A 121,973-nucleotide genomic window follows, 5' to 3' on the forward strand; every position below is an offset into this window, starting at 1 on the left:
TTTCTTTGAATATATGTACCCTGATTTATTGATGTCACCCCATTAAAATAAAAATTTATTTATATATATATAAAAACAAAATAAAACAAAATGCTATTTTTGGCATATAATTGAAATGTCTATTCATTACATACTTCACAATATGCTGTATATAGTTTTTGCTTTAAATAAGATTACTTTTTAAAATTAATGGGGGAAAAGCTTTGCTTTATACTTACCAACGTATTTACTATTTCATGCCCTCTTCATTTCTTTCTATTCATCTATTTTCCTTTCATTTTATTCTTCACCCTGAATAACTTCCTCTAGCATTTCTTCTGGCTCAGCTTTCCTGCTGACAAATTATCTAGCTTTTGTTTATCTAAAATTGTTTTTATTTCATTTTCATTTTTTACAGAATATATTTGCTGGATATGAAATGTTGGGTTGATAATTAGGTTTTTTTCCTTCTTCTTTCTGGTTATTGTTTGTCCTCCATTATTTTTGAAAAAAAGACAGCATAATTTTTATTCTTGTTTGTAAGATGTCATTTTCTCTGGCTGGTTTGAAATTTTCACTTTATTTGAATTTCAACTCTTTGATAATGATGTTTATGTGTATAGTTTTCTTTGTATGTATTTGCTTGTGATTTGCTGAGTTTCCTCTATCTGTCATTTACTGTCTCTCATATAGTTTGAATGTTATTAATCATTACATCTTTAAATTTTTCTTCTGCCTCATTATCTTTTCCTTTTCTTTGTGACTTTACAGGTGCAAATTTAGATTCCTGGTATTTTCTGACCGGTTGCTAAAGTGCCATTTATTTATTTATTTTTATTATTTAAAGAGAGGGAGAGACAGATAGGAAGAGAGAGATACGAAGCATCAATTTGTTTTTGTGTTACTTTAGCTGTTCTGTTCACTGATTGCTTTCATACATGCTTTAATGGCAGGGGAGGTTGGCTCTAGCTGAGCCAGTGACCTCTTGTTCAAGCCACGGACTGTAGACTTCAAGCCAGCAATCTTTGGGCTCAAGCCAGTGACCTTTGGGCTCAAGTCAGAGACCATGGCATCTTGTCCAATGACCCCACACTCAAGGTGGCTACCCCGCCCTCAAGCTGGTGAGCCTGTGCTCAAGCCAGCAACCTCAGGGTTTCCTCAGTGTCCCAGGTTGACACTATCCACTGTAGCACTACCAGTCAGGCAGCTGAGGTGCCATTTATGTATTTATGGTAAATAATTTTTTCTTTATTGTTCACGTGAATAATCTCTATTAATCTTTCTCTAAAATTACTTACCCTTTAATTTGTCATCATCAGTCTTCACTTCTTAAGCCTATCCATTAAATGTTAACTTAAGATATTATATATTTTAGTTAGTTTTTTTAATAGGTTTCACTTTTCTCTGAGATTTCCTACATGATCACTCATTATGACCATCCTTGTGGTTTCTATAGCCTTAAACATATAATAATTGCTTTATAATGTTTGCAAATTTAAACAACTAGACCAATGAAGTGTCTATTTCTATATATTGTAATATATGTGAAGATGTTCCTATTTCTTTGCAAGTCTAGTAATATTTTTATTCAATGTTGGACTTTTGTCTGGGTGTTAGAAAGCAAAAAATATTACTGGCTAATTACCTTGAACATGTGGCACTTTATACTCTTTCATTTCTTACCTATGTGTTTTTTCTTGGTTTGTCCTTAGTCTACAGATAATTTTTTAGTCTTGTTTTTAATACTTAGTTTAAACTGAAGATTTTTGTAATTTCAGTGGAAATCTTAAAGTTTATAAAACAAAACTCAGATGTTATATTTTATCTCATTTGCATTTGACAGGAGCTGAGCTATCTGCTCAGCTTTTTTAAATACCCAGCTGTTGTTTTTCTCTAGACTTCTTGTAGTTTTCCTTGTGCTTTTTAAAGGTCAGCCAAGGACTCGAGGAAAATTTATATGCTGACTTGGGGACTCTTCTCTCTGTGGTTCCTTCCTTCGCAATATTTCTGCCTTCAACTTACAGCTCATCTCTTAGCCCCAAACTCTCCTCTGACACCTCAATTTGATAAAACAGCAGATTTCTGCTTGAATTATAACTTCCCTGTGCCCTATGAATTGGGAAATGCCTTCGTGGAAAAGTCAAATAAATCTGGATCTGACTCAGTGCCATTTAATTCCTTCAAGGATTGCATCTATCATAATTCCTGCCTGCCTTTGTTCATTTTAGAGTGCCTTCAAATTTATGGATTATTTTGTTATAATAATTATTTGCAGAAGAGTTAGCCTTTATCTGTAATATATATAAGCTACTCTGTCTTTGCCCCAATCTAAACTTGCTTTTCTTTGTGACATTTATAGGCATCTCTTCATGGCTTTTAGCATCGAAATGCCCTTTGAATTCAAGTCCAGTTTAATTGTGTCGTCCTCATAGTTGAGCTTTTGCCTTAACTTCAGGAGGATTCTCTCTTTATACTTAAGGAAATTCGCTAGTATATCTCTTGACCCATATTGCCACACAACAGTTTATTCATTCACGAACATCTGTCACCTACTATATACCAGCTATTAAAAAGATTGTTAGGGATACAACAATGGAAACCCCCCCCCCCACAAGCCTGACTACGTGGTGGTTCAGTGGAGAGAGCATTGGCCTGATATGCAGAGGACCCAGGTTTGAAACCCTGAGGTTGCCAGCTTGAGCATGGGTTCATCTGGCTTGAGGACAGGGTCGCTGGCTTGAGCATGGGATCATAGACATGACTCAATGGTCTCTGGCTTGAGCCCAACATTGCTGGCTTGAGCAAGGGATCACTGGCTTTACTGGAGACCCCAATAAAAGCAAATATGGGAAAGCAATCAATGAACAACTAAGGTCCCACAGCAAAGAATTGATGCTTCTCACCTCTCCCCCTTTCTGTCTATCTGTCCCTATCTGTTCTTCTCTCTGTCTCTCTCTCTCTTGTTAAAAAACAACAACAAGAAGCCAAAATTATATTATAATAGGTGACCTATTTTATAGTAAGAGAGAAAATAAACATATTTCTATTTTATACTTCTATCACTGCCATCACTTGATAAATATATCACAATGAATAATAGTTAACAATAGCATGCTGTTTCCTTCATTATGTTTGTCTAAAAATGTTCTAATTTATTTATTAATAACATTAAAAACATCCATTGTTTACTTCTGTGATGTTGGCTTTGTTTCTGAAAGCTTTTAAGTTTTTTGTGCAATATAGTTGCCTTTCACAGAAATTTTATTCACATGACATTTAGGAAAATTATTTTATATTTTATATTCTTCAATCTATGCATGAATATTCATCAGTATTTCTTGAGTAGAATTTCCCTGCCTCAGTCTATATTTCTTACTGTGCGATAAAGACCCCCATAAAAACTGTCTTTTTAGGAAAACAAATGAGATGGTTTTATTCCATGCTTACAATGAAGCAAAGTGGAATTTAAGACCAACTAGAAACCACTTTATCCAAAGTTACCATTACTGATGCATGAATTTAAATGGTCACAAAGCAGTACTAAAGAATGTCATAAAGAAATTTTCTATGGCTTTCGAGCAGATTTTGTATTTGAATTGTGTGATTTATTAACACATTTTCCAACAAATCAGCTTTCTTTTTGCTTTTTATTGAAAGTTAGTATTGATATACTCATGCAACTTAACAGGATTAAAATTAATGTTACATGATAATAATTAAGATTATTTTGTAATGAATAGTGTATTGATTGCTGTAGTTTTTACTTTTTTAGACTTAAATTGACCTTTCTCTTCTTCTTCCTCATATCATCTCTGTTCAATATGTCTTTATTTTAAATCAGCTTTCAAAATTGAGAGGTGTGTCCTTGAAATCAGGTATGGTATGAGAGAATTGTTGAGTAGGCTATGGATTGCTACCCAGCTGGTTGTTCCGCTACCCATCATTCCTTGCATTATTCACACCTCTTGCTTCTTTCTCTTTTATTTCTTTCTCTGGACTAGGAAAAGTCAAAGTCCTGTCAACCTTGCACTAGCTCTGAGGCTGTGTCTGCATCATACAGCTCAGTCAGCTCAGCCAAACAGCTGGTCATTTCAGTCACACCATGAGTTTAGAAGACATCTGTTCTAACTCTATTGATTGTTTATTGACGAAGAAGCTGTCCATGTGGTAACATGGAATAGATACAAACTCAGTCTGATGAAACCTCAACTTGAGCCCCAAGGGCTCCAGTCCAGCATCTTGTTAATTGTTCTATTTCAGTCTTCCTTGTTTACCTCAACCAGTGTTCGAAAACCAAGAGGGAATCTTTAATCATATTCTTTTCATTTACTTGTCTCAGTTTTTAAAAAAGCAATAGGTGAAGATAAAAATATGACGTCTTCTGAACCTTCAAATCATAATATTGTAACACATTTAAAGCAATAGTAGAACCCAGTGTTTATATTATCCATTTTCAAACTTTGATCAGTGGATTTCTAGCATTCTCTTAGCATTGTCTGAAAGACTAATAGATTTGTGTGCAAGGTCAAGGTGGATGGGGGGAGGAGGCAGGCAGCATGACTCAAAGGATGTTTGATGGACTGCATTTTCTGTCCATCAGATGGGACACAAACCTCATTCCTATACACACATCACCATGTAGATTCATTTCATACCCAAGTTCTGGTTTTATCACTTTTATACAGTGGAGTTCCCTAAGAGATTACTTTTGAGAAAAAATCTCCTTTGTTAAAATATTTTAATGCCAATGATTTAGTTAAAATCTGTCATTTTGCAGACTGAGATATTTAGAATCATAGAGAATGTGACTTTCTCAGGGTCATGCTGCTATTTAAGTTCATAATACACCTTCTAACATTGAAGAAAAGCTGCTCACTCAGTCTCCAAACCAAATCACAAGAACTTTCTGAAGTACAGATCTCTCTATAAATAGAAAAACCAAAAAAGAAATGAAAGTTGTTTATTTAGGGGCCATGTGCTAACCACACTGTCAGAAATTGCTGCTGTTACCTGCTCAATTTCCATTACATACTCACTTTGTTGGACCTAAATACAATTCATCTATCGTTTATAAAAAGATTTATCATGTATACACCATGTGCCAGATGCTAAGGGCATATATATGAGAGAATAAAATTGACATATTTTCTACCTTTTCTAGCTCTTATATTTTATTGAAAAATGTACTTTAGGCCACAAAAATTATAGTGTTATAATTTGAACAGTAATGAAAAATAGCTATTGTTTATTGAAAGCTAGGGGCTCTTTCTTTCTCTCCATTTATATATATACACACACATATCTATACATATATACATACATACATACATATATACATAAATACATATGTATCTTACCATTCTACAATATAGTTATTACCGTTTCCATTTTGCATGTGAAGACATTGAGGCTCATAAAGGGTTAAATAACATATCCAAGATCATACAACTAAAGAGAGGCTATATCTAGCAGTGAAATTCAGGGTTTTCCAGTTCTAAGCTCTTAGGTATGTAAAGTATTTTCTGTCTTTAAGAATTCCTAATAAAAATTCTTTATAAGGGGAACATTTTGGTCTATGACTGACACATTGGGGAAGGCATAAATGGCTGCAGTGTTCTATCTGTTAAAAAAAGAGATCATTCCAATGTTAGAAAAATAAGATTTTATAAACTGTATTTTTAAAAGCAAATTATGCATTAGAAAGCAGAGGTCTGATTAATAATTAAATGTCTCTTGTATATGCCAAAATATGTAATATATGCACATCTGTAATGAACCAAGCCCTTAACTTCAACTTTTGGAAATTAAATATTAATGCTCTTTGCTCTACAAGTGCTTGAAATCCTCTGGAGATGTTGATGCCGTACACATTTGTAAGCTGTAGTTAAATTACGGCGTTTTGGACACAGTAACACTTTTAATTCCTTTTGGCATCCATTCTTGGTGTTCACTGTTCTTAACAGAAAACGGTTATGGTTTAATTAGTTAGACATATATCCTCAGGCATCTAAATCCACCCCTCTATTCATATAGAGGCAAAGACTCTAGCAGACAACTAGAAAGAAAAAAATACTTTAAGGACTAATGAGATATTTTAGATGTCTTTTTGTGTGTATGTGTGTATGTGAGACAGACAGAGAGACAGATAGGGACAGACAGACAGACAGAAAGGGGGAGAGATGAGAAGCATCAATTCTTTGTTGTAGCTCCTTAGTTGTTCATTGATTGCTTTCTCAAATGTTCCTAGACCAGGGGGCTGCAGTAGAGTGAGTGACCCCTTGCTCAAGCCAGCAACCTTGGGCTCAAGCGAGCGACCTTTGTGTTTAAGCCAGCAACCATGGGGTCATGTGTATGATCCCACGCTCAAGCTAGTGACCTCATGCTCAAGCTGGTGAGCGCGCACTCAAGCTAGCAACCTCGGGGTTTCAAACCTGGGTCTTCTGCATCCCAGTCCAACATACTATCCACTGTGCCATGGCCTGGTCAGGCTAGATGTTTTTTTATTAACCTTGTCTGAGAACAGCTTAATTTAATGTTAAGGTTAACATGCTGCTGACCTTGTCTTTGAATTTTCTTAGTAACTTAGCTTTCATAAGATCTACTAGTTCATGATCCATGTGACCTTTATGTCTTTACTAGGATAATTGATTAAATTTCTAATTTTTATAATTATATGTTTTGTTCATATCAAACAATGCTTTTATTACCAGTAGTGTATTATTTAAACAAAGATCTCAATTATAACATTTGGTAATAGTGTATTTCATCAAATCTAAGATTTTGGCTATAAGTGAAATTATATACCACTAAAAAAAAAAATACACCTCTGCGTCAACTATAATACAGTTCTTTATCTCTTAGATTTTATATTATTCTTAAAGAAAGAAATAATTTGGATGTATTTAGACATGATTTTTTAACTATATATTAGTATTATGCTTACATAAAGAGACAAATACAAACAAAATAATTTTTAAAGCTTTAACATTTCCTTTCAATCAATACTGAATTCTTCTGAATTAGTTTTTAACTCAGTCATTTATGTCTAGATTTTTCTCTAAATATTTTCTTCTCTGTAATGAAGAGCAATGGCAATGGAAAATTTCTTAAAATAATAAAATTTATTCTAAGCCAAAAATCACTCTACCAGTTTTAATGTTAATACTTTGTTTTCCTTACCAATAAGTATCAATAAATTGTTTCTCAACACATTTTAGATATCTTGCTATATTAGCCCCTATAAACTACTGGGTTGTTACAAAACAAAATCATGGAATTATAATTCATATATGGTTCATTTTTACACATCGATACCCTCTTGCTCTATATCTGTGACTTGCTGAATATTCAATAACTTTCTATTTCATTGACAAGTTGTTGTGTATACTCTTTCTCTTGACATTTAAAATGTCAATTAAATTCAATAAAAGTGGTGCTGACAGTGACAATAATAATTTTTGAATGGCTTTGACCAAATTTATATATGACAGCATTGTACAATGCCACATACTATATTTAACGGGTAGATTTCAGGTATGCTAAAAAGAGGAGGGGGGGTAGAAAAAATTATTGTGAGCCACTAAATATTTTATGTTTATACAGTATTGAAAGTGGTATTTGCTGTGTCACTTTAGTAAAGCGTCTATGTATAATTAAATATTTTATCTACTTGAACATATTAGCACTAATAAGAGATATCATTTTATTTGAAGTGCCATTTTGCAGCTAAAAAAAGATAGGAAAAATCATTAATAGTGTGCTTGTGGTATTGATTAATTGCATTATGTTTCTAATAAAGTTCTAGATTGTGAGCCTTAAATCATGTTTCTCAAACCAAACGTGTGTGTGATGAATTTTTATAAATTCAGATTCTGATTCAGTAAGTCTGAGATAAGGCCTGAGATCCTGCTTTGCCGAGTCCTCAGGCTTTGCCCACTCCACTGGTCTGCAAAACACGCCCACGTGTAAGGGCAAAGGCTGGTCCGAGAACATTCCCTTTCTCTCGTTGAATCTGAAATCTCTTCTCTCCTCTACATGTTTGACTGTTATGGTCAAATTTTCACTTTTGTTGTGGGTTAAATTGCGTCGCCTCAGAAAGATATGTTGCTGCCCTAACTCCTGGTACCTGTGAATGAGACCGCATACAGAAATAAGGTCCTTGCAGATGTGAACAAGGTACGATGAGGACCTTCAGTTGCACCCTAATCAGTATGACTCGTGCCCTTGTACGAAGAGGGCCATGTGGACACATAAACTCATTTGAGAGAACAGGAAGAAGTCAGAGGGAGAACACCATGTGAAGATGGATGCAGAGACTGGAGTGATGTATCTACAGACCGAGCAATGCCAAGGATTGCTGGTCGTGCCCTGAAGCTGGGAGAGGCATGGGACAGATTCTCTCAGAGCTCTCAGATGGAACCAACCCTGCTGGCACCTTGATTTTGGATTTCTAGCTTTCAGAACTATTGAGAAAATAAATGTCTGTGTTGTTGTTTTTTTGTTTGTTTGTTTTTTCCTGAAGCTTGAAACGGGGAGAGACAGTCAGACAGACTCCCGCATGCGCCCGACCGGGATCCACCCGGCACGCCCACCAGGGGTGACGCTCTGCCCACCAGGGGGCGATGCTCTGCCCTTCCAGGGTGTCGCTCTGCCGCGACCAGAGCCACTCTAGCGCCTGGGGCAGAGGCCAAGGAGCCATCCCCAGCGCCCGGCCATCTTTGCTCCAATGGAGCCTTGGCTGTTGGAGGGGAAGAGGGAGACAGAGAGGAAGGAGGGGTTGGGGGTGGAGAAGCAAATGGGCGCTTCTCCTATGTGCCCTGGCCGGGAATCGAACCCGGGTCCCCCTCACGCCAGGCCGACGCTCTACCGCTGAGCCAACCGGCCAGGGCATGTCTGTGTTTTTTAGCCATCTAATTCTGAAATACTTAGTTTCTACAGCACTAAGAGACGAATACAGTGGTCCCTCTGGATCCATGGGGATTATTTCCGGGATCCCCGCAAAAATCCACCAAAATCCACAGATGTTCAAGTCCCCTAGAAAAGGAATAGCAGAATGTATAGAGTCGGCACTCCACCTCAATGGATTCGCAACTGTGGGTCAAAAATACTGTTTTCAATCTGCAGTCTTTAATCTGATTCTGAACTCGCAGATATGGAGGGCCGACTGTCTACCTTCCTATGCTGCAATGTTAGGTTGCTATGGCTTCTAGCATGATACTTCTCTATCAGAGAATAAAAGTAAATGAAAAAATATTTTTCTTTTCTTTGCAAAGAATAAAGGAAGTAAAAATAATTCTTCTCTTCTTCGCACCCACTCCAAAAGTTTTATCACCAGTGATTCATTGATTACCGAGGAGTCAAGAATGTTCAACTTCCATGCAACATTAAACATGGGAAGTCTTTGTTTTTTTTTCTCCTGACATACAGTTTACTTAGTGCATTTTCTATCTGATTACCTCCTTTGCTTGGAAGATAGAAAAATGACCTAAAACTGCCCCGGGGCTCCAAACTGCTGATACAGTTATGCTTCTGAGAAACTGGGCTCTCAAACTAATTTTTCACAGATTCCCAAACGATGCAAATACCGAGTATAGTTTTTCCCTTTTTTGGTCATGACTCACCATGGATGTCAGCTCCCTGCGCTCTTCGTTTCTATGCTATTGCTGCTCTGCCCTGGAGCTCTCCACACGGATACAGCCAGGCTGAGAACGGTGAGATGATTTTCTCTCCGTCAATTGTATGACAGAATAATTGTCCACTTTTTCTTTAGACAAAAGAAGCATTTGGTGGAATTAAATAAGAAACCCAAAGTAATATAACATTTAAATTTTTTCCCCCTTAACTATCCAAATAACAGGCCTGGAGGAGAAATGATAGCATATTTTCATAACTTAAATGCAGACGAATAATTGTAGCATTGAAACTAGTATTTGTTTTTCTTGTTGTTTTGGTAAAGTGTCTATCGTTAATTACTTTACCTAATTAAACATATTGGCCCTGGTAAGAGACATCATTTTGTTTCGCATGTCACTTTGCATCAAGAAAGAAAAGAAATCAAAGGAAAAAAATCCTAAATGGTGTGCCTGCAGGAACAGATTATGCCAAGAGAGAACAGAAAACCAGGTTCAACTTAATTTATGGAGACTGTCCTATTGCTCTGTGTGTATCTGTGTGTGTGTGTGTGTGTGTGTGTGTGTGTGTGTGTGTGTGTGTGTGTGTATGTGTGTGTTCCAGAGACAAAGATAAGACAGAGAGAGGGACAGATAGGTTCAGACAGACAGGAAGGGAGAGAGATGAGAAGCATTAATTCTTAGTTGCAGCTCCTTAATTGTTCATTGACTGCTTTCTCATATGTTCCTTGACTGGGGGGCTAAAGCAGAGTAAGTGACCCCTTGCTCAAGCCAGTAACCTTAGGCTCAAGCCAGCAACCTTGGGCTCAAGCCAGCAACCTTGGGCTTCAAGCCAGTGACTTTTGGGCTCAAGCCAGCAATCATGGGGTCATGTCTATGAACCCACACTCAAGCCAATGACCCCGCACTCAAGCTAGTGAGCCTGTGCTCAAGCCGGCGACCTCAGGATTTCAAACCTGGGTCCTCTGTGTCCTAGTCCAATGCTCTATCCACTGAGCCACTGCCTGGTCAGGCCCTATTGCTCTTTGATGAATATATTTAACTCAAAGCATTTTCTTCTAGATTTTTGTCAAATGAACAGTGGCATAAGATATAGCATGAGATATTGGCCCTGAATTGGTTTAGTTTGTGCTGTGGATTCTGTGCCCTGTCCTTTCAAGATGGAGACTCAGCCCAGGGGATGGGAAACAGTCAATGAGGGATCTCAGCTGTGTCCCTTTGATGGGATCCATGGCTACACCCTCTCTGGTAAGGGTTAGAGAGCCTGTATCCAATGACTGACACAGGGGTGTCAAGGCCTAAATTCTCGGCCTTCAGGTGAGATGACTCTGAAGAACCACCCCAGCTCCACAGTTCCCATGGGATTGGCTAAGACCTGGGTTGTGATTGCATCACAATTCAATGTCTCCCGTGTTCTCTCACTGACTGCTGTTGATCCTAGGGATGCTTCCCCCCAAATCTCAGAATCTCAATCTGTTTCTCAGGTAACCAGGTTTACCACAGCTTATAAACTGAAGAAACTTAAAACACAGTGAAGGCCCTGGCCAGTTGGCTCAGTGGTAGAGCGTCGGCCTGGCGTGCGGGGGACCCGGGTTCAATTCCCAGCCAGGGCACATAGGAGAAGCGCCCATTTGCTTCTCCACTCCCACCCCCTCCTTCCTCTTTGTCTCTCTCTTCCCCTCCCACAGCCAAGGCTCCATTGGAGCAAAGATGGCCCGGGTGCTGGGGATGGCTCCTTGGCCTCTGCCCCAGGTGCTAGAGTGGCTCTGGTCACGGCAGAGCAACGCCCCGGAGGGGCAGAGCATCGCCCCCTGGTGGGCAGAGCTTTGCCCCTGGTGGGCGTGCCAGGTGGATCCCGGTCGGGCGCATGCGGGAGTCTGTCTGACTGTCTCTCCCCGTTTCCAGCTTCAGAAAAAAAAAACACACAAAAAAACAAAAAAAAAACCACAGTGAAGGATACTGAAAGGTGATAGTGAATACTGGTTCTGAGAATGAAGACGGATAGCGAAGGATACTGATACTAAATCTAGTGTATATGTTAGATAAAATAATGATCCCCCAAAGATATTAAAGTTTTCATCCATGGCACTTATGAAAATGTTACCCTACATGTCAAAGGTGACTTCGGAGATGTGATTAAGGTTGGAAATTATACTGGATTATCCAGATGGGCCCAATGTAATCACAGGGGGCTTTAAAAGTGGAGAAAGGAGACAAAGGAAATTAGAGAAAGGTATGTGACAGTGGAAACAAGATCAGAATGATATGGCATGAGGTCTCATCCCACTGCTGCTGACTTTGAAGATTAAGAAAGGGGTCCACAGCCAAGGAATGCAGGCAGCCTCTAGAGGTGTCAGAGAAACAAATTCTCCCCTAGCGATTTCAGAAAGCAATGCAGCTCTGTTGACACTGGCCGTAGGACTTCCCAACCTAAAGAACTATAAACAGCATTTGTATTGTTTGAAGGCACCGGGTTGTGGTCTTTGTTGCAGCAGCAATAGAAAAGTAAAGAGAGTGAATTTCCTGTGCATAAACAATTGTGTGAACTATACAGTAAAATCAGTGTCATCATTTTTTTTTTTTTTTTTTTTTTTTACAATTAACAGTGCAAGACATGGTCTGATTGAGGTACTGAACTTGGTCTGAGCCAATTCTACGTGGCCTACCCCATTTTGCTGATCATGTTCCATTCTCAACCTTTCATGCCTATAGTTGATCTACAGCTAGCTGGACCATAACTGGATGAGCCTTGACACGTAACCACAAGGTCATAACACCAAGATGTCAGGAGGCAATGTCAGGTGGCTTCACAGGCTAGTTCTTGTAGTTCTTTGGGGCTAGGTCCAAATCTCAGCACCATAACTTGCTAACCATTAAGTCAACCACCCAAATTCTCTGAGCCTCCTTTCTGCATCCATCAAGTTGGGGCTAACACATAACTTTCAGAGTTATAAGTATTAAATTACATCATATTCTCACACAGTGTCTGGCACAGAACAGGCACTTAATGAACATTAGTTATTCTTATTATCAAACATAATTCAATGGTTCATTCTTCTGACACATATTTTGTGAACTCTTACTGTACACTAAGATTTGCTTTTCCAAGGTACTTAATCCTCACATAGAGATAGAACTGAAATTGATTTTCAGGATTAAAGAATCCCAGGTCACAGGTACACTACCTGTTACTGTATCTAGAATTAAACATGTATTTAATGTTTAATAAATGAACTAATTCATTAATAAGTGGCTTTGCTCATTATAATTGAGTATGGATTGGCTTCATGTTCTCTATTAGAGGCTATATGAAAATACCTTACACAAGCAAAAACACATAAACTACACTCAAGGAATCTGAAGAACACAACATTTTCCCCAGAGTCTTTGAAAAAAAATGTAAATTAGTAGACTTCATCAAAAATGGAGGGGAAAACTTCAGAGCATTTGAGGTTATGACCGAATATGTATTTTTACCCTTAGGTTATTTGACTAGAACAGCATATGCACACTCAGTATTTTATTAAAAAGCACATTCCTGCTCAGAGACATAACAGATACATTTACAGTGAAAGAATTTTATTTATTTTCTTATTGCAAATTCTGCCAGAACCACATGGAAAAAGACCAAAGGATTTATTACCTTTATAAATCCATTCACCTAGCTTTGAAAGACTTTTCTCTAAATACCAATTAAAATGATTTTATTACTTTCAGTTCCTGTTGAAATATTTAGAGGTAAAGTCATCAAAGAAATAATTCTCAGAATGTAAGACAAATAAGAGTGTAACTAGAGAGGCTCAATAAATCAAATGCAAAGAAATACATTTGATTAATAAAAATATAGAAACTATTTTGTGAAATATAAAGGGTCATTATAGGGATGAATAAATATAGTGTTTAAGTATAAATAAACCATTATATATTTATTGATTGATTTTACAAAGAGAGAGTCCAGTGAAATTAAATACACAAGAAGAAAGAAAGAGTAGAAAATACTGGACATAATGGACTTATATTATGATGGTTAAAGTCTCTATTCTCACTGGGGAATAATGCCATCAATGGATCTGGACACAGCTCAAATAATTCTTTATGTATTTCAGCAGAATCCAAAACCAATCCCACAATCTTATACCATTAAAGCCAATGTAAAATTATTTACAAAATTACTAATAGAGCTGAAGGAGCCTTCAAAATAGGTTTGTAGAAACCTCTCATTTTATAGAAAAGGAAATTAAAGTCTGAGGAGATGTATCACAATCCAATTTATGAGTCATCCAAAATCAGATTTAATTTTTGAATCTTGTTTTTGACCCCTCGTGTGTGATTCAGTTTTATCACCACCTCACTTAACAGGTTTAGTTTAAAATAATTTTTGACCATTTTTCAAGATTTGCTTTAAAGTTTTTCCAGGAATGTGCCCCAAAGCTTTGAAAATAATTCTAAATAAGAGTAACGGAATGTCTCCAAGACAAGTTAGTATTGTCTAGAGCACCACTGTCCAACAAAAATATTTTCTAATAGCTATGATGAAAAAGCAAAAGGAATGAATAAGTTTTAGTAATATATTTTATTTAACTCTACATATCAAACATAATTATTTCAACATGTAATAAATGTTAAAAATGGTTAATTATGTATTTCATATTTCTAATACTCAGTCTTCAAAATCAGTGTGAATTTTACATTTACAAGCACATCTCAGTTTGAACTAGACATAGTATTCCATGCGCTCAATAGCTAATTGTGGCATGTGACTACCATATTGGACAATATGAATCTAGAGTGACAATCATTCATATTCTGCATTAAAATTAAACTTCTTGAGTTTAATTGTAAGCACGAATAATTGTTGAATAAATATTCAATTGGCGCCTGACCAGGTGGTGGCACAGTGGGTAGAGCATCGGACTGGGATGTGGAGGACCCAGGTTCGAAACCCCGAGGTCACCAGCTTAAGTGTGGCTCATCTGGTCTGAGCAAGTCTCGCCAGCTTGAGCCCAAGGTCGCTGGCTTGAGCAAGGGGTTACTCGGTCTGCTGCAGCCTCCTGGTCAAGGCACATATGCGAAAGCAATCAATGAACAACTAAAGTGCCACAACAAAAAATTGATGCTTCTCATCTCTCTCCTGTCTGTCCCTATCTGTCCCTCTCACTGTTTCTCTCTGTCTCTGTCACCAGAAAAAAAGAAAGAAAAAAAATTCAATTGGCAATTTGGGATACTCTGGATATTAGAAACGACTTTGTTCTCATGGTCTGGATTTCATACTACATGGATCCCTCATGTCTTTTCTACCATCACCCCCATTTTTTAAAATTTATATCTTTCCCATTTATTCTTTGTTCTGGAAGAGTTCCTCTAACTGCCCTTCTATTTCATTGGCTTGATTTTCTTTGGTATCTTATAAGTTTTTCAAGTTTTCCACTGCACATTTAAATTTGATATATTTTTTTAAGTGAGAGGAGAGGAGACAGAGAGACAGACTCGCCCTGATCGGGATCCACCTGGCAAGCCCCCTGTGGGATGTTCTGCCCATCTTGGACAGTTGCTCGGCAACCAGATTAATTTTAGCACCTGAGGTGGAAACTTCAGGGAGCCATCCTCAGCACTAGGGGCCAAGTTGCTTGAACCAATTGAGCCATTGCTCTGGAAGGGAAAGAGAGAGAGAGAGAGAGAGAGAGAGAGAGAGAGAGAAGGGAGTGGGGGAGGTGGAGAAGGAGATGGTTGCTTCTTCTGTGTGTCCTGAGCAGGAATAAAACCCAGGACATCCGTACCCCAGGCTGATGCTTTACACTGAGTCAACCAGCTAGGGCCTAATTTTGTTTTTCAATTGCACTATTTAATTTCACATTATTCTCTTTGGAAGATTTATTTTACCTTTGAGTCTCCTTGATATTATAGGTTGTATATTATTAATTTTCTCCCTTCTTTGGGTTTATGTTGTTGGATTACTCAAAATAAGTCCCACCCCCTTTTCTTTGGCACTATGCATTTTTGCATAAATATTTCATGGTAATTTATTTCCAGGTGTTGTGGCAAAAGAATACATGTGTTGGGTTAGCTAAATTTTAGTTTACACCTGAGGCACAAGTGTTTGAGGCAACTCAGCATGTGTCTTCACCAGAAAAGGGATCCAAATAACATTATCTAAATGAATACCAGAGGAGACATCAACATAAAGATGTCTGGAAATAAATTTGGGGAATTTTCGTGACATTCAAGATATGTGGCTCACCAGGATGACAACGTGTTTCTGGCATGAACAATCTGTAAATATCAAGTTCAGCCTGGATGCTGAACACCTTTGGAGTGATGATATCTAGAAGTCTCCATAGCCCAGAGTCTGTGTAACAAAGAGGACTGTGTAGTCCAACTCAACTGCAAAAGTAGGCTGATTCTGCCGTCAGATGTATTTGTATTCAACTTTTAGTGAATTCTTTTAGGCAACATCCTTGTCAGTGTGCCTGAGGACAGAAACTGCATTCATACTCAACTTTGTAAGAACATGTATGACTGAGATTGTATCTTTCTATTAATAAATGCGGTTCATGTGGCAGATGTGATCTAACCTTACTTTCATTTTCACAAATACCCTGATAACCTAATGCCAAAGAGTATATATACACTCACCTCCAGTCTCTCGTGGCTACCAATTGTTGAACAGCCAAATGGATCAGGTCAGTTTTAGATGATAGGTTGTCTTTTTTTCCCTCATTCCTTTCTTACTCTCACAAAGAAAATTCTGCAATTCTGTCACTGTCATGTAAATACCATTTATTTATTTATTTATTTATTTATTTTTATTTTTTCTGAAGCTGGAAACGGGGAGAGACAGTCAGACAGACTCCTGCATGCGCCCAACCGGGATCCACCCGGCACGCCCACCAGGGGTGATACTCTGGTGGGGCAGAGACCAAGGAGCCATCCCCAGCACCCGGGCCATCTTTGCTCCAATGGAGCCTTGGCTGCAGGAGGGGAAGAGAGAGACAGAGAGGAAGGAGGGGGGGGGTGTGGAGAAGCAAATGGGCGCTTCTCCTATGTGCCCTGGCCGGGAATCGAACCCGGGTCCCCCGCACGCCAGGCCAAAGCTCTACTGCTGAGCCAACCGGCCAGGGCCGTAAATACCTTTTAGATGTTATCTAGATTTCTGATAAAAAAAATAAGTCTTAAGAAAGTTTATTCTTTCTCTAGTTTATTTTTTATTTTTTAATTTATTGATTTTAGAGAGAGAGGAAAGGAGAAAGAGAAAAATCAACTTGTTCCAATTATTCATGCATTGACTGATTGATTCTTGTACAAGTCTTGACCAGGGATCGAACCCATAAACGTGGTATATTGGTTTGATACTTTAACCAACTGAGTGATCAGCCAGGGCCTGTCGAGTTGTATTTGCTGGCTTGTATTGCTTGTGAGGTATAAAGAGGGAATACCTATTTTACGCAGTTGAGAAGTCCGTTCCCAGAATGAGGGCAATCCCCACAGTCTTAGGAGGGGTCAAGAGTGTCTGTCTCCGTGACATCCTGCAGAAATTGCTCACAGTTCCTGTCTCTATTTCCTTCTATCTGTCTCAGTCATCTCCTATGTATCCATGACTGCTTGGAGTTCTAAAATATTATGGACCAGGGAGAGACAAGTAGGTTTGAAGACTTCTAAGAGTTTTTACTGATCACATGGTAATTTCCATTCTATGAGGAAAAGCCAATAAAAGATTTTTAAAGCATTGATATTGCAAAAGACTCCCCAGTGTCATTTCAGTGTTGCCTCTTCCCGTCACACTACAATCCAACAAATTTCACTTAAAAAGAGGATTAAAGCCATATAACTTCATTGCTATCTTGTTCTTTGTAGTTTCTATTATTGGCCTATAAGTAGAGCATTATTTTTGAGATGACCCAGGATTATATCAATGCTACAGATCCCAGGGGAGGATTCCTGCAGAGAGCTCTAAATAAAATGCCTATAGCTTCACTCCTGCCATCCTCTAAGGCAGGGGTCCCCAAACTTTTTACACAGAGGGCCAATTCACTGTCCCTCAGACCATTGGAGGGCCGGACTATCAAAAAAACTATGAACAAATCTCTATGCACACTGCACATATCTTATTTTAAAGTAAAACAACAAAATGGGAACAAATATAACATTTAAAATAAAGAACAAGTAAATTTAAATCAACAAACTGACCAGTATTTCAATGGGAACTATGCTCCTCTCACTGACCACCAATGAAAGAGATGCCCCTTCCGGAAGTGCGGTGGGGGCCGGATAAATGACCTCAGGGGGCCACATGTGGCCCACGGGCCATAGTTTGGGGACCCCTGCTCTAAGGTCTGAGGAAACAAAGACATTCTATAAAGTTTACTATGTTTATTAGTGTCTGATAAAGGGAAGTCATTATACAAATGTAAGGCCATTCACAGTAGATAGTTATTTTAAAAACTTAACAGCAGTTTAGATCAGTGCTTTCTGAAGAAAAAAGATTTATTCCTTGTATTTTCATTTACATATTTACTATTCATTCCAATAATATATTAATACTAATGTCCTTGTAAGTCATATCTTATCTTCACAATTTCAGGCCTCCAAAGTTTCAATTAACGGTCTTCTAAATTTTAAAATACTATATTTATTCTTCTGTTTTATAAATCAGTCACTGAGGATAGAGGAAGGGAGAAGTTGCAATGTTAAATGGAATTAAAATGCCAACTTGAAAAACACGCTAGAGACCACTCAAAATTCTTGACTTTTTTCATCAACTCCAACTTTAAATATTTGTTGTATAAAGTCTTTACTCCTTTCTTCCTCTGCCCTGAGGGAAAAGCTAGAAATGTTTTCATGTGACAAAAGTTCAGATTCACTCTCTCTGTTGACTTTGGGAAAATGTCTGCACAGTCTCACGAGAGGTACAACACACAGTGTTCTTTCCCAGCATTGTTCTTCTATTAAGGCATGTATTTAGTAATACATACACTGATGGAGGGCACAATCACTAACAGACTCAACTCAGAAAAGAAACTGACTTCATCTTCTCATGTCTACCATTTCATACGTGAAAGGCTCGAAATATGTCCTCTCAATGCATGAAAACTAGTTTGACACCTAATCTTTTTTTTTTTTTTTTAAAGATTTTATTTATTCATTATAGAGAGGAGAGAGAGAAGGAAACATCAACTCCCATATGTGCCTTGACCAGGCAAGCCCAGGGTTTTGAACCGGCAACCTCAGCGTTTCCAGGTTGACGCTTTATCCACTGCGCCACCACAGGTCAGGCAATACCTAATCTTTTATTTACTCAATACAGAGGTTCCTGCTTAGGATCTTTAGATTCTAATGGGATCAAATTATTTCTCCTTTTGATGATCTTGTAATGAGGATGCTGGTTAATTGAAGGAGTCATTGATTGCAAAAAAACTCTGAAAATATGCAAAAAAATATCCTGAAAATACTTGATATTATAAATAAAAATAAAAAACAAAACAAAACATGATGCTATTTTTTTTCCTCAAATATTTTAAAGCATCTTTTTTAAGGCCCCATGAAGGATGAAGTGTTTGAAAGCCATTTGGAGGATTGCAGCAACAGAAGCAAAAGCTTGTAGTTCAGGTAGAATGAACATGGATGTCAAAAAGGCATCTGTCAGGAGGCAAATTCTGAAGCCTGATGGTTCTCACTTCCAATTATAGCAGTAGATACAATAGAAAAAACGCTGCAATGACATCCAAGTGCTACACTCAGCTGACAGTTTTTCTTGTGTTGCTTTCTGTTTCAGTAAATTAGTGCTTCCAGGAGCCATCTATTGTGGAAAGGTCTTGTGTTTTTGGAAATGGATTTTTCCCTCATCTAAAGTATGTTATTATATATAATCAGCTAATTTCTTCTGAGTCTTTTTCATATGACAATTCAGGACTCTGAACATTCAAAATCAAGTGTCTAGCTTTTACATTTTTAATAATGTCAGAGCAAGATTGAAATATGGAAACTTCCTGAAGGATGATGAATCTTAATAGAGTTAAAAAGAATGTGGAAATAGGTCAAAAAATTTGTTAATATTTCTAACCTAGTAAACCAAAGGTATAGTCGTTAAGATCTCATTCAGCAGAAGATGAGCAGATGTTTTTCCTTAAATCTAAGTGTGTAATGTCTCTGGAACTGTAGGGATATAAAAGGTATACAATTATTTTGTTTGCAGATATATGTGCCAATGTACTCAAACTTAGTGACCAACAAACTTCATTGAAATGTTTTTTAGCTTTAATTTTACATCAAAGTGGCAAGTATAAATAAAAAGAAACAAATCCACACAAAATTATTTAATAAAACAAATACATGCTTTTATAAGTGGAATAAAAGTTTACCTATATCTTTTGTGAATCTTCTTCATCTACATATGTAAAGTGTGACACCATGAGAGTGACTATAAAACTATAGCACAGTGACACTCTAAAGTCCTTAGTTAAAAAATGTTGATTATTTTTTAACATTCTATTTTTCTTATGATGACAAGAAAGCAATAAAGTGTCTGATAATTTTAATCACCAGGTTTGAAACCAAAGGTAGCATATACTTAATCAACAAAACTAAGCCAAGCACTGTACTTAACTAATGTTGAAAATGGTGCTGACCTTTGAGACATTATCAGTAAGACTTTTTATTTTTAATTGCATAAAGGTCATGATGTATTTGAGAATGTGAAATTTTTTTTAACCAAAATCATGTGAAAGATAAACCCATGGGCTTATAGTTGATGAGTAACAATAATACACTTCATTCTTAACCTTTTCTGTTATCCAGCTTGATCGTCTATTTGAGGAAAAGCTCTTTAAAAGCTGTATAATAAGGAAGAAAATATCCCTTCCCAAAAGGTACATTTCTAAAGATTTAGAAATGTGGTCCTGAGGATTAGAAATAATTTACTTGAGGAAATTATATAGGGATTTAGCCACACTACTGTTTCAAATTGTATCTGGGATTTTACAGAGAAATTCTATTTAATTCCTTAAATACTGCATTGTCAAAGCTTAGAGTATGATGTTATGTAAGAGATTATACTATTAAAAAGATTGGTGAGACCCTTTTACTAGTATGAAGAGATTACACTGATGTTTTAAAAAGATAGTCAGATTGTTAAATCTTACTAAAGTCAATAGTAAACAGAGTAAGTAAAGGACTATGTTTATCTTTTATAACTGGAAGAACATTTTGTTTTATATTCTCAAGTTATGGAATTTAGACACACACACACACACACACACACGACACTCACACTCAAATACATACATAATTTTATTAATTTATTCACAGGACCTAGTTAAATGAAGTCTGAAAATTAGCATGACTCTAGTGTCAATAACTCAGCACTTTTTAATTTTAATCCTAACAGAGACAGGATAATTTCCTGAGAAATAAAATAATTTTGTTAAAATTCCTTACCATTCCAAAATTTGTTAAACCAATAAAACAGAAATTGGACTTCAGTAATCCAGCTTGCAGATAAATCCAACTCTTTTCAAAAGACTAAGTGATTTTGCTGTAGGAAACATCCTAAACACTTGTTATACCAGTCTTGTTTATGGAAAGTAAGCAAAGTGCAAGAAGTGTACTTGAAAATTAGGACATTAGAAAGAGAACAAAACTGCATCAAGTCTATTGCAGCAGCTTATCACACAGAGAAACATGTTATGCATGACAGCATTCGTATTGTCAATTTTTCAAATAATACAAAGCTTAATATTCCATAAGGAAAACATTCAGCCAAGTTTGTTTGTATCTTCTTGTGTGTTATTGTCTCTATTGGAAAACCAGCTCTATAATTATAGGCTTGATCTTAACATTAATATACAACATATATCCATCTATCTCCAATATACAACTTTGAGAAGAAGAGTGCTTTGACTCTTTGAAATAGTAAGATATCAAAAAATTACAGGAATTCCTACTTCAAAGATGTAACTGCTTTGTCGTTACTTGCCATAGATTTGTAAAATTTTCTGACAAGAGTATGGATGTCAGGGGCATAGGCTCCTTATTCTTATTTCTGTGCTGATTAATGGAAAGGCACAAATCAAGCATAGTTATCGAATAACATAGGTCCTTTTTTGACATTCCTTTCCCCCAGCCCAGCAACTAGAGCTTGGTAGTGGGTGCTTTTAAATATTTATTTAAATAAAAGTAGGTAGAAAGAGTATCTATTTCTTACTAATCTAGAGGAATAAGACTACTTAATATAAAAGAGCCGCAGGCATCCTCTTTCACATAAGATCATGGTGATGATACTTTCCTAAGATAGAAGCTATTACTGACCTTATTCTGGTTTGTATTTCAAAATATTCTGTATGTTCCTTATGACACTTCAAATCCAATAAAACCACCCTTCAGAGGAGACATAGATATATGCTTGAATGTGGTTATTATAGCTGACTTCATTATCACAATTTATGCCTGTCTTCAGCTACAATACTGTTGATGAGAACGGAAATGCTTCCCTTATCTTTAGTATTTTCATACCATCAGATGACTCTCAAGTCAGCATAGCTAACTACATTTTCTTTTAAACTTAAGAATTGGATTGTATCGAACATTTGTACACCTGACCAATGTGATTATATATCCAAAAGTAAACACGTTAGCTTCTCCTCCTCCCCCATGGCTATCTATATAATATTCTATCTGATATCTACACACCTAATATTCTTTCAGTATACTTTTTCTTGTTGTTTACAAGATCCTTGTAATGAAAGTAATTGTTCATCTCATTTCTCTTTCTCTTTCTTGTGCAGCAACTTAACTCTAACTGTATTCAGAGAGGAAAAATGTTCAGATAAAGTATAATACTTACCAACTACTGTTGCCACTAGGTGTGCCCATGTTACTAGGCTCTGGCCAGAGACCTATGTGGCGGTTGTTAGGTGGGAATTCTGTGGGCCTTTCAGAGGAGAGAGAAAAGGCTGTGCTGTGCTCATCCAGCCCTCTCACTTCCTGCTTCCTGTCTGATGTGGACAGGATACTTGAGCTCCAGTAACCCTTGTAGGTAACTAATAGTTCATTAATCACCTTGTCCTGTCAGATTACTTTCTTAAATTGATTTCAAATTATTTGCTTTTTCTCCACCCCCCCTGTCATCGCTTTAGCTCAGACATGCCCCCTGGGTCACCACAGTGCTGCAGGGGGCTGTAACTCATCTGCCTCCATGTAACTTCCCTAAGGTACGCCATCACTCTGCTGCCGGAGTGTTCCCTCGGAAACGGTTGTCTGAACCTATCCTCTCTTCTCCCTCTCAAGTTCACATACCTTCAATGACTAATTTTCAACCGGGTAATATTTTATTTTAGTTTGCCAGAAGATAAGACTCTTGAGTATTGGTCTTATCTCTGCACTTACGCTTTAGGGATATCAAACCACTAAATATGCTACCCCTTCTATGCCTGATCAAGGCGCTTATACTCTGGAATGCCTAGTCTCAGACTGTTGGCTATAAAACTCCTATTCATCACTCAAAAATGTGTTTAAGTTTCTCTTCGGAGGTTTCAAAACTCTCGGACGTGCTCAACCCAGTTTCATTCAGCTATAAAATTTATTGCATGCAACTCTGATGTTATACATCCCAAGTGTTATTATTTATTTATTTACACACCTGTTTCTTTTGCAAGACTGTGGGTATAGCCTGAGGGCAGAGAAATAGGCTTGAATGTGGTTATTATAGCTGACTTTATTATCGCACGCCTTCTTGTTCCTTTGGTTTCTGTTTCCGAATCTGCAGCATAGTCATATAGGTCACTCTGGAAGCATCAGAGGAATTTGGATTGTGATGTGGCTCTTCTTTGGGGATAATGTTGGTTAACAAACCCCCAAGAGATGATGGCATCATGACTCATCCTAACTGAAGCCAAAGTCTTTCAGGATTTATTATCTACATTAAAGGACCGTTGGAATTATCTGGTACTGAGCTGCTGCTGTGGTTGAGCTGGTCAGAGAGGGCCAGGGGCTTAAAAAGCAAGAAGAGAAACAGTTGGTGCTGTCATGATGTAAAGACCATTGTGGGGCTGTGAATGCTAGCAGCGCTGACTCACCTTTGCAAGAAAACAGAACAATTTGATTCTGAATGAATATTTTACTGAAATTCTCCTTCTGTCAAGTATCATTTCAGAAAATTTATCATTCAGTTTTGTATTCATAGACTTATTTCTTCTCTGTATCATTTGGATGTGGTTCTCTTATCATTCACACCCAGGCAATAGATCATCTTTATATTTTTTAAAATTTAGCAAATTTAGTAACTTCATATTTAATATGCTTAAATGTCTTAGATGCTTAAGAAAGACTTAAAACACACTTTAATACTGTTTTATAAGAGTTCTAGTTTCCTTCTCAGCCATATTTTTTTATTATTATTTTAAGTGGAATAAGGTAGGTTAAGTACATTTGATAAAATCTCTGGCATTCAGTTCAGAATTTAGTGGTTAGTAGATAACCATTTTCTGCCAACTTTACTTCTTAGAATTGGGTATTTGATTTCCCTCATACTAATCTACGATAATTATTCCCAGGTTAGCTCAGTTTTGAGAATTAGCTGATTACTTCCACGATACTCCGGGTGTCCTCTATGTATGCTGAATCAGAAAACCAAAAATTTCAATTCGGAAGCTTACTTAACAAACAACCTTGCTGACTGATCTACTTATTATGCTTTTTTTTCATTTGTTTGTTCTTTTTTGAGTTTTCTGTTTTTGAGAGAGAGAAAGAAGGGGGAGGGAAGGAGGTAAGAAGCATCAACTCCTAATTGCAGCACTTTAGTTGTTCATTGATTGCTTCTCAGACATGCCTTGATGGGGGCAGGGGGTCCAGCCAAGCCTGTGATCCCCTTGCTCAGGCCAGCAACTTTGGGCTTTAATCCAGTGACCTTTGGGCTCAAGCCAGTGACCATGGGATCATGTTGGTCAGTTCCCTTCAAGCTTTTAAATTTAGATGATCAGAAAGAAGGCTAAGTGCAAAGTGTTTTTGTTCTGTAATTATCCTTCCCATCCTCTAGAACCCATGAGATGGTGATTTCCATACCCTCACGGCCCCATCTGAGAAAGCAAGTGCATCACTCCTAAGGTGTTAGGGACTCTGCAAGACAGCCAGAAACTAGGTGGCTCATATCCCCACTTCCTGGCTTTCCCTGTGAAATGCGAACCAGCTCCACGGCACTAGCCATTGCTGTTCTTTAGAAACGGGTTTTCTGCCTCAGAGCCAAGCCTCACGGACGGCGTGAATCCTTTCTGAGTCATTGGTGGCTTATGTTTTCTCTGGGTGGGGCACTGGGTGGAGGAGAAGCCTTCTGTTTTGTAAAAACTTTAAAAAAGTTTAGATGCTGTCTATCATAATACACAATTATTCAGCTCAACAAAACAAACAAAAAATAACATGAGAAATTCTTGCCTTAACTGGAAACTGTTGCTGCTGCTGAAAAAAAAAAAAAGTATTATAAAGTGTCTAGAAAAAATTGAAAATCAGTCAATACAGCCCTGGCCGGTTGGCTCAGCGGTAGAGCGTCGGCTTAGCGTGCGGAGGACCCGAGTTTGATTCCCGGCCAGGGCACACAGGAGAAGTGCCCATTTGCTTCTCCACCCCTCCGCCGCGCTTTCCTCTTTGTCTCTCTCTTCCCCTGCCACAGCCAAGGCTCCATTGGAGCAAAGATGGCCCGGGCGCTGGGGATGGCTCTGTGGCCTCTGCCTCAGGCGCTAGAGTGGCTCTGGTCGCAACATGGCGACGCCCAGGATGGGCAGAGCATCACCCTCTGGTGGGCAGAGCGTTGCCCCATGGTGGGTGTGCCGGGTGGATCCCGGTCGGGCGCATGCCGGAGTCTGTCTGACTGTCTCTCCCTGTTTCCAGCTTCATAAAAATTAAAAAAAAAAAAAAAAAAAAAAAAAAGAAAATCAGTCAACACAGTCAGAATGCCAAAGACTAAATCGACAGCCTAAAGTCCTCATAAATATGCCTCTCAATGCAGCTGAATTAGCCAGTGACTGATGACATACATATGATTTTATGGTCAGCGCACTCACGATGGAAGAGTTTTCTTTTTTTTTTTAATTTTTTTAAATTCATTCATTTTAGAGAGGAGGGGGTGTGATAGAGAGAGAGAGAGAGAGAGAGAAGGGGGAGGAGCAGGAAGCATCAACTCCCATATGTGCCTTGACCAGGCAAGCCAGGGTTTTGAACCGGCAACCTCAGTGTTTCCAGGTTGACGCTTTATCCACTGCACCACCACAGGTCAGGCCAAGGAAGAGTTTTCTTGAAGTGTCCAAGTCCAAGCATCCAAATCTAAAGGCAGGAAGTTGGAGTCTTCAGCAAACTTTCTCAGATCTGGCTGCTCTCCTATTAAGATTTCAATTTATCTTTCCTGTTCTGTGAATACCATTCACCAAGTCTTCTTAAATTAGATATTAGCCAAGTTTTCTTAGCACAACAGAACTATTGTGCTGAACAGAAAGAAGCAATTCAAATATGTGGGCTTCCGAAAACTACTTTTCAGACTTGCTAAGCAGGTCTCCAACTCCTTGGAGGGAACCAACTATCTCTACACCTGGAAGCCATTAAATTTCATATCATTATTTATGCCCAGATGGAACCAGCTGAACTAGACACTCAAGATTTAGTGTTCACCTGGGACAACAGTGCTGAAAAGGTAAATTGTGGAAATTTTATTCTTGGAGGTTATGCTGCTATCTTCACATAAGAAAAAATAAACACTACCTGTGGTCACTGCTTAACTGACAATACCTTTAAGCCAGTAGGAGGAGGTAGGTTCTACCATGCTCTTTAATAAATGAAGTCTTCAATAAAATGAAAAGAAAATTAGATAAGATAAACAGCACTTACACAAACTGGACAGGAACAAGGGCCTTGATGAGCATTTTACTAGCAACACTTGGCATGAGAAAAGAATGTATATAAATATTCACCTTCCAGTTTCTTTCCCACATTCTCTGTAGGATGATGTTCCCAACCTGGAAAAAATAACTTACTTGTTTGAATGGAAACATAAAAATGCTCAACAAAACATTCCCTATTCCCTTACAAGGGATGCATCAAAATCTCCTGGAGAAACATGATGTTTTCATATTATATCTTTATTATATGCGGCTTAAGTGTCTATTTGTCGCCGATAGCTTATTGGTTGCTTGCGTAACTGTACTAGCCAATGGGGTGAAGTTGCCATGGCATTCAAATAGTCCCGCCTTCTGGCATGCCACCTCACAAATTGAGGTTAAAGATTGGAGCAATTATTATGCTGTTAAGAAATCTTAACACCAGAAGGGGTCTTTGCAATGGTACAAGACTAGAGGTTCTCCAATTGAAAAATAATGTCATAATAGCTAAGTCTTTGGCTCCTCTAAAGGTGAAATACATGTCATTCCAAGAATTGATTTGGCTCCGTCTCAAACAGGGTTGCTGTTTCAATTGAGACGTAGACAATTTCCTATAAAACTTGCCTTTGCTATGACCATCAATAAGGCTCAGGGCCAAACGCTTAAGCATGTTGGCATTTTTTTACCTGAGCCTGCATTTGGACACGGTCAACTTTATGTTGCCTGTTCAAGAGTTCGTGAAAGAACGGACGTAAAATTAAAAATAATTGATGGTCCTCTGCAAGGAGAGCTTAAAAATGATGGAAAGATCTACACAAGAAATGTTGTGTACAAAGAGATCTTTGACATGTGAATTAACATTTTATTATTTAAATCACCTTTATTTATTGAGCTAGCGGTGGCTCTTAAGAAATGTACCGCCAGTGGTTTCCTTCATTGCACTCTACTTTAAGCAATTAAGCAAGTAGAAGGGGGAAACCCCATGGGGCAGTAAGCAAAGGGGCATCCTCGCCGCCTGCCCTGGGTAATTCAGTTTGAATTAGCAGACACCTTTGCACAAATCATTTTAATTACAATTTATAATATCTAGAACAGTGGTCATTTCATATGACCGCCAGGCTTTCTAGTATACTAATATGCAGACAGTGTTTTACAAGGTTTTAAATAATGTATTGCAAGGTAGGATGATTTTTTTGTTTGTTGTTATTGTTGTTTTGTATATTTCCAAAGTTAGAAGTGGGGAGGCAGTCAGACAGACTCCCGTGTGTGCCCGACTGGGATCTACCCGGCATGTCCACCAGGGGGTGATGCTCGGCCCATCTGGGGCGTTGCTCTGCTGTGGCCCAGCCATTCTAACACCTGAGGCGGAGGCCATGGAGCCATCCTCAGCGCCCGGGGCCAACTTTGCTCCAATGGATCCTTGGCTGTGGGAGAAGAAGAGAGAGATAGAGAGGAAGGCAAGGGGGAAGGGTAGAGAAGCAGATGAGCGCTTCTCCTATGTGCGCTGGCCGGGAATCAAACCCAGGACTTCTACACGCTGGGCTAACACTCTACCACTGAGCCAAATGGCCAGGCTAGTAGGATGATTTTTAAATGGCACTTATTCTTTTTTTTTTTAAGCAACAAATCACATTGTACATATTTTTAAGGGCCTTTAAAGTTTTTAAAGAACTATGACCTAAGTGTTACCACTATAATGTTGCAGAAAACATCTGGAAATTATCACCTGCAAATATATATATAATGTAACTGACAAGAAAGACAAGAAAATTCATCTCTTCCCATTAGTGACATGCTTATACCTATGATCCATATTTGTAATAACTATGCACGGCCACCAAATTAAGCCCCACAGCATTTTCTATGTTTACCAAATCATCTGGTAATTCAGTGGTTTATTGAGAACCTGTAACACCTACAAAAATGCGAACTCCTGGGCCCTAACCTGAGAAATTTCTATTCTTCTAGATTTTTTTAGTTGCTTCTGAGGTAGTTTGTAGGGAATCATACTCTATAATAAACATTCCATTGGTGGATGGAAATCAGCTTCCATTAAGGAAAGCTGGATGGTCATGCCAAAGGCTCTGAACACTTATCACCCAAATTTCAAAAACAGTTTAGGGTAGTGACACCAGCATTTCAGTAAGTGCATGATCTTCCTTCTTTTGGCAACCTAACATTAACCTTCAAAGGCAAAATTTGCTACAGTCTATGAATTGTCACAGATTCATCTTTCTAAGAAATCCACAGTGATATCACTTATGTCATAGTGTAGGTAGGGTATGCTATTTCTGGCTAGCCTGCTGGTTGGCTCTTTCCTCTCTCTGCCAGAAAAAATCTGGACCTGACTTGTCATCCCTGGTGGACTGCTGCTATCTTCTGTGATTTTTCATCTCCCCACACCCTTCCAGCCTTCTTCCTCAGATTTCTCCCCCCTCCTGGTTTGGAGTTTCCAAACTGGTGTTAGAGTTAGACTACTATGAGCAATGGCCACTATCGATTGACTACCAAGCAGGGAAACAGCTAAAACAATAATCTCTAAGTACACACTGTCTCCTGAGTATAGCCCTTTGCCTGGAGGTAGAAAAAGAGGAAGTAGATATAATGGTTGTGTCAGTTAAGTATTTGCACTAGATATAGAAAAAGTTTTGACATTGGGGATTATAAAACACTGAGTGTGTAATGGATTTTTTCCCAGAAGTCTCTAGGATGGTTAACATAAAATTCTGCTGGAAGTAAGAGAGATAAAATGGAGTGTGTGAAAGTTATGTTTTCTTCTGCTTACTTCTCCTTACCAGATGAGAGTGATTCCCTGCAAATGGACTTCTTTTGCTTATTGACAACAGTCTAAATATCTTTGGGTTCCTTTGTTGATACTAAAGGATCGGGGAAAGGGAGGTGGTGAATTATGGTTTTCTAACCCCCAATTTTTTGAGACATCCCCATTGATCTTCAGGAATAAAAACAATATAGGGCCCATTCTAAAATATAAACTGTTGAATTTAAATTGGAAAAAAAAGTTTATACTTTTTAATGTACATTTCTTAGATATTTATTTATCATTTAAATTATAGTATCAATGAATTCAACAAAGTAAAAATCCAAAATTGATTTTTAATTCTTCACTCTAAAAATATTAAGTCAATGACCTCTTAAAATATTTGTGCATTTTGCCTGCATAGGAAAAAGGATGTCAGTATTTATTTATTTATTGTGTGTGACAGAGAGAGGGACAGATAGGGACAGACAGACAGGAAGGGAGAGAGATGAGAAGCATCAGTTCTTTGTTGTGTCACTTTAGTTGTTCATTGATTGCTTTCTCATGCGTGCCTTGACCAGGGGGCTACAACAGACCGAGTGACCCCTTGCTCTAGAAGGATGTCAGTTTATTTTTACGTGTGTTTTAGAATATCAACTTTAGCATATTAAAAAAGGTTACATATTTTATTCCACTCCTTATAAATAGTATCTGAAGCTTGTACATTTCTGGAGTTTTACAGCTAACAGCACAAATTGGTTCTAGCATCTTTTCTGCTAATTAACATATTCCTAATAACAATTTTGATAATGATATTTATAGTGTTTATAGAACCACCTCCAGAGCACTGACTCCTAATTAGGGTAATTTGGATGCTAAAAACTACTCCCTCGGTTGAGATTAAGGTGAAGGATTTAAGCAAAAAAACCCAAAAAAACAAACAAACCAAAACCTCAGAGACAGGGACAACAGTATGGTGACCACCAGAGGGGAAGGGGAGTGGAGGGAGAGGGAAGAGAGTAACGGGGAAATAAACGATGATGGAAGGAGACTTGAATTGCAGTGGTAAACACCCAATACATCATACAGATTATGTATTATAGAAGTCTACACCTAATACCTATGTAATTTTATTAACTAATGTCATCCCATTAAGTTAGAGGACCTTAAATAGCATGGAAAGTGCATTTCTTTTTCTTTTTTTCTTTTTTCTTTTTTTTTTTTGTATTTTTCTGAAGCTGGAAACGGGGAGAGACAGTCAGACAGACTCCCGCATGCGCCCCACCGGGATCCACCCGGCGCCCACCAGGGGCGATGCTCTGCCCACCAGGGGGCGATGCTCTGCCCCTCCAGGGCGTTGCTCTGCCGCGACCAGAGCCACTCTAGCGCCTGGGGCAGAGGCCAAGGAGCCATCCCCAGGGCCCGGGCCATCTTTGCTCCAGTGGAGCCTTGGCTGCGGGAGGGGAAGAGAGAGACAGAGAGGAAGGAGGGGGGGGGTGGAGAAGCAAATGGGTGCTTCTCCTATGTGCCCTGGCCGGGAATCGAACCCGGGTCCCCCTCATGCCAGGCCGATGCTCTACCGCTGAGCTAACCGGCCAGGGCGGAAAGTGCATTTCTTTTCATTCAAGAATGTTGACTAAAATTTTGAATTATATAATGATTTTTATTGAGAGCTACCTTTGAGAGTATGTAAGAATGCAGAAGTTCAGGTCAGGATAAGGGCCAGTTCTCAGGGAAAGAGGTAGCATTGCTCTTCAGAGGGCCTCTTCAAGCCAGCACAGCAAAAGGCTGGGACAGTTGCACAACCCTCTCCTTCTAATTTCCCGTTTCTCTTAGTTTGCTAAAATAGGAATGTATCTATCACCTTCAATTATTTGACATTTCTTCCCCCTAAAGAGGAATTTGCTTAGATACTCCTGCCAAAATTTCTCCTTCAAAAAACTAATTTCAACTACTAATATTATAATAAAAGTCTGATTAATTGAGTGTTGGGAACATCCCAGGCACTGTGTCGAGCCTATTAAAATATTTCATTTAATTTTATAACAAGTCTCCAAGCATAGAATTATTGTTCTGATTTTAAACATAATGAAACTGAGGATCTGAGACAAAATACCTCTTTCATCCTCTTATAACTAGCATGTTAATATTTGGCCAAAGATACTTTAACTTCAAAATAAACAGAGTCTATCCACTATGACAACAATGAAAAATGCCGTAAATTATACCTCTGCTCTTTCTGGTATGAAAAACCTGTAAATTTTTTTATCTGGATTATATTTTCTAATCAATTCTGTCATTTGAATTTTCATAATAGAGATTTTAGAAAAATATTTCTCTTTTTCTATTTTTTTCTCTGGATATCTTTAGCTATAGCATGGGGTTTTGTTTTTTTTTTTTACATTCATCAAGATTAATTGCTCTAGACTAGGGGTAGTCAACCTTTTTATACCTACTGCCCAGTTTTGTATCTCTGTTAGTAGTAAAATTTTCTAGCTGCCCATCGGTTCCACAGTAATGGTGATTTATAAAGTAGGGAAGTAACTTTACTTTATAAAATTTATAAAGCAGAGTTACAGCAAGTTAAAGCATATAATAATAATTACTTACCAAGTACTTTATGTTGGATTTTTGCTAAGCTTGGCAGAATAAATATTTATAAAACAACTTACTATAGTTAAATCTTTTTTTTTTTTCTTTTTTTTTTCATTTTTCTGAAGCTGGAAACAGGGAGAGACAGTCAGATAGACTCCTGCATGCGCCCGACTGGGATCCACCCGGCACGCCCACCAGGGGCGATGCTCTGCCCACCAGGGGGCGATGCTCTGCCCATCCTGGGTGTCGCCATGTTGCGACCAGAGCCACTCTAGCGCCTGGGGCAGAGGCCAAGGAGCCATCCCCAGCGCCCGGGCCATCTTTGCTCCAATGGAGCCTTGGCTGCGGGAGGGGAAGAGAGAGACAGAGAGGAAAGCGCGGCGGAGGGGTGGAGAAGCAAATGGGCGCTTCTCCTGTGTGCCCTAGCCGGGAATCAAACCCGGGTCCTCCGCACGCTAGGCCGACGCTCTACCGCTGAGCCAACTGGCCAGGGCTATAGTTAAATCTTTTTATTTATACTTTGGTTGCTCGGCTACTTGCCCACCATGAAAGCTGGAACGCCCCCTAGTGGGCGGTAGGGACCAGGTTGATACCACTGCTCTAGACTTAGCACCTTACATGGCTTTCATGGTTCCTAGAAGAAATGTTCAAAATAGTCAGAGTCAGCCATAAACAAATAGAATAGCAGCTTTGACACAGATCACCTGAAATATATCTCTTGTCAGTATCCCACTGAAATCGATAAACCATATTAACATTGCAAGAAATTCCTGATTGACTAGATCGCTCATCTTTTATGGTCTGAATTATCATCACAAATTCTGACTCTTGAAGGATTCATTCAAATAGTGGAGGGGCTTTGGAGAGATCTATACTTCATGCTCCCCGCTTAGCATTACACATCTTCAACTAACTCCTGACCTCTCGGAGTCCATTTCCTCCTGTGGCAACAGGCGTCACAGCACCCACTCTCCAGGCATTTCCAAGGACGGGAGAGCTGCTGATGCAGAGCAGGCACGGTCTGGCAGGCTACATTTCACTCCTCATGCCCCCGCATTGGATCTCTTCTTTCTGTTTTTCCAGCCTCTGCTTCTCCAATGGCCTGGTCTAAAGAAATCATCCAAAGGGGAGGGGGGGAATCTCTGTTCCAAAATAAACAGATTAGCAAAATTTTTATTTATAATTTTTTATTAACCTTCTTCTAAATCCTGTTTTGTGCTCTTCTTTCCCAAACTTTGCATTTGTGGCTGATTTTTATCATGCGTCAGCATCTGAAACCTCAAGTAAAAGTCCCTCCATAGTGTCTTTGACAATCATTCCAGACTCTTTGTCTGCCCATATTAGATGTGTAGTGGTATTTCACAGAAAGGCTTCTTCTTGTAATAACCATTCCTTAAGGATTCATTTCCAAAGTTCTTAGCCGTGTTCTTTCCTTATTTCATACTCTTTTTACACCAATGACCTCAAGCAATGGCCCCCAATTCTACAGTATATCTGTAACATGTGGCCTTCTTCTGAGATCTACACCTTTGTTTCTTTTTACTGTTTCTCTCCTGAATGTCTCAATAGCATTATTTACCCTCCCATTCCACATTTCCCATAATGTATATCGTCTTCCCCCACCAGATCCTGGCCTTACTGCCATCTAGTTAGCAAAAATAGAAACCTGAAAACCTTATGAGATTCCTCTCTCTCTCACTACCTCTACTCCCAGATAAAACCTGATTTTCTTCTTCTTTGTTAAATCACTATTTGCACATTCATTCATTCAGGTAGTTATTCAATGTGAATACATTGTCTAGCTATTATGTTCCAGATACATTGAGGAAAATAAGAGAAAAAGACAGGATGGTCCTTGTCCTCATAGATAAAAATAGAGGAGTCAAGGTAGATGACTGAACTTGGGTGTGTTTTTTTCTGTTTGTTTTTTTTTTCTTTTTGTATTTTTCTGAAGCTGGAAACAGGGAGAGACAGTCAGACAGACTCCCGCATGCGCCTGACCGGGATCCACCCAGCACGCCCACCAGGGGGCGATGCTCTGCCCCTTCGGGGCGTCGCTCTGCCCCAACCAGAGCCACTCTAGCGCCTGGGGCAGAGGCCAAGGAGCCATCCCCAGCGCCTGGGCCATCTTTGCTCCAATGGAGCCTTGGCTGCAGGAGGGGAAGAGAGATACAGAGAGGAAGGGGGGGAGTGAAGAAGCAAATGGGCGCTTCTCCTATGTGCCCTGGCCGGGAATCGAACCCGGGTCCCCCACACGCCAGGCCGATGCTCTACCGCTGAGCCAACCGACCAGGGCCTGTTTTTTGTTTTTTTACTGTAAATAATGTTTTTGAGGCCAAGGCTGGACAAATATATAAAATGTGTGCAGCACTCTAGTCTACTTTGTTTAGAGTTCATTGTGTGTATGCCTATCTTTTTTCCCTCCAGATTGTAAGTTAAAAACCACGTGTCATTCGTCTCAGCGGAGTGTCTGCCACCTACTCCGTTATTAATAAGTGTTGATTGAGTTAAAAGGGTGAGATGGAGCGAATGCTGAGGTGGAAAATGACTGGCTGTGACAAATAATCTCCTTGAGGAACATAAACACAAACTTTCCACTTCAGGTGTTCAAAATTAAATGGAAAGTTATTAATAATCTAGTGTGCATTCTTAAGCATCCGTGAATAGAGTAAGTCAAAGATTTAATGACTCATGTTTCTTGAGGAAGAGTCAAGGACAGTGAGCTGTAATAGAGTGAAATACTTCCTCTCAATAGCCAAACACTTCCCTAATTGGGTTATTTTTTAATGGGCCCTGTCCCTTTTAATGTGTCTTGGATTTATTCTTAAAAGGCAGCATAGTCATCATGGAGCTGAGAGCAAGACCACGGCCTCTGTAGACCACACGGCAGTAGCCTCCTGGAAACACAGCCTTTTAGACAACAGGAAGAAGCCACTTTGCTAACGGTCACAACAGCGTCGAGTTGGTACTTGACCAAGCATAAGGCTCAAGCCCAACTCCAGGGAAGAATATTGAATGAGATAAAAGAATCAGTTCTCTGTTCATTGTACCTGACAGGATATATTATCTTTCTAAATATTGTATAAAATACCAGTATGGACAAAGATTTGAAATAATGCCAAGGGAAGAAATAATGTGCATGTTTCATTTCAGATTACTCCTGATTTGTAAACTGTTCTGTAACCCACTTACTGCTTTCTGGGCTGTTATAAAAATAGCATGTTCAGTGTGTTCTTCCTGCTAAGGCTATCGGAGGAGCTCAATGAGAGTGAAGGGAACAGAATGAGTGATGAAATGTTTACCATGCAAATTTCAGCTCAACAAATAACGTGACATTTCTTCCCTTGACTGATTCACATTTTATGAAAGCTATTTTTAAATGTGTGCCTCCTGCTCTGTAGACTGTTCCTCCACTCAAGGGAGTCTGCCACACAGAGAACACTTGTATTGATATTTCCAAAATGAACTTGTTCATTCATTTGATAGAGTATTTCTGACTCATCCATATCTGCTCTCTTGATCTATAATAACATTATTTTGATTAGATATCAGATGACTCTTTTTTTTTCTTTTTCTACTGCAGTTAGGAACTTTGTTTATGACGGCTTACAAAGGACAAAATAGTACTAATTCATGCTTCCTTCAAAGGAAGAACAACTTAGCAAGACTTATTTTTCAAAAACATGCATGGTGAAGTAAGTCAGACAGAGAAAGGCAAATACATTCTATATGCGATCTCATTTACATATGGAATATAAAAATAAAAACAACAACAAAAAAAACCCACACAAATGCATAGATCCAGAGAAAGGATTGGTGACTGACAAAGGCAGAGGCTGGAGAGGGGGGCAGGGAAAGGTAAAGGTTGTGAAAAGGTAAAAATCTCCAGTTATAAATAAGTGGTGGGGATATAATGTACATCATGGTGACTATAGTTAACGATACTGCATTGTATATTTGAAGGCTGCTAAGAGAGTGGATCTTAAAATTACCATCACAAGAAAAACAATTTGTAACTATACTTGGTAATGAATGCTAACCACATTTATTGTGGTAATCGTTTTGCAGTATATACATATATCATTGTGTTGCTTACCATAAACCAATACAATGTTATGTCAATCTCAATTAAAAACCCTCCGACCTCATCCATTCTACTAGAATAATAATGATATGTAATAAATGTAAATGTGAATATTTACTATCAAACCGAATTCTAAACCAAATTCTTAAAAATTCAAGAGCCCAAAATTTGTATAGTCTTTTGAAGTTGAATAAATTAGAGCAGCATTATATAAATTGGCTCTATTTCCTTCACCTGGGTTCCAGGATTTTCAGATTAGTTAATACTCATTTCTCAAGCTTTCATTTTTACTGAGAAATTGCTAAAGGCACATTGTCAGAAAAGGCAGGGTTATGAGTCAGAAATTAATCATGAGCAAGTAGAAATCTAAGACCATATTTTACAAGTATAATGGAAGCAATTAGGAATGTAAATCTGCCAAACCAGTTGTTTGTTGTCATATATATAGATTAACCACTGTAGTAACTCTTTTCCCCTCTTTTCAAATATATACTTACTTGTTCCTGATATGGACACAACCCAAATCTTTTTTCTATAAAAAACAAACAAACATGTGTGTTTGAATTGTGACTAGATGTAAAACTTCCCCACTGTGGTAGGCTCTGGCCTGACCAATATCAATAATCCCTTACCCCATTGGTATAAACTTCCATCTTCCACTGCAGAACCAGTCTTCTCCCACTCTGAGTCACGTGGTCACGATGAGTCTGACGTCATCCTCTAGCTTCACTAGTCAATCAGAGTAACTGTGATTGATCCATAATTGGTACAGAAAACAACCTGGATTCAAGTCCCACCCTAAACTTTCACTACTCGGAGTAGGCATCTCTTTCTTCTGATGTTGTTAAACTCCTTAAAAATAAGTGAATTTTCCAAGGCCATTGTTTGGAGAGAACCAATCTGAGAAAAGAGCCAATGCAGAAAACCAGCACTCAAACATGAGAAAAGCAATATTTTCTTGAAGTCATTGCTGAGTTCTGAGATATATCTGTAACCACAGTGGCAGAAAACTGTACAACTGTGAAATCACAGAGATAAATATTCCATGAGTATAGACTGACAGATTCAACTGATTTGAAAATTCAACTGATTTAAAATATTATGTTCACACAAAAGGTTTTGTATAAATGTTTATAACAGTGTTGTTTGTGGTTGCCAAAAAATAGATGCAACTCCAGTAGGTGAATGAATAAACAGACTGTTACATTCGTACAGTGAAATATTATTCATTGATGAAAGAAATGAGCTGTCAAACCATGAAACGACATGAGTGAATTTTAAATGCGTATTGCTAAATGAAAAACAAAACCAGCCTGACCAGGCGGTGGGGCAGTGGATAGAGCATCGGACTGGGATGCAGAGGACCCACGTTTGAGACCCCGAGCTTGCCAGCTTGAGCGCAGGCTCATCTGACTTGAGCAAAAAAAAAAAAGCTCACCAGCTTGGACCCAATGTCGCTGGCTTGAGCAAGGGGTTACTCGGTCTGCTGAAGGCCCACAGTCAAGGCACATATGAGAGAGCAATCAATGAACAACTAAGGTGTTGCAATGCAAAACTGATGATTGATGCTTCTCATCTCTCTCCATTCCTGTCTGTCTGTCCCTATCTATCCCTCTCTCTGACTCTCTCTCTCTGTCCCTGAAAAAAAAAAAAACAGTCTGAAAGGCTGTATATAATTAAAGTTATATGCTATTCTAGAAAAGGCAGAACTATAGAGTCAGTAAATAGATGGGGAGTAGCTAAAGGTTTGGGAGAAGAGTTGAATAGATGAAACATGGAATTTTGGGGGGAACAGTAAAGCTGTTCTGTCTGAAACTCTGCTGATAGATACACATTTTGAGTTTGTCAAACACATAAAACATAACAACAAAGAGAGCTAACAGTGTTTGTGAACATTATAAAAATCATTTAGGAGGCTGGGGATCCCAGGGAAGAATGCACTTTGTGACAGGAATATCTGACTCGACTACAGATGGAGGAACCAGCCTCCCTGAATGGAGGGCAGGGAAAGATGCTCAGCGAAGTAACTGAAAATAAGCGAGCTCTGTAATAACAGCAAAAGGAAGAGCAAATAAGCACTTTAGTTGATAAAATTTATTCCCACAAAGATACTGGTTAACAATTCTGATACTGCTATACGTATATACTAGAATTAAACAATTAAGTAAATGAATAGGGAGAATCATTTTTTATTTTATTTTACTGTAGTAGGAATTTAGGGATAAGGATGGTGAGAAAGCTAAAATGATCCATATGGAAATGGTGTAGAGTTAAATATCAGTATAAATTCATGCTTAGATTAATATCAATACTGAAGGTTGCATATAGAATTACTTATAGATGTATACATACATAGCTTGGTATAAACATTTCTAATTTATTTGCTCTGTCTACAAGCGATGGCACCTCAGTAGCAACTAGCAGACCAGAACGTCTAATGCCATACTCCAAAACAAAGAACCAGGGATCCTTTGATAAATGGCTGACTCGAGGACTAGAACTGGAACCACTGAAAGAGCTCTTAAGAGCCAAAGAGAGAATAATTTGAGCAAAAAGAAAAGAGTATTGTATTATAACCCTAAGTATAAAATAAATATAATGTTTATATTGATAAAAATAAATGATTGAATAAATAAATGAATGAATAAACAGGGAAAAGGGTCAAATCTCTAATGCAGAATAACTTCACAGAATTTATGTAGATACTCCACCCACAAAAGAAGTATATGCTACAACCTTAAGAAGTATGGCTCTGTTATAGTTGCTATATATATGTATTATATGTATATATACACATATAATATAGTACTTATATATGACATATATTGTGCTGACATATATAACATAATATGTATTTATAATATGATGCTTTTGTATAATATTTATAACATATTTATATGTAACATATATGTTAATTCTATATTATATATATTATATATTTATATGTAATATAAATATATAGTTATCAGTACAGTGCCTGTCAATCCAAAAATGATAGTGGTGATAGTAAGAGTCATTACTGGCCTGACCTGTGGTGGCGCAGTGGATAAAGCGTCGACCTGGAAATGCTGAGGTCGCCGGTTCGAAACCCTGGGCTTGCCTGGTCAAGGCACATATGGGAGTTGATGCTTCCAGCTCAACTGGAAGCATCCCTCCTTCTCTCTCTCTGTCTCTCCTCTCTCTCTCTCTCTCTCTCTCTCTCTCTCTCTGTCTCTCCCTCTCCTCTCTAAAATGAATAAAAAAAAAAAAAGAGTCATTACTGAACACATTATCAGTAATAGTAATTATTTAATAATAATAATAAAAAGATAGGTACTGATAGAACCCTTTGGAAATCATTTGGGCAGTATCTCCCCAAAAATATTTGTACAACCTATGCCTCAGCAATCCCAGTATCAGAAGGCTGGTGTGTCCATATGTGTATTTCTGAAATGTATACACATTTCACCATATGGCATGTACTAGAATGTTCATAATAGTACTGTTTGTAATATCCCCATATTAGCAATACCCAAATGCCTATCAACAGTACAGTGGGAAAATAAATTGTGTGTATATTTACAATTTGTGGAGTAGTATGCAACAATTAGAATAATGTGATAGCCCTGGCTGGTTTGCTTGGTGGATGGGGTGTCAGCCTGGTGTGCAGACTTCCCGGGTTCAATCCCTGGTCAGGACACATGTGAGAAGCAACCGTCTGCTTCTTTTTTCCTCCCTCACCCCCTCCTCCCCCTTCTCCTCCTCTTACAGCCAGTGACTCAATCGTTCCAAGAGTCAGCCCAGGCACTGAGGATAGCTCAGTTGATTCGAGCATCTCCCCAGGTGGAGGTTGCTGGGTGGATCCTGGTCAAGGTGCGTGCGGGAGTCTGTCTTTCTAGCTTCCTTCCTCTCAGTTAAAAAAATTTAAAGAAAATAATAATGAGAAAGAATTACGTGCGGCCCTGGACGGTTGGCTCAGCGGTAGAGCGTCGGCCTGGCATGCGGAGAACCTGGGTTCGATTCCCGGCCAGGGCACATAGGAGAGGCGCCCATTTGCTTCTCCACCCCGCCCCCCTCCTTCCTCTCTGTCTCTCTCTTCCCCTCCCGCAGCCAAGGCTCCATTGGAGCAAAGATGGCCTGGGCGCTGGGGATGGCTCCTTGGCCTCTGCCCCAGGCGCTGGAGTGGCTCTGGTCGCGGCAGAGTGACGCCCCGGAGGGGCAGAGCCTCGCCCCTGGTGGGCGTGCCGGGTGGATCCCAGTCGGGAGCATGCGGGAGTCTGTCTGACTGTCTCTCCCCATTTCCAGCTTCAGAAAAATACAAAAAAAAAAAAAAAAAAAAAGAATTACGTGCAATAATACAAAGGAACTTTACAAACAAAAATGGTAACTTAAAGAAGACAAGTATGGTAGAGAGTATAAATATGATTCCACTGACATAATGTACGAAAGCAGGTGCAAGTGTGTGTTGTTAGGAGTCAGGACTTGGGGTGCCCGGGAGTCTGGTGGGGTGTAAGCTACTGTGAGTGGGCATGGGCAGTTCCTGAGGCTCCTGGTCTGGGTGCTGCTTATGAGTGTTCAATTTGTGAAACCTCCATCTATCTGTTCGCTTATGTGGACTTCCCTGTTTGTGTATTTATATTTCAATTTACAAAACATAGAGGAACACTATAATGTCATGAAAGCTGTCAATAACTAGCTGTAGGAGCCTGAGCTGTTTAAGTTCTGAAACTGAGTTTACCCACTTACTATATATGACAGAATTATTGTGAGGATAAACTAAACTCAAAGTATATACAAGCATCACACACACACGCATGCGCGCGCGCGCACACACACACACACACCAAAATCCTTCAGCCAGTATTAGCCATGCTTGTCTATGTACTGGTTTCTTGCTTGCTGAATTGTCAGTACCACCAATGTGAAGAAATGAGTAATACATTATTTATTTTCAATTCCTTTCCTCCTCCTCCTCCTCCTCCTCCTTCTCCTCATTCTTTTTATTTATTGATATTTATTACCAAAGAATGATTATTTCAAGCTCAGTCATCAAGGAAGATCCTGTATGAATAAGCTTGTGTCACATGGCATGACTGCCAAGTGGATATGAAATGAAATAAGATAAAATAAAATTTGCTTTTTCATAGTGTCAGAGAATGCCGTGCTATTTTGGGCAGTGGCATGGGGAGAGGATTATTATCATTTAACACATGACTGTGTTAAGATTACACCTGGAAAAAACTTTCTTTGTTTTTTTAATTTGTGGCAGGCAGCTCAGGAGCCTCCAGCAGCCGACCGTGTGCGGAGCGGTGGGAAACCGAGCAAGCGCACAGAGAACCTGCCGAGTACCAGGGCGGTAAGAGAAAATAATGGCGCGCTACGAATGCATCTCGTCTTGCGTTGTTGGTAAGCAGGAACGTAATAGCTCATAAATGTGGGCAAGAAATTGATTCTAAAACAGGAGAAGGGTAAATGATTCTAGTCAAGTGGAAGAAGGTAAATCTGCATAGAATCTCACTTTGTAAAAGAACAATTCAGGTTAAACACCAGAAAAAAAAAGTCTCCTGAGGGTAACAATGATTCAACTATGGAACAGTCATCATAAAGAGGTGATATGAGCCCTATTTCTCAAGACCATGCGAACAAAAGCAGGCTAAGCAGTCAGAGGGGGAGTTACAGGGAGCAAAACTTTGCTGACAAGATTTTGGTTTGGGTTAGCATCCAAAATACTAAAATTGGTCTCATTTAAAAATATACTAAGAGATACCTAATTTCATATATATATATATATATATATATTGCCTTTAGCTTGTCCTGTTACTGATTGTCTCTGAGTGGGTGGATAAGAAAAAAAGATCTATTTTATGGAATATGTTAACATGTCTCTGTAGTGTCATTAAAACTAAGGATATTTTAAAAGTTTTGACCAAAAATGGTAGGTTTTTATGTTCTTGTTTCAGCTCATAAAACAGTGCCTTGTAGGCAAACAGTAAATATTTTTTGGTTAAATGATGAAAAGATTGAACTTAGAAGAAACTATACTATACGTACTCTGAGTTTCACAAACTCACAACTATAAACTTCCTTTTGCCCCACCCTGTATTTGGAAATCAATCATTTTATCTTTTCTTCTTCCTTACAGCTCTTTGAAGGTCAAAGAGTGATATATAATTAAATTCCCTATGTAAAAATTAAATTACAGTAAGACTATCTGGCCCTGGCCAGTTGGCTCAGGGGTAGAAAGTGCATGGGCCTGGTGTGTAGAAGTCCCAGGTTCGATTCCCAGTCAGGGCACAGAGAAGAAGCGAACATCTGCTTCTCCACCCCTCCCCTTCTCTCTCTCTCTCTCTCTTTCTCTCCCTACCTTTCTCACAGCCATGACTCAGTTGGCTCGAGTGAGTTTGGGCACTAAGGATGGCTCTGTGACCTCCTTCTCAGGTGCTAAAAAAATGGCTTTGTTGCTGAACAATGAAGCAACAACCCCAGTGGGCAGAGCATTGTCCCCGGTGGGCTTGCTGGGTAGATCCTGGTCAGGGTGCATGCACCAGTCTGTCTCTACCTCCCCTCCTCTCACTAATAAAAAGAAAAAAAAGAATTTCTGATTATACCAAGTTCTACTTACCAACTCTTTTGTAAATATCATTGACCAGATAGAATAAAGATCATCATACTTGATGAAATGAAAAAGTTATTATTTTGCTGGAATACCACTTTCCCCCACAGGGTAAACCGGTTTTGCCAGCTTCTTCTCAGTCTCCTTCTGCATGTGAATATTATACATATAATAAAAAAATATGATGCTAAGAATCTAAAACCAATCTTGTGGGACAGTTGATTCTTATGAAAGCAGCCTTTGTTTACCCTTTTGCTATCTTCTCTTATAAATTGTCTATTCCATAAAAATGGTATAAACAATCTCCTTAAAACATATATATGAAACATTACTTTGTTTTTTTAATTCAAATACTTTGACTTAAATTACAATGGAAGGTTGGAGAGACATGCTTCTCTACCCAAAAATTGTTCAAGAGATTTTACACAATACAAAAAGTTGGAAAAATTATTTTGTCCTTGATCCATCATGGTCCATCCTAAGAAGGTCATTGTCCAAATAAGTACTTTTCAACCAAGGATTTCGTAAGAGCTAAAGCCTAAAGTCTGAAGGCATTAATTGTTGACAATGAACTAAATTTTCTCCTGTGCTTCTACCTATGCTACATGTAAACCATCCCAGGATGAACTGAAAAAATATTCACTTCATGTTAAGTTAAATTTTCTTGTAGACCCTTGGTTGGGAAAAGATGGTTTTAATCCATGTGGTCCAGTTTAATTCTATTCCTTGACTATTTACCACATCCATTAATTCCCTCTCAGCCACTGGGACTTCCTGACATCTCCAGGACCTTATGCCAGTAATCAAATAAGACAGGTCCATAAGATGTCTTTCCACCAGCCAGGGGCCAGATTTCATCACTCACAGAGAAATTAGCTCCTCCGCTGTCCCCTAATCCTAGGGGACAGTCTTCCCACACACCCTCCAAGAACCCTCTAATTCTTTCCATTTACCAAAACAAAGCCTCCTGCTCTCTACTGGAACAGAGGAAGTCTCATGATCAATTTGTTCTTTTTAAAGAAGGAGAAATTGTCTCCTTTTCTTTCTTGAAGAGCCTAAAAGGCAAAAGGGCAAGATCATTTTCAGTCTATTTAGACATGAACGTCTGAACTGGCTTTATACTCTTAGCTGTTCCTTCCTGAGGTACGGCATTTCCTGAGCTGCCTGACCTTCTGCAAATCATTGCAAATAGATAACATAGTGGGTAATGCATGACCCATTGAGAAAAATTGGAGAGCATTTGTGATCATCTCCAAGAGGTTTTATTTTTTAAAATCATTACATTTCCTTTTACAGCATATTTTTTAAACTACATTAATTATTAGAGAAAATATTACATTTTAAATTTGTATAAAGTATAATCTAACAAAAATTTTTATGGAAAATAAGATTATATCAAGTTCTTTTTTTCCCCCATGAAATGGACACATAATTCTTGATCAAAACTTTGTTTATGATGAGCTTTTCAAAGTCTTGACAAGAAACTATATTTAGATCAGTAGTTCATAATAACTTTATATTATTACTATAAATGATCATAAATGATAACACCTGAAAAGTAAAAATTCTAATGGGTATTTCTTTTCTGTAATTCACAAATGTTCTTTTAAAATTTCTTATAGTAGTAATGTGAATACTTTTCAAATTTGAGAAGCATTCTTAATAACTATCTCACATTTCCGAATAGCCATCTGTAATCTCAAAACTGCTTGCAACTGGCTTTCAGGGCACTAAAAGGGCACAAGACCCACAGAAAAGAATTTTTCAATAAACGTTGAAGACACTAAGACATAAAGCTGCACCCTCCGGAAGCTTCCACCGGGCCATTGTTTCCCTTCCTTTGGCTCTATCAGCTTGTGCTGCTTCAGTGACCCTTAGGCACCTGGAGCAACGTTCCTTCCACTTAACCCGTGGAGTATATTTCTACTTGGCTACTGACGAAGATGCCCAAAAGACAGAGCGCCTCCTTGGCAGTGCTCAGTATCCCATACGACAGACAGCAGCAAGCACAGGAGGCGCTGGCTTGGCAACTGCAGGTTGCAGATCCGTCCAGGAGTGAGAAGCATCCAGCAGTGGTCATGGGGAAGGTGATGAGGGTGAGGAGGAAGGGCTCCATCCCTGCCAACACCCCACGCCGCCAGCCACTCTGAAGACTCAGAAGACAAATATTTCCTGACACCTGTGAGCCTCACTTACCATGTTGCAAAGTGGTGAGACAGCAGGTGCCAACCTTGGCCTTAGGCTGCTTCACAGGATCACTCTTTTTAATTGTCTCCTCTTCTTCCATTCCTTGGCCTGGTTTCAGCTTCTCCATCCAGCATTATAAAATGAAATTAGAGTTGAGTGTTCTACATTTTTTTAAAAATCCCGATCTCTCTCTTGCATGATGTTGTCAAATTGTACTTCTCGCTACCTCCAACATTACCCCTCTAGTCCAAGCCTCCATTGATAATTAATTATAATAGATTGCTATTGCTTCTATTCCCAAACCATCCTTCAGCGATTTGTATCGGGAGTCAGCAGATTGGGAAATTGATTTTTTTTCTATAATCAGTATAATTGATTATGAATTATATCATGTCACTTCCTTTCTCGAAAACCTCTAATCTATCCACTGAGATTGACCTTTTTTTTTTTTTTTAATTTATTCATTTTTAGAGAGGGAGAGAAGGGGGGAGGAGCTGGAAGCATCAACTCCCATATGTGCCTTGACCAGGCAAGCCCAGGGTTTCGAACCGGCAACCTCAGCATTTCCAGGTCGATGCTTTATCCCCTGCGCCACCACAGGTCAGGCTAATCTATCCACTGAGAATTAAATAAAATGTATTGCTATGGTTAAGCAGCCTTAAATACTCGAGTCCCTGGCTATCTCTTCACACTCATTTCTAACTACTTGCCCCTGACCCGCTAGGTTCCTGCCACTCTGGAGACACGCAGTGCCCCTTCCGCTGTGCCTGCTGGGGCTTTCTCTCTGTTTCTGCCTCGGGTTCCCACTCCCTTCTCTCCAGTCTCCCTGGTTACATGTCACCTGCTGGACTCTGTAAATTACCTGTTTATCACTTCATTCTCACAACTTGGTTTAATTTACGCCACTCTCTGAAGTTTTATCATAGAATTATTTGTTGGCTTGTTTATTTATGAATTCCTCAGAGAATGGGGTAGCCCCAGTGGCTAGAATAGTGTCTTGTATACAGTAAACACCCCCTATATATTAGCTATTATTTATATTTAATGTTATCTCATGAATCAGTCTTATCCTGTCCTCTGGCTCAGAAAATGTTTCAGGGTCAGAGACCCGGAATCTGGAAGAAAAATGAATTTAATCAAACTTTTTTTAAATATATGTATTATATAATGTCTTCTTCCTAACCCATACCCCTGAAAATAAGTTGCCATTGACTCTGTGGAGTTCTGAACTAAGAACCATAACTTAGTTAACAAAGAGATGTAAATGCTACTTTTACTCCTCAAAATTTTACTAACTGAAGATGCAATATGTGAAGTAAAATACTAATTTTATTGTGTCTCAGTGGCCTGCAAAAGTTAGCAGAACTTCTGTTGTTTTTTACTGATTCCCAGCAATTGGCATCGTGCTGAGAGAATATGATGTTGGCTAGTGGAAAGGGTTTTCTTAGAAATCACAGAGACTTGATGCTCATTTAACCCTGGTAGCATAAGACGTACCAGAGTTATAACCTATCACTGGAAGAATAAATCCTTCTATTATTGGTTTTCCTATAGTTCCTTCTTTCCTAAAGGGCAAGGGAATCCATTTTCTCAAAGCTTAAAATGTTTGATTCTAAAAATCTTCTTAAAACTTGTGATTTATACCCTTGGCTCCTTAAACTGGGAGTATTCAACATAATGTAACTATAGTTTCCAAACATTATCATTATTAACTTAAATTTTTAAAATAAAATTTAATGTAATGATGTTCTCTGGTGATATTAAAAGTCACAAGCATTTTCCCATGAACACTAATTATCCTGCTAAAGCAAATGCTTGCCAGTCCAATATGAGAATTAATGACCAATGGCACGTTTTTGTTTACTATTGAGTCTGAACATTTTTAAAAACATGTTAACTACCCATTTGTAATATTTTATTTGGGTATAAAAATGACCTTTTAAGTCATATATTTTTCTTTTTGGTTTGAAATAGCTATTTATGTGTGAATAATGAAACCTTGTCATAAAGGTCTACATTTTTCCAGGGTATTTTTTGCCTCTTTCATTTCATTTTTAAATGAATTAGTGAAGAAAATAAAAAGACAAATCACTATGCTGATTTGATTTTTGTAATTAAATATAAGTAGTTGAATAAGTTGAAGTGGTTAAAGCCTTGGGAAAATAACTTCTTATCTTAGTTTTTATCAATTCTTTTTACTTTTTTTTAAGCAAGAGAGACAGAGACAGAGAGAGGGACAGATAGGGAAAGACAGGCAGGAAGGGAGAGAGATGAGAAGCATCACTTCTTCATTGTGGTACCTTTGTTGTTCATTGATTGCTTTCTCATATGTGCCACCGGGGGGGGGGGCTCCAGCAGAGCAAGTGACCATTTGCTCAAGCCAGTGACCTTGGGCTCAGGCCATCAACCTTGGGCTTCAAGCCAGCAACCTTTGGGCTCAAGCCAGTGACCATGGGGTCATGTCTATGATCCCATGCTCAAGCTGGTGAGCCCATGCTCAAGCTGGCAATCTCAGGGTTTTGAACCTGGGCCCTCTGCGTCTCAGTCCAATGCTGCACCACTGCCTAGTCAGGCTAATTTTTTATGTATTTGTTGGACAGATATGTATTAAGTATTTGATAAGTGAGTTTATTATAAGTTCATGTCAACTCAAAATAGGGAAAACAGCATTGACATAGTGAAATATACACTTGAATCCCTAAACTATGTAAAATGAGCCCCTGGCCAGATACTTTAGGTTAAAACAGCTGTACTGGGCCCTGGCCAGTGGCTCAGTGGATAGAACATCAGTCCAGCGTGTGAACATCCTGGGTTTGATCCCTGTCAGAGCAACCATCTGCTTCTCTCCCCCCTTCTTTCCCTTGTCCCCTCCCACAGCCAGTGGCTTGACTGGTCAAATGTGGCTCCAGGTGCTGAGGATAGCTCAGTTGGAGTGCATCAGTCTCAGGCACTAAAAATAGCTCTGTACTTGAGCATGGGCCCCAGACGGGGTTGCTGGCTGGATCCCAGTTGAAGTGCATGCAGAACTCTGCTTCACTATCTCCCCACCTCTCACCTAAAAAAAAATTTTTAATAAAAAAAATAAAACAACTGAATTGGACACGAATCCCTTGAAGCCAAAATTCTGATTATAACTACAAATTCCACATTTAAGAGAAAATAAAAAGATGAAAGCCATGAGGCCTCGTGCCTGCCAGGAACGACTCAGCTATCTTGAGGGAAATGTGGAAAGCTGGAAGGTGGGGCATGTGCACAGTGAAAACCCTAGAGTGGCAGGAATCTGAAACACAGAGACAGAAAAGCAAGGGTCACAAATGAGCAGAGGCTTGTTAAAAATACCAAAGACAATAAAAGTGACATTTTTTGGAAATGTTCAGAACAAGAAGAATGAGGCCAGAAGAGGCCTACTGCTTGGAGGCACATGACACAATTCTGAAAGGAACAGCTAACACAGCGGATGACAGGAAGGGGATTCAGAAAGATCTCAATGGGAAAGAGTGAAGGGCCAGAGTTAACAGGATGCAATTAAACAGTAGTAAAGGAATCAACCTGCCCAAAGGTCTAGAAAAGTCATCTGGGCAAGTCTAAGATTGGGGAACCAGAAAAACTACTCCGAGGTTTTCGTTGTTTGAAAACTCAGAATGAATCAGAGGTTCAGAGTGTGGCCCCAAATGGTCACAATCATTATAAGATACGTTTACAATAATATATATATATATATGATGTCAATGATCATTCTGGATCATCTGATGTGATCTCTTAACGGAGATCGAAAATTTCTCCTGTAAATGTTGGACTCTATACAAGCCATGAAAATTATAAAATAATTGAATGACTACGATAATAAAAAGTCTTCTTTATTTGTTCTCTGTTGTTCCAGAAGATAGAACTGAGTACAGTGGGTAAAATTTACAAAAATATAAATGTTGATTTAATGCAGTGTGCTTCTGGATACTGGAAGAGTGAAAGAAGGTCAGCAATGTTGTACTTTAAATTACAATAGAGGATGAAATCTAACAAGAGGGATTCTTATGACCCTATTATTCTATCATTCTATGCTAATCTACTTTTCATATTTGTTCATGTAAATTAATAGCTTGCTCTCACTGATTTCTTTGTCTCTGAAATAATTTTGTAAATGTTTAATCAGTTAATTAATACATAACAAAATAATTATTAAGTAACTTAGCCACTTGTTTTTAAAAGTATTCAAGAGCATCAGAAATCAGAAATGGGGCCTGACCTGTGGTGGTGCAGTGGATAAAGCATCGACCTGGAACGCTGAGGTCGCTGGTTCAAAACCCTGGGCTTGCCTGGTCAAGGCACATATGGGAGTTGATGCTTCCTGCTCCTCCCTCCCCCTTCTCTCTCTCTCTGCTCCTCCCTCCCCCTTCTCTCTCTCTGTCTCTCTCTCTCTCTCTCTCTCTCTCACTCTCTCCTCTCTAAAAATTAATAAAAAAAATTTTAAAAAGAAATCAGAAATGGGTGTGAAACCTCGTTCTGGCTGCAAAAAATTGGGCAGCGCACTGCATTTCACTGACCCTCAGTAGCCAGTCAGCTGATTCTTTTTAAAGTAGAAAACAAATCTTAGCAGGTAGTATTATCTCTGGTTTATAGATTAGAACACTTGGTTGGCAGTGTTTCTTATTTCTTCTATGCCTTTGCTGATTTTTTTTCTCTCTACTTGGTTTGTGTTTAAAAGTCATTAATAATCTAAATATATTTATCCATAAATGGAAAATTATAGTAAATACAGTACTAAGTACTATACTTTCTCTAGTTTTCATAAGCACTGATGTTACTATTAAATAATAACTTCTAAACTATATAATTACTATAAGATAAAAAAGACAAAAGCTAAATTCAGGTTTAGTTATCTCTGCTTCTTGATCTTTAAATAAGAAAAAAATCCTCAAAAGGTTTTTTTTTTTTCTTTTTTTGGTTGACTCACTTTATCAAAGCCTGGCTAAGTCTTTGTGTACAACTGTTGTTAACCACACCGACAATAATATTAAACTATTAAATAGACTTGTAGCACTGAAAAACAGCTAAATTGTTTGTAACATTTTTGTGATTTTTCTTTTCCTTCATCTACAATGCTACACTGGTCATCCAGTCCAGTGCCTAGGGTCACCATAAGAAATTACTAGCATATAACAGCTTGAACACTAATTCATATCTCAAAATTAATCAGCTTAAAATTTTGACCCTTTCAGTTTTTAACCCTATATTGCTGATTGCATTATTTCATCAACTTACTTTATTAGACTAAGACTGGTGGTATTTGTTTACCAGTTCCTAGATTGTCCTTTATTCACATATTAAAATTATAAATCTAATTTGGGGAAATGAGTACAAAAGAATCTCAGAACTCTTAAGTACTTATTGAGAGAACTTAGGTCCTTAAAGCTCTCTGGGGGGATTTCATTCTGATTAGCTGCTATGTTTAATAAGAATTCCTTTGAAGTTATCTACGCAATTATATTTACTGTGGCAAACTTGAGATTTTCTTGAGCTATTGCTCTTGTTGAAGATGTAGTAAGCAATGTATCAATGGATATCATGAATAGCTCTTTTGGTGTAAGAAAAATTAACCTCTCTAATTATAGAGTCACTTGTATTTGGATAGCAAAGTACTTGTTTAATTTTCTCTTGAGGTGCTATTTTATCCTATAATTCTTTCTCTAACAAATAGTTTTGAAAGGTATAGGATGCCAGTTTGAACCTATATTTTGCTATGATTACCTGTAAGTGTTAGCTGCTCTTCTTGCATTTACTTTGGAGGGGGGATCTCTACATCATTTAAATGGTGATGTAATATACACTTTGTCTCCCAGAATAGGCAAGCTAATATTCTTTTGAGAGTTTTAACAACATTGATCCTCATGTTTTTAACATAGAACAGTAATTTCTTCTGTGGTAATAATTTTTTTGTTTTACTTTTACAAATATTTCTGTTTTAATAGCTCATTAGTTATCATTGATGCATGAAAATGAAATTTTTCATGTACATTTGATTTTCAAAAGTTTTAGATTTTATACCAATAATAAAGAATCAATTAAGATTGGTTATATTGAGGCATGTGATTAGGCTTTGGGGTATTTAAGTTAACATTTTTTATCTATCACAGAGATAAAAAAAATTTAGCCATAATACATGATTTACCCATTTCTTTCTCTCTGTGAAATTCATCTATTGTTAACATTACCTCTATGTTCTCTACAAAATTTATTTTCTTTCTTATAATTCATATTCCTTTGTATATGGCCACATTCTGTTTTAACAATAACTATAGCTTCCTTCTCTTCCTAATAGGGAAGAACTTTATTTTTTTTTAAAGAACAACAATGACTAAAGACAAACCAAAATTAAGTAGTGAGATGCTTCATAACTTCTACATATAAATTAGATCACTTAGATGACTTCTACAATATTTAAATAAAATAAACTATGCTTCATTAAATCCAAAAATTATTTGAAGGGTTCTAACCACCTTTTTTCTTTTTCTTTTTCTTTTTTTTTTAACAGGGACAGAGAGAGAGTCAGAGGAATAGATAGGGACAGACAGACAGGAATGGAGAGAGATGAAAAGCATCAATCATCAGTTTTTCGTTGCAACACCTTAATTGTTCATTGATTGCTTTCTCATATGTGCTTTGACCGTGGGCCTTCAGCAGACCGAGTAATCCCTTGTTCGAGCCAGTGACCTTGGGTTCCAGCTGGTGAGTTTTTTTGTTTGTTTGGTTGGTTTGTTTGTTTGTTTTTTTGCTCAAGCTGGCAACCTCGGGGTCTCGAACCTGGGTCCTCCACATCCCAGTCCGATGCTCTATCCACTGCGCCACCATCTGATCAGGCTCTAACCAACTTCTTGGTAGACTGATTGAGTTTTAAAGAAGTAGAAAATTAATCCACTAATTATTCAGCATAAACATTTTAGTTTTTCTCTAAATATCACAGTAACCGAACACTCTTCATGGTCTAATTACTTACAATTCTCCCTTCCTTGATTTTTTGCTTCTAAGGGAAGAATACTCAAAAAAGTTTTTAATGTAGAATATAAATATATCATAAGGAAAGTAAACTATAGTATAAAATTGAACTTAACTTTGAAACAAGTCCTAATCAAATTTTAAAAAATGGAAACTGCCACTTATGCTATATAGATTATCACTCAGCTTTAGTGTGCTCATTGTTGGGGCTTTAAAATAAAAGCTTCTAACCAGAAAGGTGCCCACACTGCACTAGTCGGCATGTATTCAGAGGTCATGATACCCTGGTCTTGTTAATGTCTCCTAATTCAATCCTCCTTTCTTCTATGTTCCTTCAATCCATTTTCAACTTGAGAAAGAGGATTCATGCCCCAAATACCTTCTCACTCCCCCCTTCCTGGGTCTCCTTAATGGAATACCTTGTTATTTTTCATGGGGTAAAATCAGAGACATGAAAACAGGGTCCCAACACAGTGATCTGCAGACTTCTAGTGTCCTGGGTGTAACAGATACAACACAATAATGCCCAAGTCAAGGTTGGCACCTGCCTAATGATTTTGAAGGGCAGACTGTCATAAGCAGTTGTACAATGAGCCAGAATTTTTGTTTTTAATAGTGTCCTTTGCAATGTAGTGCTTAAATGTACACATCTCTTGAATTCGAGTTAGAACACAAGGTCCCAGTTCTACTCGGTCTGGCAACGTCCCAGGATGTGTAGCAGTGCTTCTGGGGGACTGCAGGGGTCTTTTGGCCACATCTGCAACTAAGTGTGTCCCCAGCCAATTGTATGTCCCTCGCCCCGAGACAAGGAAGATGACAGGGGAGTAGACGCGCCTTATAAGCAGTCTTGAGTCTACCTCTTCCAGACAGAGGAGTGCCTTGGTGAGGATCCTTCAGAGTCCCTAGTGAATTTGGGAGTCTGGCCTTTTTCCAACCCCCTGTGCTCTCTCTGGCCCCCTTTTCCCCACTGTACCCCCTCCCCACCGGACACACACCCAGAAGTAGGCATCGCTTTCCCTCCCACCTGGGTAGAAACCCAAGAGGGAGCGAGTGGGGGAGATGCGGAGGTGGCGATGGCTCGTGTTGCTGAGGTTAGGTCCCCAGGTGAGACCAATTAAGGGCCAACCAAGAGTACCGGTTCTGCCCCCACAAACAGACCAAGCTTTTCTGTCTTCCACCAACCTCTTAAATCCCAATGAGGTCACTGTGATGAGAGAGAATCAGATCAAGGGGGGGGGGGGGGGGAGAAGAGGACGACGACGACGAGGAGGGAGAAGGCACCCAGACGAGAAAGGGCCATCAGACAAGGTCGCTTTTTCTGGCGACACCGCCACTGCGAGGAGCGTGGTGCTGAATATCACCCGCCCGCTCAGCCTGGGGACCGAGGGACTCCCAGGAGCACTTGGCGTCCACGGAAACAAAGGCGAGGAGACGAGCGGGAGCGGGAGACGGAGGCTCGGAGCAGTCTGGCTCTGCGTCTCCAGAAGCCGCGCTCAGCTCCTGGGCACCGAGAGGAAGGGGAGCCCGGCGCTCGGACAGGCTCGGGCGCGCGCGGGGCGCCCTGCGGAGACGCAGGACGCGGCAGAACTCTGGACAGCGCCTCGCGGGCGGGACTCAGCTCCGGGGCTGCTCCGGCTCCCCGGCTCCTGTCTGGGAAGCCCTGCGACCGGTTTCCTCTCCTCTCCGGGACTCCGACCGACCGACCGCCGATCCGTCTCCCGAACCGTCTCCGGTCCCTGCCCGAACGTGCCAGGGGGGGCGGAGCGGCCCTTCTGCCTCTGGCCCGCTCAGGGAAGAGGGTCGCCGGTTCTGCAAATCCAGTCCTTGCGGAGAAGGCTGCACTGGTGAAGAAGAGAAAGTTTTAGGGTCTGGCAGAGGGAGGAGGAGGAGGGGGTCAGGAGGAGAGCGGAAGAAAGAAGGTGGATGGTCGGTTTCCTACTCTGATCTGGAAGGAATGATGACCGAGGAAGGATGTGCACCAGCGGCCAGATCATTGGGAGCCTGTTGGTGCTCTCCGTGCTGGAGATAGGGCTGGGGGTGTCCAGCGTGGCCGTGGGGGCGGTCAGCTTCAGCCTGGCCCTCCGACAGCACAAGCCGCAGCTCGGAGACTCGTCCCCGGTATGGAGCGGGGTGTGTGTACGTTGAGCCCTTTCACTCTCTTTACCTCTTTAAGGTGCTGGTCAGTATGCGTGCGTTGGTCACCCCTCCCTGGGGAGGAGAACCCTAAATCTCCTCTGGCTAGGTTCACGTTAGCGGGCTATAGCCCCTTTATGTTGTCTTTTTATTTAGCCCAGTAATTGTTTCTTTCTTATTTATTTCCTCACCTTGGCTTAAGACCAAATGAAATGCCTTTGTTTAAAGTTGGGGAGGGGGCATTTTTTTCACTACTGACTGCCCAGTAGAGCTGATTAGGGGTCACATCTGTCAAGGGCAGACTCAGCCTCTTGTTTCTTGGACAAGGGAAATCAGAATGAAAGTGTTACATCATTTTCTCGTATCAAGAACAGGCGAGGATAGAGTTATGCATTTATTTCTAATGACACTAAAGGTAACACCAGTATGACGAAAAGAAATGTGGTTTGAGTGTGAAAGGAGCATTTTATCCCAGAAAACAGAGCTCTTCGTTTTTCCTTGCTAGCTTTCTGTACTTCACGTCTAAGAACTCTTTTGTAAGTTCCGGGCAATTAGTTGAACAACAAATGGTATGGTATTTAACAACATTCTAATTGAAGAATAACTCAGCTCAGGGAGTGCCTAATGTTCAGAGAAAATGTCGTAATTTCCTCTGGGTCAGATGGCTGCCCCAAGGAACTTCTTATTTACTTACTTAAGGTGAATTGCCAGGAAAGCCTTGGGGACCCATTCCTTCCACCAAGAATCAATAAGATAACTCAGCCCTCTTCCTAGTATGGACCCAACTGTGAAAATCAATTTTTGTTCTTTAAGCTATATTGCTGTGTAGCTCAACCTTACTTTAGATAATTGAATAGGATGTTATTCTATCACTCATAATCAATAAGTATAATAAAAAATCATGTCTTAGTTACTTCTGCTTTATGTTACTGAGGAAAAAAGTTATCATTTATGACTTCAATAAAAATTATTCCAAAGTAACTCATCTTTAGAGGGAAATTCTAGCATTCTTAAAACTAGTACAATTCTGCTTTAGAAAATTTTTTTATTATTTTATTTTTCCAAAGTGAAGTGAATGCTTTTAAATTGCAGGAGTTAAAAGAAAAAAGAGAAATGGTCTTCAATCTTAATATTGAATTCTTCCAAGAATTTATAAATTTAATAATAAGTTATTACCAACTTCTGAATAATTATCTTTTTCTTTATTATGTAATTTTATTAATGCATATTTTAAATTTAAATATGAAAGTCTAAAAAGGCAAATCTTAAATCTGATTTTACATCTTATATGTAGTAATGATTATTTTTAGAGTTGTGGTTATTATTTAACAGAAGTAGTCAGACTCTAAAACTTCTGTCAGACACTTGTCAAAATGAAATGTAATGTCCACATTTAAAGCAAAGGAAGGCAAATGTGATCTTTTGATGGCTTATAAGAGAAGCTTCAAACATTTTTCAAATCACTTTCCCTCTGAAATTTGAGAGATTAAGTTAATAAACTTAGGTTGTCTCTAAATAGTATTAAAGTATCCCATTTATCGCTAAGAATTAAAAAAAGAAGTTACATTTGCTTGACATCATGCAAGAAAAATAATTAAATATTTTTATCTCTTTTCCTAGATCATTTAGTATTATCTAGATGAGTTGTCATATGTATATGTACTGCAATTGAAATTTTTGAATCAGCTCAGTGAAAAACAAATAAAACAATAATATAGTCATTATCTTGAAGAATTATTTTCATCTTTAATTGGTTCTTGCCCAAAAAATTGACCACTTTTATAAACTCAAGTTAAAAAACAAGTTTGTGAGGAAATCAATATCAAGTTGTAGTCATTATTTATCAAATTATAAGCTTGCTAAATTGATTTTTTAAATTATTTTCCAGAAGTAATTTGTGGTACAGTCTGAATTATCTCTTAATTCTGTCAATGATGAATTCATATAACCAACTTTATAGAGGGATTACCATGTGCAGGCATTTTACTATTTTACACAAGGACTACTAAGATGAATCAGAATGCCTAGTAGAGGACATATGATGGGTACATTACTAACTTTATCAGTCACAAGTTACAATTTGGCCTCAGAGAGATACAGGGGCAGATAAAGGGAAGAGTGGTTGATATGGCCAATGAAACATCCATGGGATAACTGATATGTTTCTCTTGATCTTGCAAGTTTATTGGGACTTGGAATTAATGTATCATAGAGCTAAGTAATGTATCACAGTGTGAAATCTGGAGTCTACCTGGGTTACAAATCCTAGATCGGCCATTAACTATCTGGATGACTAGCCAAAGTTTCCTCATTCATTGTGAAATAGTGTTGTTAGACGGCACCAATGAAATAAGGTTCTTAGTAAAAAGTATAGCATGTGGTGAACACGAAAGAAACACGAGCAGCTAATACTGGGTGCACAGACTGGGAGAGAGGGTGTGTGAAAGGAAAACTTTTGAGGCAGCACAGATGAAGGCAAAAACCTGGGACAGAGTGGGTTTTGTTCCAGGAAGAATAGGCTCCTCTCTTTTTCTGGGGCTTGGGTATGTGAGAGAGAGATAAGGTTGGGAAGAGAGGTGGGGCCAGATCATGGGAGGTTCCAGGTCAGTTCAAAGCAATGGATTAATTTCATTATATTTATCATCATCATCATCATCATAAATTCTTACTTCCCAAAAAGACTCCAGGGAGATGCAGAGGAAAACTGGACAGAAAATTATGAATCTCTCTGGTATTTTATGAATGAAAAATCTGTATTATTTATGAATACAGGATGGTATTTTATAATGATCTGTCAGGGTAATCATAGTCTGTGATCAGAGTGTGTTTTGATTAGTGCCATGAAGTTTCTTTCAACATATTAATTTTATTATCATAAGATTTCTGAATTAAATTTTAGAAATCAATAGAAATAAAAACTGTACTATCAAAAACACTTTTTATACATAGAATCCAACATCATAAGCTTTTTATCTAGGTCAAATGCACTAAGAATTCAGATAATTATTTTGATTATATGAATCTAAAACATAAAAATAATTTAAAAGATGGCTTAAAAATAAAATAGTACTAAGATAAAGGGCTTAAAATCCATGAGATGGATGCTTATACAGATTATTTCCAGTCACTATTTCATAATCAGGCAAAGGGTACTTCTGCAATCAGTTTAAAAGATATAGGCATTTAGAAGGGAAAGAAATCATTTAAATATAATTTCATAGAGACAGAGAGCTATAAATGCTGCTATAGTATTTTGCTTCTTCTCGGTTCTTTGTTATAGCTGATGGGCCTCCTCGTTAAAAGCAAGAAAGAAGATATAACTGTTAGGTAACAATGAATGAACCATTCAGTCAACTGCTTTGGAAAAGACATAGTCATGTGAAATATAATTGATGTGTAAGATTTATTAACAGGAAGTTAAAAGGCTATGTTTCCAGGTGATAGTCTCTCTTCTCAGTCTCCAGTGCATTATCTATAATGGAAATAGACTATATTTACTAGCACACAGATGAATGGATCCAAGAGAATCTCATTTTGTTGTATGCTGATGCCCAGAACAACATCTGATTCTGAGCTGCAGTTAATATATCCCATGCTAAATTCCATCTACATATATCTAATAATCATGCTACATATTAAATATACTAAAAGAACTTTCTAAGTCTTGTTTGTCTAACATATAAACATAGTCTTTACAGTATTCAAGTTTTTTTCTTATCTAAAGCATATAAAATTTGAGTAATTTTTAAAATATATTTTTTATTAATTTTTTAAATTTATTGTGTTAAGAGGGATTCAAGAGTCCCAACAACATGCCCCCCATTACACCCTGTTTGCCCCCTTCCCCCTGAAGTTTGAGTAATTTTTATTGCTTATATTTCAGGAGCATACTTGATTTGTATATCATACCTTTATCTACTTATTAAACCCAATATTTTAGGTGAGTGAAATGTATAACATAATCGAGGCACTTACCTGTGGTGGGGATTCCTGATTCACATGGCAACAACTCAGCCAATTTTAAGACTATGATGAAATTCACCTACTGTACATTCTGATCCATATCATAGCAATTCAAAAGATGTGCTGTGTATAAATGATATCTGCTCCAAAGTATTATTTTTAATATTTAAATCTGTCCAATTACTTAAGGAAAATAAAAAGCAAACAAATAAATCCCTCAAACAGTTACTGCAAATGAATCAAATTTTAAGCAAGTGTGTCTCTGACCAGATAATGCATCCTTATTGGTCAGAGTCAAATATATAACGTAGGGATTCATATCCTTTAGCATGAAATAAGAACACTGCCTCAGCCTAAGAAAACAATGCCAAATGTATAGCCATACCTCATTTTAAAATTAATTTTAATTACGCAAGTAATTTGTAAATAAATTCTCATTTCAAAGGGTTCAAAGTGATGTTCTTCTTCCTACCATGTCATCTAAATTAGTCCCACTTATAAATTTAACGTGTAATCTCATAGAGATTTCACCATACATAAATAGTTGTAGTCATCATTCAGACCAATTTTGATCAAGTTTCTGGATATAATAAAGCCTATTTATGGACTCCTGTAGAGCCCAAATGAAGACTCTCTTTCTTATCTGATACACACTTGCTATTCTCAAGTGCGACCTGTGATTGACTGGGATTAAGTTAGGGCAATAAGATGATTGACAATTAGATAAGTTTGCAAAGCTAAACTGCTAGTAAATGTAGTTATTGTTCAAGGAAACTATAGTCATCTTCAGTCATCTATTTGTTGACAATTTCTTTTTTTTTAACTTTATTCATTTTAGAGAGAGGAGAGAGAGAGAGAGAAGAAGATGGGGGGAGGAGCAAAAAGCACCAACTCCCATATGTGCCTCGAACAGGCAAACCCAGGGTTTCAAACCAGCGACCTCAGTGTTCCAGGTTGATGCTTTATCCACTGTGCCACCATAAATCAGGCTGTTGACAATTTCTTGATACAAACAATCTGAATAAAGTCAAAGCCTTTTATTTGGATGTTTTTGCCTAAAACGTTCAAGCTGGCTTTCTGCATTGACTTAATTATTAGTCAGATCATCCAGTATGTGCTTTGAATATGGCCAAGCAATTTAACCTTTTCTGTATACTTAGCTCTCAGATAATATTTAACTTTATTGCTAGATAGGCACATAGCCTAGCCATCCCAACTGAAATGCTTGCTTTTCATATTCAATAAAAAACTAGAATAGATATAATGGATATGAACATATCCACCAAAGGAGAAAAAAAAACTCAACGATTTTATGTTCAAATAATGTTGGGTCATTCAGTAGTGGAGTGAAGTTGCTATTTACCTGATTTAGGGGCCAGTTCACAATGCCATGAGCCTCTATCAACGGCAGCTTATTTCCATAACTGGCTGGCCTTCAAAAACATATTGGATGAACATTCATTTGTGGTATTGACAATTTGGGGGAAGAGCATAACTTCTGTCCCTTGGAGTCTCCTGGAGTCTCTGGTTGTCTTCAACTCTGTGAGGACAGGTCCTAAGTCATAGACTCAAAATTGGCATGTGAGGCCTGACCTGTGGTGGCGCAGTGGATAAAGCGTTAACCTGGAAACGCTGAGGTTGCCGGTTCAAAACCCTGGGCTTGCCTGGTCAAGGCACATATGGGAGTTGAATGCTTCCTGCTCCTCCCCCCTTCTCTCGCTCTCTCTCTCTCTCTTTCTCCCCTCTCTATAATAAATAAATAAATAAATCTTTAAAAAAAAGAATTAAAAAAAAAATTGGCATGTGCCCATGAGTTTATTTTATTTCTTTTCTCTTCACCAAATTTATTTTCCATATTTTAAACTTTGTTATGTTTTCCCCATGAATCAAGTTGTAAGCATTGTGTTTGAATGTTGTCCGAATATATTACAATGCCTGTTAATATTACTTAAAGGATATGAAGAAATCTTAAACATAAAAATATAAACAAAATCATGCAAATTGGGATAATCTAATTTATAAAATTACCTTAAGTCAGGGGTAGTCAACCTTTTTTTTTTTTTTTTTTTTTTCTTTTTTTTTCTTCTGAAGCTGGAAACGGGGAGAGACAGTCAGACAGACTCCCGCATGCGCCCGACTGGGATCCACCCGGCACGCCCACCAGGGGCGACGCTCTGCCCACCAGGGGGCGATGCTCTGCCCCTCCGGGGCGTCGCTCTGCCGCGACCAGAGCCACTCTAGCGCCTGGGGCAGAGGCCAAGGAGCCATCCCCAGCACCCGGGCCATCTTTGCTCCAATGGAGCCTTGGCTGCAGGAGGGGAAGAGAGAGACAGAGAGGAAGGAGGGGGCGAGGGTGGAGAAGCAAATGGGCGCTTCTCCTATGTGCCCTGGCCAGGAATCGAACCAGGGTCCCCCGCATGCCAGGCGGACGCTCTACCGCTGAGCCAGCCGGCCAGGGCCTAGTCAACCTTTTTATACCTACCACTCACTTTTGTATCTCTGTTAGTAGTAAAATTTTCTAACTGCCCACTGGTTCCATAGTAATGGTGATTTATAAAGTAGGGAAGTAATTTTACTTTATAAGATGTATAAAGCAGAGTTACAGCAAGTTAAAGCATATAATAATTGCTTACCAAGTACTTTATGTCAGATTTTCGCTAAGTCTGGCAGAATAAATCTTTATAAAACAACTTTCTATAGTTAAATCTATCTTTTTATTTATACTTTGGTTGCTCCACTACCACCCACCATGAAAGCTGGAACGCCCACTAGTGGGCGATAGGGACCAGGTTGACTACCACTGCCTTAAGTTATATAAAACTAGTTATTGAATTATAATTATGAAATAGATCATACAAAGGCCCTGTGTAATGTATATAAAAAGTTTAAGTTATTTCAGAGGAGGTGAACACAATACATTGTACAGAGGTGTTTTGTAAAATTGGGCACCTGAAACCTAAATAATCATATTAACCAGTGTCACCCTAATAAAATTCAATTTTAAAAAGTTACCTTAGTAAGTAGAATGTTATTGACACCATTATCTATAATTGGATGTTCAATATTGGTTGCATTTTCCTTTACTTCCGTACAAAGTACAAATCATCTTAAATTTTTTATATAAGTTTAAATTTTAAAATTTATATATTTTATTGTATTTGGCTAACATAACAAAAATTTGGGTTCAGGGGATAAACTCTTCAGATTTTCATACTGCTGTCTATGATATATCTATTTTATTTTGTTATAAGGACTAGTGATTATAGGCCCTGGCAGGTTGGCTCAGTGGTAGAGCGTGGCCTTGCTTGTGGATGTCCTGGGTTTGATTCCTGGCCAGGGCACACAGAAGTGCCATTCTGCTTATCCCCCCCCTCCCCCCTCGCTTTTATCTATCTATCTATCTATCTATCTATCTATCTATCTATCTATCTATCTATCATCTATCTATCTATCTCTTCTCCTCCCCTCCTGCAGCCATGGCTCAATTGGAGAGAGTTGCCCCCAGTGCTGAGGATGGCTCCATAGCCTCTGACTCAGGTGCTAAAAAAAACATGGCTCTAGTTGCAACTGAGCCCCAGATGGGCAGAGCATTGCCCCCTAGTGGACTTGCCAAGTGGATCACAGTCACAGTGCATACAGGAGTCTGTCTCTGTTTCCCCTCCTCTCTATAAATGTAAAAATAATGATAATGATAAAAATAATGATAATGATCATATCTAAGATGTATTTGGACAATTGACACTTAAGTATATGCAAATTCAAAAATGATACATATTTGAAGTCCCATTTACCCAAATTCACAAGTTCAGTTATAATTTTCTTTGCCACTGTTGGAGCAGACATAGCTGCAACAGAAAACAAATAAACAAACAGAAAAAAACCCAACTATTTAATTAACATACTCAAAATATTCAGCAGATTATTTTTTAAAAAGAAAAACTATCATAAAGCAGAATTGGAACTAAACTCAATGAATAATGAATTAAAGACAAGAAAGATTTTATTACATGAACATTGAGGAGGATATAGGAAGGGAAGGCAGTCTGAGCATTAAGGTTGATTCTTTTTGTACCATGAAAGATTTGGGTCTTGAACCAGTGGGAATAACTAAGATTTTTGGACTTGGATTCATTTAGAAGGGCTTGGCATGCCAATCAGCTACATGTTATGTTTGATGATTTCTTCTGAAATTCATTCTTGTATATCATTGGTTTCATTCAGTTACTTTATAGCTTCCAAAAAAGTTTCTCTTAGTACCTGTTGTGCGTCCCATTTACCACAGTGGGGGATTTATTTCCTCCTCTGCCTTGAGTGCTTTCAGTTGAATTTCTTTGTTTGCTATGGTTGCCTCTTACGCCTACGTTATCTGCCAAGCCACCAGGATGGACTGGTGCGAATGGAAGACTGCTTATCACATCAACATGTCTGTTGTACATATTATCCTCTTGGTACTTTATTTTTCTGTGAAGGTGATTGCATTTGTGAGATGTTGTGGCTTTATGGATAAAAATGTACATTTACCCTCTTCCATTTGAACTTTTGAAAATTTCAAAATTTCCTGGAGTGGAAGAAACTTGGGATATGGATCTTGCTTTATTTCAGTGTTCTCTTTGGGGGTAGAAAATAAGAAATTGGTTCTAGCTTAAAGGGGGAAAAAAGGGACACTGCATAATTAGCAGGGGTTTCCATGGACAAGGAAAAGAGAGAAATATAAATAGAAAAGTGACTTCTTTTAAAGATACACACTAGGTTAAAAATGCAGGAGAATTGGGACAAAGGAGAGCGGAGGCCATGGAGGAGATGGATAAATGTAACAAGAGCAGAAGGCAGCCAAAGAACTGAGTTGTGAAATAGTGCGCTCAGAGTCTGGGACCACATGACATATGGCTTACGGAGATGGGGCGAAATCAGTGGTGAGGTCAATTACAAAGGCATTTGATGGGCCTGAGTTACATGGTCTGCACTGAATTGGAATGAGTCTAAAGAAGGGAATGACATGACAGTGTAGTGTCAAGGAAGGGCCATGGACAACTGAGAGAGGTCTCTGTTCCAGTCTCACAAGCCACTTGCTCCTCCTCAGTTCTCTTTCCTATAAGATTTAGTCAACAAATATGGATTCCTCAGCTAAAATCTGGGCTCTGAGTTAGGCTCTGAGGATTTAGCTGTAAGTAAAATAATCATGATCCCTGATCTTCTGAAGCTTAATTTAAAGAAGAATATAGACAATGAACAAATAATGCACTAATTAACAGTTACAGGTTGTGACATTAAACAGGAGAAGTATAAACTTATGAAGAATATAATTGTTATTAATAAGAGACTCAGAAAAGCATCTCTAAGAGAGCAGTATTTTCTGAAGGATAATGAAGCATTCCATGCATGAAGAGGATTAGGAGCCTTGCCCCAACCAGAGGGAATAGCACGAGGAAACACCCTGACAGGAAAAGCCTGATGTGTTTGAGAGCCTGAAAGAAGACCAGGGTGACGAATATGACAAGTGAGCAGGAAAATATAGAAGGCACTGACTGAGGAAGAGAAGCAAATGGGAAACAATCAATTAAGACACATGCTTACAGTGCTAATTACAATTAGGGGAACTTAGGGCTAGAGTTTAGAAAACATTTCAGGAACAAGTTAAGAAGTCACAAGTCTAGTTAATAGGCTACTAGGAGGTAGGATACAATGGTTACATGGATAAGAGTGAAAGAATAAAAGAATAGAGAAAGCACAGATATTTCAGATACAGAGTTGACAAGACTCTGTTTGATTAGATACCATTGTAAAGTAGTAACAATAAATATCAAATTTGGGGATCCAGCAACTGATAGGATTCCATTTACTCTTCTGAGAATTATACGATTAGAAAAGGAAAAACTGTGTGTGTATATGGGGAGAGGCGTAACTGAACAAGGGGAATTGATTTGTGATCTGCTAAATTAGAGGTGCCTGTGGGATCCCCAGATGGAGAGATGCTGTGGACTATTGGATGGGTCCGGAGTTCAGAAGCCAGAACTGTGCTGGAAATAGGGACCTGGGAACAGTCTATAAATACATGAAACACATGTAAAGTTGTTTAACACCACGTGACTGATTGAACCACCCAAGACAAAGCCTTTAGTTGCTGTAATATTTAGAAGTTGGGTAATGATGAGGAGGTAAAAAAAAAGAGACAAAGAATTTGTGACCAGAGAAATGCATTGGAAACCGAGAGATAATGGTGTTTACAATAAGAAGCCGAAAGGAGAAGGCTTCCGTGTAAGATGAGGACTGAAAGTTGGCAGTCATGGCTTACCTGAGCAGGAGTAGGGAAAGTGAAATGATGGGCGAATAAACAAGCCTGAAGTCTGCTAAAGGAAGAGGAAGTAAGAATATGCAAATCATTCATTGTAGATGCCTTGTTTGTAGTGAAGGGAATATGGATCTGTGTATAGAGATAGAACAACTTATGTAAAAAGATTTGGAATCTAGGGAGGTTTTTATTTTTAAGGGAAGTTTTGGAACACTTTTACATGCTGACATGAATAATGGAGTAGAAACGGAGAATATAGACAGAGAGGAAGTCTTTGAGTAGATGAAGGGTGATTGAATTTAGAGCTGAAGTGGAGGTTTCATGTTGATAAGTTTTATCTTTGTCTGTTGTAGAAAATAAAAGGAGGAGCAAGACAAATATGAGTAAAGTTGCAGAGTTTTTCACACTTATGAGTGGGTGGTGAGAGGAGTCTATGATTGGTGTTTTTTTTTTGTTTGTTTGTTTAATCTGAGATCTGTTGATAGCTAAGGGTAAAGAAGAGATAGAAGTTTGGTTTGAGGAGAATTTCATTAAAACGCTTGCTCTTCCTGTTGGTTGAGAATTGTAATTCGCACAATAAAAACTGGATACAGACCTGAAAATAATTTATTCCAAACAGATAAGCAAACTGGAGGCCAGAGGATTAGCATGGCAGATATAAGAACGAGGACAAGAGTCCACTTCCCAGTCTGACACTATCTCCACAGATGCCTCAGGATGTTGACTATCCTTAAAATAAGTGCTCAACCAAAAGGAAAATGCAGTTATCTGGATATGGATACTGCCTCAAACTGAATAAGAATGATCTCGAATTACTGGCGCTGCTAACCTATCCTGGAGATATAATAAGCATGTGAGCAGATTTTAGTGGTTCCCTTCCAGTTTGGAGTTGCAAGGAAACAGCTCTCTACAGAAATAGTGCTGTGTTCTTCATGGCGCTGTTCCAAAGCAGCTAAGAAAATGAAGCTAATTTGAAAAGTTTGCTAATATTTACAAACCCACAAGAGCTAGTGATCAATTTTGGTAAGTGCATTTCCTTCAAGAAGACTTTAAAGATAGATTTCAAAGCTCACGTATCAAGCTGTACACATTCAATGAGCCTGGACAGGGAATGCCAAAGTCTGTAGCTCTGAGTAGTTTCTGTCTGAGTGCTTTCTTTTTCATTCAAACATATAGGAGTCAGGCCCTGGCAGGTTGGCTCAGTGGTAGAGCATTGGCCTGGCGTGCGGGAGTCCCAGGTTCGATTCTCGGCCAGGGTACACAGGAGAAGTGCCCATCTGCTTCTCCAACCCTCCCCCTCTTCTTCCTCTCTGTCTCTCTCTTCTCCTCCTGCAGCCAAGGCTCCATTGGAGCAAAGTTTGCCCCGGCGGTGAGGATGGCTCTGTGGCCTCTGCCTCAGGCACTGGAATGGCTCTGATTGCAGCAGAGCGACGCCCCACCTGGGCAGAGCATCGCCCCCTGGTGGGCATGCCGGGTGGATCCCGGTCGGGCGCATGCAGGAGTCTAACTGCCTCCCCATTTCCAACTTCAGAAAAAAAAGAAAAGAAAAGAAAAGGAAAGGAAAAAATATATAGGAGTCAAAAATAACAGTCAAATTTAGTATACAATTTGCCTAAATCGGCTAAGAACAAATATGTTTATATATATTATGCCTTCATCTAGTGCTTGAAAAAATTGTCAACATATTTTATGTAAAGATAGATGCCTTTAAAAGGTTCACATGAACAACCCAGAAAAACAAACAAGGAAAAACTCAGAGCCACAGACAAATAATAATGAGCTGGTCAGGAAAATCTTTGCATGCTTTGCTTACCTAAGATATGAACAAGGGATGAGGAAAGCCTCTGGCTTTGTGGCTGGTAGAGACCCAGAGGTAGCTGAGTGTAGAGCCTTTCCCAAACAGGGTGACTAAGTTACCTGCTCCTGTGGCACAAGCCGTTCAACCTTTATTTTTTAAATGATGAAATCAGTTCTTGTGTGATTTTTTAAAATGGGAGGTCGAGTGTCATTTGACAAGTACCACAAGTGTTTGGGAGAGGAGAGGCTTTTTCCTACTTCTACAGACCTGAACTGCATTCATTCATTTATCCATTTATCAACAAATATTCATCTGAATCTCTTCTATGTATGAGGTCCCGTGTTAGTGCTAGAGTTTTAAAGATTAACAAAACAAACAAGAAAACACACAAACCAAACCTGAGTCAAAACCTTTTGCAATGACAGGGAGATAATGAATAATTAGCATAAAAATGTTATGATCTTGCATATTAGGCACTTGAATTCTTCTAAGTGCTTTACACCTGTTATTTTATCTAATATTTACAGCGACTCTATGAGAAATGTACTGTTATGCATCTGATTAAAGAGAATACTGCAGTCACATAGTTGAAAACCTTTCTCAGAGTAACATATCTGGGAAACGATGGAGCCATGATTCAAACTTAGCCAATTTGACTGTAGATCATAAAATAAATACAAATAATGTAGACAGTAATGCGTGCTGGCCCCAGGAAGGAAGCCACAAAGGAAGATGGAGGGGGAGACAGATGACTTCCTGGAGAATGTGTGGTTGGGACCAAGCGTGGGAAGATGAAGTAGAAAGGGACTGATGGGAGGTGAGGAGAGAAGGGCATTCCAGGTTGGCGGAGGCCTGATCCAGGGTGAAGGCATTGAGAATGGTAAGAACATTGTTCTCCCAGCACAGGGTGTGCAGGAAGGAGAGAGCCTGGACAGGCAGTCTTGACCTACCTGGGAGGAACCTGAGCACTCTACTACGGATTCTGAATTACATACTTTTTTAGAAACAAGGTCCTAAAAATGCTGTAAAGGCTTTGAGGATGGGAGTAACATGAGTCCATGTATTTTAGAAATAGATACTTGTTCAACAGCGTGGAGAATGAGAGCCAGGGGGCTTATGTGCATCTTTCATGTTATAATTTAGACTCAGAATGAAGTGTCAGTCCAGTGGGAATGGAAAGAAAAAGGGCAGATTTTTATGAACCATCCATCTGAGCCCTGATGACAGGCCAGAGAGTTTGCACAGCCATTGGGGAAAATGAACAAAGGAGTGAGGTGCTGGAAATCATGCTTAGAATAAAGTTAGAATGGCATTGGGGAAACTGAGGGCAGGGAGACTCTATGATTACCCAGGTGAGGGTTGGCGAGGGCCAGAATTAACTATGATGGTCATTGTGGATGGAGAATTAATGGCACCAAGTAACTGATTTGATGGGAATGATATGGAAAGGGAGGAAAATCAAAAGTGCCTCTGAGTTTGGAGAGAAGAATAGTAAGAGTAATAAAAAGGAAGAAAGTGGTGGCCCTGGCCGGTTGGCTCAGCAGTAGAGCGTCGGCCTGGCGTGCGGGGGACCCGGGTTCGATTCCCGGCCAGGGCACATAGGAGAAGCGCCCATTTGCTTCTCCACCCCTCCCCCTCCTTCCTCTCTGTCTTTCTCTTCCCCTCCTGCAGCCAAGGCTCCATTGGAGCAAAGATGGCCCGGGCACTGGGGATGGCTCCTTGGCCTCTGCCCCAGGCGCTAGAGTGGCTCTGGTCGCGACAGAGCGACGCCCCGGAGGGGCAGAGCATCGTCCCTGGTGGGCGTGCCGGGTGGATCCCGGTCGGGTGCATGCGGGAGTCTGTCTGACTGTCTCTTCCCATTTCCAGCTTCAGAAAAATACAAAAAAAAAAAAAAAAAAAAAAAGTGGTGAGCAGAAGCAGATTTTAGAGTTATTCCGTGAGTGTTTGGAACCGACAACCTCCCCGTGGATCTGATCATTGACTACTGAACTTCCGGCTGTGAGCTCAATGAATTGCAGAATGACTGTAGGCTGAGCTAAAAATAGACGAAACTTTCGTGATGACCAACATCCTGTGTTATTCTCTGGTCTCTTGGAACATGGACCCATTTTAGTCATGACCTTTGCTTTGAAATATCACATTCAGAGGCAAGTAATATTGATAACATTTAAAGGACTTCCCTCGTATCAAATAGAAGTTAATATGTTTGATTAGTACTTTCTAGAATGTAGTCCACTGATCATTGTAGCTCAACATATAAGGGCCAGAAGTTGGACAGAATAATAAGGCCCACGTCCCTGGGTATATCTTGATTTGATTTGATGTCAGACAACCCACCTCCATGAAGGAGGAAACATGAGCAAATATACTCACAGATGGGCAGAAAGCAAGATTCTGTAAATGAGAAAAAAAAATGTATAAACTATTTTTTTAATTTGTCAGGAATTCAGACACTAGGCTGTACCCACCAGATGTTCAAAAATATTATCCAATTTTTATGATAATTATTAATAACCCATTTATATGGCCTGTTGGTTATTAAAAATTATGCCAAGCTCATCATGAGCATTATCTCAATCCTTCTAATGACACCATAAGATAAGTATTGGGATACTTGTAGTAGAATATTTATTTGACAAATGGGGAAATTGAGATTCAGAGAGTTTAAGTAGCCGCCTGAATTTCCACTGATATGTTGCATAGCCAAATTTACAACCCATGCATTCCTGACTCTAAAGTCTGTATGCTTAACAGTTATACTATCCTACAGTTATACTCTCACCCATCCATTGTTTAAAAGCCCTGGCAATAAAGAACAGTGCTGGTTCTACAATCCAGACCTTCGTGGACAGCACCCATAGATTCATCTTTATGCAGAGGAAGAAGTGACTTGAAGCGTAAATCTGGCTTCTCTAATGCTTCAGGGGAGCCAGCAGCTCAACCTGAAAAGCCATTGCTCATCCCCTTCTTCCCCTGGTCATCTCGTCTGCTGGCTGCTGGACAGCCACCAAACTGTCAGGGGAGAGGGTCTGTGTTCGCTTCCAATATTTATGTTTCCTCTTCATGTGATTTAGCAGGAGAAAAATGCCAACCAGCTTCTTCCTAGTTCTGGACTAAAACCCCAAATAACTGTGATGTTCTTTTCCTCTAACCAGGTGCTCTTATTTTCTCCTCGGAAATCAGAGTAAAACTTCAGATTGTGTTGCATGTTTAAACATTCCCCTCAACTGTTCCAAGTATTACAGTTACTCCTCTCGGACACCTTTGGAAACCAAGCATTATTCAAGGAAATGAGCATTGGAAAATTGTAACCTTTAAAACAAATATTTTAAATGACAGAATACATGATATTTCTTCCATTCAGAGATTCTGAGGCTGCATTTTGGGTATCAATTGCGCAAGCCTCCCTTTTATTCTGAGGGAATAATGCCAATTTTAGTGAGTTCTGTCAAGTGTAGAACAATCTGTAAAGGAAGGGAATTGGATAATGAATGGTATTTGTTTGTAGACTTCTAAAAATTGTAGATCCCATATATTTTAATCTCTGTTGTCCTCTTGTGGAGTGGAAAATGGCTTGGAATATTCAATACCAGAAGGCCACTGCTTAAAATTACCTATCTCTCAACAGCAAATATCCACTAGTTTAGCACATGTGTTAATTCTTTTGAGATACAAATATGGGTAAGGAGGATGAATGTTACAGCAGACATAGTGATGATTAAGGACCTCAACGATCTTAAAATTTGCCTGAAAGAAAATCTTCTCTTGACTGAAAAAAAGATCTGCCAATGTATTGATTTGCTTTTCAGGCAATTGCATTGCTGACACTTTTTTTCTTTTTCTTTTTAAAAAAGTTTTATTTATTGATTTTAGAAAGAGAGTAATGTGGGGCAGGAGAGAGTCGGAAACATCAGTCTGTTCCTGGATGTGCCCTGACCAGGGATCGAACCAGCAACCTTTGCATATTGGGATGATGCTCACTGAGCTATTTGGCCAGGGCACTGACACTTTTTCTTAAAAGAGACTGAAAGAGAAAGATAAAAAAGAATTCAAGACTGATGATGAAAATGGCTGAGAAACCAGAGCATGTTAGTCCAAGAGAAATCACAGGGTTAAAGGTGTGTTTGCATTAAAGTATGGATGATAGGTAGATACCACAGGGATAAAGGCATCGGGGTTAATGAAAGGAGGAACTTTCTGATAATCAGAGTTACTTACAGATGAAAAGGGCTGCCTTTCTTAATGGATAAGATTGATCCTAAACTGTAGACTCGTGTCAAGCCAGAAATGCAAATAATATAGTGATATTATTGGTCATATTATGATTGCACAATCCACTAACAACCTAGTTTACTAAGGAGAATTGTTTGTGAATGTTGTTTATTTGGAAGCAGGAACAGGGAGTAGGAGAAAGGAAGGAAGATAAATGGAAGAGAGGAATCTGGAGGAGCTGTTAATGAATACAAGGTTAACTCCCAAAAACCCTTGACCTTCTCTTTCATTGAAAACAGAACCTTCCAGGACATTAAGCAATGCCCTGGATTACTACCAAGGTTCTGATGTACACATAAACAAAGAAATGATGTTTTCCCCATATGGATACTAATTTGTGTGTGTGTAAAACCCACCCAAGTTATACATTGGAATTTAAATGGATGCCCTTTGGGGATTCTGTAACTTAATTCAAAAATATATTCACATGGTGGGAACTTAAAGCCAGAGAGGGAAATATTTTGATTAGTTCTTTCCATATTACATTTTATGTTCTCTGTTTTTAAGAGTGGTTGCTTCTGCTAGCTTATTTTCCATCTTGTTCATATTCATTAATTCCTCTAAAGGCTAAAGCCATAACCAGTGGCTTATATAATGTGTATAAGAAATAGTAAATGAAATATTCTATTACATAAGTTTACTCTAGAGAACTGGGAAAATAAAAAAAAGAACAAAAACAACACTGAAATCACCAATGATCCCACCACTCAGAGATAATCGTAGTTAATAATTTTTGCAACATAAAAACAATGTTTTACATATTTTGTATTCTGTTGTTTTGTTAAACTTAAAATAGTGTTATAAGCATTTTATCATGGCCTAATGTCTTCTAAGAAAACATGATTTTAAGGATTAAATTTTAGTTATTTAGTCCAATCTTCTTTCAGTTTGTTCCATATAGTTACTTAAAACTAATATTATCTATACCTCTTAAAAAATATTTGTCTTTGCTGAGTTTAGTAGACCAGTCTAACTTCTCACCTACTTCAAAGCTAAACAAAATGTATTCTTTATCAAGATAAACTCATTTCCTCTTGTCACTACGTTGGAGAGTTGAGCATCTTTAGAATTTTTTTTTTTTTTTTTTTTTTGTATTTTTCCGAAGCTAGAAACGGGGAGAGACAGTCAGACAGACTCCTGCATGCGCCCGACCAGGATCCACCCGGCACGCCCACCAGGGGGCAACGCTCTGCCCACCAGGGGGCGATGCTCTGCCACGACCAGAGCCACTCTAGTGCCTGGGGCAGAGGCCAACGAGCCATCCCCAGCGCCCGGGCCATCTTTGCTCCAATGGATCCTCTGCTGCAGGAGGGGAAGAGAGAGACAGAGAGGAAGGAGAGGGGGAGGGGTGGAGAAGCAGATGGGCGCTTCTCCTGTGTGCCCTGGCCGGGAATTGAACCCGGGACTTTTGCACGCCAGGCCGACATTCTACCACTGAGCCAACCGGCCAGGGCCTTCTTTAGAATTTTGATATTTCCTTTCAAGCTTGAAAATTTGAAGGCTTCTATAACTACTTCTTTCCTTAGACATGGTAATATCATTATCAGGGAGTCACCATGAGACAGTGGAGAGTCCGCACCCTGTAGAGTCAAACAGTTCTGAATTTAAATCTTGAGTCTGTCTTTTATTAACCCCATCCATGTATATATTGGACAAGATCACTTACCTTTCTCTAAACCTCAGTTTCTTCTTCTGCAAAATGGACTTGTTTTATCAATTGAGACAACATGCGTGAAGTCCCTTGATTACTGGAAACCAGTGGTAGTCAACCTGGTCCCTACCGCCCACTAGTGGACATTCCAGCTTTCATGGTGGGCAGTAGCAGAGCAACCAAAGTATAAATAAAAAGATAGATTTAACTATAGTAAGTTGTTTTATAAAGATTTATTCTGCCAAACTTAGCGAAAATCTGATATAACGTACTTGGTAGGTAATTATTATTATATGCTTTAACTTGCTGTAACTCCGCTTTATAAATTTTATAAAGTAAAGTTACTTCCCTACTTTATAAATCACTATTACTGTGGAACCGGTGAGCAGTTAGAAAATTTTACTACTAACAGAGATTCAAAAGTGGGCGGTAGGTATAAAAAAGGTTGACTACCCCTGCTGTAAACCAGTACTAACAAGTTAATACTCAGTGATTGTATCTTCCCATCTGTTTAGGGCTTGATAAGTCCTCCTATCTATTTTTATCAAGCTGTCGTCACCATGTTTTGGTCTGCCACACAATGAACACCTCAAAAGTGATAAGGTTGAATAACAGAAACTTCTCTATTGTAATTATGTCTGTCTGGTCTTTATTCTACTTAGGAGAGTCAGGAAGGCATCATCATAAATGCATGGGAGAAGAATTCATAGAAGTAAACGTAACACTTTAAAAGATTGATTAATTGAAGGAAGAAATCTTTTGAAAGAGCACTTCTAGCTGGAAATAAAGACCAGACCAGTATTTTAGTGGTAAATTGAAAAACAATCCTTTAAATTAATTGGTAGCTACTGCCACCAAGTGGTAGGAAAATACTGCTTTACAGACTGGCATCCATAACCTTCAGGGGAATAAGCTCCCTTATCACAACGTAGTCATTACATGGTGGACCCACATATTCCATTCCTTCCCATCACGTCATAACCACCCAACCTCTGGTCTTCATTAAAGGGAGTGCTGTCTTTGATTTCTGTTACCATGCTGCCAAAGTATCCTCCTGTGGAAAGCAAAACCTTAGGGCTATTTTGATGTTTGCCTCAGAAGCTTCCTTTAATACAGAAAGAAAAAATAAATAAACCTAACTGCAATGAATGCTGAGAGAATCGGTGGGAGTGATAATGATGGGAATATCCTAATTTAGTTTGGTCTTTAGAGTTAGAAAGGCCAATGTTTAAATACCAGATCTGCCACTTACCAGCTGCATAATGTAAAAAGATTGGTCTTAGGATCAGTTTTCCCAGTTGACTATGAGAAGTAAATTAGAGGATGTATGTAAAATGTTTAGCCCAGGCCCGGTCTCTAGCAAATGCTCAATACATGTTAGCCCATTGTCGTTTTTTTTTTTATGACTATGCCTATTATACTATGTTTCCATTCCCTAAATTGTCATTATAATAATTATTGATAGGATCCAACCCAACCCTAAAGAGGTACAAACTAAGACGGTGAAGTCACCGCAACAACAAATTTGCCAACCATTAGAGGGACGTTCTGTGATTTCTCTAGTTCCTAGGAGAGAATTAACAGGGGGAAGCAGAAATGAAGACCCGCCCTAAATTCTCAATCTGATCTCGCGGTGGTTTCTTCCCACAGAGGATCTGGGCAAGGCAACCAAGTCCCCTTTCAGCTCCCCTTACAAGAATATGAGTGAGTTAGTTCTTTAGAAAGTGGCCTACAACAGAAAGTCCATATATAGATGCCAGTGATCATTTTCTACACTAGGAACCATGAAATGTCATCTATTATTAACTTTAAATAAAAAGAAAGGTAAAAATAGCAAGGCTGTGTCTGCAATTACAGTGATCTGTTACCTAGCCTTCTATGTTTAGTAGCCTCAATTAGGCAGTATGTCCACACATTTTTACATCTTCTTGACTAATTTATGATCACAATAATAAATAGCCCAGGATACTGAGGAGCCTAAAATATCTTCAGTTTCATCAGAGACAGATTGCGTGGTGCCACATGTCAGTCACTGAACTCCAGTTCTTCAAAAATGGATCACTGAGCCATGGGGTAAGTTACTCTCAACCAGAATGTCAGTATATTTCACAGGATCTTATTTTAATCCCTTGTCAGAATTATAGCCTGTCTTCTGCACCCGAAAACATGGTCATTCAGTCACTCCCCAAACACTTGCAAAGGGACCACATTCACGGTATGAGGAAGCCCAAGCTCCTTTGTGGACAGGTCTAGTTATTAGAAAAGCATTCCTAGTAATGGGAGAAAATCTCCCTCCATGTAATAACTCTTATGCATTATTCTTAGTTCTAGAATTCAATCCAAATACAATAATCAGCATTTTAGACTCCCTCATACCCCAGGTAGGCCTGAGGACCAAACTCCTGGCACCATTAGCTTCGTCCTCTGAGCTCGTACGTCCCCTAAGCACAGACTGTACCTGTTCTGTATTGCTTAGCTTTCAGCAATCCTGTCGTCTTGTGGACAGGTACACTTATGGTTACTTAGCACTTTAAAATAAGTAAAAATAAAGATCCTTGAGATACGCAATTTGTTAAAGAACCCAGATAGAAATCGGAATGAGAAGCAAAAAGGTCACCATTTTTATTAAATCAACTCACAGAATGCTCCAAAGGGTGGTTCCAATTGGAAGCAGATGACCATGGCAAAGGCCTCTGGCCCTTGTCTCCTAAGGTATGACATCCTCTAGGACCATCAGCAGTAGGTCCTTCAGACGGGATGTGGCATGGAACACAGCCTGCCTAGCAGATGATGGGCACCAGGAAGGGGGCATTTGCTGTGCATCTTCCAAGTTCATTTTGCTCTCATACTTCTTTGTTTTCTTATCAAGTTTATATTACAATATTTGCTTATTTTTGTTGTGTTCAGGGGATAAATAGAAAGGGATTTAGTTAATGTGAGGTCTTATCCACAGTGGAGCCAGGAACCCAAAGCTAAATATGACAGTGAGGAAAAGAGAAAAGAATTTCAAGGGGAAGGTTAAAACTGCGGCGTTAGGCGTATTTGTGTATCTGTTTTTCCCTTCAGAAAGGTTTCTCTCAAAGCTTTGCATTGGGAATATTTTATGACTTCTCTATTAAAAGAATATTTTTTTGGCAAGATGTTTCTAATATACTTAGAGCTGTTGTGAAACACTGTATGGTGCATAACAAGCAATAATTTGGGAACCCTGACCTTCAGTTCTCACTGAACTTATACCGCTGACATGCTGTGTGATTTTTTTTGGCATCTTAATTCCTATAGCCACAAATGGAAAATATTAAAGAGGTTCCCCCACCCCACCACCACCACCACCACAGCCTTCCCAGAAATACTTAGACGGAGAACCCAAATAATTAATGTTACAATTTGTGGGGGGAAAAAACTGTGAAAATTTGAGAATTGATCTTGACAGAATACTTAAAAAGTGTTTCCATTTGGGATCCTTTAATAGTAACCAAAAAAAAATGGACTGGATAATGAAGGTAAGGTCCATTTGCTGAGGTATCTTGTTAACTTTCTTCTAGGAAGGAAATAATCTTTGTGCTGAAGTATATTGATGGAGAGTGCAGCGTTTAATATTTTCTTCAAAGACCACATTTGAAGTATATTTTATACTCCAAAATTCTTTTTTTTTCCACATTATTATTATTTTCTGCATTCTTTGTGGGGTTTTCAATCAAAGCACACCTTAACTCCAGAAAATAGAAAATTTGTCAGACTTACTCTTTTTGCTTCTTTAAGAGGCAGAACCTATTGTCTGGTTCTTTTGAGAATATAAGTTATTTTTAATTCACTATAGTATCATCTACACTGCAAAGTCATGTGAGTGTCTATACAACCACACCGGGATAAGAGAATTGCTGAGTAATGTAGAAATGAATCAGTAGAAGCTTGGAAGAAGCGTTTAAATTGTTTTTATGATGGTCCTCTTTATCCAGCGAACGCTGGAAGCCATCCCATTAATAACAGCAGTCAACAAGGCTAGGAAACCACCATTCAGAGCTGTTCTGAAGCAGTTCAGAAACTCAGCATCTCCTCTGGATCCTTTATTAGCCGGAGTTTATATGTTAGTCTTCCGCAGCATTATTACACTTCAATTACAATGATTCCTTGCAAAATTCAGTTCTCCAAAAGTTCACTGTCCAGATTTATTTCCCAGAATCTGCTTGTTTAACAGCCTGATTCCTGTTCTTGTAAGATATTTTTACATTGTTAAGGCAATGAGAAATTTATGTAATTAGTTTCAATTTTACACATTTTCCAATGACCTTTTCTTGAAAATTGACTTAACTAATCGCTATTTATCTTGTCAAAGTTTTAGGCTCTCTGGCAATCTAACTGAGCCAGGCACAGGAAAGATGCAATGCATGTTTGTCCTTGTGTAAAACCAGTTTGAACTCAACTACATAGCTTTGTGGGGAGAAGGGGTATTTTTCCCTTATGAAATTTCAGGTAAGTTATAAATAAAGCTCTGCAACTAAGTGGTTACCCATGGAGTTTGGAAACATTCCATTCTTGTTGACCCTTTCCAACCTCTTGGTTTCACAGTCCATTTATGTTTACTGACAGACTCTGGCATAAATATATGAAAAAGCGTGCAGGAGTCCTGGGTTCAATTCCAGCCAGGGCACACAGAAGAGGCGCCCATCTGCTTCTCCACCCCTTCCCCTCTCCTTCCTCTCTGTCTTTCTCTTTCCCTCCCGCAGCCAAGGCTCCATTGGAGCAAAGATGGCCCGGGCACTGAGGATGGCTCTGTGGCCTCTGCCTCAGGCGCTAGAATGGCTCTGGTTGCAACAGAGCAATGCCCCAGATGGGCAGAACATTGCCCCCTGGTGGGTATGCCGGGTGGAATTCAGTCAGGCGCATGCGGGAGTCTGTCTGACTGCCTTCCCGTTTCCAACTTCAGAAAAATACAAATATATATATATATATATATATATATATATATGAAAAAGAAAACTATTTTCTACCTGATCCAAAATATTCATTATAAGAACTACTGCAAACAGAGAAAGCCTGGCTAAATAATATAAAGTATAATGCTGAATTACAGAGTGAAAGTAAAAGCTTTCTCTGTGTTTATTGTACAAGACTTTAATCAACTTGTCCAGGCTCTTATAAGATATAGGGGAGGCAGAGAGAGAAAAAGGTGAACAGAAAAATTGGAGCAAGAAAACTTCCTTCCTGTTAATGCCCTTTAAAGAAGCAATTCTCTCTTTCCTTGAAGGCTCAGTGTGGAATACTGATAGCCCAATCTTTGCTTAAATTTTGGTATCCATAGTACCAAAAATGATTCAGCATCATAGGAAATACAGAAAAAAAATTAAGTTTAAAGAAACTTAAAAGTCCAAATAGGCCCTGGCCGGTTGGCTCAGCGGTAGAGCGTAGGCCTGGCGTGCAAGGGACCCGGGTTCGATTCCCGGCCAGGGCACATAGGAGAAGCGCCCATTTGCTTCTCCACCCCTCCTCCTTCCTCTCTGTCTCTCCCTTCCCCTTCCGCAGCCAAGGCTCCATTGGAGCAAAGATGGCCTGGGCGCTGGGGATGGCTCCTTGGCCTCTACCCCAGGCGCTAGAGTGGCTCTGGTCACGGCAGAGCGACGCCCCGGAGGAGCAGAGCATTGCCCCCTGGTGGGCAGAGCGTGGCCCCTGGTGGGCATGCCGGGTGGATCCCGGTCGGGCGCATGCGGGAGTCTGTCTGACTGTTTCTCCCCGTTTCCAGCTTCAGAAAAATACAAAAAAAAGAAATCAATAAATAAAAGTCCAAATATACTAATGGTTCTTTGATGGGGAAAATGAACCTGTCAAAGATAAACCACTTACAACTGGCCATACAAAGGCATAAAATGTCTACAGTAGAATCCAGAAAAATCATCATCAACTTCCTCCCTTCCTGTGGTTGATGGAGATGTATATGAACAACGCACTCTTACATCTGCTAGTGTTCTTCCGTTAACTGGCTTAAACTGGCAATGGAGAAATAAGTGTTCTCTGTGAGAGTTTAAACCCTTCAGGAAAGAGAGAAGCTTGGTTCATCATATAAGCCCAGTGTTCAGGGTCTGATATTAGATGTCCATTGCCTTCCCTTCAAGGCTACCATTCCCATAGTGTGTCCCACCCTCGGCAAATTTATGGCAGGGCCAGCTCAGTAAGCCAAACTAGTAAATTAAATCAGTCTTGTGATTCTATAGCTAAGATTCTCAAACTATAGGTAATACAATTACTTTGGAATTTATCCAAGATGCAGATTCTTGGATCCTTTACCCCATCAAAGTCTGAGTCAATGAGAATCCATAACTCTGTACTTCTAACAAGTATCCCCAAGTCATTTTGATAAAAATGGTTTATGGATGTCATTCTCTGAAAAGTTCTTGTCAGTGCTTTGTAACTCAGGCCATCTGAGCTAAAGTGAGTCCAATTGTTAAGACACCCAAAAATGAATTCTCAAAGACTATCCTTGGAGAAGAAAAGGGGATGTTGATGAGCAAATTTTAAGCACTGCCTGAAGCCGAGAGTGTTGAGGGAAATCTTGTTAATTGAAACTGGGTATGTGCATATTTAGATGGGATTATTACATGAAACATATGTCCTCAGGTGAGGAAAGATTGCTTTGCTTTATTTTGACATCATACAAAGAATTTCAAGTACATAGTCAGGAATATTATAATTATGACGTAAGTCCTAAGATTTGATGAAGTTATTTTTAGGGACACTACTCTACCTTCCAGAGTATGAAGGAACATATAATGATAGTAAACACCTTCCAAGACAGGCTATGGCCATGATGGTGAACCTTTTTATAAAAACCACCCACTTTTGCAGTGCTGGTCAACCTGGTCCCTCCCGCCCACTAGTGGGCAGTCCAGCTTTCATGGTGGGCCAATCGCTGCGCCGTTTGGTTGCTCTGCTACTGCCCACCATGAAAGCTGGAATGCCCACTATTGGGCAGGAGGGACCAGGTTGACCAGCACTGCAAAAGTGGGCGGTTTTTATAAAAAGGATCACCATCACGGGGCTTTGGCTTATAATCAGAAAATGAATCCTATAGAATCTCTTTCTGACAGGTTTGGTCTTCCAAGTATAGTAGTACCTGATAGGAAAAAAACAAAAACAAAAATACCACAAAGGAACAAAGCAATTTTAAAGATGTTATTCTGGTATTTTAATATCCTGAAGCATTTTGTGGTATCTTTTTATGTTTGTTTGTTTTTTCATTACTTGATCTTGACTGAACAAAAAATATCTGGATTTCAGCCAGGATCAAATTTCTGAATAGAATTGGAACAATGTGTACATCAAGATTAAAGGGGGATTAGATGGGAAGATTGAACTATCACGAAGAACATTTTACTGCCGAACAGACCAGCTGACAGTAGGTAATAGCATTCTGGGGAGAGCGCTGAGACTCTGCCCAACTTCTGGTTCCCCAAAGTGGAAAAGGCTATTGTGTGTCTATTCTGAAGCCAAGCCTGGTGTTCTAAGAGAAAATGAACCAACAGCTGGGAAGTATATACATTGGTTACTTTCCCAAATCATACTCTGTCTTAAATAATTAAGAACCCAAGCTCATATAATATTATAAAGCAATTATACCTCCATAAAATTTTTTAATTAAAAAAGTTTAAAAGATCACAACTCTTTCTAGTTTGGGGAATGATGTCTCACCTTTAAAAAGAATGTGGCAATTATTACTTGGTGCCAAGGTGACATCTTTTTCAGTGATTTTTGTGTAGAAAGGTCTAATGCTGACATATAAAGAGCATCAGAGCTTTGAGAAGGAAATTTTGAAACCCACAAGGCTATGATTGTGATACTCAAAAGGTCAATACCATGCAAATTACTTTAAAATGCTGCCGTTGAGAAGTGAATTATCTTAATCTGATCAATCATGAATATTTCAGAAAAACACAAAAGAAATTCTTTGGATTTTATTCAGTAAAAAGACTAATTGCACCCAGTTATGTGTCTTGAAATTGGCTAAATTTGATTAATTTCTGCCCCTGCCCATGCATACTGTAAATTCATTCATTCATTCACTTTGAAATTCCATTATATCATCTAGAAACTTTATTTCAACAGCACAACTTTATCTGAGGAGCTATGGCAAAGTTGAATATAAAAATAAATCTCTCACCATAACAGTACCAATAATGATGAATGAAATAACACATTCAATTCCATTTTTGTATAATATGAAGTTCAAAACTATTTCTTTGCTCCATAATTTCTTCATTGACTTGCTCATGGTGGGGCAAAATTTCCTTTTATAATCCACTTTTTTTCTAGAGGGTTGAGATTCAAAATGCTTTGAACAATAAAAGCTTTATTTCAGCTACTATTGTGGATGTGTAGAACTACAAAATCTTTTCTAACTAAAGATGGCATATACTATTCATTGAAGAAGAAGCTACAGCTCCTTTAATATGTAATGGTTTATGATTTGTTATATTTAACTGAGAAAAAAGTATAAGCAGCATCAATCTCCCTGCTCCATAATCGCTCTATTTTCAGAAGGACTGAACTCAATTCTTGTAAACTACTCTGTGGCACTTTTGGATTTGTGCCTGAAAGCTCTGATTATAGCAGGTTCCAAATTTAATTCAATTAAACACACACACACACACACACACACACACACACACACACTCCAGCCTATCTAAAGGTAGACAAAAGTGCTGCCTTACATGTTAATTGAAGGAATACCAAGCTCCTTGACTTCAGAATATGACCTGCCATCCTTCTTTCCAAATATTTATTTGGAAACCATATAGATTAGGGAATGTTTTATTAGTTGTTTGTTTGTTTTTTATTACCCATGAGGAGCAGGGAACTTGAGTTATTCACCAACCTATACATTTTCAGAATGTGTACGGGAAGATAGCAGCCCACATTTTGGAGTCAAAGAGTTCTGCTAGTGTTTCTTCAATCTCAACATCAAGGCCAACATCTTTCTTGCCTGTGCACAAGGCTGTGAGTCATTCACTTATAAGGACAAATCTTAATGGACACTTTTTTCCTAATACCTCAAAAATAGTTTTGCCTTGAACAAATAGAACACTACTCATGGAACTTTTGAGTAGTAATGCCTAAACATGGCTCAACATAAATGAGCAAAAGTATTCAATGAAAATTTAGCCCCCTCCCTCCAATTTCCAGCACTTCTCCAATGCAGGTAATCACAGCTATTTCTTTCTTATATGTTTTCCCAGAATTACTTATACATGTAAGAGCAAATATGTATACAAATTAATGTATTTTCTTTGCATTTTTACACAAAAAGTCGTTTGTTACATGCACAATTCAACAGCTTACTTTTTTTATTTAACTCTGTAGGTTAAAGAACTTGCCACCACATTGTACAGAAAACTTTCTCACATTAAAATTTTGTTGTTGTTGTTGATTGATTTTAGCGAGAGAGGAAGTGGGAGAGAGAGAAATAGAGGAACACCAATCTGTTCTTGTATGTGCCCTGACGGGACTGAACCAGCAAACTTTGGGATGAGGCTCCAACCAATGGAGCCATCTGGCCAGGGCAACTTTCTCACATTTTTAATAGATGCAGAGAAGTCTATTAAATTTAATCAATTGTTTATTGACTGCTATTAACAATGCTAAAATAAATAATTTGACACATAGATCATTTTGCAGACATGCAGCTATATCTTTTGGATAAATTCTCAAATCCAAGATTGCTGAGACAAAGGTGATATTTAGTTTTACTAGTTATTGCTAAATTCCTCTCAGTAGAGGTATCAATTTATGTGTCTACAAGCAATGTATGACAATCAGGTTCCCCATATCTTTGACAAGATTATCCAACTTTAGGATTAGTACCAATCTGATAGGTTAAAAAATGTATTTGAGTTAGTTTAAAATTACATTTTTCTCATTACAGATGAAGTTAAGCAGATTTATAAACAGATATAAGTATATTTCTAAATGTTAAGCTAAAATTTAGTTCATACTGATATCTACAGCTCTAGTCCGTTACCATATAGGTCATTCAAGCTTGACTCCCTTGCTTATCTATAAACTCTCACTACCACAGTAAGAAACCAGCTTCCACCATCCACTAGCCATTTAATGTACTTGTTCAATTTCAGTATACCTGTGTAGTAGTATCAGAATTATTAGCCAGTCACCCTGTGGTTAACAACTTTATCAAACAGAGTGTTTATGTATGTGCTCTTTTGCCTTTAGTTTTACAGACTCTATTCACCTCCTCAGTGAAACCACTTCATACATTTGTTAAACAGTTAGATTGTTTCATCACATTCTGCCTTCGATCCTGATATTCCCCAGACACCTTAAATAATTTTAAAATTTGCATACATTAGGATTTATTCTTTGTGCTGTAAAGTTTTATGGGTTTTGACAAAAGTATTATATATCCACAAATGCAGTATGATGTAGAGTAATTTCACTGCCTTAAAAATATCCCCTATTCCTCTATTCACCTTCTTCTGCCTTCCCCCAAACGCTGGAAACTGCCGATCTTTTTCACTGTCTCTATTGTTCACTTTTTTCCAGAATGTCATATAATTGGAGGCATACAGTACACAGCCTTTAAAGACTGGTGTTTATTTCATTTAGCAATATATGACTATTTCATATATGCAATATATGTAAATTTCATCTACGTCTTTGAGTATCTTGGGAACTCATTTCTTTTTATCACTGAATAGTATTTTATTTTGTGAACATACTACAGTTTATCCGTTCACCTATTGAAAGATATCTTGGTTGCTTTCAGTATTGATCAATGATAGATAACACTAGTATAAGATATCAAATTAGTTGAGTATTCAATACCTAAAAGTACAATTGTTGGATCATATGGGAAGTCTATGTTTGTCTTTGTAAGAAGCTGCCACGCTGTCTTTCTTTTTTTTTTTTTTTTTTCTTTTTTCTGAAGTTGGAAACAGGGAGAGACAGTCAGACAGACTCCCGCATGAGCCCGACCGGGATCCACCTGGCACGCCCACCAGGGGCGATGCTCTGCCCACCAGGGGGCGATGCTCTGCCCATCCTGGGCGTCACCATGTTGCGACCAGAGCCACTCTAGCGCCTGGGGCAGAGGCCACAGAGCCATCCCCAGCGCCCGGGCCTTCTTTGCTCCAATGGAGCCTTGGCTGCGGGAGGGGAAGAGAGATACAGAGAGGAAAGTGCGGCGGAGGGGTGGAGAAGCAAATGGGCGCTTCTCCTGTGTGCCCTGGCCGGGAATTGAACCCGGGTCCTCCGCACGCTAGGCCGACGCTCTACCGCTGAGCCAACCGGCCAGGGCTACACACTGTCTTTCAAAGCAACTGTACCATTTTCCATTCCTACAAGCAAGAGTTGAAAATTCATATCACTTAGACCACTAGTGATTAATACCACTGGGTATTTTGGGGAGGGATGGGGGGATTCTAGCCATTTAATAGATGTGTAGCACTACTTCATTGTTGTTTAAACTCATAATTTTTAATAACAAATGGTGTTGAATGTCTTCTTATACTTTTATTTGCCATCTGTAGACCCTCTTTAGTCTATTCAGATCTTTTGTCCATATTTTAATTCAACTATATTTTATTATTGTTGATCTTGTTTTATTTCAACCTATTTCAATATTATTTACAATGAGGATTATTTATATTAATGATTTTTCATACCTATTTTCTCCATTCCCAGTATAAAATTAGATTCTTCTAGATAATAGTGTGTTGTGCCCAATTGTAGGTCTAGTTAACGAAAATTTAAAGAAAATTTTGAAAAAAAGTAGAGGCTTGGGGAAAAAAATCTGTTAGCCATGATGAAAGAAAGGCACTGGGTAAAATAAAAGATAATGAACTAATGTTCTCTCTCTCTAAGATCCATTAGAGACCAAACAGTTCTGACACTTTGACCTTTGGTATAAACAAGGACTTTATGTTTCTCCCCTGAAGAGTACTTTATTTAGCTTAATGTTTGTTCCTGTCTCCCTGAGAGTAATTAAGAGGAACATCAGGGCTTCCGTGGTGAGCTATAAATGGGCAAGTCTGCTGATAAAACGCTGGCAAACACCGTGCGTGCAATTCTGGACGTTAGGAACACGGTGAAGATTTTTAATTACTGGAGAGAGTTAAAAACACTGGTGCCTGAGTTCCAACCAAGAGATGCTGGTTTTTAAATGGTCAGGATATCAGGAATTTTATAAGCTAATACACAGGCCAAGAATCATTGTCATTGGACAGGCTTTCTAACTTGATAAAATCTCCTCGTTTTACACAGATATTGTGGAATCGCTGGAGATATGGGTTCTCAAATGGAAGGAAGGCATGACAGAGAGAATGAATGGCCTTGTGAGTCTAGCCAGGGTTTCATATAAGAAAATATCAGCACAATATCAGCAGACATAGGCTTGCTCTGCACACTAGCGTTTTGTATGCTAAACAGTAGAAGAACTTTTTAAGAGAGTCCAGCTGTCATTCTTTAACCAGTGAGTGAAGTAGATAAAAGTATTCAAGAACTAGTGGTAGCAAAGCAAATTGCCCAAACTTTTAATCCAGACCCATGGAAAATGCACTATTGAAACAGAGATTCATCTCTTCCATATCAATCTGTCAACATTTGATGTTTGTGTGTGTGTGTTTTCCTGGTAATTTTTCTACACATTTGAAAGAAACTAATTTTGATGAAATTGTACAAATCTTTAAAGGTTATCAAAATATTAAGTTCGATTTGTGATTCAACTTATTGTCTTAAGAAGAAAAAGTACACACCTCTTTACTAATGAGTGTATCTCTGTAATAGCAAATCTCAGCAAAAAATTATTTCATCTGAGGTCGGTAAATGTTATGTGGGAAAAACATTCCCAAAAGCTGTCTTAAAACAAGCTTGGCCCACTGTCTGTCATCATCCATCTGCCCAGCACTTGATTGTTCTCTTGACCAGCTGAGAGAATGACCGCTTTTACCTGTTTCCATTATAACCATGGTTTCAAAATTTTCCATTACACAGTTTAAACTAAAAAATTCTACAATAGCCTATTTTACTCTTAGTTTTTTCTCAAAATAAAGTTTTTTTGGGCAAAAATACATATTAATAAAGAAATCATAGCCCTGGCCAGTTAGCTTAGTTTGTTAGAGCAGCACCCTGATTCACTAAGGTTGTGGGTTTGATCCCCAGTCAGGGCACATACAGGAATCAACCAATAAGTGCATAAATAAGTGGAACAACAAGTTGATGTTTCTTTCTCTCCCCCACCCCTCTCTCTCTAATCAATACAAATTTAAAAAACAGAATTCATTAACTAACTTGCAGGTCCCTGCTGAGAGAGCAAAAGAGAGAAAACCAGTGAGAAAGGGAGAAACAAAGAGGAAGAGAGAGAAGGAGAAAACTGGGAGCCTGACCCTTTCTCTGTTGCTTCCTCTTAAGAAAATTGAATGCATTCACATTTAGTCTGATTGCTTATGTTATTGAAATGATACCAATTTACTTTTTTTTTTTTTTTTTTTGTATTTTTCAGAAGTTGGAAATGGGGAGGCAGTCAGACAGACTTCCGCATGCGCCTGACCGGGATCCACCCGGCATACCCACCAGGGGGCACTGCTCTGTTGCAACCAGAGCCATTCTAGCACCTGAGGCAGAGGCCACAGAGCCATCCTCAGCACCCAGGCCAACTTTGCTCCAATGGAGCCTTGGCTGCGGGAGGGGAAGAGAGAGACAGAGAGGAAGGAGAGGGGGAGGGATGGAGAAGCAGATGGGTGCTTCTCCTGTGTGCCCTGGCCGGGAATCGAACCGGGGACTCCTGCATGCCAGGCCAACGCTCTACCACTGGGCCAACTGGCCAGGGCCCCAATTTACTTTATAACTTCATTTATATACTTTCAGTTTTTAACTTTCTTGATATTGTTGGTTCTATCTTTATTGTAATTGTTATGTTTTTATTTTCATTTTTTTTGGTCTTCTATATTTTATTGCCCAAATTTAAAGTTCTTCTTTTCTATTAACATCTAGAAAGAGTTGAGTCCTCTTTCATTCCACTAGTGATACAGAATCTTAGAACAGTTTACTTACACTTTCTTTACCCCAATCTCTGATCTCTCATGCCAGAATCACCTGGGGTATTCGTTCTAAGCAGATAGTAACTTTTCCAATCAATATCTTTCAATTTAAAACATTTACTGTTTTATTTTGTGCTTTTGTTCTACCTTCCTTTCTTATCTCATGTCTCCCCCATTGTCTTCCTGAAGAACAGCATCTAGTAGTAGTAATTCCTTTAGAGAAAAAATGTTTCAGAGCCTATATTGGTTTCTCACTGCTGCTGGAACAAATTGTCACAACCTTTGTGGCTCAAAACAATAGCAATTTATTCTCCCAAGTTCTGGAGGCCTCAAGTTTAGAATCCTTCAGGGCCGCAGCCTTCTGGAGGATCCGGGGGAAGCCCATTGCCTTGTCCTCCCCATTTTACAAAGGCCTCCAACACCTGTTGCCTCGTGGCTTTCTTCTCCATCTTCAAAGCGACCAGTCAAGTTTTTTCTCATTATCTCTTTGGTGTCTTCGTGTAGCTTTCTGTTTCCTTTGACCTTCTTGTCTTCCTCTTAAAGGACCCTTGTGATTACATGTAAGGACAGCCTGGATAATTCACATTAATTTATGCATCTGGAGATTATTAATTTAATTGCATCTATAAAGCTTTTTATTGCCACATAAGGTAACACTAGTGGATTCTGGGGACTGATATATGTATATCTTTGGAGAGCCATAACTTAACCTACCACAGTGCTTTTGCCCAAATAAGCATGTTCTTTCTTATAATCTCTTGTGTAAGATTTGGGCGGCTGATGTGTAGTTCAAAGTCCAAAATTCTTTCTTTTCAGAACCTCAGAGTATTTTATCTTAGTATCTTCTGTAAGCTGTTAGTGTGAAATGTGAAGTTATTCTAATGAGGATTTGAATTTACTGTTATAATGACTATCTTTGGTACCCCGTAGTTTATCGAATCCAATGATGGTGACCTTAACATTATTCAATGTCAGTGCTCACCTCCCTGTAGGGAGCTGTCCTCCCACTCTCTTGCCTCTCCTTTAGTGTAGACTGCTGTGGCTCATTACTCCCATTTATAAGGCTCATGGTACGGGGCAGGTGGCAGTGGAGATGACAGTTCTTTGTTGCTTTAGTCCAGTCTCAGTTTAAGAAGGCCCTGTGATCAGGCCTTAGGTGGCAGGACTTTCTCAGTATTCTCTACCCTGTTCCCTGAGAGAGCCAAACTTGGTCTTGTCTCTGTGGTTGGTTTCGTGTGCACGGTGCCCTCCCCCCCCCCCGTGGTTGATGACTCTCCTTTAGAATAGGCAGAGGATGTTAGTCCCAAGATGAATTTTGCCTCTTCTCCTATATAAAGAATTTTCCTTCTACTTTCTCTCCATTTTTAGGAGCAATCTATATTTGCAAAGGCTTTGGGAATTTCAAGTTTTGCTACTCCTCTGCCAAGGGCTTAAATAAAGCATTTGATTTTTAAGAATGAAGGCCTATGGAAGGAGCAGGGTTTTGCCTTGCTACCCCACACTCACCCTGAACACATGCGCGCGTGCACACACACACACACACACACACACACACACACACACGACAACTAGCATCTCCTCCCTCCCATCTCTGCAACGGGGGACAGTTTCTGTATCCAGGCTTTTGGGGGGAACATTGTATTTCTCTTTGAATTGCAGTTATTCCTTTGCCTTGGAATCTTAACTCTCCAATGCACTCTAGAAAAGCTGCCAGTCTGTGCTCTATCTTGTTTTTCTTATTGTTATCGTGGAATGAACATCTTTGGACTCTCTACATCCTAAGCAAAAACAGAAGGCTCCATGGACCTTTTGTTTACAGGATCCACTCAAAATATTGGATGCCATCTCCATTTCATCCTACAACGAGTTCACAACCTTAGTTATCTATAGCATCTAATCCAAATTGCAATCAGATGAATTCCACTTGGAGGACTAATTAGTTTTATTACATAGTTACGCTTAATGTCCTAGTTTTAAATTGTTTAATTTACATAATTTCATTGAGAAAGACAAACAACTCTCCCTGGATTTAAACAGCCATCTTCTCAGCAATAAAATTATATTTTCTCTTGGAAAAGTGTATATCTAATTCAAGATATATATGTGTGTATAGATGTGTCCATTTTACTTCTTTTAACTAAATTATTTTTTACCTGTTTTATAATTTCTATAATGTGGAAAGTGTTTGGCACCCTGGTTAAAGCTATGTTGAGCCACAAAAAAAAGTATCTTGAAATATTATTACAAATTCCCTATATAATAAGGTATACTTAATTTTAGACTACAATACAATTGACTAATCTCATAATTATTTTTAATATAAGAAGAATTAACAATGGCAAAGGCGAGCAATTGTAGGTTATCAGGTGTCCATTGAACACCTGGAGTTGGATTTCCTAGTATAATACACGACACTAATACTGAAAAACCCTTTGTAAAAGCATTTCTATTAGATTATTAGAATTAATTAACTTCAAGACTTAATAAAACCTTATATTACTTTGTGATTTGTGACCTTGATGTATGACCTTGATCAAGCTTCTAACCCTGTCTGGACCTCTGCTTCCCCATGTGTACACTGTGAGGGCTAAATTAAGTCATCTTTTCTGACCCTCTCCAGTGCTATGAATTGCAAGCCAATGAAATAAAATATCATTTGCTGCTTTTTTTTGTACTTGTTTTAACTTTTCAATAAACTGTGATGGCTAAACTTCAGCCAAGATTCCTTAAAGCCTCCTTAGAAATTCCATGATTTTATATACTTCTGAATACATGGGACTGTTTTCTCTCTGATTACAAGTTTCCTCTAAGGAATGTGGATTTTGAGTGTCCTAATGAAAGTAACTATTGGGAAGTACTTACACTCCAGGCCAGATTGAGCATGAAAAAAATATTGTTTGATGCCCCTCCTACTCTGCCTTCCCCCTGCTGGGCCCTGAGCTCCCTTTTCTTAGGGGTCAATAGAAAGAAGCTATTTTATTTCCACCTCAATGTTCCAACCACGTGGTTGAGTGAAGAACTCAGTGTACCCTCCTGAGGTCCCCTTGGGCTTTGCTGTGAATAAATAATGTTCGTAGATTTCAAAAGTGATCCAAAGAACTGCTTTCAAATTATTTCAAGAATGAGTTCCAGGTGAATGGATTTTCTGGGTGAATAATGGGTTAGTCAGGGAAGCAAGGGGACGGGCAGGCTGAGGCTTGGATCTGAAGCTTGGAAGCACGGAAAGCACAGAATTGGTCCAAACTGGAGCGGCTTTGGCCCAGCCCAGAAAGATGTGAGACGGGGTCAGTCAGAAAGAGTCCCGGTGAGGGCAAGACCATCTAGAGCAGGGGTAGTCAACGTTTTTATAACTCCGCCCACTTTTGTATCTCTGTTAGCAGTAAAATTTTCTAACCCCCCACCGGTTCCACAGTCATGGTGATTTATAAAGTAGGGAAGTAACTTTACTTTATAAAATTTATAAAGCAGAGTTACAGCAAGTTAAAGCATATAATAATAATTACTTACCAAGTACTTTATATCGGGTTTTTGCTAAGTTTGGCAGAATAAACCTTTATTAAACAACTTACTATAGTTAAATCTATATTTTTATTTATACTTTGGTTGCTCCACTACCACCCACCATGGAATGCCCACTAATGGGCAGTAGGGACCAGGTTGACTACCACTGATGAGGACACAGAGTGGGGTGAAAAGTGCTCACTCAGAAATAGCTTCCAAGGCTTCTGAAAATTGTGCGAGTACACAAGCCTTCTCAAGTTCTGCACTCTATCTTCTCACGTCTGTGTGGTACAAAATGATTCTGTTAAATCTGTGTATATAGTATGTTAACCCTTTGTCTGTCATATGTTTTCAGAACATAATCCCAATTTTTTTGCCTTTGTGAGTTATGATATTTTTGACTATCAAAATTACAATTTTCTGTATTAATATTTATAAGTATTTTCCTTTTGTTTGATGGCTATGTCTAGAAGATCCTTACCATGCCTCTAAATTCTATAAATATTTAGCTTTAAGCATCTCTTTCTACATTTGTATTTTATGCATATAAATATTCAAACTGTTTCATAGACATTTTGATATATAATGGTAGTGTAGGTTAACAAATTGTTTTGTTTGTTGAATAAATCATCCTGATGTTTCCTCCATTAACTTGAAAGATCATCTAATATTATATACCAAATTCTTATATATCCTTGTGTTCCCTGATCTGTCTTGTTGCATTGTTGCTTGCTTTATAGGCATTTCATTCCCTTACTCAGAAAATTTCCTTGCAAAGGGAAACTTTTCTTACCCATTATTTTTTATTAATTTTTTTTTGTATTTTTCTTAAGTGAGAAGCCTTGGCTATGGGAGGGGAAGAAAGAGATAGAGAGGAAGGAGAGGGGGAGGAGTAGAGAAGCAGAGGGGTGCTTCTCCTGTGTGCCCTGGCCGGGAATCGAACCTGGGACTTCCACATGCTGGGCTGACACTCTACTGCTGAGCCAACCGGCTAGAGCCATTACCCGGTTTTCTTTTTTTTAACCAAATTTTGTTGTTGTTCCTCAGAAGTATATTATTTATTTCATATAATCCTTAAAGTGTTTTAATGTGTATATTTAAAAAAAAAATTTATCCATGTATACAATAGTCAGTTACAACCATTTATATTAGTAGTTCTGACTTGAGATAGCAAAATTTTAAAAGAAAAATATCAAATGGAAGTTAGTTTAATGACATTCAAAGTTTTCTTTGCTAATCTGAAGGCTTTAGTAAGCTTACTATATATTCATGAATTAGTATTTTATTCATATGGTTTACTCTTATCCAGAAGTATGTATAAATGTGCATTTAAATGGCCCTAAATGTTTCTATCCAAATTAACTTACCGTTGGTTTTTTTTTTTTTTGACAACTAAAATATCTGATAGTGTATTACTGATAGATGATTTGATGCAATTAATTTTGCAAAGGTCACCAATGTATCCTACCCCCTCATACACGATTTTGCTTTCTGCTATATTAGTTACCTTGAAAAAGTGTGGTCTGAAAATAGTAAACAGAAAATTATAGGAATGAAAAAAATGTGTAAGTTTTAAACTGCACACTACTGTGAGAAGTGGGATGGAAGCAGATTAACTGTGGCCAGCAACCCTTAGTTCACTTAGTAATGGCCCCAAAGTGCAAGGGCAGCAATGCTGGCAATTTGGATATGCCAAAGAAAGCCATAAAGTGCTTCCTTTAAGTCAGCAATTTTCAACCTTTTTCACTTCATAGCATATGTAAACTACTAAAATTCTGTGGAACACCAAAATAATGTATTATATTTTTTGCTGATGTGACAGAAAAAGAAAACCAAAAACTACATATAATTTTGATTCATGCACACTGGAAAGGTACCGTTGTGTTGGTTCTTGTCAACTTTTTTTTTTTTTTTTTTTTTACAGGGACAGAGAGAGGGATAGATAGGGACAGACAGACTGGAACGAAGAGAGATGAGAAGCATCAATCATCAGTTTTTCATTGTGACACCTTAGTTGTTCATCGATTGCTTTCTCATATGTGCCTTGACCAGGGGGCTACAGCAGACCAAGTAACCCCTTGCTTGAGCCAGCGACCTTGGGTCCAAGCTGGTGAGCTTTTCACTCAAGCCAGATGAGCCCGTGCTCAAGCTGGGGACCTCAGAGTCTCGAACCTGGGTCCTCCGCATCCCAGTCCGATGCTCTATCCACTGCGCCACCCCTAGTCAGGATCTTGTCAACTTTTTAATATGAAAATCTAAGGGAAAAGAGGTCAGTGCCCCTGGTGTCAGGTACTGCATATTTTAAAAATTCTTGCAGCACACTGGCTGAAAATCATTGCTCTAAGTGAAAAGGTGAGTACAATAAAATACTTTGAGAGAGAAAAAGAGACCATATTTAGTTAACTTTTATTACAGTATATTGTTGTAATTGTTCTCTTTTATTGTTATGAATTACTGTGGTAATAAATAAATAAAGCTTTATCATAGGTATTTACAGGTATAAATGTAATGAATATATAGGGTTTGGTACTGTCTGTGGTTTTGGGTCTCCACTGGGAGTCTTGGAATATATCCCCAATGGATGGGGGAACTATTATAGCTTCATCCGCTTATGTTCCTCTTCTTCTTTTTATTATTCAGTGAGAGGAGGAGAGACAGAGAGACAGACTCCTGCATGCGCCCTGACCAGGATCCACCCAGCAAGCCCATTAGGGGGCAATGCTCTGCCCATCTGAGGCATTCCTCCATTGTTCAGCAACTGAGCTGTTCTTAGTACCTGAGGCGAGGCCATAGAGCCATTCTTAGCACCTGGGGCCAACTTGCTCCAATCAAGCCATGGCTGCAGGAGGGGATGGAAAAGAAAGGTGGGGAGGGGTAGAGAAGCAAATGGGCACTTCTCCTGTGTGTCCTGACCAAGAATCAAACCCGGGACATCCACACTCCGGCTGACACTCTACCACTGAGCCAACCAGCTAGGGCCTGTGTCCTTCCAACACATCCATAAGGGCAGTATTTGTGGTAGAATAAGGAGGTAGCCATTCTACCTGATGTAATTTGAGAGGTATACAGAATGTCTCTATAGGAAAAGCTCTCCCTGTTTGCTGCCTTATCTTTTCATTTGTGCTAGATTCCCTGCCGAGGGTATAGCCCATTGGGTCCTAACTGCTTAGTATGAATGATTATATTACACCACTGTTCTCCCTGAGGAAGTAGGAAAGGACAAGAAGATAGTGAATGGAAACCAAAGGAGCAAAACTAAATTCACTTACTTCATAATTTTCCTAGGTGGTAAAACTGACTCAAGTTTTGCTTAGATGCTATAATTACCTGTTATCAACCTTACAAAAGTAAACTTCATTAGCGTTTGCATTTTTATTCCTTCTGTTCTGGAATGGAGTATTTTCCTTCCCAGCTTTGGATGGGAGTATGAACCTTCCCAGCTTCCCTGGAGCAAATGTCATGCATGAACTACAAGCTAAAAACTAGGCAGTCTCTTATCTTTGGATGTGAAATAATTGTTGTTCTTTTTTTTTTTTTTTTCAGTTTCTTCTTTGCGGCATATGTGGAATATTTTGCGCCAAAAAAAAATCGGGACTCATCGTAAGTTTCTGCCTTGTTTGTGTTGTGCATTGAAGTGTTTGAAATATTAGAACTCAAAAATGCAAATACTGACTAGCCAACTTTCATATGTTGAATGTTATTCTTTGAGGATAAACAGAAGACTGACTAATAAATCCTGGCTTTTTTTATTTTCAAAAAAAACCATCAAGACTATTAGAGATTATGACCAAAGAGAGAGAGAGAGGGAGAAAGAGAGAGAGAAACAAAGGAAGGAGGGAAGAAAGAAACAAAGGAGGAAAGGAAGGATGAAAAGAAGGAAGGAAAAGGAAGGAAGGAAAGAAGGAAGGAAGGAAGGAAGGAAGGAAGGAAGGAAGGAAGGAAGGAAGGAAGGGAGGGAGGGAGGGAGGGAGGGAGGGAGGGAGGGAGGGAGGGAGGGAGGAAGGGAGGGAGGGAAAGAGAGAAAGAAAATTCTTTAAATACATGAATATGCACCCCTTAATGACTTCTGTGAATGATAGTCTCCACTTTTCCAATTTATAGACTCCCAACATTCGCATTAATCCTTCAATAAGCTGAAAAAGACAGAACTTGAGTTCACGGGAAATTTAACTATTTAAATATGGAAGCAGGCCTAAAGATTGCTGGCTGTGTTTGACTGTGAAGTTAATCTAACAAAGCAGTGAAACAGCTGTGTTGTTATAGTTACAGTTAATTCCCAAAGATTTTTTATTTAATTTGACTTTATTACTGTGAATGCAGACGTAAGTGTTTTCAGATGTTTTCTGGTACCATCATGGGTTCGCGGATGGGGAACAAGCTCCCGGTTAACTCTGATGTTGGCTGGAGGACAACTTCTGCACGCGCAAGTGTGGATTCCCCACCGCCTCCCATGTCATTTTATGAGAGTTTGGAAAGAAGGAAAAAGCATGGTTTATTTTATGGAGTACAATAGGAAATATCACAGACCTTTAAAGACTGGCAAAATGAATACTGCACGTGGACCCTAGTAAGAGATCTTTGAGCCTAACAAGAGTTTCCAAGGGAAGACCAAGAATGGGGAGTAGGCCCTGGCCGGTTGGCTCAGTGGTAGAGCGTCGGCCTGGCGTGCGGGGGACCTGGGTTCGATTCCCGGCCAGGGTACATAGGAGAGGCGCCCATTTGCTTCTCCACCCCCCCTCCTTCCTCCCTGTCTCTCTCTTTCCCTCCCGCAGCCAAGGCTCCATTGGAGCAAAGATGGCCCGGGCGCTGGGGATGGCTCCTTGGCCTCTGCCCCAGGCGCTAGAGTGGCTCTGGTCTCGGCAGAGCATCGCCCCCTGGTGGGCAGAGCATTGCCTCTGGTGGGCGTGCCGGGTGGATCCCGGTCGGGCGCATGCGGGAGTCTGACTGTCTCTCCCCGTTTCCAGCTTCAAAAGAAAAACAGAAAAAAAAAAAAGAATGGGGAGTAGTGCAGGTATTTTGTGTAACTCTTTTTCTAATCACACCTTTCTCTGTGTGAATATCTATTGTGACAAAAAGAATGAAGGCCCCACTTCTTTAGACATGTGAGATGTGATGTTTAAAAATTGCACAGAGGAGGCCCTGGCCAGTTCGCCCAGTGGTAGAATGTCAGCCCACCTCAGGTCTAAAAAAATGGCTCCAGATGCACCCGAGCAACGCCCCAGATGGGCAAAGCATCACCCCCTTGTGGGCTTGCTGGTGGATCCTGGATGGGGCACATGTGGGAGTCTCTGCCTCTCTCCTCTCATGGAATAAAAAACAGAAAACAAAAAATCTTACACAGAGGGAAACCTTTGCATAAATATTTGTTTTTCTTAGAGGTTTATAATTTGCATCTATGATTCTCCCATCACTCTTTAGACATGGCCTTCATTCTTTCTACACCTTTTTTTTTTTTTTAACCAAGACTCTTTATGGCTACGTAGTAGCAATTTTTTGGAACTTGAATGAAAAGAAAGAGTTGGGGAGGAAGGAAGGGAAATTGTTTAATCTGTTGGGGTTTCTCTAAGAAACTGCCAATAGATTGGGTGGCTTATAAACAACAGACATTTATTTCTCATGATTCTGGAGGCTGGAAGTTCAAGGTCAGGGTGCCAGCAGCGTTGGGTTCTGGTAAAGGCCATCTTCCAGGTCGCAGACTCCTGGCTGTTTCCTCTCATTGCAAAAGAGGGAAGAGAGCAGATTCTTTGATAGGGACACTGATCCCATTCATGAAGGCTCCACACTCATGACCTAATTGTTTCCCAAAGGACTACCTCTGAATGCCATCATATTGGGGATTAGGCTTCAATATATAAATTTTGGAAGGACAAAAATATTCATTCCACAGCAGAAAGGAAGGGAAAGGAAGAGAAGGGAAGCGATTTTTTTTTTTAAAGGCATAGTGTCTCTTTTCTATCTTTATATAAATACTTCTCATATAAGTTAGAAAAAATATCTTAACACCTAAACTTTTTAGAAAGTATCACCTTCATCATCTCCTGTACTACCTCAAGTTTTCATAAATGATATTAACCTATCAAGGATTGTCTTTCTTTCAAAAGTCATATAAAAATTTCTCCACTCCAAATATCTCTGAAGTTTAGACACTCCAGCCTGGTGTGATTTGAAAATAGTAGATGGTTATAAACTTGGGAATAGATTTTACATTTTAATTCCTACGTGAGAATGTCTGTCTGCTCATGTTAATGAAGTGTCATGCCTTTGAAGAATGACTGGAGAAAAACCTCAGAAGAAATATATACTTTCCTCTAATAGTCAATTAAATTTGTCATTTTTCTTAATTATAGTAATCATTTAAAAGCTAAAATATACTATCTTTCCATATTTTCTAAGAATGTCTAAACATTGAAATATATATTTCAAGAAACTACATTCCACTTGACTATACTTTAAAATGGAATATAACTGGTGAAATCTACTTAAAATTGGAAGCTACGGGTTCCCATTTGAAATGATACAATTATTTGGTAATTGATACTCAGTTTTATATTTAATTACTGTAAAGAAGATATTACTCATCTATCCTGGATCTTCAGCCTTGATAATAAATACTGTGAGATAGACCATATGGAATGCTGAATTAAGCAGGAGAATAAAAGGAACTACTTGTAGTTCTTTCTGCCCATTATGCCATTTTATTGTGCTGTTTCAAACATCCGTGGCCTTACCCTTGGCTCAGATGACATATTTTCAAGGAAGTCTTTTCTGAAACCACGGGTTGGGCTGAATTCCCCTGCTCCCTCTTCTGAGGACAGCCCATTCAGCCCTCTTTCTTAGTAATGTTTCATGCCATGTTAGAATGTTGGGCCTTCTCTAAGACTGCACTGTACTCAAGGGGAATGACTATGAGCTATTCTTTTCTGTAACACCAACTAATATCTCACTCAGAACCCAACAAATGCTAGGTGTTCAATCAGGGCTTGCTAAATTCAACTCTCAACAGCAAAAAATCACCTGATAATGTAGAATTCAATGCTAAAGTAAGTTATATAGCTGTTCACCCTGAGGAATTATGCCAAAGGAGGAGACCAGTAAAGTCCAGGAAAAATTTCTGAGAAAGTTAGGACCAGGTTTGGGCTTTACACCCAAGAATCCAAGGAAATAGCAAAATTATTTTTAGGGAGTAAAAAATATTGTTAAGCCAAGAATATATAAGCTATATTAATGGACAAGAGAGGTAACAAGAACAGAGATTCTATTCCAGAGAATGATTGAAATAAGATTAGATAATCAAATTACTATAGTATCATACTATAAAGCAGGGGTCTGGAACCTATGGCTCACGAGCCAGATGTGGCTTTTTTGATGGTTGCATCTGGCTCACAGACAAATCTTTAATAAAAAAAATAACTTTAAAAATATAAAACATTATCATGTATTACAATCCATTTCCTACGGCTCATGAGTTCATGGTTGCGGGTGGCTGGAGCCAATCACAGCTGTCCTCTTGGACAACACCAAATTTTTATTGGATAATGAATAATGTACACAGGTCATTGTACGGCTGTCACAGAATTACATTTTAAAATATGTGGCGTTCATGGCTCTCTCAGCCAAAAAGGTTCCCGATCTCTGCTATAAAGTATCATAAAATCCCTAGATACTCATACAAATTAAAATTATTAAAGCTATTAAATTATTCAGTAAAATTTATTAAATAGTCACAGAACATGTACTACACAGAAAGCATTATACTTGTTTCTGTGAGAGGTTCTGTGATATTTATGTAGAATAAAACACTTTAGCTCTATTACTGGAGACACAGATCAAGCCAACAGTTGGATCAAAAGTAAAGCCAGGTCACTGCTTCTCCGAAGCAACTGATCCAATGGTATTTTTGGAATAATTATTGGAATATTTATTGTGTATGCTTCACTATGGTGTCACATAGTAACAAAAGATTTGCAAGATAAGGGTCAGTTTCTAGGGAATCCCTAAGCCTCCTGTTGTGGAAGTAGATACACACACAATGAAGTTTTGGTAAATTAAATAGTCAACCAAACTTCCTAAAATCATAAAGCGAGAGAAGTAGAAAGATTTGAGAGTCTTGTGGAACTAATGGCAATTCAGTGAGGGGATATTTAGATATTTGAGGCGGGGTGGGGGGGGGACTTAACATAATGAAACTAGGTTTGGAGTAAAAAAAAATACGGGTTCAGCCCCTGAATTTGATGGTTACCCGCTCACCATTTATTTCACAAAATGTGTATCCCTGCCTCGCTCAGATGATTGCTGAATGGGTTCATTGCGCTATCTGTTCATGTTCCTAGCACAGTAGCACACCATAGATATTAAAAGTATTATTCAGGGCTTTCATGATATGTGTCCCCGTCCTTTCTGGAGAGTCAGCTATGAGCTCCTGAATCACTGTGGTCTATAACCTCTCCACTGAGTCGGATTCCACAGGACCCTGGTGAAGGCATAGTCCCCACCTCCAGGGAGCCCCACAGGCACCCCCTCTGTATTGTCGCTCAACCACCTTGGACAGGCAGCAGGACGCGCACCGTGTTGAGTCAGCTTTGCCCTCTCCACTGCTCCATTTCTTTCTTTCATTTTTTCCCCTCTTTCTTATCAGATGATCCTCTTTTCCGCCTGCTGCATCTGTGGACTCATCGGGGGCATCCTAAATTTTCAGTTCCTCCGGGCAGTGACAAAAAAGACCTCTTCCCTCTATCCCCTGCATCTCGCCTCCATGTCCCTGGCGTGCATCGGCATCGGCGGCTGCACGCTTTCTTCCTGGCTCACTTGCCGACTAGCCAGCTACGAACAGAGGAGAATGTTCTCCGAGAGGGAGCATTCGCTGCATCACTCTCATGAGATGGCTGAGAAAGTGAGTCTTGTCCCCTGTCCTGTCGCTGCCGTTATGTGAGGAAGACCGCAGTCAAGTCTAGGTGACTCCACTTGGAGCTTCAGATGAGGATGTGAGAAATTAGAGTTCATGAAATTTTGGTCCTATGAGGACTAAGGATAGGAATTTATTATTTTTTCTTTGCAATTGTGGGTACACCTATTTTCAACGCAATTTTGTAGCCTCTCTATGCAAAAACACAGTTCCTAAAACAGAATTTCATAAAATATGAAATGCCTGATAAATATGGATATTTACGTATTGTGCAGAGGAAAAATACTAAATAGACTCTCAACTCAACAACGCCAATTTTAGAAATCAAATGAATTCGGCTTTCTAGCCTACCCCTTGTGCTTGTAAAATGGATGCATTTGATTATGTAAATTAGATTTTCAAGCACAAAAGGGCCTTTTAATAAGGCAACAAAAAAGCCTTGCCTATCAGTGCAGAAACTACAATTCATATAAAACTTATTTTAATTCTCATCTACACTTCATGCATATTTGGGTAGCTTTGCCTGTATTTTAAACAATGTTCCTTGCAAAATTGTTTCATGAAACCCATTCAAACAGGAAGTTATATTTACCAGAGAAAAGGACAAATGATATATTGAGCTGTCTGTTTTTACAATATTTGCACATATTTTAAAATTTAGTTCCTGCTACTGGATCTATTAAGAAAAAGATAAAGCATCTGTGACATAAACTCATCAAAATAATGGCTACATCATATTTTACTTGATATGATGGAACTAAAATCTACAACCACAGAAGAAAGAATACAGCAAGTTACTGTTGCATATTTCTATAAATGGTATTTTGAAGAAAAAAATATTTATTCTGTAGTTTTATGTGTTCCGATTTTGTATATAACCTATGCATTCAAACATGGGAGTAAATGCTCTTAAATTGTTCCAAGAAAGCAATTTTGAACAGATTTATGTGTGTCCTTCAAAAAAGAGTTAATAGTGCAAATAGTAAGGCTGTTAATGTAAAGAAATGTGTGTTGTTCACAACAGATTATCATTATATATTTAGATAGCGGCTGTTTTATGCTCTATTTTTTTTATACTAGTGTGTGATTTCCTTTTCTGTGTATGTGTTTGTGCAATATTTATTGTATAATTGTTATATTTATATTAGAGATTGAGGGCTATTGAAATAACCGACTTGCCCAGCTGCCCGGTGGTGCCCCCGACACCAGAGTTACCTACAAGGTACGCTGATTTCTAGGGAGTTGCCATGTTGTGATGTCACTGCAGGAAGTACCTCCTCTTGTAGGAAGCCATGGTGTCAGCAGATCAGTCTGGACTGATGCTGGGTGTGGTTCCTCAAAGTATCGCTTTTTTAAAGAGCTATTTTGAGGACCGGACATAAACCTACATGGCGGAGTTTCACAGCTTGAAAGCTGGTTGAGTATTTAGAATATTCAGCCTGCCTATAAGCATCCAAACACATTTGTGCTTGGATGACTCATGACTCCTTTATTCTCTGCTGCATCATGATTCTGACTCAGTATCATCATTCTCAGACCAGAGTTTTGTTTTTATTTATAGATGTATCTGATTAAGACAAACGGTATCTCCCTCATGTCACAATTGCATGAGCAGATAAGTCTGACACTAATACAGTGAAAATTCTGTATGAAAACTTTCTTGTAAAGTATCTGATGTGATATATTTCAAATTTATCTCCCATATTTTGGATTGCTAAAAATAGTCAACATTCTTGGTTTGATGAAACAACAGAATCGGAAATACAGAAAGTCACATAGATACTATGACCCAATTGCAGAAAGTAAATCCATTTGCAAATATTTTCATTTGGTCAGGCCCAGATTTAGAATATAATCTTGTTACATTGGACATGCCTACTTGCAAATGAAGTAAAGATACTCATCCGTTTAGAAACTGACTTTCACTGTTATTTTCTATCAGTGATTTTACTGTACCTATATTAGGGTGAATTTAGTTAAGGAAAAAAAAAACATTTTTCTGTAAGATTTTTAAAAACTGAAGTTTTTAATCCTGCAGTTAAAGATTATACATTAGATTAGTTTTTTTAAATGGTTTTTAAACTACATTTTTAAGGCAAAGTCCTTTTAGAAGAAGGAAAAAAACCTAAGAGACTTCTTATAAATTTATTAGGAAATTGTATTTTTGTTTTCATAGGAGAAACAGGAAAAGATGTATTCGTGAATTTGTTAAGGATCATTTTGTTTTAATTCATTCATTTTAGAGAGGAGAGGGGGAGAGAGAGAGAGAGAGAGAGAGAGAGGAGAGAAAGAGAGAGAGAAGGGGGGAGGAGCTGGAAGCATCAACTCCCATATGTGCCTTGACCAGGCAAGCCAAGGTTTCAAACCAGCAACCTTAGCATTTCCAGGTCGACGCTTTATCCCACTGCGCCACCACAGGTCAGAGGGTCATTCTGTTTTGGAGGGATTATTTCTACTTATCTTGCCACCAACACTGAGCTCTTAAATGAAGCCTCAAATCAGTTTTCTTATCTATTAATGTAGCCCCAGCCCAATAATCTCAGTGTATTTTTAGACCTGCTTCCACCTCACATATCCTTAGCAGAGCCAGCCCCTCAGTTAGCTGAAGCATCATGGGACCACAAAGGGTGCCTGCTGGCTCTATGGTGTCTTCTCCACTTCCAGTCAGAGCCATTATCCTAAAGGGGTTTGTGTTTTCAGGCTTTTTTTTTTCCTGGTAACTTCATAGCACCTTACTCAGGGGAGATATACCAAATACCCAGGGACAAGATAACCAGCCCCTATTGTCTAGAAGGGGCCAGGATGCTTTGCATAGGAAGACAGGTCTTCCTATGAAAGGAACGTCTTTAAAGCCTGTTGTCCCCTTTCCCAGAATTTTCTTGGAAGAATCTCTACACCATCTTCTATAGGACAGCAATGTTTTCACCCTGGCTGGGTAGCTCAGTAGGTTAGAGCATCATCCTGATATGCCCAGGTTGTGGGTTCAACCTCAGGTCAGGGCATATATAACAATCAACCATCAATAAATAGAACAACAAATTGATGTTTCTCTCTCTCTCTCTCAAATCAATCAGTAAAAATATATAAATAATATTTTTAAAAAGACAGCAAAGGCCCTGGCCCGTTGGCTCAGCGGTAGAGCGTCGGCCTGGTGTGCGGGGGGACCCGGGTTCAATTCCCGGCCAGGGCACATAGGAGAAGCGCCCATTTGCTTCTCCACCCCCACCCCCCTCCTTCCTCTCTGCCTCTCTCTTCCCCTCCCGCAGCCAAGGCTCCATTGGAGCAAAGATGGCCCAGGCGCTGGGGATGGCCCCTTGGCCTCTGCCCCAGGCGCTAGAGTGGCTCTGGTCGCGGTAGAGCGACGCCCCGGAGGGGCAGAGCATCGCCCCCTGGTGGGCAGAGCATCACCCCTGGTGGGCGTGCCGGGTGGATCCCGGTCGGGCGCATGTGGGAGTCTGTCTGACTGTCTCTCCCCGTTTCCAGCTTCAGAAAAATATGAAAAAAAAAAAAAAAAAAGACAGCAAAGTTTTCAAAAGTAAAGTTCAAACACCAGGCCAATTTCTACCTTCAAGTTCTTCATTGTACCTTCTAAGCAACTTTCAAAAACCACCCACTACAGGAAAAGCGAGTGTTTTCACTCTATGTTCCCTTCCTTACTGAATTTTCAAAAAGAAATGACTAAAAACCAAGGTATAGATAACTTTCATTTTCAAATAAATATTTGGAAGAAGTCCTAAAATTGATAAAAAGCAAACATTTTACTTTGTAATTATTAATTCATCCAAACAGAGCGTAGATATAAACGGATAGGCATGAGAGATAATTGAGAAAGTAATTTCTATTTGAATTACCCGCTCTGTTGCAAATAGGCTTGTTCAAGTGAGAAAAGAGGTTTTCATCTATTTTTAGAAAGTTTTGCCTAAATATTATTCATAATATGGTGCACTAACCATGAGGCACATGAATAGGCCTCACACCTCCTTACTACCTTTCGTTGTGTAGGAAAGAATTTAATGTTTAATAAAACACTAATTCAGAACTTTCAAATTTTTCTTAAATTGACATATTTTTTATCATTGCAAATGGAACTCTTTATGTTAGATCAGTGGTCCCCAACCTTTTTTGGGCCACGGACCGGTTTAATGTCAGAAAATATTTTCATGGACCGGCCTTTAGGGTGGGACGGATAAATGCATCACGTGACCGAGACAAGTGTCAAGAGTGAGTCTTAGACGGATGTAACAGAGGGAATCTGGTCATTTTCTAAAAATAAAACATCGTTCAGACTTAAATATAAATAAAACGAAAATAATGTAAGTTATTTATTCTTTCTCTGCGGACCGGTTACCAAATGGCCCATGGACTGGTACTGGTCCGCAGCCCCGGGGGTTGGGGACCACTGTGTTAGATCATCCTTTGTATTTAAATTTTCATTGCATTCCCATGTCATTTTCCTTATTAGCTTAGTAAGTGTTCCCTTAAAAAAAACATGTTAAGAGCCATACATTATTGTTTTTTACTGTATTAGTGACAGTGTCTTGAAAAATAATCTTTCCACTGTGATTTATCAGTGGGTCATACTCACAAATAAGCTATGATTCCCTTGTGGGCCTTTTTCAGCGCTTAGCAAAAAGGCCACACACATTTCTACAGAATTAAGGTAACCCTATAGTTAACTTTGTTGTCACGCTCAGCAGGGAGCCTATGCATTGAGAAACTTGGGCATATAACCACCTACTTTTTTTCTAGGTGAGGTCTTTCCAAAACAGAGTTGAGGAAAGAAAGGGGAAATTTGGGACTAGGGAGAGATTGAGCTGATTTGGGGGTCAGAGACTTTGTTCTCATAGAATGTCACTTCAGCATTTTCAAGTGCCCTAAGATGCCGTGAAATTTCATTTTCTCTGATGCAACACCAGTATCAGTCACTGTCCTTCCCCAACACTCAACAAGTTTTTCAATGGCTTGAAATTTCTGTTTTGCAAATCTATTAACCGAATCAATGTCTTACTCTGAAAGAAATTTTAATTCATGTTATTTTCCTAACAGGAAATGACAGACAACATGAGCAACGGAGGACCACAGCTGATATTTAATGGAAGAGTATGATCAATGTTTTAAAGAACTGAACATTTGTTTTTTAGGATTTTCATGAGGCAAAGAAATACCAAAGGACTAGGAAATAAAACAAAAACAGTTCTTGCATTTACTGTTCTTTCTCCTGAGCATCCACTAACATTATTCTTTTTAAATTTTGCCTCACTTAATGTCTTCAGCTTTTTGAATTGGGTGAAAAGCTTTCCAGAAATGTTCTAGTACAGTAATTTCAACACTTTCCAGATGGTTCTAAAAAAGAAAGACTTTGTTTCAGGAAAACAAAAAAGAGGAATAGATAAAACAGAAAAAGGCCTAGTCTATACAAACGCTATTTGACTAGCTTTATCATGCTGCACTTCATAAAAGTATTCAAAAGTGCAAATACCAAGAAGTAATAACTTATTGATGTCTTTGTTTTGAAAGACGATGGCTTCAAGAACGCCACAATTCAAAACCTCAGCAATGCCTTGTTGTACAAACATTGTAATTATTTTCAACTTGTGCAGGAACTATATATTTCATAATTTCTTTGTAAATGACAAAAAACTTGAAGCATAAAAAAAGATTTTTTTAGAGAGAGTATACTAATCTGTATGATATTTTTGCATTTTTGCACAAGAGCGAAAAGTTGTAAATGAATATCATTTCAAACAAATAAACATGCACTGTCATACTGTGCAGACCAGTCTGCATGTTCATCAGTGAGTCTAAGAATAAAACAAAGTATGCATGTGTTTGTGCACATGTGTATATATATATATGTACTGTAAATATTAAAAATATATACAGCATACATTTATAGCATTCATGAATGTAAATAGGTAGTAGAAAAATTGCGATGCTGTGGGGGTATTATCAAGATTCCATTCCCACAGAGATGGGAAAACGATTGTTCAAGACCTTTCAATGCCCACAAAATCACATATTTTAATTTCTACCAAATGTGTTCATTTTTCTTCTTTTTATTATGTCTGCTGTATGTAAATATTATGGCTGAGATTTATAGAGTTGAGTGATCTGAACAGTGTAGGATAAAGATGAATTACTTATCTTGCTATTTTACTATTATTATGGTATTTATGTAATAACAATAATTAATGTTGATCTATAGGCTTAACTTTAAATCACATACTTCCACTTTGATAAATATAGACATAATTACTTATGATTTTTCATGATATTTGTATTTTAAATGTTTTAAAGCCCAATTGTATAAAAGGACAGATGAAATATGCCCGAATGACGAAGTTGCAATTAGCTTTGCCATAATTTAATTTAGTATTTTGTTAGCTTTACAATTCACATGGAATAATACAGACAAATAGCTTTTAAGAATGCATATATACAAAGAACCTGAAAGAGTACTCTGTAGAAGGAAATAAAAATACAGGCTTACATTTACATAGCAAAATTTATTTATTCCATGATGGAATGGTGAAATAACAAACTACAACAATATGTATAGGCAAAAAAAAAAATAGCACGATCTTTGAAAATAGTTATGAGAACATAACCTCTGGCAGCAGAAAAAGAATTCTGAGATTTTAAAATATATAACTTTCACTATATTGCATACTTTTATTTTTCTCCAAATCTAATAAATTTTCAAACTCATTTTTTATGAGTTACTTACTGAACCATAAGCAAATTAATGCTTTTAATATCCAGTATGAGAACATGCTATAAGTTAGAAGCAAAATATGAGTTTTAATTGTGCTAAGAAAATAATAATTCTAGTTAATGAAAATCTGAAGGTCTTTTAGTTTTAGAACAACATGATCATCATCTACCATCTTTAAATCAGCTCATAAGAATTTCTGGCTGTATACAGTCAAAAGAAATAACTGATCTATGTTGGTGTGGTGTCGTTTTTGAAGTTTCCCAACTCATTTGGATAACTTTGTTACCCAGTAGATGCAGAAGTTGCCATAATAGTAACCTCAGATAGTGAATCAACATCAGTAGTGTTCATTGGATGACACAAGCAGGCATGGTCATTGTTTCTGAAGATCTCAACTAATATAATGCAGATATCTTGTGTGTATGTGATTCTACTGAATTTATTGAAGGATGTAGTTTTGTACTGAAAGAATAACCCATGACGACTTTTAGTTGGCATTTCTTTGTAGACATGTTTGCACAATACAGAGTTATAATACATTGGTAAGATGTTTTAATGCCTTTGAAATACTTTATGAAATCACACATAAAGGACAAAAATAGGCATATCACTGCTTTGATGTCAAGTTAAGAAGAAACTCAATCTCCACAATTTTCCAGTCTACAGTGTATTTAACCAACTATAGCTATATCTTTAAATGTAAATTATTTTAACCTAATATTTTCAGGGCTCAGTTATTTAGAATGATATGTTTGGGGGGTGTAGTAATTCTTTTTGAGATAGCTAAGGGAAATTAGGAAGACATTGTTGCAGTCTTGAAAATTTAATTTTCACTATACATTGAACTATGGCCTAGAATATTTGTAACTGACTACATTACAGTGTTAGTATGAGCCTACCCTGGGGACAAAGTAACATGATACTAAAATATGTGAAACGAGTGCGATGGTGTGCTGTAGACTAGCTATAAAAGGTGCCATTAGTATAAGCATAATAAAGGTGGACTCCTCTTGGAATTTTTTAAACATATATATGTGTGTATGTGTACACACCTACACACAAATATATTCAGTTATTTAAAAGTGGAACATGGTATGATGACTCTATTGATATGTCTATGTAATAAAATGGTGTGTTTTCAAACTGCACATAGTGTGGGCTTTCTTTTCATTGTGGTACAAAACGTAGTTTCTTCAAATAGTAAGGGGAATACACGTTCTGTTCTGAGATTGGCATGGAACAGGAGACAAAGATGGTCCCAGCTAGAGTATATGAAATAAGTAAAGGTATCATTTGAGGTAGGACAGATTAGAGTGCACTCAAATGTAGAGAGGGAAGTTGAAGAGACAGGATACAATGAGCATAATTAGAAACTGAGGTCCTTGGGGAGGCAGAAGGAAATAAGATCAGATCACAAAAGACAGAATTAACTATAGAGAGGGCTGAGATCACAAGGAGATCTCACAAGTGAAACCTTAATGCAGATGGTCCCTGACAGTCAATGTTTGGACTGCGGAATTTTCAGCTTTCTGATGGCGCGAACACTGTACACACTCAGTAGAAACTGTACTTCGAAGTTTGAATCTGCTCTTCTCCTGGGCGATGACATGCGGTACGACACTGTCGTGATGCTGGGCAGCAGCGTGAGCCTCACCTCTCCGTCAACACACCATCATGAGGGCAAACAACTGATACTCGACAGGGTACCATGTTGCCAACATTTTCCAGATCTTGTGCTTTGTGCTTTCTCATCCTGTCATGACTACAAAATGCCCACATGAGTCTCCTATTTCTGGTGAAAAGAACAGGAAGGCAATTACAGTTGCTCCTTGACTTACATCCTGATAATGTAACTACTCTCCTTGATTTATGGTGGGATTATACCCCGTTGATGTAAGTATTCTAAGTATGTTTAAGGTAGGCTAGGCTAAGAGCTCTGATATTCAGTAGGCTAGGTGTATTACATGCACTGTTGACATATTTTCAACTTACAATGGGTTTATCATGATATAACTCCATCATAAGTCAAAGAACATCTCTATTTAGAAAACTGCAAATCTATTTGCATTGGTCAAATTAGTTGCTACTGGAATTTGAGGTGGACAGTAATTCATTGTGCCCACCATCCTATGCATTCCAGGCCATTAAGAACCTCTGGCCCCACCCACTAATGCCAGGAGAACACCCTCATTGGAACAACCAAAAATGTCCTAAAGTTTTTTTCCCCATTATCTCTTTGGTAGAGAATTATTGCCCCAGAATTTAGAACCATTGAGGAAAACCTCTGACCATGAGCCAGGGCAGCCAATGTTAATGCTACCCACACACAGACTCGAACTGTTCATGTCATAAACTCACAGTGCTAAGGGCTGCCTGTATTATCTGAGGCAAGAGCCAATATCACGTCTCATGTGATTATGTAAATGAAAACATAAGCAAATATTCAGTTTCTCAGTTGAACTGGCCACATTCCTAGGGCTGAATAGCCAGAGATGGACAACAGTTATATTTGCATCCTCTCAGAAAGTTCAGAGCACAGAGGGGAACTGCCTCTTATCCCTGAGTGCCTATACAGGCCTGCCACAGTCCACCACTGTCATTGTAATAGGATGTCTGAAAAGACATTCCATGAAATTTGAAGTTGATGGATCAGTTCAATCCATGGACTGAGCAAAACTAGCAAAAAAATTTGCAAAAATACAGTGTAGGCTAAACCCTCAGTGAAGTTGAGAAGTTGCTTTAGATATTTCATGGTTTTGTTTTGTTTTTTAAACTGTTCATAGAAGAATTTCATTAACTCACTAAATATTTTCTGTTTAACAGGTCAAATGAAATGTGTAACTTCAAATTTTGAAGAAGTTCATTCAACCTATTACCACGCGTCATGAAAAATTCTACATTTCTTGTGCTTGGTAAGATGACAACAACAATATGCTGCTCTCTGCTTTTTCCATTGATTTAGCTCAAAAGTAGCATGCTTAGAAACCCTATGTCTATAACCACTTCAAAATTCTGCAAAGGTTATTTAGCAAACACGTTTCAGAAACGTAGAGCATTGTATGGCCAGTAGCCACGGCCATCACAGCCATCTACATGCAGGTGCAGGTTCCCAAGATGATAAAGAAACAGCAGAGCCAAAAAATGGTGGGTCATTCCTTTATTCTAGCCTCGCAACCGGCTGGCGAGTAAACACAAACATACAGAGGGATCCAAAGCCCACTCACACATTCTCCGGTTCCACAACTGGGAGAATCTTTTCTGATTCTTCCTAACATAAACCCCGCCGCCACCACCAGTGTCAGCAGAGCTTGCAAGAGCCCTCACCTCTGTTCTCCATCTGCACAGCTACTCCCTTCTACTCTCTGCTCAAACTCTGCAAAAACATGGCCTCCTTCTTCCTCTTCCTTCTTCTCTTCTTAAAACTTTTTGGCGTGAAACCCCTTCTCCAGCACACAGGAGCATTACAATGGCCCTTCCCAAGCAGAAAGGTAATTAGCAGTTTCACAGATCACATATCCGGGCAGCCATTTTTAACAATAAAAGTGAGCAACTTAGAAAATACAGATTTTACAAACTTTTTTGCCCAACAAATATCTTAAGTACCATTTGGTTAGAACAGTTTCTAAATAAAGCTTCAGAATTTTGAGTAACTTCAATCTTTTTTGCCTTAAAAATTATTTTTCTGGAAACATGTAATATTTCTTACTTGAAACATATGATATCCAAGAAATTCAATTATTCCAAATCCATAAATCACATGTTGTCAGTTAGAGCAGAGCAAACCAATTCAGAAATTGCTTAGAAATGTAGATGCTTCATAAAATTATTCAGAAGGATTTTTTTTTACTTTTATTGCCAGGAATAGTATTTACAGAATACAATTCCTCTACCTGGAATGTATTTTTCAAGAAATATATGGTGAAAACTCAGAGTCTAAATCTAAAAATAAAAAGTTATTTTACTATTTTAACAGTTAAATATTATTTACATCAACTAAGTATAGGCAGATGGCTTTTTAATTGCAAATCTTTAAGAACCAGAATCTATATTTATTTTCTTCACATCAACTAAGAACTATTGATTTCAGTTTTTTCTTCTTTTTTTTTTCATTTTTATTTATTTATTTATTTTAGAAAGGAGAGAGAGAGGGAGAGAGATAGAGAGAGGAGGGAGGGAGGAGCAGGAAGCATCAACTCCCATATGTGCCTTGACCAGGCAAGCCCAGGGTTTCGAACCGGCGACCTCAGCATTTCCAGGTCGACGCTTTATCCACTGTGCCACCACAGGTCAGGCCAATTTTTTCTTCTTTAACACCCAATGACTCTGCTTCTCTGCCACATGATATATTGCAAGCCCTATCCCCCAAATTTAAAATGTATTGTGTGGCCCTGGCTGGTTGGCTCAGTGGTAGAGCGTCGGTCTGGCGTGCAGGAGTCCTGGGTTCGATTCCTGGCCAGGGCACACAGGGGAAGCGCCCATCTGCTTCTCCACCCCTCCCCCTCTCCTTCCTCTCTGTCTCTCTCTCTTCCCCTCCAGCAGCCAAGGCTCCATTGGAGCAGGGTTGGCCCGGGCGCTGAGGATGGCTCCATGGACTCTGCCTCAGGTGCTAGAATGGCTCTGATTGCGGCAGAGTGATGCCCCAGATGGGCAGAGCATCGCCTCCTGGTGGTCATGCCGGGTGACTCCCGGTTGGGTGCATGCGGGAGTCTGTCTGACTGCCTCCCCTTTTCCAACTTCGGAAAAATGCAAAAAAAAAAAAAATGTATTGTGTTACTAAAAATTGCCAGAGAGACTCTAGATCTTGGCTCAAGCTTCACAGAGAAACCTAAAATCTTGTCAACTGTAAAACACATCTTTCTTTTACCACAAGAAATCGGACTCATGACTGTTCCTTGTTATCAATGAGTCAGAGATTGGTCCTCTCCTTACTCAATAAGACGAAGGGGCTCCTCAGACATCATTCCACAGTGGCCTACAATGGGGCTAGGAGAATATCTTGGGCCCTCCAAGGTCACTGCCCAGGATAAGAAGGAAAAAAAGATACTTTTTTTTTTTTTTTTGTGGGTGGCTTTACCAGACAACACTAACCCTCACTTTGTCCCAAATTATAAATCAGCATAGCAAAGATGTAACAACTTTAGCATAGAAACAGACCATAAAGGCCCTATGCTGTCTAGATGTCCATCTTTGAGAAAAATATAATAAAGGCCCTTAAGTCCTCTCTCATAAGACAAATTTTTAGGAAAGAATGTCAAGTTTCCAAGTGGCAATAAAGTCAGCAGTGGTGCTTTTTTTTTTTTTTTAATTGATTTTAATGGGGTGACATTGATCAGTCAGGGTACATATGTACAGAGAAAACATCTCCAGGTTATTTTGACATTTGATTATGTTGCATACCCATCACCCAAAGTCAAATTGTCTTCCATCACCTTCTATCTGGTTTTCTTTGTGCCCCTCTCCTTCCCCAACCCCCTCTCCTCAGTGGCGGTACTTTTAGCCTATTGATATCTATGAGCAAAGAGGATGGTGGTGCAGCAAGGAAGAGGTAAGCATTTATTGTCCCATTACAATACACATTGTCTATATGTGTAAATATCCCTTTATAATATTAATATCATTTATTTAGTATGAAAAGTGGGAAGACATCAATAGTTCACCTAAAACATGAAGTCATTTTGGGCTGTAGCTGTGAATGGTAAAGCCATTCAGCCAAACCACACACAACCTAGGTCCAAAAAACAAACCACAAATCCATCCCATATGAACCACTCCCCTTTACTTGTTCTGCTTCTTCTGATTTCAGGTCCAAGGTTTTGGTTGTGGTGCTGCCTGGCTCCTGAATTTGAACCTGAGACTTTATCTCTAGTTGTCATTTTTTCTCCCACTGATTGAGACACACAGAGAGCGAAGCATCAACTTGCTGTTCCACTTAGTTGTGCACTCCTTGATTGCTCCTCATGTGCCCTGACCGGGAATGGAACCTGTGGCCTCCATGTGCCAGGATGATGCTCTATCCACTGAAATACCTGGCCAGGGCCTCTAGTTGCCAGTCTTTGCCTGCTGCACCCACTCACTTCACTCTAGACCCGTGATGGCGAACCTATGACACATGTGTCAGCACTGACACGCGTAGCCATTTTTGATGACACACAGCCGCATGCGGCCGCATACCAGAGAAGCATGGGGTCACATGCCGAGAAGGACGTTTCGTCCTCAGCTCCTGCACGGCCAGGTGCAGTAGCCGAGGATAAAACATTTGCTGTAGTGTTAGACACTCTGTGCCGGAGGTCTGTAGGCTAAAACAACAGAACTCCGGCCCAGAGCATCTAGTCCTGGGACTTCCGGTTAGGCCGTTAGGGGATCTTTGACCTCACTTCCGGCCTGCGGAGCAGGGAGCAGCGGAATGCCATGGGGGATGCCTCTCTGGGGGCCCTGTGATCACCACTACCAGCAACCACATAACCACAGCAACCATCATCCAGTCTACTGTTCTGGGGTGTCGTGGATTTCTAATTGACCATCATTACTGAGATAAGTGAGGGGGAGACGGGGAGAGGCGAGGGCCTGTGCTATGGGTGCCATTTCCCGCCATTAGAAATAGCGGCAACCATCTTAATTTACATAAGATGCAACTTGCAGAGTTTCAAGACAGCATCTGGGCTCAGGGGTTTGTCGACTTGAGGTCAAAGCTTGAGAATCTGGAAAGGTGCCGCTTGGAGAATCAAGAGGAGTGCCACTACGAACAGGAAATTTGGAGTGCCTGGAACCGATTACCAGACACTTTTAGCACCCTGAAAAACATAGCAATGGCTTTACTCACAATTTTTCCTTCTACATACTTTTGTGAGACCTTATTCTCAGAGTTAAATAATATCAAAAGCAACAAAAGAAACAGATTGACAGATGAAGTTAGTAGTGCTTGCTTGGGCTTGAAGTGTACAAAATACCAACCTCCAATTGAAGATTTAGCCAATGAAATTCAGCAACAAAAAAGTCACTAATAGGTTAGTTAAAGAATTCCCCCTCCCCCTCACTTATCTTAGTTCATGGCACCCCACACAAGTTAAATAATATCAAGACCAACAAAAAAAAAACAACCGACTGACAGATGAACAAAGAAGTCACTAAGCAGGTAAGTTAAATAATTAGTTTTTGGTTTATTAAATACAGTTATATATTACAATGATACACTTTTGTTATTTAAACTATAAATATCGCGGAATTATGGCTTTTTCTCGAAGTGACACACCACCTGAGTTATGCTCGGTTTTTTGGCGAATTTTGACACACCAAGCTCAAAAGATTGCCCATCACTGCTCTAGACATCCAGGATTGTAAACAGGACTCCTTACACCTACATCAGCCAGTGAAATCCAGCCTCGGTCACTGAGCCAGCAGCCTTAGTGACAGAAACAGCTTCAACGATGTTTGTCACCTGGCAAACAGCATGTGCTGAATTTGGAAGCCGTAATTCAAAGGAGGATCTCAGATAACTGAGGAGAAAGCTTGAGCTCCTCCTTTCCTGAGTGGAGAGAGGGTGGAAAAATCTAAGAGATTATTGAAGATAGGTAGGAGCCGTGAGTTAGAAGCCAGGGCAAGACCATTTTACCCTGGGCTTCATAAGGGAATTGGGTCAGTAAGTTATAGAGAAAACTAATTTGGTCATTGTTGGGCAGATAAAATATATTATGCTTACCTTGTTAAAGATGGCGCTGCCCACATGGAAGCTCATCTCCCAGGTGATGATATTAGTTGCCCTTATGCTTGGAATGGGTGTAATTATATTAATGTGTGTTGGGGGCGGGCTGTGGGCAGGAAGGATCCTTCTAGCCTGGGGCTTGGTTTTAGGACTAAGCCTTTCCCACCCTTTTTGATGTGGGGTGGACTTTGTATCAGAGACTCCCCTATTTTGTATATTGGATTAAAGGTTTTGATTTCTGCACTATAAAGTGGGGCAGACTGGGAGCTTGCTCTCTAGGTTCCTGAGATTAGCATTAGAGGAGAGAGAAGAGAGGAGAGCAGAGTAAGGCCACGTGGAGAAGAGAAGAGACAGCCTAGATGGCGGAGTGCTGAAGGAGAAGCCAGTTAGTGCAGAGTTTGTGTAGAGAGAAGGAGATGGGGAACAAAGGAGAATGAGGCTAGTGAGCTAGAAACCTTTGATTCTAGGAAACTCGGATAAGTCAGTAGCTTTGTGAGCACTGAATGAGTGGGTTTTGGAGCCCAGTGTGTGTTTTTACTTGCCCGCTGGGTGCAAGCTAGGATTGAAGCTAAGGGCCCACCAGTTCTTGGCTCCATTGTTTCATTACCGACTGTCCAAATCCAATGAGAACCTGCATGGGCCAGGCTGCTGTGATGGTGGCCGTGGATACTGGCTTTACAGTCATAAAATTCTTCCTTTGTATGTGAGATATCATTATTTCTTGTTGTATCTGCCCTTTTTATTTTTTATTTTTAAATTTATTTTAGAGAGGAGAAGGAGAGACAGAGGAGAGACAGAGGGGGGGAGGAGCTGGAATCATCAACTCCCATATGTGCCCCGACCAGGCAAGCCCAGGGTTTCGAACCAGCGACCTCAGCATTTCCAGGTCAACGCTTTATCCACTGTGCCACCACAGGTCTGGCTGTATCTGCCCTTTTTAAAAACCATCTCATTTAGCCTACCTACCTGCACAAAGGACATCAAAGGAAGGTTTTATGCAAGGAGAGCTGACATTCTCAGTATGACCATGAAGCGGATATGGCACCAAACAGCAGGAATCACCATGAAGTGTCCGGGGAAAGTGAGACAGAAGGGGTAGAGTTGCTTTCATCAGTCAGGGGTACTGCTCACCCAGAAACGCCCTTTTCAGTGTGGAACCTGGAGCTTCAGATCTTTATTTTACTGACAAACGTGGCTTTCAAGTAGTCTTCCCTGCAAAGTTCTGCAGGCTGCTGCATTCTTTCATGACAGGGAACGTCCACTCTTTGCCACTGGATAAGGATAAATTCATTATTGTAATAATTCCCAAAGCACAGAATTGTTAGGAACACCCTGTGGCCTCTTATGAGGGAGTCTAGAATAGACCCATTAATATGCATCTTGTTTAATGGCATGAGAATGGATTATATATCAAAGTGTACCAGGTCTAAATTTCATTCTTCTCTAGTTTTCACCCTCAAACTCTCCATCATGTCCTTTGGAGTATATTTAATGTCAAGGATCTGTGAGTTCACACCCACACAAGCCCTGCTGCCAGCAGGTGGTTTATTAAACTACAGCCTTAAAATAATATTCCAAAAATAAAAAAAAGAAAACGGTTTCTTATTTTTGTTCTGCAGTGAGCTAAAGACAGATGGAAATAAATGAGCATTTTCATAGGCACCCTTGAAAATAACATGGTTAATTTGATTGGCCAGATTCCTGGAGTTCAAGAACCTTGGAAGAGGGGTGTTGAAACCCCATTAATGTATGATCTACTTGGGAAGGAAATAGGGCCTTATAAGAAATATTAACTTGGCCCTGGCCGGTTGGCTCAGCGGTAGAGTGTCGGCCTGGCGTGCGGGAGTCCCGGGTTTGATTCCCGGCCAGGGCACACAGAAGAAGTGCCCATCTGCTTCTCCACCCTTCCCCCTCTCCTTCCTCTCTGTCTCTCTCTTCCTCTCCCGCAGCCAGGATTCCATTGGAGCAAAGTTGGCCTGGGTGCTGGGGATGGCTCTGTGGCCTCTGCCTCAGGTGCTAGAATGGCTCTGGTTGTGGCAGAGCAACGCCCCAGATGGGCAGAGCATCACCCCCTGGTGGGCGTGCCGGGTGGATTCCAGTCGGGCACATGCAGGAGTCTGTCTGACTGCCTCCCCGTTTCCAACTTCAGAAAATACAAAAAAAGAAAAAAAAAAGAAATATTAACTCTAGGTTTCATAAAAGGACAGTGTCAGTTACACAAAGATTGTATTTTAACTTTGGAAAGTGGCCACCCACTTGTGATGCCTTCTTTACACCTTCCCAGCTGTCATTAATGCTCACAGATAATGGGCCTGTGCCCATACACAGACACACATCCCAAGTTGATTTTATTATTTAAGCAAATCCTTCTTAACTAGACTCTTTCATTCAAAAGGACTATGCAACTGCCTTCTTCGAGTGAAGCTAAAAACATTGGTTTAATTTTATCAAAGTCCATATTTTAAAGTTCAGATTTGAAAAAAATGTGTTATGTACATACAATCATACATATATAGTCTTAGGTAATATTTAGAACATTTAAACTATGGCCAGGAGATAAAACCCAAGCATAAAGATTGAGGTGTTTCGCCTGACCAGGTGCTGGCGCAGTGGATAGAGCGTCAGACTGGGATGCTGAGGACCCAGGTTCGAGACCCCAAGGTCGCTAGCTTGAGCGCAGGCTCATCTGGTTTGAGCAAAAGCTCACCAGCTTGGACCCAAGGCCGCTGGCTCCAGCAAGGGGTTACTCCATCTGCTGAAGGCCCGCGGTCAAGGCACATATGAGGAGGCAATCAATGAACAACTAAGGTGTTGCAATGTGCAACAAAAAACTAATGATTGATGCTTCTCATCTCTCCATTCCTGTCTGTCTGTCCCTGTCTATCCCTCTCTCTGACTCTCTCTCTGTTTCTGTAAAAAAAAAATGACTGAGGTGTTTCAACATTCTTATATTTGGTTACTAGAGAAGTGAGAAAGATATAAATAATTACATATAGAGAGAGTGAGAAATGATTAACTTATGTTTTTTTGCTCTTATTATTCTTACAGCAACTAGTTTGATTTACAAATAATCCATTTATTAAGACTGTGTAAAAACTGTATTTCTACATTACAGACAAGAAGAAAGGTAGCTTTCAGACTGAAGAAGTTGAATAAACACTACCATGGAACTGGTCGTTTCTGTGTTCTTTGAGACATTCCAAATGAATAAAAGAAAATTTCAAATAGTAGTAAGATAATTGAGGTAAAGTAGTGCTCAGGATAAATTTACCATACAGATTGTTGTATATCTTCTCTTAGTTACAAGTAAAAATATGGCCTGAGCGTCAGCTGGTAAATTAAAATGGTTGTTCATCTCCTTTCAGTGATCAGAATTGCAGGAGGACTTGGCTATGCCTAAGGGAGACTGTGCTACACATGTGCTGATACAAATGAGAATAACACACGTGTTAGAGAGGTTTGTTGTCCTTCCTGAAGATTGTTGTAGATGCTTTGGAAAGAGTATTTGCTCAGTTTTACTTGTTTCCATTAGTTAAGTTTCAACGTAACATTTATTGTAATGTTATCCCTTCCTGTATAATCCAAGTGGGACTACAAAGTGAAATTCTTCATTCAGCGTAAGAAATGTGTGGAAATTAAGTATTGGCATTACACCTTTCTGAGTCTATAAAAATGGTGCATTATTTTATGTTTCTTATTATGCAAAATTTACTGATTTGGAACACTGAACCATAGGAAAGAAATCATCGCTACATTGTTAATTTTCACGGCATTTATATCTATCACTTATACTTGAATAAAAACAATCAGTTCAGAGCCTCTGCCCTGTAAGTCAAGACTCGTTAGAGGCACTGGTTCTCAATGTATGATGTACATACAAGCTTCAGCTGGTAGTATGCTCGCCTGCAGGGCTTGGTGAAAACAGGTTGTGGGCCTCCATCCCCAGCCTCTGAGTCAGTGAGCCTGGTGTGGGGACTGAGAATTTGCGTATCTGACCACTTCCCTGGTGACATTGCTGCTGCTGGTCCAGGGACCTGACACAACCTTATGGAAGGAGTAGGGTCTTCACTTCAGATACACTTGAATCATTTCACTTCTGTGCATTTTCAGGAATTGCATAGCTTGCAAAATGTAAAATCTATTGTATTTACTAAAAGTAATGTATTTTTTTCTCATTGTAAGCACGATGCAAGTTCAGCAATCTAATGAGAAAGTAAGAAGGGCTTTCAGAATGAAATATTGACTCTAAGTCCTCTTTAGAAGAATTGTAGGTGAAAACACACCATCGATGAGACTAGTTGCCTCAATTGTTGCCGTTCCTACTGAATTTTGGGCTTGAGTGAATCTTTACAAATTTTAAGCTCACGATTGCCATCTGCTGATATATTTGTGAATTACAAGGGGTCTGCCTCAACCAACAGCTGATAGATTGTTTTCAGACTTGTCTCTTTGTTTCCAAAACCCATTAGGCTAATTTTAAACATGTATTTTCCCCAAAGTATTTCACAATTTATTGAACTACTAAAAGAAAACTACTTCCCAAACTAAATGCATTTACTTCAAACAACTAGTTTGTCTTGAACCTATTTTAATTCTTCCTACTGACAAAAGAAATTGCAGATTTATATTTTGGTATACCTAGTGCGTATATACTGTGAATTTTTATCAATAAAATATTTTAAGAAGATACTATATTGAAATATTTACTTTAAGCTGAATCGAATGTTTGTGTATATAAATAGATATAATAGCAGTACATTGAAGAGGAGCTGAAATTAATCATACTAATAATACAAAAACAAAATTAAAAAATTATTCCTATAGATGGGGCCAAGGCACTCTCCAGTTTTTATTTATACTCTTACCCAAAATTTTCCTGTTAAGCCCAGGGCTCCACTTCGCTATTCATTCAAGGAGGCTGTGTGCTCCTGCTCCCAAGGTCAGCACCGCAGCTTTAATTAGGCTGAAGCAAACACATTGTAACTGAAGTGCCAATCGTGGACTCAAAGAGAGCCATACCATTGAGCACTTACTGTTGGCTGTCACTTTGTTTAGTATTGTCCTGTCATTGTTTCTTTAATCCTCACAACTTCTCCATATTTTCATACCTCTAGAGATTAGGATGAAGACATTTAAAAACAGTAGGCACGTTGCCTAAAGTGAGGGTGCCAAGACCAACACCCAGAGACAACCTGACTCCAGCACCAGCCAGGCCGTATTGCCTGAATTATTTCTGCAAGACCGCCAGCATTTACACTTTGGCTAAAACCCGTGCTTTTAACAAAACTCTTCCCAAGTCCATTAAAATGGTTGTATTTACCACATTGGTCAGATTCTTGCTTTAACATATTTTAGGCAGAGGTTAAATAAAATAAGCCATCCATTTTCCTGACTTTTACAATTTCTTTCTTTCTCAGCGTTGATCAGGTGTATAGGAAACAGGATTTTTAGTGAGTTACGGAGTAAGTTATGCCTGGGTTAGATTATTTGATTAACAGCTGTGTATCCTGGAGTAAGTCAGTCATTGATTCACTCAAGAAATATGTGCTAGGTGCTAGGATTGTGGCTGCTAAAAATGCAGATAGGATTGCCACCATCATGGAGCTGACATTTTAATCTTCACTAGAATGAGTCCGCTTATCTATAAAAATATATAATAACTATATTAAGTGCATGAGGATTTTGTGTTGGTGATTTCTGCACAGCCTGGCAGTTCGGTACGAAAGCTTAACTGAAATGGTGATGGTTGTGGTGGTGGTTGTAAGGTTGGCAAACTCATCGCTTATTCTACCGATTTGATCAAATCGACCCATAAGGCTGATGGAGCCCTTCCTGTCAGCTTTCTTATTACTCTTTATCTTGGAGAGGGGCATTTTAGGGACTGCCAGTGCACAGGTGGTATGTGGTAGGAGTAGACCCTGGTGCTCTCTTAGGCAAAGGGCAAAGCACTTGCGATCAGAAGCATTCCGTGCATTGGATTGTCACTGTGTGAGTTCCCAATCTAGGCAGCAGGTCACGTGCCTCCCTCTCTCCCTCAGGAACCTGTGCAGCTGTCAGGAAAGCAGGCCCACCCTCACCTGCTGGAGGAGGAGCACATGGAGCCACACCTGATCACAGATGCACCAGGGAGTCCCGCTGAGCCCCGCCCAAGTCTCTACCCAGAGAATTATGAGATAAATTGATGGTTATTTAAAGCCACTAAATGTGGGGATGGTTTGTTATGCAGCAAAAGCCAACTGATGCAAAGGCAGTTTTACCTGAATGCTTTTATATGAAACTATTATTTAAAGCTTGACATATAGTTCAAACTTCCTAATTCCATTTCTACATTAAAGTCTACTCTGATAACTTCATCTTTTTTAAAAAAGATTTTATTTATTGATTTTGTTAAAGGCAGGAGAAGGGGAGGGAGAGAGAGAGAGAAAGGGAAGGAGGGAGAGCAGGAAGCATCAACTCATAGTAGTTGCTTCTCCTGTGTGCCTTGACCTGTGTGCCTGGGGCTTTGAACTGACGACCTCAGCATTCCAGGTCAGTGCTGTATCCACTGCGCCACTGTAGGTCAGGCCAATTTCATCTTTTTAAAAGAAAAAGAAGAAGAAGAAGAAAGTAAATTATCTGAACATTACACCCAGTTAGTGGCAAAGCAAGGATTCAGACTCAAACAATATGACTTAAGCACTTAGGTTCTTCACCTTGTGCTGTATTAAATGGTCTATTGCAGTGGTCCCCAACCCCCGGGCCACGGACCGGTACCGGTCTGCAGAGAAAGAATAAATAACTTACATTATTTCCGTTTTATTTATATTTAAGTCTGAATGATGTTTTATTTTTAAAAAATGACCAGATTCCCTCTGTTACATCCGTCTAAGACTCACTCTTGATGCATGTCTCAGTCACGTGATATACATTTATCCATCCCACCGTAAAGGCCAGTCTGTGAAAATATTTTATGACATTAAACCGGTCCGTGGCCCAAAAAAGGTTGGGAACCACTGGTCTATTGGGGATTTTTTTTTTTTTTTGTATTTTTCCGAAGCTGGAAACGGGGAGGCAGTCAGACAGACTCCCGCATGCGCCCGACCGGGATCCACCCGGCACGCCCACCAGGGGGCGATGCTCTGCCCACCAGGGGGCGATGCTCTGCCCATCTTGGGGCTTCACTCTGCTGCAATCAGAGCCACTCTAGCACCTGAGGCAGAGGCTACAGAGCCATCCTCAGTGCCCGGGGAAACTTTGCTCCAGTGGAGCCTTGGCTGTGGGAGGGGGGGGGGGCAAAGAGGAAGGAGAGGGGCAGGGGTGGAGAAGCAGATGGGCGCTTCTCCTGTGTGCCCTGGCCAGGAATCGAACCTGGGACTCCTGCATGCCAGGCCAATGCTCTACCACTGAGCCAACCGGCCAGGGCCATCTATTGGATTTTTATGACAACCAAAATAATCAGCCATAGGGATCTTTTTCCTAATTAAATTTCTGATAATTTTTTTAGTATAAAACAATGCACACTCATTACACTAATATATGAAGATTCGAACAAGTGAAAAAATCCATCAACTCACCATTAAGAACTAACTAATTTTAGTACATGGTAGTTATACATCCAGAGTCCTTTTAAATCACGAATGTGCATATTTCCTATAAAAATTGCAGCATGCTGCACAAACTACTTTGTAATTTATGTCAGCCTAATACTTATCATTGTATATTTAATTGTTCCAGAGGTTCTTTAATTGTGAGGAATAGAAACATGCTAATATAATATGGTATTTGTGTGCATGCTGGAAAGGGAGAGGTTAATGGTAAAAGTAATAATAAAAATTACAGAGTGTTGCAAGAATTCTTTTCTCTGAGGGCAGTGGACATGGAGTCAAAGTCATTTCTAACATTCACTCTTCTCCTTGTAGTAAGATTTTTCTTCACACATACTTACTGTTGGTCAAATAAGTTTGTAAATATGATGTATATGTTTGCTCGCTTATAGTTTGCATTGGGTGTGGGAGACAGGCTGTAAGCTGGCAAGATCCTTATAGCCTAAGGCTTAGTTTTAAGACTAAACCTTTCCCACCCTTTTAATACTAAGATCTTCTCAACATTCTTCTAATACTAAGATCTTCTCAAAACTAAGCTTTTCGCCACACCCTTGACTGTTGCATGATGTGGGTGGTGCACTTTTATGTCTCAGATAAGTGGTTTTGTACCAGAGGCTTCCTTATTTGTATATTGGCTTAAAGGCTTTAATTTCTACACTATAAAACAGGGGTCCCCAAACTACGGCCCCCTGAGGCCATTTATCCGGCCCCCGCTGCACTTCCAGAAGGGGCACCTCTTTCACTGGTGGTCAGCGAGAGGAGCACATTGACCATCTCATTAGCCAAAAGCAGGCCCATAGTTCCCATTGAAATACTGGTCAGTTTGTTGTTTTAAATTTACTTGTCCTTTATTTTCAATATTGTATTTGTTCCCGTTTTGTTTTTTTACTTTAAAATAAGATATGTGCAGTGTGCATAGGGATTTATTCATAGTTTTTTTTAATAGTTTGGCCCTCCAACGATCTGAGGGACAGTGAACTGGCCCCCTGTGTAAAAAATTTTGGGGACCCCTGCTATAAAATAAGGCAGACTGGGGGCTCTCTCTCTCAGATCCTACCATCAGCATTGCAGAGGAGAGGCAGCCAAGACGGCGAAATGCTGAAGGAGAAGCCAGTTTGTGCAGAGAGAAGAAGATGGGGAACTGTTGGGCAGATAAAATGTATTATGCTCACTTTGTTAAAGATGGTACTGCCCACGTGAGGCCGTTGCCCAGGTGATATTAATGTGTGTTGAGAATCCTTGTAGCCTGGGGCTTGGTTTTGGGATTAAGCCTTTCCCACCCTTTTTGATGTGGGGTGGTACAATCCAATCATGCCTCAGAGAAGTGACTTTGTATTAGAGACTTCCCTATTTTGTATATTGGATTAGAGGTTGTGAAGCTACAATATAAAATGGGGACGGAGTGGGAACTTGCGCTCTTGGTTCCTGAGATTATCATTAGAGGAGAGAGCAGAGCAGGGCGGAGTGCTGAGTGAGATGCCAGTTTGTGTAGAGTTTGTATCTGGGATAAGGAAGGAGATGGGGAACTGAGGAGAATAAGGCTGGTGAGCTAGAAACCTTTGATTCTAGGAAACTCAGATAAGTCAGTAGCTTTGTGAGCACTGAATGTGAGTGGGTTTTGGAGCCCAGTGTGTATTTTTACTTGCCCGCCGGGTGCAAGCTAGGATTAAAGACTATGGCCCACCAGTTTTTGGCTCCATTGTTTCTTTACCGACTGTCCGAATCCAATGCGAACCTGCAAGGGCTGGGCTGCTCTGATGG

At 39.1% G+C, this 121,973-nt stretch overlaps 1 protein-coding gene across 5 annotated transcripts; it reads left to right on the forward strand.

Annotated features, from left to right (window-relative positions):
- The first annotated feature begins 52,943 nt into the window (after positions 1-52,943).
- TMEM196 (transmembrane protein 196) lies at positions 52,944-106,044 on the forward strand. Of its 5 annotated transcripts, none has more exons than XM_066353859.1 (5): positions 52,944-53,800; positions 92,857-92,913; positions 97,949-98,203; positions 99,364-99,437; positions 103,262-106,044. In XM_066353859.1, the coding sequence occupies exons 1-5, from the start codon at positions 53,636-53,638 to the stop codon at positions 103,266-103,268; spliced, it is 558 nt and encodes a 185-aa protein (XP_066209956.1). In that variant the 5' UTR covers positions 52,944-53,635; the 3' UTR covers positions 103,269-106,044. The 5 variants fall into 5 exon arrangements, with proteins under 5 accessions (XP_066209956.1, XP_066209958.1, XP_066209960.1 ...); XM_066353861.1 differs by having other exon boundaries at positions 52,944-53,782; XM_066353862.1 differs by lacking the exon at positions 52,944-53,800 and adding an exon at positions 91,591-91,665.
- Positions 106,045-121,973: the final 15,929 nt, after the last annotated feature.

Source organism: Saccopteryx leptura, chromosome 12 (genome assembly GCF_036850995.1).
Source record: "Saccopteryx leptura isolate mSacLep1 chromosome 12, mSacLep1_pri_phased_curated, whole genome shotgun sequence".
NCBI classification, from domain to species: Eukaryota; Metazoa; Chordata; class Mammalia; order Chiroptera; family Emballonuridae; genus Saccopteryx; species Saccopteryx leptura.

Coding starts and splice junctions, on each gene's coding strand:
- TMEM196 (XM_066353859.1), top strand. CDS start 53,636: ATGTGCACCAGCGGCCAGATCATTGGGAGCCTGTTGGTGCTCTCCGTG. Junction 53,801..92,856: donor CGGTATGGAGCGGGGTGTGT/GTACGTTGAGCC, acceptor TTTTTTTTTCAG/TTTCTTCTTTGCGGCATATG. Junction 98,204..99,363: donor CTCATGAGATGGCTGAGAAA/GTGAGTCTTGTC, acceptor TATTTATATTAG/AGATTGAGGGCTATTGAAAT.